The 117,589-nt window shown below is 38.6% G+C and overlaps 8 protein-coding genes and 1 pseudogene across 8 annotated transcripts; 4 read left to right on the top strand and 5 right to left on the bottom strand.

Annotated features, from left to right (window-relative positions):
* Positions 1-7,293: 7,293 nt before the first annotated feature.
* On the bottom strand, positions 7,294-10,524 carry LOC132154308 (CXXC motif containing zinc binding protein-like). Its single transcript, XM_059562857.1, has 8 exons — positions 10,482-10,524; positions 10,312-10,395; positions 10,081-10,137; positions 9,346-9,427; positions 9,149-9,180; positions 8,916-8,993; positions 7,632-7,697; positions 7,294-7,556 (listed from the first exon to the last, which is right to left on the bottom strand). Exons 1-8 carry the CDS (start codon positions 10,485-10,487, stop codon positions 7,479-7,481), a joined length of 483 nt encoding a protein of 160 aa, XP_059418840.1. The 5' UTR covers positions 10,488-10,524; the 3' UTR covers positions 7,294-7,478.
* Positions 10,525-11,288: 764 nt separating this feature from the next.
* LOC132155209 (uridine-cytidine kinase 2-B-like) lies at positions 11,289-18,210 on the bottom strand. Its single transcript, XM_059564072.1, has 7 exons — positions 18,043-18,210; positions 16,198-16,357; positions 15,829-15,925; positions 15,573-15,715; positions 12,008-12,105; positions 11,787-11,835; positions 11,289-11,700 (listed from the first exon to the last, which is right to left on the bottom strand). The coding sequence occupies exons 1-7, from the start codon at positions 18,145-18,147 to the stop codon at positions 11,567-11,569; spliced, it is 786 nt and encodes a 261-aa protein (XP_059420055.1). The 5' UTR covers positions 18,148-18,210; the 3' UTR covers positions 11,289-11,566.
* A 2,530-nt stretch (positions 18,211-20,740) lies between these two features.
* On the top strand, positions 20,741-23,013 carry LOC132154306 (4-trimethylaminobutyraldehyde dehydrogenase B-like; annotated as a pseudogene).
* A 3,252-nt stretch (positions 23,014-26,265) lies between these two features.
* On the bottom strand, positions 26,266-30,496 carry LOC132154305 (peroxiredoxin-1). Its single transcript, XM_059562856.1, has 5 exons — positions 30,386-30,496; positions 29,944-30,097; positions 27,233-27,355; positions 26,775-26,905; positions 26,266-26,598 (listed from the first exon to the last, which is right to left on the bottom strand). Exons 1-5 carry the CDS (start codon positions 30,489-30,491, stop codon positions 26,513-26,515), a joined length of 600 nt encoding a protein of 199 aa, XP_059418839.1. The 5' UTR covers positions 30,492-30,496; the 3' UTR covers positions 26,266-26,512.
* A 6,640-nt stretch (positions 30,497-37,136) lies between these two features.
* On the top strand, positions 37,137-57,603 carry LOC132155208 (fizzy-related protein homolog). The gene is made up of 15 exons (XM_059564071.1): positions 37,137-37,397; positions 37,926-38,070; positions 38,636-38,737; positions 38,863-38,926; positions 48,542-48,669; positions 48,796-48,872; positions 50,413-50,518; positions 50,782-50,859; positions 50,955-51,020; positions 51,119-51,221; positions 51,493-51,674; positions 52,442-52,675; positions 52,751-52,855; positions 56,846-56,938; positions 57,026-57,603. Exons 2-15 carry the CDS (start codon positions 37,996-37,998, stop codon positions 57,065-57,067), a joined length of 1,455 nt encoding a protein of 484 aa, XP_059420054.1. The 5' UTR covers positions 37,137-37,397; positions 37,926-37,995; the 3' UTR covers positions 57,068-57,603.
* A 6,519-nt stretch (positions 57,604-64,122) lies between these two features.
* LOC132154304 (uncharacterized) lies at positions 64,123-70,570 on the top strand. The gene is made up of 5 exons (XM_059562855.1): positions 64,123-64,579; positions 65,669-65,965; positions 67,445-67,723; positions 69,250-69,416; positions 70,043-70,570. Exons 1-5 carry the CDS (start codon positions 64,516-64,518, stop codon positions 70,085-70,087), a joined length of 852 nt encoding a protein of 283 aa, XP_059418838.1. The 5' UTR covers positions 64,123-64,515; the 3' UTR covers positions 70,088-70,570.
* Positions 70,571-80,902: 10,332 nt separating this feature from the next.
* Positions 80,903-82,185, top strand: LOC132154303 (guanine nucleotide-binding protein G(I)/G(S)/G(O) subunit gamma-5-like). Its single transcript, XM_059562854.1, has 3 exons — positions 80,903-81,098; positions 81,505-81,656; positions 81,740-82,185. Exons 1-2 carry the CDS (start codon positions 81,018-81,020, stop codon positions 81,628-81,630), a joined length of 207 nt encoding a protein of 68 aa, XP_059418837.1. The 5' UTR covers positions 80,903-81,017; the 3' UTR covers positions 81,631-81,656; positions 81,740-82,185.
* A 4,702-nt stretch (positions 82,186-86,887) lies between these two features.
* Positions 86,888-88,702, bottom strand: LOC132154302 (ADP-ribosylation factor-like protein 14). Its single transcript, XM_059562853.1, has one exon. The coding sequence runs from the start codon at positions 88,648-88,650 to the stop codon at positions 88,042-88,044; it is 609 nt and encodes a 202-aa protein (XP_059418836.1). The 5' UTR covers positions 88,651-88,702; the 3' UTR covers positions 86,888-88,041.
* Positions 88,703-91,133: 2,431 nt separating this feature from the next.
* LOC132155205 (protein phosphatase 1L-like) lies at positions 91,134-108,552 on the bottom strand. Its single transcript, XM_059564070.1, has 4 exons — positions 107,641-108,552; positions 92,573-92,747; positions 92,314-92,475; positions 91,134-91,710 (listed from the first exon to the last, which is right to left on the bottom strand). Exons 1-4 carry the CDS (start codon positions 108,037-108,039, stop codon positions 91,361-91,363), a joined length of 1,086 nt encoding a protein of 361 aa, XP_059420053.1. The 5' UTR covers positions 108,040-108,552; the 3' UTR covers positions 91,134-91,360.
* Between the last annotated feature and the right edge of the window lie 9,037 nt (positions 108,553-117,589).

Genomic DNA, 117,589 nt, shown 5'->3' with positions numbered 1-117,589 from the left:
CATTGGTCAAGCGTGTTGGCGATTTGCAGGCCCTCTCGGTGAGCCCTGCATGCCTTGAGTTTGGCATTGCTCTATGTTACTCCTCTATGGGCCTTGAGTGCCCCATAGGAGTAAGAGCCCACTCTACTAGAGGGATGGCCTCTTCATGGGCCTGGTCTAGTGGTGTCTCTATCAAGGACATCTGTGAGGCGGCCGGCTGGTCCTCGCCGTCCACTTTTGTCAGATTCTATAACTTGGATATCCCGACCTTGCATGCTCGGGTTCTTTCGGTTTGATACGACGGCCTCTAGCAGACTCCATCATCATACCACCTCCAGGGAGCTAGCTCCCTCTTAGCAGTGTAGCGTCAAGGGTTCGATGGCTCCGGCCCTCTCACTTATCCTCTGGAACCCAGGGTGTTCAAGATAAGTTTTGTCGTTCCCTACCGTGGCACGGCACAGTTGAATTCGTTCTCCATACGCAGTATGAGTGAAGTATCGAAAGGGAACGTACTCGGTTACGAACGTAACCTCGGTTCCCTGAGATACGGAACGGGTACTGCGTTATATGCCGTGCCACGAGGCTGCGGGTTCAGTGTCGTCGCTTCAGTCGTATGACCTGATTTCCTCTGGCGATTGCCTGCTTATATAGCCATTCGCCCCGCCCATTTTGGCGGCCTTTGGCGCGCTGCATCGCCACAGGCTCGCGCAGCTACGCAGCGCTGTCATTGGTTAAAAAAGTTTACAGATTAAACCAATGGCAGTGCAGTTGCACTGCGTTATTGAAAAAAGGCTTCAGTATCAAGGAAAAAAGGAGCTTTTCCCCATACGCAGTACTCGTTCCGTATCTCAGGGAACCGAGGTTACGTTCGTAACCGAGTACGTTTTTTTGCTTAATCTTTTTTGTGATATACTTCCATGCAAAAGTCTAAAGCAAATACGATCTAAAAGAAAAGAAATGAACACTATTTATGATAAAAATTGAAAATTCAGCTTTGCTATCAGTGGATTAAATATATTTTAGAAATATATTAAAATAGGAAATGGTAATAGTATTTTCACAATCGTAATGTTTTTACTGTATTTTTAATGAAAAAAAATCAGCCTTTTTGAGCATAAGAGACTTATTAAAACAAACACAAAAAAACATTTTAAAAACATAAAAAAAACACCAACCCCAAACTTCTAAAAGGTATTGTTTGTTATTGTTTATTTAAGTTATTACTATTCAATAAAACAGTGTGTTCGATGCCACAGTTTTGCAAAACACAAAGTTTAATTTAGAATATGAAAAATTCTTAAGGTGATGATACACAGGAAAATGTTGCTGGGCAATGTTGTATATATGCCAGATAGAAATTTGTTGCCCAATGAGAAAGTGCCCAAGCAACATAGTGTAAATTATTGTCCCATGTATCATCACCTTAAGTACAGTACAGTCTATAGTCTTCGGCACACTACAGTAACCTTCTCACCCCCCTGAATGAGCTGACGGGCCATAAACAGTGCTGTTGAGCCGGTAGAGCAGTTATTGTTGACGTCACATTGATTATTGGGATCCCTGACAGACCCAGACTGTGATAAATACCCCTCTGGCCACATGTCGAGTGACCTGGAGAAATACAGAAAACCCAGATAAATTCAACACTGGTGTCAGAGAACACAGAAGAACATAAAATCCCTTTTGACATCATATACTACATCCAATATCGACACCAAGTATGATGTACCATAGCCTACACATGCTTGCTGGACATCACTGTGTAATAACTGTATGTATATATAACTTTATTAATTATGAAGTATAGTGCATTACCATAAAGAATAACTGCAGTTGACTTCATTAAAGCTCTTAAAAAATAAAAACCCATTGAATTCACTTCCGGGCCACTAGGAGCCACCATAATAATCATATTAAATATTCCAAATGTTTCTGTCACAGTGTCTGGGTTGTGTCCCTGGGTTTCCACTAGATGTCCTCCTTTCCCACGGTGTCTGTCACCTTATTAACTGTCTGTTCCCTTATTTGGTCACCTTCCTCCTTGTTTGAGTTAATTGATTATTCCCCACCTGTCTCTAGTTCCCTCATTCACCTTCTGTGTATTTATACCCGGTCTGTCTGTGTATGTGTCACGGAGTCCTTGTTGAATGTTTAATTCATGTCCGTCAGCTCTTGTCCTTGCCTTGTGTTCGTGTCTTGTTTATGTTTGGATGGAAGTTTTGGTCTCGACCCCTGCCTGGACTGTTTACTCTATTTGGATTACCCTTTAATAAAAGACTTACCTGCAATTGGTTCCCTCTCCTGTGGTTCTTTGTAACACCGATCGTGACAGAAGGACTCCGTCATTCTAGGAACCAGCGGTATGTCGTCTTTCCGTTCCCCAGCCAAGATGGCGGAGCGGCGAGCCAAGTATCTTTGGTTGATCGCCCTCCGCCAAGAGGGAAATGAAGTGGGTGCCCTGGCTCAGGTGTTCTGGTCCCTGGCCGAGGGCATGGGCTACAATGATGCGGCCCTCAAGGACTATTTCAATGGCGGGCTGGATGATCCAGTGTCTCAGGAGGAGATGGCGCAGTTAGAGACACTGGAATTCTGGGAATTCGTGCGCTACCTGCAGCATCGGCTTCGGTGGGATGCCCCAGCCACTTCTGTCTCTTCCGGCGGGGTGGTCGTCAGCCCAGCACCACTGCCCAGGATGGCAACCAGCCAAGCGCCACAACCCAAGATGGCCGCCAGTCCAGCACCACTGCCCAGGATGGCTACCAACCAAGCGCCACAACCCAAGATGGCCGCCAGTCCAGCACCACTGCCCAGGATGGCTACCAGCCAAGCGCCACAGCACAAGATGGCCGCTAACCCAGCGCCAATGCCCAAATTGGCCACCAGTCCAGCGCCACAGTACAAGATGGCCGCCAGCCCAGCGCCAATGCCCACTTTGGCCAACGGTTCAGTGCCACAGCCCAAGATGGCCGTCAGCCTAGCGCCACAGCACAAGATGGCCGCTAACCCAGCGCCAATGCCCAAATTGGCCACCGGTCCAGCGCCACAGTACAAGATGGCCGCCTGTCCAGAGTCATGGCCCAAGATGGCTGCTTGCCCAGCGCCGCTGCACAGGATGAGAGTCTCAGCTGACCCTCCAGAGTCGAGTCAGGTGCCCGTGGACCCTCCAGAGTCGAGTCAGGTGCCCGTGGACCCTCCGGAGTCGAGTCAGGTGCCCGTGGACCCTCCGGAGTCGAGTCAGGTGCCCGTGGACCCTCCGGAGTCGAGTCAGGTGCCCCTGGACCCTCCGGAGTCGAGTCAGGTGCCAGTGGACCCTCCAGAGTCGAGTCAGGTGCCAGTCACCGCTGATCCTCCAGAGTCGAGTCAGGTGCCAGTCACCGCTGATCCTCCAGAGTCGAGTCAGGTGCCAGTCACCGCTGATCCTCCAGAGTCGAGTCAGGTGCCAGTCACCGCTGATCCTCCAGAGTCGAGTCAGGTGCCAGTCACCGCTGATCCTCCAGAGTCGAGTCAGGTGCCAGTCACCGCTGATCCTCCAGAGTCAGGTACCAGTCACCGCTGATCCTCCAGAGTCAGGGCTAGTCACCGCTGATCCTCCAGAGTCAGGGCTAGTCACCGCTGATCCTCCAGAGTCAGGGCTAGTCACCGCTGATCCTCCAGAGTCAGGGCTAGTCACCGCTGATCTTCAGGGACTGAGTCAAGTCACCGCTGATCTTCAGGGACTGAGTCAAGTCACCGCTGATCTTCAGGGACTGAGTCAAGCCACCGCTGATCTTTAGGGACTGAGTCAAGTCACCGCTGATCTTCAGGGACTGAGTCAAGTCACCGCTGATCTTCAGGGACTGAGTCAAGTCACCGGTGATCTTCAGGGACTGAGTCAAGTCACCGGTGATCTTCAGGGACTGAGTCAAGTCACCGGTGATCTTCAGGGACTGAGTCAAGTCACCGGTGATCTTCAGGGACTGAGTCAAGTCACCGGTGATCTTCAGGGACTGAGTCAAGTCACCGGTGATCTTCAGGGACTGAGTCAAGTCACCGGTGATCTTCAGGGACTGAGTCAAGTCACCGGTGATCTTCATGAACAAAGGCAAGTCACCATTGATCTTCATGAGCAAAGGCAAGTCACCATTGATCTTCATGAGCAAAGGCAAGTCACCATTGATCTTCATGAGCAAATACAAGTCACCAATGATCTTCATGAGCAAATACAGGTCACCAATGATCTTCATGAGCAGTGTCAGGCCAGCACCAATCTTCTGGAGTCCAGTAAGGACACCAGGGAATTACCAGAGTTTCGTCGTCCCGTTGGTCCAGCCGCACGGAGGTCTGCTCCGCCTTGGGGGGCTCTAGTCCTGACCACATGGCTGTGGTGGTCTTCTGCTCCGCCCTGGGGGCCTTCCGCCCTGACCCCATGGCTGTGGGGGTCTTCCGCTCCGCCCTGGAGGACTCTGGCTTCGTCCACAAGGACGTGGTGGTCTTCTGCTCCGCCCTGGGGGGCTTCCGTCCTGACCACACGGTTGTGGTGGTCTTCTGCTCCGCCCTGGGGGGCTTCCGCCCTGACCACACGGTTGTGGTGGTCTTCTGCCCCGCCCTGGAGGGGCTTCGTGTTGTTTTTTGTTTTTGTGTTCACTCCTGTCCCTGTTCCTCTCTGTCAGTCTGGCCCTCCGTCCCTCCCCCTGAACCTCCTCCAGTCCTCCTCCCTCCTGGTCTCCCTATTTGGTGTTCACACTTCTGGTGTCTGTTCCCCATGTTTTTCTTTTCTGGCCCTCCGTCCCTCCCCCTGAGCCTCCACCTGTCCGCCTCCCTCCTGGTCTCTGTTTTGTGTCTGTCGTGGAGCGTCTGGGAGCCGCTCCGTAGAGGGGGGATACTGTCACAGTGTCTGGGTTGTGTCCCTGGGTTTCCACTAGATGTCCTCCTTTCCCACGGTGTCTGTCACCTTATTAACTGTCTGTTCCCTTATTTGGTCACCTTCCTCCTTGTTTGAGTTAATTGATTATTCCCCACCTGTCTCTAGTTCCCTCATTCACCTTCTGTGTATTTATACCCAGTCTGTCTGTGTTTGTGTCACGGAGTCCTTGTTGAATGTTTAATTCATGTCCGTCAGCTCTTGTCCTTGCCTTGTGTTCGTGTCTTGTTTATGTTTGGATGGATGTTTTGGTCTCGACCCCTGCCTGGACTGTTTACTCTATTTGGATTACCCTTTAATAAAAGACTTACCTGCAATTGGTTCCCTCTCCCGTGGTTCCTTGTAACACCGATCGTGACAGTTTCATTGAAAAAAACAAATTTGAACTGACAGTGTAAACCACATATTTTGTTACTGTAACCTGTGACATTTAATTCAGGGGCAGATTTATCGATTATGATGATATCTGAAGGACTCTAGCACTGTGCACTCAACACAGATCAGAGTCACATGCACATGGAATCACTTAAAAAGAAATTATACAACATTGCATAAGTTTTTTTAATGGCAATGAAACCCTTTATTCTGAGCACTGAACCTCCACACCTTGCAATCTGCCTTTTGCAATAAGACTAGTTACTGTAGCTAAACAACATGCTACATGCAATATTTTAATAAAACATAGTTTCTTTGTATAAAACTCGAGCTCCTACAGGATTTACCCTTATCTTCACCACTGAAGTTGAAGGCTGATCTGAAACAAGCAAGCTACTTACACTGGATACAGCACTCTGTGAACAGCCAGCTTCTTTGGCAATGAATGTTTGTGACTTACCCTCCTTGTGAAGGGTGTCAGTGATTGTCTTCTGGACAACTGTCAGATTAGCAGTCTTCCTCATGATTGTGTAGCTCAGTGAACCAAACTGAGAGACCTTTTTGAAGGCTCAGGAAACCTTTGCAGGTGTTTTGAGTTGATTAGCTGATTGGCTTGTCACCATATTCTAATGTGTTGAGATCGTGAATTGGTGGGTTTTTGTTAAATGTGAGCCAAAATCATCACAATTAAAAGAACCAAAGACTTAAACTACTTCAGTCTGTGTGCATTGAATTTATTTAATACACACAATTTAAGTTGAATTACTAACTATCTAATTCACTGAGATGCACCTGTAAATGCACCGATCAATATCACACACTCCTCAGCTATGGTCAGTCAAATCGCTATTTAGGTCAAGGTTACCTACATATAGTGAGTAGTAAGTATTTCAATAGTGTCCAATTTTTTTAATAAAGTTACTTAAGAAGTGATAAGTAACTATGACTTTATTAGGTCTTCTATTACTATTATTGCATTGCTGGTAACAAATTGCAGTTTGCTTTTTATGTTTAAGGAGTTGTTTCAAACAGAGACTATTCAACTCATACTAGTGGTTCAGATATAAACAATTCACCTCCAACTAGTACTCCTATATGTTCTCATAGTGACTTGTAGTTATTCATTAGACATTGGTACCTATTTATTACACACTTTTTGGTCACACATTAGTTTGGAGAGCAGTTCTCACTATTAAGTAACTAGTAGCTGTATGACCATTGCCTCTATTAAATCCTTATTTGTTACTTATTAATATTGTGAAAGGGAGTTAAATTTAGGTATGAGGTCAGATTAGGGGTTCCATGCAGAATAAGGCATTAATGTGTGCTTTATACAAACTAATAAACAGCCAAGATGCTAGCAATCAATATGGATGCTAATAAGCAACTAGTTAATAGTGAGAATTTGTCTCTAATGTGATAAAACGTTTATCAGCAACAACTGGAACAGGCATTATCTAATGATTACTTACTAATTCAAACCTTGTTACTATTGGAATTCTTAAAAGTATATAGTAACACTTTAGTGAACACTATTAATTATTAACTAGTCACTTATTAGCATGCATATAACTAGCATATTGGCTGTTTATTAGCACTTATAAAACGCATATTAATCATTTATTCTGCATGAGCATTTTCTAAATCCCTTAACTCTACCTAATACCTAAACATGCTGCAACAACTACCTTACTTACTATCAATAAGCAACAAAATAGAAGTTTATTGAGGTAAAACTCTTGGTTAATATAGAATTTGTGTTCCCTAATCTATATTGTTACCAAATACATTATTAAAAAGTAAAATAGAATAGAAACTAGTAATTTTTAGGGAATACACGTTAAAACAGTCATACATTTGATATTATATAATGATTTGTGATGCATCTTGTTGCTTGTTCTAGAGAGCTCAAGTGAAGACATATGGCACAATGGCATGTAAATATATTCCTCTGCCTCTCTTCTCCTTTTCTGGATCATTTTCCTAAAAGCTAAATAAAATTATTCAGCTGGCTTACAAACCCACATAAAAAAAAAAAATCCAACCATTCCATATTTTATTATTGTAGCATAATATAACCAAATCGTATAACCAAACTTACTGTCCATCTCACACATAATAAGCATTTAACCAATTAGCACTGACTAACAAGAGTGCGGTGCAGTCAATATAAAACTTAATTCAGTAACCAATCAGTTGTTCTTCAATCAGCCCTCTTCATTTTTCAGCACTTGATGAATTGATGTGTGACCTCATAGATCCCCACAGACTCACTGGCCTTCTCATCATAGTCAGTCCAGTCCTGAAGCATGTGAAAGAGACCGTTATGAGCTCCTGAATGAACTGAAGGTGTGATATGACTCTTTCTTTTTCTTACCTTCTCTTGCAGGTTGATTTCAGGGAATTGGGTGGGTGTTTCTGCTCCGCTAGCGGCAAAGCCAGCCTGAAAAATAACATAGTGAATGTTTACGTGATTTATTCAGATTAGGGTAAAGATTCTAAAGATTATTTAACAAAAATAATATATATATATATATATATATATATATATATATATATATATATATATATACAGTAATGTTTCCAAACCTTTGGTCTGTACTGTATATATATATATATATATATATATATATATATATATACAGTACAGACCAAAGGTTTGGAAACATTACTATTTTTAATGTTTTTGAAAGAAGTTTCTTCTGCTCATCAAGCCTGCATTTATTTGATCAAAAATAAAGAAAAAACACTAATATTGTTAAATATTATTACAACTTAAAATAATAGTTTTCTATTTGAATATACTTAAAAAAAAAAATTTATTCCTGTGATGCAAAGCTGAATTTTCAGCATCATTACTCCAGCCTTCAGTGTCACATGTAACATCCAGTCTATCACGTGATCATTTAGAAATCATTCTAATATTCTGATTTATTATGAATGTTGGAAACAGTTCTGCTGTCTAATATATTTGATGAATAAAAGGTTAAAAAGAACTGCATTTATAAAAAAAAAAAAAAATTCTAATAATATATATTCTAATAATATATTTTCTTTACTTTCACTTTTTATCAATTTAACACATCCTTGCTAAATAAAAGTATTGATTTTATTTAAAAAAAAGAAAGAAAAAAAATTAATGACCCCAAGTTACTGACCAGTAGTGTATATTGTTATTACAAAATATTTATATTTTAAAAACATAGCTTCTTTTTTTTATTATTCATCAAAGTATCCTAAAAAAGTATCACATGTTCTGAAAAAATATTAAGCAGCAGAACTGTTTCCAACTTTGATAATGAATCATCATATAAGATTGATTTCTGAAGGATCATGTGATAATGATCCTAAAAATTCAGCTTTGCATCACATAAATAAATGATAATTTAAAGTATAATAAATTTAAAAACAATTATTTTAAATTGTTATAATATATCACAATATTAAAAAAATTTTCTGTATTTTTGATCAAATAAATGCAGGCTTGATGAGTAGAAGAAACTTCTTTCAAAAACATTAAAAATAGTAATGTTTCCAAACTTTTGGTCTGTACTGTATATATATATATATATATATATATATATATATATATATATATATATATATATATATATATACACACACACACACACACACACACTATACTATAGGAAAATCTCACCTGAGGTTGAAAATCGACTGGTTCCAGGCCTCGACACTCAAACTGGACAATTGTCTTGTACCTTTCACTATTTTCTGCCTTCAGAAGAGAAAATACATGTACCCGCAAAACTGAGCTAATAATATATGCACTATGTAACTACAAATGTTTATATGAAACTGCATCTTTTACTTAGTACATTGTGGTTTTAAAATTAACAACAACAAGAATAAAAAAAAAGTATTCTGCCTTACATTGTAAGGTGTAATTGTGTCCCTCAGGATATCTGGAAAGTAAGACATCCAGTTAAGACATCCATATGCACTTACACACGACCCAACCAAATATGTAGACACACCAATAGAGATGATGCTGTTGTGCAACTTAACTGGAGATTCCAGCCTTGTGTAAGCATTTCATCAGCACATTTACTAGCTAGTAGTTTGGTTACCTATGGAGTTTTCCCGAGAACACAGTTTGCACTTCTGCACCATGCTAGCACTCCCTCGTCCTCCTTTCAGTGGCATGCTGTCCTGAAGAAAAGAAAGAACCAGCAATCACTACACAGACATTTATTTCTATGCAACGTAGCATGCATGAAGTAACACAAATGCAAAAAGTGCAGTGTATCAATGAAGGGGAGATTTTGAATGAATAACAACTTAACTATAAATAATAAATAAATCACTGCTTTGGAATAGCACGAGGGTGACAGGAATTTAATTTCTCAGTGAAATATTTCTTAAATGTTTTCTCTGCAGTTCACTGTGGCAGTGCTTATTCTTGTATTTTTTTTAATACATTTTTCAATTATATATTTTGTACACATTTTGAAACAGAAAGCAAACAAAAAAAATTACAAAAATGCATAAAAAAAATAAGAAATAATGAAAACACATTTATTGGGGGGAAAAATCACAATGAAAATGGCATGTTTGTCCCATTTTCAGTGTTTTATTGAAATATTATTTCTTTATTTCCTGTTTACTTCCAAAATGCTTTTTAAAATAGTGAAGATAAACATATCTCCACTGCTAAAATTGTTTGCTCCCTTTTTGTTGCATTTTTTCTTCTTCTCGTTTTTAAGCTGCTTTGGACAAAAGCATGTAAACATCTTGCAACAATACTAGCATTTCATGCAAACCAGTATTTGACTCAAATTTCCCACACTTTTTTTTCAACCTACCAGTAAGGTGATGTACTGCCATTTTTCCGAGACCTCGCCACAGTTCCCACACTTCAGCTGCAAGGACAGGAGTAATTAAACCACAGTTAGCAGTACATTATCAGCAGTATTCATCACATCATGAATGACTCTTAAGGCAACAAAAATTAAGGCTAAAAACACTGAACTGCTTAAAATAATATTTTTTTTTTTTTTAGTCCAGTGACAGTCTGTCACACGAACACACTTTACCTTTAAATACCATCGGAAATCATCTCCCACCGGCCTCACGTTTGTAATATTCTCCAAGGTGGCTTTAAACTGCAATCCAAATTTCTATAGACAAAAATGAATAGTTAGGAGAGCGATTATTCATTGAATTTTCTTTTGCAAGTATCCAATTCTATGCTTTACACACATACCCCCATGTTGAGCCACGCCTCTTCTGCTGCACGTCATCAAAGTGCGTGTAAAGAGCGCGACGGACACCGCGATAGCAGCACCTAGCGGTCATGAGGGGTATTACATCCATGACACGATGTGAAAGAGTGTAACAAAGACACAAAAAACAGTGTATAGTTTTATTTTATTTTATTCCACTACAACGTAATGGATTATTCGTTAACAAAATCAGATGTAAATAAATAAGCCAGTGAAAAATTCGTAGAAAAATACGTCCCAGAGAGGAGAGGGGGTAATCAGTTTGTTTTGGTGTAAAAAATTTTGATTGAGGTATTTAATGTAATTCCTGATTTGATCTGGGGATTGTATTACTTGGGGATCGGGTATAAAGTAATTTTAAAGTAAAATACTCCATATGCACACTAAGACATCATCGAAACCATTTCTAGGAAAACTGTAAATACAGTCGACAAACCATGACAAAATGTGTCATGTCATATGTACAAAACACTACAACTGTAAGAATCAGATAACAACATTGCGATTCAACTAGAAAGCTAAAACAAAAAACAAAACAAAAAAACAATATATTATATATATATATATATATATATATATATATATAAAAAATGCTTGTGTACCATGTTTCCATCGTTACAAAATAACACATCTCTTTAAACACATACACATAAAAGGACCTCAAATGAGGCATTAGGTGTTTTTTTTTTTGTGGATGGAACAATCCACCCAACCTGAGCTCTGACTTCAAGTATGTACGCAAATAGCACTGTAATCAGATTTATCTCTACTTCCAGTCTGACAAAACATTTCATACTATTCATTTATTTTCTGAGTAGCTATGAAAGCAGATAGACACAATGACAGAACAAGTGGAGTTTGCAATCAAACCTTCCACAAAAACATAGCACTTTCAAAACACTGTGACCGCAAACAACTATCCACAACATTTCGAAATGCAAATAATAGTCACAATAACCAAGGCATTTCAGCTCCTGCATCCCTTCATTGTCACTGGATGAATGGGATGTACACTGTTGTTATTCAGGTCTGCCCTCTCCTCAACGGAGGGAAGGTCACAGTGAGGTCAGTGAGGTCGACTCGACTCAGACGGCCGTCTTGGACTGGGGGTCCCGTGGACATCCTGAAAACCGTTCTGCCGTTTGGCGACTCCTCCATTCAGGATATCCTGAATATGCTGCACGATCAGATTAATAGCCACTAGAGACAAAGGGAGATAAAATTACATAAAGTTAAATCTCTCCAGTGTGCATATCATATAAAATAACTAGTGACTACGTGCTCACCGAGATTGTCTGCTCCTCGGGGGATGATGACGTCTGCATACTTTTTGGTCTGCAAAATATAAGTGTCAGAGATTTTTAGGGCACAAAAATGGGAGGAAGCAGATGAAACGTGTCAAGTTGGTATGCATGGCACTTTTTCTGACATGAAAGTACAGTTAAAAGCAGCTATAATAATGGAGAAGTTCCGTTCATTAGGATTAGGCATTAATGAAGAGACTCACAGGAAGACAGAACTCCTCAAAGGCTGGCTTCACAAAGGTGATGTACTGGTTCAGAACCTGCTCCAGCTCTCTGCCTCTCTCGCCGATGTCCCGCAACACTGAGAAACAAGAAAACATGCAGTTAGTATACAGTGTGCGGCAGTTTAGCCAAACCTTCACGATCATTTTACCTCAATACAACTATTATTGCTGGAAGTTCAGCACAAAACTTTTATAAAATACATAATAATGCCTGATTTGTTTAAAAATCATCAAGCATATCGCATACAAATGAAAGGTACTTTATCTCATTTAATTTTAATAATTTTCATACACACACAATACAAAAGTTTGATATATTTAATGTAGAGCTGAAACAACGAATCGATTTAATCGATTAAAATCGATTATTAAAATAGTTGTCAACTAATTTAGTCATCGATTCGTTGCTAAATAACTTTTATTTGCCGTCAGCGGCTCATTTCGTGCATATTTCAAATCTGCGGTGACCAAAGTGTGGCAGTAATGAGCCACCGGAGGTTTTACTCAGCCAGTACAACAGGAGAAGTAGCGAATAGCCAATAGCTGGCCTTGTTTTATGTCACGTGCTTCCCGAACAGCGTCTCTGCAGCCTAGTGATGGGATTTATGGCTCTTTGAGGGGATCCGGATCTTCGCGATCCGTTCCTTTAAAAGAGCCGTTCAAAAGAACTTTGGCTCTTTTAAATATTTAGTCAGTTTTAAGAAGCCAGCTTGGAGCCATCTCAGTTTATCCTGGAAATAATCACTGGGAAGAATGATGAGGTGAGATTTGTAGTCAAATAATTAAAACTCAGATATCACACACCAATATCTGAGTTTGAATTATTCTGAAATATTGATTATTACCTCATTTGTCATGTGTGGACTACATTTCATAGGGTTGCACAAATACCTCTGCTTAGACAGTGACATCACTATTTTGGATTTACCTTTAGTACAAAGTGTGTGTGTGTGTGTGTGTGTGTGTGTGTAAAGCTACGTTGACTTATGTTATTCATACAATACCTACTCGCGAATAAACATCAAAAAGAAAGCCGGCTGCAATGAATTTATATGCAAAACAGCTTTTACTACAAACACTTCCACACAAGAACATTGTTATCACACAAGAACATTTTGATAGAAAACAAAAAATATTTAAAGTTAGAATAAATAAAATGGAAATGTCTACATACTACATACAATTACTACTGTAAACTTTGCAAACATCAACCCCTTCAAGTCAATGAACAATAACAAAGTGGGCCTCAATGAATGTCTGTGCAAAACAGCTTTTTTTTCCAACGCTCCTACCCAATGACAGAGGCACGCAGGATGTGAAGGACGTGAAGGATGCGTGCACAACTCATAACTAATATCATCACGCTATAAAGGGTTGGCCTGCCTGGGTGCGCCCCTCCCCCTATAACTGTTCTGTCTCGCGGAGGAGCTCATTTGTGTGCATCTGTGTGAAACACGCATAGGATAAAAGAACGACAGAAAGAACGGCTCCCCTCCAGCCGCGACTCGGCTCCCATCGTTCATGTTTATGAGCCGTTCAAAAGAATTCAGCGTGATGTGGGAGTACTTACATTGAGCCTTTAAAAAAGAAGAGTAACCTGTAAACTCTGCACTACTGCACTGTTTAAGGGGACGTTCACATATCGCGTCTTTTGCGCGCTCAAGTTCGTTATTTCCAACACCGCACCGCATCGAGTTAAAAACATTTCAACTTTTCAGAATGCAGCAACCGCACCGCGGGTCATGTGACAAGAACTAACCAATCAGCTTCATCCTTTCCCGTAACAACGTTAAAAGCTCAGTCAAGATGAAAGGAACAGCTGATCATAGTTGTATATGGATTTCCATTTTGAAATAAATTTAGTAGCAGAGCTACTGCAAGCGATTTTTTGAGCTGCAAATCCATTTATCCTTTGCTGAAATTTCCGCGTCTTCAAGGAGAGAGCACGTCATGGTTGCTTAGCAAAGGCAGACGCCTCAGGGGCGCTTCTGCGCGAGCGCTTTGGAAAGAAGGAGAAAGCGGTGCGCCTAGCGTTTTCCACGCGTTTTTAGCGCGATTTGTGAACGGCCCCTAAGACTTTCATTTGTGCAGATTCTCCAGTACAATGTTGTTTGCAAATGTTTAGTCGTAAAAGCTGATAACATTGCTTTTTAACAGTTAACATTTAAAGCTTTACAAACATGTTCTGTGATCAGTTTGTCGTTTACCAGTTCAAAATTCAGTCATGCAGCCTAATTATGACTGAATGAGAGAGGTAAATGTAGATATTTGAAATGCACTTTTTTTTCTAAGTATTATTCACTGCTCTTTTTCACACAGCAGGTTTTTTGTGTGTGTCCTATTTTTTTTTTCTGGACAACCTTCTGATGGATTTTACTTTAAATTGTGAGTTCCATTCAGGTTTCATGCCATTGGCACTTTTTTTGAAGGATTGTTTACAATTTCACAGCATAAGCTATAAAGCTGTTTCCCAGTAAATAATAAAATACAATGCACTGCAATTTTTTTCTGTTTTATCCTTATTCTTCGTGAAAATATGTTCTGAAAGATTCCTTAATAAGCTTTGTTCGGGATGTTAAACTACTTTAGGAGCTCTAAGGACTGCCATGGTGAAAACATTATTTGAAATCTCCTTGTGAAATTTGCTAGAGTATGGGTCAGTGTTCTGATTGCAGAAGAGGTCGACAAAGGATTACGAACACAATAAAACAACTCCAGGTATATTTTTGATGAGGATATGACAGTGCAAAATGGTTAAAATCTCTTAAATCTATGCTGAATGATAAAGACCATTTATTAATAATTTACTTGGGGAAAAAATGGAAAAAACTAAAATATAAGTACATAAACCGATTAATTGATTAATCGTAAAAATAATCGACAGATTAATCGATTATCAAAATAATCGTTAGTTGCAGCCCTAATTTAATGTTATCATTTTCTAATTTAACGTTGTCAATGTATAAAGCACCATCTAAATAAAGGTGACTTGACTTATGTATTAATTGTAATCCTACTGTAAAACATTCAGTTTTAGAAATGTTAGTTCTTAAAAACTTAAGTGCATTTAAAATAAGTTTGAGTATAATGTCATGGTCACACGCTACACTTTGAGCGCACAATTTCTTCAGGTACCGCACCGATCATAATAAAATGATGCTCAGTGTTTTCTTATTTAAAAGAAAATATACAACTCATTTCTCTTGCAACACTTCACACATGCCTCTTCAAAAAGTTTACATTCTTTTAATGCTGCTAAGGGGATATATATATTTTTTTTTTTTTTTCTCCTCTATTGGTATTAATAAAAATGAGAAGGTTAGTTCAAACTTGAACATTGGAATGCCGCAAAAAGCTAAATTATTTTTATTTACCAGAAATTTTTTTGCCTAGTTTAATGCAATAAACAGACCCTGAAAACCCAGAGGAAATCACTTTCATTATAATCAAAAAAAGTCCATAGATCTATACTACTTAGGTACAGAAAGACAAAAAGCACTACTTAAACCAAACTGCAAATGAAAATATCACACAATCCATCTACCTCTTCGTGAGAGGCGCGTGTCTGGGTCTGTGTCCACAAACAGCTTCATTTGGAACAGATCTCGAATCTCTTGCGCGTAGAACATGAGAATCCCCTCAAAGAGAACCACATCTGCTGGATACACGGTCACAAACTCAGCCTTCCTGTACGAGGTGTGGAGAACATATGATTAATAAGAGAATACATCCAACGGTGATCCGTCCATCAGATCACCCAAACGAGCAACGTGTGAAGAGACCGAGAGAGCAGCGCTGACCTGGAATGAGTAACAAAGTCATAAACTGGGATGTGCACGGTCTTTCCCTGAATGATGTCACACAGAGTCTTCATGACCAGCTGGTTGTCGAACGCATCTATGAATGATGGAAACATTGATAAACAGATTATTCTCTGTAAGAATAACACAATGTTGATCTTTAAAAGGAATGTACATTAAAGTAGTCCATATGGCACGTGTCTTGAGAAACCATGTGATAGTTTTGTGTAAGGATTGAACCAAAATTGAATACTGATACTGGTTCTCACATGCGTAGTAATGGGTGAATGAATAGAAGTAATATATGAGCATATTCTAACTTCGGAGTGAACTTCTGATTTCCTTAACAACCCTCGGACATTACAGTACCTGGGTGATCGAAGTTGTACTGGCCCTTGAGTGCTTTGGCTTTCTGTTCAGGCGTGAGCTCTCTGTAAAAGCTGTCTTGACTGAGGATGACCACTTGCCGCTGGTGACGGTCAATTTTATTCTGGCCCAACAGCTCCATGATCTTCTCACATACTGAAGACTGAAAGGAGAAGACACAAAACCACTTAGTAAGTGCTAAACTCGAAACTACCCAGTTCAGATATACTCAGCCTGAAGACATCGGGTTTGTGTTATTAACCCTATGAGGTCATCTAAGGCCTTTAAATTATCAACATGATCCAAACTTTGCTGAAAAACCCCTTGTACACAATCTATACTACATGCCTTCTGTCGTCTAAGTAAAAGGTCTTTTAGTATAATTCTAAAATTAAAAGTTCACCTTCAGGTCATGGTACATGTGTCTTTTTGCTGTGAAATCTTTACTGATTTTTTATCAAATTAACATGAAAACTTTATATTGTTAGTAAGTAATATTTAAATATAAACAATTACTGGACTGCATAAATGTTAGTTGGTTATGCATACGTCGTTTAGAATAATCATGTTAAAATGGGAGCATTAAATGTGATAAATAGGACTTCTGAGTAATGCTTATTTGTAGATCTCTCAATCATAACTGCACAGCATTATATGTTTTGTCCCTCAGTTAAAACGACAGAGCTTTGATCACAAAACGAAGCATTTAAATGTCATCTTATTAAGGCATATTAATGGGAGATATAGAGTTTTTATGCATTTTATGCAAGTAGTCTGTTATAAAGATCTCCATATTCTCATATCACTATATGAGCCATAAAATCCTGATGTATTAAATATGATAATAAAAAAAAAATCTTGTTCCAAACCTGTATGACTTTCTTAGTGTTTGTAGTCCATACAGTGGAAGTCAACATGCACCAACAAGGTCTGATTACAAATTTTCTTCAAAATATCCGGCCAACATGAAAAGAGGAGCAAATGATGGCATTTTTGGTGAATATTTTGAACTTTTACAACAGATAAAGCATTCATGTCTCTGCAGACATGTGCTGTGAGCTCTGTTGTGCTAGAACAGCATCCCATGTAAGAACATTCAGCGGGCAAAGCATTTCAAACCTGGGTCATGTATAAAAGAGACGTTTTCCTAAGGGCGGCCTATATATATATATATATATATAGGTGTGAAGTCTCCTGCACATGTCAGCAAAAGATTAAATGAATGCTTTTGCTCCAATGTAAACATCCCACGCTATTATGACGTCATATCCCCGCAACTTTCTTTTGCCTACTTGGAGGAAGTAGCACCCTTTTTAATTTTCAACCGATAACTCAAATCAATTTTTAAAACCAACATGACAACAAGTAAACATACAATACAACAACATCCGACTTCGACTTTCGAGCTCGCTAACAAGCATATAAGCGACAACAGGACACGCGGTAACTCCACGTGGAGCTAAAACATTACGCACTTGACATTTAAAACGAGAATAAACACGAATCTGGACACATATGAACGGGATTATGAAAATTATTTGTTGTCGGTTAACGTCAGTTTAACTTTTTAATTATTTTTGAAATTCACTTAGTGAAGCAAAATACAAAGAAATGACAAAGGGTTTAAAATAAGAGGCAAGTTATAGATTTTCACCTGTGTGATATATAGAAGTGAATATGTTTTAATATGTTTTTCGCCATATGTTTAATGTATAAAAACGCTTTCGTGTATATTTCATTATGAGCAAACTAAAGCCACGCGGTCTCTGGAGGCACTGAAACCCAGTTAACCGACACGATAATACCGGAGTCTGCACAGTCATTGACAAACACTGATAAAGCTCAAACCTTTCCGCTAGCGGTGCCTCCAGACACACCGATGATGAAGGGCTGTCGGTTGTTTTGCTCGTTCTCCGCCCTGTCCTTAAGATGTGTTTCACTGTCGCCAGCCATGCTTGGAGTGAGAGCACAAGAGTGTGTAGCCTTGTCCAAATACCCACACTTGCGGTCATGACCACTTGGCAACTTAAATGACGTATTTCCTGTATTTGGCCCAAGCCTTCAAGTGAGGATAAGACCACTCGTGTGTCGAACTCTTCATTACCTGATGGGACACACTTATAGTGTTGTAACAATGCAAGTGTTTAAATAGTTTCATTTAAATTTTAAATACGTTGCATTTTAAAATCAACTTCTAAATGTCTGTTCAGTAGTCCCTAAAACATGACCTGATTTAATTTGTGGTGCTTCTAGTGATCAAAAGCAGTTGCAAATTTTGTACAAAATAAATATCACCACTTCTTATCTTCAAACTAATAAAACGTAATCGTAAAAAAATGTTTTTCTACCAAATAGAATATATGTAATATCTAATTAATATATTAATATTTAAGTTGCATTGCAAATGTTTTTTTAATGACCTATCACATGATCTCGTCAAAAAGTATGACAAGAGGCTTGTTTGAGATGCACCTCGTCTGAAATGTAGACGAGAGCAGGCAGCTGCAGTGAGGGGAGGAGTGAAATAAACTACCAAATCTGACCTGAGAAGACTACAGAGGATAGTCCGGACTGCTGCTGAGCGAATCACTGGTACAACCCTCCCTTCTCTCCAAGAACTGTAATCATCCAGAGTGAGCAAAAGCGCTAGCTCTGGACCTCTCACATCCAGCACAATCCCTCTTTGAACTGCCAACTAGTCTACGCTACAGAGCTCTGGGAAGCAGAAGAGCCAGACACAGGAACAGTTTCTTCCCTCAGGAAATCCATCTCATGAACACTTAAAACCCAGGAGCCGCCGCAGGTGTTGGTCAATTGTGGAACACACAACATCACTGGTATATATTATTTATTTAACACACATAGCCTACTAAGAGACGATCCTTCCTATTCGCAAAATACGCTTTTAATGCGCTCCAAAAAATGGGAGCATATTACACCGGTTTTACGTTCTCTATACTGGCTACCCATGTGCCAACGAGTTAATATATGAAGGTTCATGTGACAGTGAAGACTGGAGTAATGATGCTGAAAATTCTGATTCGATTAAACTGTTAAACGCATTAAAATAGAAAACTTCTTTTCAAATGTAATATTTTATGATATTTCTGTCTTTCCATGTATTTGCTGATCAAACACGTGCATCCTTGGTAAGCATAAGACTTCTTTCTTAAATCTTAATTATTGCAAACTTTTGACAGGTTGTGTGTATAAAATTCAAATAGGCCTAATAGTTATGTCAGCTTAATTAAGAATATACAGGTGGGGCATGGGCTGTTCTTTCTCAGGTCAGCATGTTCAGCTCCCAGGAGGTTCGTTTGCTTCCACACGTCGGGAGCCACTAGATATGTGTGTGGGGACAGGAGCCTGGATCTACCCCTTCCAGATTGCATCCTGGAAATCTGCCCCTGCCATCGCTTGTGGTATGTGTTATATGAGTTTTATAAGTGTGTCTTAGAACACTAGAATCACAGAACATATTCCTTACATATAGGTATCCACCACCGATAGGCCAATAAATTATATGTTATAAATGAATAATAATAAAACTCTAAAACTCTACAGTTTTTAAATGCTACAAGTGTCATTCCGTGTTAACTCAACCAGAGTTTTTTATTAAAAAAAAAAAATAGTGGAAGAAATACATAATTAAAGAAGGAAAAGTTGTAGTCACAACGTGACCCACATTTAGTTTTTGATTATTAAATATGTGCACAATTGAATTGTTTACTCATGAAGCCACACATTCATGCATAAATGAGGGAAGTCTGTCGTTTTCTCCAGAAAATCTAGCTGAGATGTTTTGCCTCAAACACAAATAAAGATATTTTTAATGAGACCTGAGAGCTTTCTGTCCCTCCAAAATCAAACATTCTAGCTGCTAAGTTCTGGTTACCTACAATTTCAATGGATTTCAATTTCAATTTCAAAATTTCATTTGCAATTTGCTTAAAGTTGCTGTATGTAAGTTTTCGACTAAAGCTTAAAATTCCATAATATGTCTGCAGATATTTAAGAAACATGCTAAGTTATCATACTTGTTTATCTGAAAAATAATGCTACCATCAGTTATTCTCCTTTGAAAATGTGTGTTCCAGACCGGAATGTCTGTAGTTGTTTTGGTTTCTTGTTGGTGTCTCAATCTGGCAACCTGTGTGTGCGTCAAGTCTGAGGAGGAAGGGCCGGGTGAAAAAAACCCTCTCCAGTTTTGTTTTTTTTTATTTGGACTGCAATAACTAGTTCAACGACTCTGTGTCAATCCTACATACAGCTGTTTTAAAAGAAAAGTTCACCCTTTGCTCTCTTGCAATCCAAGATTAGTTTCTTCATAGATAAACAAAATGTAATGTAAAATGTAAGCAAAATGTCCATTGCTCACCAATGGATCCTCTGAAGACAATGGGTGCTGTCAGAATGAGAGTCCAAACAGCTGATAAAAACATCCACACTCCATCCAAAACAAGTTTTTTTTACTTGGCTCACTAAACATGTTTTGGATGGCCTGAAGGTGAGAACATTTTTAGAAGAGTTAAAACTATTCCTTTAATCCAAGCTGTGTTTATTATACCCAATGTTATATATTGAGAAAAAGGCCACTAAGTAATACGGCACTTTGTTCAAATGCACATTTTAGCCCAACAGATAATGGAAATGGCCTCCCGAGGGGTTAAACCAGTGACACTGGAGCTCGGTGGTAAGTCTCCACTGATCATCTTTGAGGACACTGACCTAGAAAACGCTGTTAGAGGAGCACTCATGGCCAGGTATTGTATTTGAAGTTTAAGTCAAGTCAAAGTATGAGCATACAACTTCTTCCCTCTCTGTTTTTTAGCCAATAAAAGCTAATTTTCATCTACCTGGCTGTAATCACAGCCATGCTAATATACAGTACAGACCAAATACACAATAATGATTACAATATTGCTTTCAATTCTAAATAATAATAATAAAAAAAACATCCTGGCTGAATAAAAGTGTTATTTATTGTGGAAAATCAGACTGGACACTAATAAACCCACTCACTTTGGTGCACTTGCTGTTTATGGTCACCTATATATTGTGCATCTATAAATATGCTCTTCAGTAGCTCCATATTCATACAAATAAGTATTATTTTTACACTCTTTAACTAATATTTATTCTTTTGTATCCCTCACTTGCAGGTGTGCAGCAATGGCACCAGAGTTTTCGTGCAAAGCTCAGTTCTTCCTCATTTCTTGAAAGAGGTGGTCAGAGAAGTAAGGGCTTCCAGATCGAAGACCCTCTGTTGGATGAGACTCGTATGGGAGCTCTGGTCAGCAAACCACACATGGACAAGGTGCTGGGATATGTGAAGCAAGCTAAGAAAGAGGTATAGGTGTACATTCAGAAAATATTCATATAGTAGCATGATTGTATGGTTTACTATATGATGTGGTTTAAGGAAGTTAGTTTTGCTTGATAGGGAGTCAGAGAGCCCTTCATCCCAGCAGATCCTAAACTAAAAGATGGAAACTACATGACACCATGTGTGCTCGGTGAGTTGTTGGCAGCTGAGATCATGTTTTTTGGAAAGATTCAGTGGTCTATTTTTGTTCTGTTCATTTCCTTCAGTCTGTGTTGTTTGTTTTGTTTTCAGACGGTTGCACAGATGACATAACGTGTGTAACGAGTGGGGCGGTTATGAAATGGTTGGAAATGAGCGACACCTGCTCGACCCAACGGTCTCGAGTCCCACGGGGGAGATGGAAGGATATAAAACAGGAGCGACGACAGTGAAGGAAGAGAGAGGACCAGGCCTGGACTTTATTTTGTGTTTGGTTTTTGTTTGTGCGCGGCAGTCATCCGTGAAGGGCTGTCGTGCTGTTTTGTGTTTATTTTATTATTAAAGATATTTGATTGTCCGCCGGTTCCCGCCTCCTTCTTCCTATACAAAGAACTGCATTGTTACATGTGTCAGAGAGGAAATCTTTGGGCCTGTGATGTCAGTTCTGTCCTTTGAGACCGAGGATGAGGTTCTTGGGAGAGCCAGTGACAGTGCTCTGGGTCTGACAGCAGGAGTCTTTATTAAGTAAAGTGAACGTTATTTTTTAAACACTACCATTGAAACATTTTGAGTTTTTAATGTTTTTGAAAGAAATATCTTATGCTAACCAAGGTTGCATATATTTGATCAAAAATACAGTAAACGGTAATATTGTAAAAAAAGCAACACAATTAAAAATGTCCGTTTTCTATTTTAATACATTTAAAAATGTTGTTTATTCCTGTGATTAAAGTTGAACTTTCAGCATCATTGCTCCAGTCTTCAGTGTGTCACATGATCCTTCAGAAATCAGTCTAATATGCTGATTTGGTGCTAAAGGAACATTATCAAAATTGAAAATAGTAGTGCTGCTTAATATTTTTGAGGCAACGGTGATAGAGTGTAATTTTTTTTGAACTTTTGAACAGTAGTTTTTGTGAATGGGTGTTATTTCTGGGGCTTTCCCAATTGCTCATGTTCTCTTCCTGTCTGTTTCTGACTCACCAGAGATGTTAAGAGAGCCCATCGTGTTATAGAAAACCTGCAGGCTGGATCTTGCTTCATCAACAACTACAATATCACCCCTGTGGAGGTGCCATTTGGGGGATACAGGGCCTCAGGTGGAGCGACAGTTACCAAACATTTTTTTGTCTGTGTGTGTTTGCTCTGTAACACTAAACACACTGTACTCAAATTAAACATGACTTTTTTACTGACTTTAGGTATTGGAAGAGAAAATAGCCTGGTGACCATTGAATTTGACTCTCAGTTGAAGACTGGTGGTGGAGATGGGTGATGTGGACAGTCTTTTCTGAACCCGAGCAAGACATATTCTGGTTGCAGATTATTGATTGAATCTTCCAGCAAGATCTCAATGTTGAACTACCTACGTACCCTAAAGACTAACTATAGTAATTGAAATGTGTTCAAGTTCAATACTAATGGAACATGTTTAGCTTGCCAACCCAATTTCTGTCAAATAATGACAGCTGTCTGTGAATATTATTTACACAAGTGCCTGTACTGTAGGATGGTGCAATTCTTAATGAGCGTAAGAGTATAAACTGCATTATTATAAAGTAACTGTCATTATATTTGATAATTAAATAGCTATAATTGGTTAATGTACCGGTTTAACAGACATCACTTGTTCTGTGAATGTATGCAGTTTTCAAGCAATTGAATAGGTAAACTATATGCATGTAATATATTTGAACTAATGACAAAAAGCAGTACATTGTTTTAATCAAGCTTGTGCATAATGAAGGAACATCTCATGTAAGGTAGTTTGAAGCATTGTTTATTATATGTATACTCATATGTAACCAGCAACTGATGTGCCATAAATTCAGCATCATTTTGTACAATCAGTGAAAAGATGATTTTCTAACTACAAACAGGAAGTCCGCTCAAAAAGTATATCAGCTCTAGAACTTATTTCCCAGTCAGTAGAAAAAAAGACATTTTATGAATATTAACTTAAATATATACATATATTACCTTTGTTATAGCTTTTTTGGGGCTGTTTGAACTGTGCAATAGATTCTGAAAAGTGAAGTCAAAGATTATAGAAAGTGAAGTCAAAATAACCCAGATATGGCCACTGTCATCTTGTGCTGATGATGTCACTGGGAGCCAGATTCTGAGCAGTAGTGAATCATTTGAAGCCCAGTCATTACAGTAGTGATTGTGAGGTGGACCGCGGTATCAAATCCCGCCCAAACTCCCACAGACCCAATGACACCACACCCTGCTTTTATTACAAAGAATATCTAACTACAAGCAAACTTAATGGAAAATCGAACGCTTCAACATACCAGCGTGAAAAGAACTGCCTAAAATGATGGAATCCATCTGGGGGGGGGGGGGGGAATATTTGAAGTGTGATTTGAATTTTTTTTGGCTCAAGTGATTGGTTTACATGAAGAGAGCAGGGTTTATGCAGCCAGCCACCAGATGGAGATCAAAATGTTTTGGCTTCACTTTTTTTAGGACGTGTGCAGAACACAATATCAGACCCATATTTATGATTATTCTTAGTGCAGAGAGTTGCTCCTAGTGACAAAATTCAAAGAAAAAATCCTAGTAAAGAAGAAAGTAATTCAGAAAGCCTTAAAAGAGCCTAAATTGTTAGGAGTACTGACGAGAACTGTTAAGAGGCTTAAGAGTTTCTTTAGCAGTGGAGCAAATCAACATCAAATCAACAAAACATAAAGAGGGAGAAGAAATGCATTACACAAAATGCATGACAGTGAGTTACTGTAAAAAGACATTACAGTAGACATATTTGGCAACTAAAAAAAAAACTTGATGATTGGGGTCTGTCATAACCTTCTACAAGCAAAGTGATCAAACAATTACAGCACTTTCAGAACCTTATTGTGTCGCTGTTCATTTCCTATCAGATACCTTAAGTACAACATTAACAGCATGGTAAAAAAAGAGTAAGAATATATATAAATTGGTCCTGAATCGCTTTATTCTAAGACTCCTTCGTAGAATTGTTTCAGCTAAATTAGGAGCTTTCTGAGAGGAAGCTTTAATAACCTTCTAAAAATGTCTGTTTCAGCTACTTACCGTCTTCTGACGGCAAAGCCGATTCTGCGTGAGGAGGAACAGCTTCCTGATCAAGAGCGTTGAAGCTTTCTTTGTGTCCTCCAATGTCACGCTCATGTTCCTATTCACATTACTGAAACAAAGAAAAATGGGGAGAGGATTAGTCTATGTGAAGTGAATTGATATTTCAGATGTTTTTGCATGAATGTAAATTTATTTGGCAGCATATTGCAAAACTATAAACAATACCATTCAAAAGGTCGGGATCGATAAGATATATATTTTTCTAATTACTCAATAAGACTGCATTTATTTGATCAAAAATTGCAGTGAGTCTCCAACTGTTGCTTGTTTTGGGGAGTTTCTTTCTTTAGTCTCCTCTTCAGCTGGTGAAATTAATGTTCAATCAGATTTAAATCTGGAGACTGATTTGGGCAATCTCAGACTTCACATTTCTTTGCCCTGATAAAGTCCTTGACTGAACTGGCAGGGTGTTTTGGGTCATTGTCCTGATCCAATATGAAGTGCTTTCTAATGAGTTTGGTGGCATTTTCTTGAATATTTGTAGCCAAGATAATTTTGTACCATTCCAAATTCATTCTGCTACAGCCATCATACATAAAGTCATTATTAAAATGAAGAGGTCCTGTTCTGGAGACAGCCATGCATGCCCATGTCATGACACCAGCTCCACCAAGCTTTACAGATGAGCTTGTATGCTTAGGATCATTTGCAGTTTTTCTCCACACTTTTGCTTTCCAATCATTTAGATAAAGGTTAATATTTGTCTCATGGTCCATCAACTCAGTTCCAAAACTCTACTGGCTCACATTTGTGAAGAATCTTGCCTTTCTATTTTTGGTGCTGACCAGAGGTTTGCATCTTTCGGTGTAGCTTCTGTGTCAATTTCTCCTGCGAACTGTACGTAGATTGACAGAGCATCACCCCATCTTTCTGGAGGTTGTTTTTCAGGGTTCATTTTCACAGCTTTTATGATTTGTCTGTCATCAACTACTGTTGTTTTTCTCAGCTGATCAGGTCGTCGTTGGTTGCTGATATCGCCGGTAGTTTCCAAACTCTTGATTTCTCCATGCCCTTTGTTTTCCTATAGTTCTAATTGACTTCCTCTTTTCTTTTAGCATCCAAATTACTTGACTTTTCTTTCAGAGTCAGCTTCATTCTGGTTTGTGTGTTTCATCATCGCATGCAAGACTTAGAATGCAGAAGCAATTAATATAAAGGATAAGACACATTCCCTGTTTTTAATATCTGAAGAATTAATGCCACAGGACACAGCTGAACACTTAGAAAGACTTGTGAGGCAACTGTTCCAATACTTATGCTCACTTCAGATGAAACTCTAATCATGCTGATCTTTCTTGACTCCACAGTAAAATAGAACAATGTTGTCTTTACTGTTCCAAAACTTATGTAATAAATAAAACAAATAAATAATAAAAAAAAAAATATTGTTAAAATTGTTATTTTAACAATATTTATTGTTAAAAACATTTATTGTTAAAAAATGGTTTGTTTGAAATGCAAGAATTTGTGACAATACAATAAGCTGGTCCCCACTATATAACATCTCTTTTCACAACAAAAAACACCATAAGACACACTATACATACTAAACGTTACAATACATTTCAGGTAGCTTCATTACCACTCCTACATGGATGTGCTAGGCTAACCACTAGCAGTATTTCATGTTTTACAGGCCCATTAGACTATTCTGCACTGTCTAGTGTGTGTTTTTTAGTGTTGCTTGGAGAAGTATTCTTTGCTCTGCTGGATGTCAGGCTTAATAGTGTCTTTTCCGGGCTTCCATCCGGCTGGACAAACTAGGGAAAATTAGCAACAACAAAAGACAAATTTATATTTAATATTGGTGTTGTCAAAATGATTTCTCTCTATTGTTTTGATATTACATTGAACATACTGTTCTGTATAAAAGGAACAACACGTAAAAATCTAGAAGCACCGCCAGTTCAAAGATGAGAAAATCTGCATGGAGTACCTTCTCCATGTTTGTCAGTGAACTGGAAGGCCTGCACCAAGCGCAGGGTTTCATCAATGGAGCGTCCCACTGGAAGATCATTGATGGTTATCTGCCTCAGAATGCCTTTGTCATCAATGATGAAAAGTCCTCTAAGTTAGGAAAGAAAAAAGAAGAAGTCAATAGTAAAAGAGAGACCTGAATTGTTTTATTTTAATCTTTTTAACCATACAACATACTAGAAAAATACAAATATATATACACACACATATATATATATATATATATATATATATACACACATTCTAATATGCTGATTTGCTGCTGAAAAACTTTTATTTGTATTATTGTCACTGCTAAAAACAGCTGTGCTGCTTAACATTTTAGAGAGTTCGAAAGAACAGCATGTATACTGACTCCTTTTTTTTGTCTACTAAATTTTGATAATATTCTTTTGAATTTAAATAGTCCCTTCATACCTGTATGCAATACCCTCATCCTCCTTAAGAACACCATAGTCTTGAGATATGGAGCGGAGCGAATCTGCCACCAGTGGGACATTCATATGCCCTAAACCACCTTGTTTCCGTGGTGTGTTTATCCTGTAATGATCACACAGATAAAACATTGTCATTCATTAGTAACTTCATTAATATTGAGTAACTCCGTCTGTAGCCCATGAATAATCAGTGTTGGGAAGGTTACTTTGGAAATGTAATAGGTTACAGATTACAAGTTACCCTGTTTAAAATGTAATAGTAGTGTAACTTTTTCAATTACTTTATTAAAGTAATGTAACTAATTACTTTTGAGTACTTTTTGATTACTTTTCTAAATTTGTGAAAATTAAAGAATAATAAATAAAAGCATATACATCAACTTAAATACAGTTATCTAATAAGCATGTGACATATTCTGTGTAATAAACTCCTGAAACATTGGTGTTTTTTTAAACTGCTGTCTTTTTGTATATGATGATAGTTTTCTCAAAATAAGTAAAATGCACATGAAGTGACACAGAGCAGTTCTAGAAATTATGTTTATGTGCTCGTGTACTCCTATATTGAGGCGGCAGAGGTTGAAAACACTGCGAGCTTCAGTAGGCCTATGTGTAGTAAATGAAACCATGTCTTTGCCATTAATTTACAGGAGGGGCGGACTGGGAAAAAAATCAGACTGGAAAATTCAAACTCATACAAACAAATTCATGGACAAAACTATTTTTTGCATGGACCTGACATAAAAAAGGTTTAAATCTTTAATTTGGGGACATGCAAAATAATTAAAAGTTCTCTCCTGAACTGCACCTTCACTTCCATTTTTCTCTTCAGTCTCTTTATTTTGCCCTGTTATCCATCTCTCGTGACTTTAATACTCAAGATTGAACAAAACTATACTTTACAATACAATACTCTACAATACTACAATATCTTTATAGGAAAATCCTAATACTGTACACGAGTCATGTTTTTCCCTTACAAAAATTAACCATGCTTTTATTAGCCTATATAAAAGTAAAATAACCTTTTTTTTTTTTTTTTTGCAAATGGATTTGTATTTATTCTTAAATAAATACATTTGTAAAATAATTTTACATTTTTGGTTACCACAGTTAAACAATAGTAACCATTTTCTCTGGATTTATAGTTAAATATTAAAATGTTAATTTTCGTAAGGGTTGTGTTGTTGTCTGTCATAGCTCCCCCTAAACCTATAAAAAAAATCTGAATTTTTTTCAGCTAAATTACTACTGTAACATTACAACAGATAATAATGATGTGCTTTATATAGTATTTTGAGTGATGACTGATGAGCAACGTGCTGCTGCTTGATTAAATAAATAAAAAAACAAAGACAAAAAAGCATCTTTACAGATGAAACTGACCTGAAACCCTGAACACTAGTTCTGCTTCTCTGCTCCAGCAGTCCACTGTATTCTCTCTCTTTCTCTCTCTCTCTCTCTCTCTCTCTCTCGCATTGATTACTCTGAGTCTGATCCAAACCGTTTGGCGGAGGCTCGGAGAGCGCGCGAGTCATGACTAACACTTCATGACTTATTAGAGATTTAATAATCAAATGGCGGATTCGCAAATGATCGCTTTAGTACATTCGGCAGGCAATTATACAATAATGATATTAAATAGTGGGGCAAAATCGGCTGCCAGGCCACCGAGAATTGTCCCGGTTCTCCCGGTGTCCAGTCCGCGCCTGATCTCCACAGACACGCAGCATGTGCAAGTCATATTTTGCATTTTTGGGGCTTAATATTCACAGACACTAGTCGATGTCATGTTTTGATTCAAGTGTACTGACCTACTTTTGATTTAGTCATCCAAAATGTGGCATATTCCGTCCGCGTTAGGCATTCCGTTTTTATGACTGGATTCTACGAATTAGACTGTGTTTCCGCATCCCGGAAATTATTAGGGCGGTATGTCTCAGAATAGTCAGTGCAATTTGGGAAAGAAATCAGTTAAATCTGTATGTGGATGTGTGTAAATATTCAAATGTAATCCCCTTTGTAATCGTAAAAAATTTCATAAGTAACTGTAATTTAATTACTCATTTTTTCGTAGTAACTGTAACTAATTACAGTTACAATAATTTTGTAATTAAATTACGTAACGCCGTTACATGTAACTAGTTACTCCCCAACACTGTGAATAATCAATATCAAGAGTAGAGTATAACAGGTAACAGTATGGGGTTTCTTATAATGAGGAATCACATCATCGGTGTGAGACAGATTTATTATCATTAACTAAATCTAAAAAACTAAAACCATTCGAAAAATTACAGTAACTGACGTGAAATAGTTATAATTATATATTTTATTCCCTCTATGGTTTCTAAGGCAATGTAAGGTAGTAACTAAACAATAGTAACTAAAACATAATATAAAGTATATAGACATTTTAAAAACAAATTACTATGACAAAAATGCTATAAAATAACTAAAACTTTAAATGAAAAGATAAAAACAATCTAATTCAAAATGTTAAAATAGTGATGCTACGGTAACACTGGTGTAAGATCACGGTTGCTCATTTCTGTTTCTTAAACATGCAACAGGCCGTTTATGTCTCCAAAACAGCTTTAGAATCAATCAGGGAAAACTATTAAATATACAAAAAAGTATTAAATGAGTCGTTTAGTTTGAATGTGTTTTTTCTTCATCTTTATCGCTCACCAGGCAAGATGACAGAAGTGGGAATCAACAGAAGCACCAATGACCTCACAGTTGATCTTCCTGAACTCCTCGACTGCATCACTGAAGGCGATGATCTCAGTGGGACACACAAAGGTGAAATCCAATGGATAGAAGAATAACACGACATACTTCCCTAGAAACAATAGAAACATATTTGCCTGAAGTGCACAGTGTGTAGACAATGTTACACAATGTGTACTATCCTGTTTAGACAGTCTATGGTATTATTGTTAATAAAAATGTGTGATCCAAAGTCACACCCTTGAGTTACCTGACAATACTTACTTGCACACTTATTTTTATTTTTTTATTTTTTTACAAATGCATAATATTTACAGATAAATGTGACATTTTCTTCACATATCACATTCTGCTTGTGCATTGACAGCTTTTCTTCACTTCATTAATGTTTAGGTTATACCTTTGTAGTCAGACAAACTGAGATCTTTAAACTGTCCATCTGGCATCACAGCTTTGGCTGTGAAGTCTGGAGCAGGCTTGCCAATATGTGCTTTCCCAGCTGCCATTTTCTGCTAGGGTCAAGAGACAATAATATAAAAACAAAAATAAAAACTATAAAAAAAGAACTAATAGTAAATGTTTGTAGAAAAACAAATAAACAAAACGTTAATACCACATTTCAGAAGTGAAAAAAAAAACCTTAAAGAATATATGCCAAATTTATTGATCCATGATTAACAGCTTGATATAGACATGAAAAGAGTAGAATATGCCAGTTAGTCCTCAGGAAGGACGTTATGTTGTTATTTCGTTATGTCAAGATTTCCTTCACTTGCAACACACAGATACTTAGTGTCATAGTAAAGTTATTATTATAAAGTTTGTTTATATGAATATAAAAAAATGATTATTATAATAATAATTTCATTATGTAATTTAAAAATTAGAACACTCAGATATGTTTGCACATCAGAAGCATTGAGAAAATTTTAATTAGTTTAACTTCAAAGCACTTTCCTTCAAAGTTAAGTGCATTAAAAAGTTTACAAGGCAACAATTCACAATACATCAATAATTAAAAGTTATGTAAATACGCATCATAAATGTAGCTAACGTTATATATCACATTACATAAAACGAAAAACGAAACTCTCCCTCCAAATACAGTCACGAGATTACAGGGAGATTTCAATGATATACAAAAGCATGAAAACGTGTCCGGTTACTTCGCATCATTCGCATTTTCAGAGGAAAGAAAAGACAAGTTTTAACAGAGTACTGCTTACCTTCAAGTGTTTCAACAACCCGAGTGTGTGTCAATGAACGAGTGTGAACTCCCGCTTGTGGTCGGTGTTTAAATAGGTCCTGCACAAATATCGCGATACTCCGCGTGATCCACTGACTCGAGAAGTACATGCTCCGTGGGATGACCAAATTACAGAGATCTGTCTATGGCATGATGACTTTGCAAATTTTTCTGTGCCTTGTAGGAAAATCTGACGGGTAGGATAAAATGTCAGGACACCGGACACATGCGAAGATGTGCTGTTTACAAAAACATTGTTAAACTAATTAGCCAAATACAGGTTTACAGCAAACATACCCCTAGCCTATACAAAGTTAGCTAAAAAAAAAAAAAAAAACTATTCACAACAGACCATGTAGGATAGTGGTTATCATAAACTGAATGCTTTCAGTGCTTTTAGTCTATTTTAGTCATGACACAGGACAAGTTGTGAAGAGATTCATGAGTTTGTTTTAAAAAATGGTGTAACCTACACGTTTGTGTTACAATTAGAAACTAACAGGGAGAACAACAAAAAAAAAACTTTATTTCTGCCTGAAGACAAACATCTTGAATACATCTAATCAACCATTAGTTTCATGTCATGGGGCTTCTGCCATGTGACTTATGTATATCTGTCAAAAAAAGAAAAAGTCAGAGGTTTTGTCACTCTTAATTCGTTTCGATTTTCCTTACTCAGACCCTCACTGACCTCAGAGTTCATAGATTATTATAATCTTTCTGCCTAACAAATTCACTGAATTCCTATGTCAAAAGATAAATGCAATGAGTGTGCTTTTCCTTGTTAAGGAGGAAACACAGTTCGTGGAATTTTCCCTGCTGCCTTCAGACTGGTGCTTTATCATTCCTTTAGGGTTACAAGAGCGTCAACATTTATTCTTATTTCATATTAATTTCCTCTTCTCTGTTATTTGCATTGGATCCTGAAAGTCAAACTTTGCACTCATCCAAACATGCATAAATCTTTGTAAAATAAACAATAGCTTGGCATCCCCAACACTTCCTCTACATTTACATCTTTTGTTCTTTTGTCTTTTAAGCAGCAAGCTGTCATTTACAGACTTCATCTTTTTCGTCTCTTATCTTCACTTCCCCCTCTCTTTCTGTGTCCCGTCTCTCAACCTAGTTGCCATGGGCGCCAAATGAAGGGTCTGATAAGAGGCGCCTGGACACAAAGAGATCATATAAAAAACACAGCTGTGGGCATCAGATCAAATAATGCCTTAAACATGTTTTAAAAGAAAGCGGTTTTAACCATTAAATATGGGCATAATCAGCATATTGCTATGATAGTAATAACCGTCTATCGCTTTGTGTCACATTCTCAGGTTTTAGTGAACATGTAGCCTATAACAAACAACATCCATAACCCAGGTTTTGCAAACTTCAAAGTGGGTTCAGTATGCTAAATCATAAAGGGAATGTTTTAGTAGGCTTAACCATCTAAACATGTCTACTGCATGTATATAATGAAGTTTTTATTGTTTGTAGTAGTGCTGATAAGATAACAAAGATATTGAAATTAAATCATGTTAGTCATGTTACTCGATTCTTGCAGTTGATAAAACACTAAATCTGATTCAGAACACACTTTAATTTATGCAAAACTGTCATTTATATTTTTGTTTCACTTTACTGGCACATCAGATTATAAGTTATTGTTTTTCATACAGCCATAGATGTTCAGCCGTGAGTGTGGCTTGTTTAACAAGGAGAGAAAGAGGGTGGAAATTGCATAATGAAACCAGTTTAATTGGAGTGCACATTATATTATCCCCAATTTATTTATGAATCTGTAAAATTACTGATGGCCATGCACAAATAAACTTGACTGAAAGCCATTATTCATTTATTTAGTCTACTATTGATGTCTTTTGCATATAGCCCAGCATTTGACAAAAGAGAAGAACACAATTATTTATTGTTGTTTGTGGAGGAAGCACTTAATATTTAACACTCTTTAGACCTTTGCATGCACAACTTTTTTAGGAGATACAGTAAACAGCAACTTCACAAATTCAAGAGATTCAAATAACGGCATGAGAAAATTGTGACTACTTGCTGTCAAACATGGAAAGAAGCAGTAGGATGGTTTGGGTAAAAATAAAGTTAAATACTGGATTGATTGTTTTGATGTTATGTGCATTTGTCTGGAAATGAGAGCTGTATAATCTACAGCATTTTACCTTTGGAAAAAAAAATCATGAAACGTGTGTTAAGAAACATTATTGTGAAATAATACTGACTGATACTAGACTAGCAGAAGTACTGGTAACTAGGGATTATTCTATAGCAACTGCACTGTAAAAAGAAAATCTGTAAATTTTATGGTAAAAAAAAGAGAAGGGTATAACTGCAGCCTGAAGATCTCCAAATAGGGGCGGGAACTCCAAAATAGGGCGTGGCTTCCTCTCATTGACAGACAGGCGAATGATACGCATGCAGAATATTCCCCCAATCAACTTCAGTGCAAACTCCGGCACACAGCTCATTCTGAAGTTTTTATTGGTTGTGTCAGTTAAATGATGACAGAATTGACATTTTTGGGTGATTTAATTTTTTTTGTTTGACATTACACCTGCCTAACACCTGCTATAAACCATATTTGCACCATATGAGTAGATATATATTCAAAATAATGAGGATCATAAATTATATCAAATTATGGCATAACTAAAACATTAGGCTAACTAAAAGTTAACCAGTTAAAAAAAAAGTCAAATGATATTCAGTGATTTGCAATAAACTTTCAGAGCTAAACTACATCATCCTTGTGTTGTCTTAAACACATGGTGCGAGATGCTGAAAAAAGCAAGATGATATAAATACTTCAGTATGCATGTTGTATGTCATGTGTTCACATATAACGTAGGTGTTAAATACTCTGCATAGTCTTTCAGGTCATCTTGGACGTGTTCCACTGCAGTTCTATGCTGTCTCCTTTGTCATCAAGTCCTTCTTTGGCCCATGACTTGATATTAAATTCTGTTTGCACTACAGCAGATGATAAGCAACCATAGAACAGATTTCATAACCCAGAGCGAAAACCAATATTAGATTCTTGTGTAATCTCCCAGTATCTCAGTATCATATGATGCTATTTAAATGTTTTCTTTCTCTTTGAGGTGTTCAAGCTCTTGGTGCATAATGTAGATCTGTAAAGTTACAAAGACTTAAGTCTCAAATCCAAAGAGATATTTGTCCACACCCTCTTAAAATGGCTCATTCTAACCCGCCCCCACATGTCTACGTCACTATGTGGAAATATCTGCGTAATGCCGCCCAAATGTTCACGCAAAGAAAGAAGGTGTTCAGTAACACAGTTAGTGTTGAAGTAGTCATGTCAGGGAGATGCTGTGTGTGTCTAGTAGAAAAGCAAAATAACTTTATTTGGCCTTCTGAAAGTATGCATTTAGGAATCTTTAAGATTACTTACAACAGAACAGCAAAGCATTTAATGGACGACCATTTCATGAACTTAGGAGAGGAGGTCATTCTGACTATGCTACGAAAATCTGGTGCTTCTGAATCAGCTACTGGAACTATGTTTTGTTATTAGTTTAAGTATTTGCTATTGAATGTTCAAATGTGGAGTTTAGTGCATTGTGTGTGTGTGTGTGTGTGTGTGTATGAAAGAGTGAGAGACAGGGTCACACAGTGGAGTCAGCTGTCTTAACCGTCCGTGGCTTGTGTACTGCAAACTCATACGAGCTTCATCACTGTGTCTGTCACGATACTCTGTTCCTCTTTGGTCTTGAACTGATGGTAAAACTAAAGGACATTATTAACTGTCTTTACATTTATTTTGAAAGTTGAAGCTTGCAATTATGGAAAGGGGCATTACATTTCCGACGAGTGCTTGAGGTGTTCGGCCAATCACAATGCACTGGGTCAGCTGGCCAATCAGAGCAGACTGCGCTTGTCAGAAGGAAGGACTTTGTAGAAAACGGCGTGTTTGAGAGAGACGGGGCATAGAGGACCTAGGAGATGTACAGGATTTGAAATATAATGTGTTTTTTGAACACTGAAGCATTTCAACATATTCTGTTACACCAAATACACAAAATAATGATCTTTAAAAAAAAGCATCTATGACCCCTTGAAAAGCAGGAAATGTGCTGTATCAGTTATAGCTATTGCTTCTGCATTCTGAGTCATGCATTTGATGACCACACACACAAACCAGGATGAAGACGAGGGGACCTCTGAGAAAAAAAGCAAGCTAATTGGATGCAAAATAAATAAATAAATTAATAAAAAGATGAACTCAATTAGAGCTACATCAAAACCAATGGGCATGGAGAAACAACAACCTGGTCGGCTGAGAAAAACAACAGTCGCTGATGAGAGACAAATCATAAAAGCTGTGAAAAGAAACCTAAAATAAGTGTCTAATCACCAACAACCTCCAGAAAGCTGGAGTGATGGTCTGCCAATCTACTGTCAATCTACAGCAGACTTCCACAGCAGAATCACAGAGGCTACACAGCAAGATGCAAACCTCTGACCAGCACCAAAAATAGAAAGGCAAGATTAGGGTTTGCAAATAAGCACAAAGGTGAGCCAGTAGAATTTTGGAACAGTTTTATGGACACTGTTAAGTGATGGGAAAGCAAAAGTGTGGAGAAAATAAGGAACTTCAAATGATCCTAAGCATACAAACTCGTCTGTGAAACGTGGTGGAGGAATAGAGTTATGGCGTGGGCATGCATGGATGCCTCTGGAACAGTCTTTATCAACTTTATTAACGATTTATTGAATGATGGTGATAGCAGAATGAATGCAGAAGTGAACAAAAACATCTGGGCTAACAATGTTCAAGAAAATGCCACAAGACTCATCAGAAAGTGCTTCATATAGCAACTGGACAGTGACCCAAAACACCCTGCTATAGCTCAGTCAAGGAGTTTATCAGGGGAAGACATGGAAGGTCTTAGATTGCCAGTCAGATTTAAATACTATTGAACATGAATTTCACCAGCTAAAGAGGAAACTAAAGACAGAAACTACCCAAACCAAACAACAGCTGAAATCGGCTGTATTAAAGGCTGAGTAAAGCATTTCACTGGATGAAACCAAGAGTCTGGTGATGTCTGTGGGTGGCAGACTCACTGCTGTGATTGCATAAGGGAGTGTATAAGGCATTTGCAACTTAACATTAGCTTTGAAACTTTTACATTTGCTTTAAATTCAACTGTCCCAATGCTTATGCTCACATCCTTTTCATTTGTTACAACACGAATGAGTTGAAACAGCTAATAATAAAATGTGACATACTGTAGTTCTGTCTGAAATTCATCTTTTTTATTATATTTGCAGATGTCTTTACTTCACAAACACACATACTGATAACCAACCCTCCCTTTCAATGGTGTTTGCTCAGTAATGTTTCTTGCTTCCAATATATATATATATATATATATATATATATATATATATATATATATATATATATATATATATATATATATATATATATATATATATATATATAAAGATCATACTTTAGAATAAACTTCTTTATTGTTCCTTTTTTTCTTATTATTGTTATTATTCTTAATTGCATGCTTAATAATAATCCCAAATGGCCAATAGTGCCAGCATTAAACAAGACTCCTTTATTGAAATCAGCTTTTTTTACACTTTAAACTCAACAAATAATATCCAAATTAATTTTAATTCAGAACTTTAAAACAGTTTAGTCATTGTCTAATTTTTTTGCATGTAATATATTTTAATATATCACATATGAGCTTCCTAATCACACATTAGATGAAAATCAGTAATCTGTCCTGGTGGTTTCTGACTTCCTCTTTCAGGCTCGTCCAAGTACACCCGGCTGCATCTCGGCTCGTCTGCTCTGCTCTGCTCTGACAGCGCCCCGCTGCGCCTCTTCTGGCAGTGCGCGGAATTACACTCTTCTCACTCGAGTCACAGCTGATTTGCTCGCCATCTTGGCATGAACATAAACATTGCTGCCCTGTGCTCAATGATCGCACCATTATCTCCAAAAACCGAAAAATTGCCAGCACATTACCGAGACAGCCTCAATACTGTGTTGCAGCGTCGTGAAAGCACGAACTAACTTAGATGTTTAGGAAATCATTACGCACGTAGATGAACATACAAGTCATTATAATGTGGGTTTCCTGATCACTTGGTTAAGGTAAGATGATTCTCTTTGCTAACACGAGGTCTAAAGGTATTCCAAATGTATTAAACTCATACGAAACGTTGTTATCGTGTCATGTTGGGTTGAAAGCTTCTGTTAGCTCAGTGCAGCTAAGTTAGCGAGCTGTCATGGCAACTGATTACATACGCGTGTTTACAACCCTCTCTTCCCTTTATTAACATTGTAAAAGTGAGCACGAATTACTTCTAAAACGTCTGCTTTTGGATTTCTAATCTTGTTTATGTGGTATCAAGAAGATAATACTCCGGTTAAATTTTCTTCATTATTATTTATTATTTATTTATTGAAAACCAGGTCAAAATACAGTTCATGTGGTCATCGAAAGGTGATGAACTGATATATGACAGTTATGACAGTCGTTTTACTGTAGGGAAGAAATTTTAAGGAGATGTTTAGCATATCACTGTATTGTGTATGTTGGTTTGACATCTACTGACAGCTGTCACTGGAGCAGCTAATTAGTAAATTATTATGAGTATAGTGTTATTCAATTGTTTTTAGGGATGGGAGACCTAGAAGGACCCCCATCTGCAGACTGAAGGAGAAAGTCTTGCTGTAGATTACAGTAGAAATGGACCTGGACTATGAAAGACGCCTGTTAAGGCAAATCAACCACCAGAACGTACCTGAGGGCCACCTGTCCAAGGTAAGCATAAAAAGATCTCTATTATAAAGACATATGTTTATAATTTAGCCATATTTATAACCATAAACAGTAAACACATTCTTGTGTCAAGCAGGTCAGTGCAAGCAGTTCATTAGCATACAGTTTTGATCAGAATAATTAGATTAGCATTTATTAAATGTATTATCTAATAATTGTAAAAATGAAATAAAAATCAACTCACACTGTAAGGGATAATAAAATAATATCCCATTTATCTAGTTTGATCTAGTTCAAGTAGTTCCAAACCTGTATGACTTCACTCATTCTGTGGAGCACAAAAGAAGATGTTTTGAAGAATGTTAGTAACCAAACAGTTTCAGGTCCCACTGACGTCCACAGTATGGTCAGAAAAGTACTGTGGAAGTCGATGGGTTCCAAAACTGTTTGGTTACCAGCATTTTTCTTAATATTTTCTTTTGTGTTCCACAGAAGGAGAAAAGTCAAAAGTTAAATGATGGCCGAAGACTGTACATTTAAAGGGGCAGAAATATAAACATTACACCTGACGATCGCTTATTTCCGCTGTGTGTTACTGTTCATGCAGTCAGGGTTTGCAGCGTGCAGTCCGGTTACTGTTAAATCAGGAGACAGATTCATCCCCACACGTGCCGGCAGCAACTGGAGCATAAACTTCCACTATGCCAATGTGAGTTACCATTCATATGAAGTGTTTACACTCATCAGTAGTAAAGAAGAATAATAGATTAAAGCCAATTCATTAATGTCATTGCACCACTAAAATTCTCTTGATATTTGCATGTTTGTTTGCAGGAGAACTGTTGGTCACCCAATCAGAATCAGCGAGCGAAGGATGCTAGTACAGACACAGGGAAAGGTGAAGTCATTCGGCATCTTCTTGTACATGCCCTCGATTTTCACAGCGAACTGATATACAGTATAGACGTTTCATCGGGCGCACGCGCCTGGACCTAAGTTAACTTCCGGTCTGTGTTGTGTGTATCGGTCTGGCTGCGGTGCCTTCTACAAACGCAGTTAAAGTCAAGGTGATGAGCAGACTGAAGTTGGGCTCAGGTGGTTGTGCTGTGGGATATGTTTCCCATACATTTATTTATTTTTGGAGACTCGCCACAATTTTAAAACTGATCTATTTTCAAAAAGGCTTCGTTGAATAAACATGAGTAACGTTACGTACTGCACGTTTAATGATAATAATTCCTTACATGTATACATTTAAATATCAAAACGAGGCACAGGTGTTTTTATATCGCTGTATTTCCGAAGGAAAACTTGCATGTTATATGCCTGATAAAGCAGCGTGTGGTGTGAGCGTACCAGCTCTGCTTTGTTTACAGCTGTTACTGGGGAAACCTCTATTTCTCGCGCTTTATGTCTGTGCTTTAAAACATCTCCTGCTGGCAAAGAATGAATTTGCATTTTCATAAAGTCCTCCTGATCCACGCAGCAAACATATTCTGTTTGTTATCAAAAAATATCTACTCTAGAGGGACTTGGCTGTTGTTATTGATTCTATTTAGAAGTCTACCGGAAGTTAAGTTAGGTCCACAAAAGCGCGCATGCGCAGTAATGTTTGTTTATGTTGTTGCCGTTGAAACCGTCTATATACAAACTAGAGCTGTCAAACGATTAATCATAGTTAATCGCATCTAAAATAAAAGTTTTTTTTTTTACAAAACATGTTTGTGTACTGTGTATATTTATTGTGTATATATAAATATACACATATGCATGAATATATTTAAGAATCGTGATTAATTGCATCCAAAATAGTTTTTTTGTTTACATAATGTGTCTGTGTACTGTGTATATTTATTATGAATATATAAAAAACAAACATATATATATATATATATATATATATATATATATATATATATATATATATATATATATATTCAGTGCTTAATTTGTAAATTGCGAGGTCCCGGAACAAAGCGGGGTAACGGATCCGGCATGTGATTACAGGAGGGAGAGGTAACGGAACATTCGCGCAATCACATTGCTGGACCAGTTTAAGTGATTTTAAGAGCGTGCATCAGTTGCATCAGTTACAGACTCACTCGCATTTCGATCGGGACACCTGACAGAACTGTCACTTGACTTGACTAATCAGGTAATTGTTGCATTGTCACAAAAATGTATAATTTGCACACCTTTTAAGTATTTTAAGCCATTTGGTACTCGCGCGCTCCACATGCTATATTAGGCTATGTGCCCTCGCAGTCACATCCAAAGCTCGCGCGTTTAAAGCCGCCTCGTGAGTATTAGCCTATATAAGAGTTATTTTTCATAGTTTGTTGAGTTTAAGGACCAAATACACACAATATGATGTCTTTTGGTTGTTGACAAATAAAACAGTTTCATGGCTCTACTAAAATACAGGGGGGGGGGGGGGGGGGGGTCAGTGTTTGTGGTCAGTGTTGCGACGTCAGTGTTTGTGTTGTACCAGACACGTGCAATTAACATCAGGCTATATGATAAACAAGCTAAAATAGAGTTAACAAGGTCTTTGGCCGGCGAATGAGGAGATATGTGTTTTGTCCGCATCAGAGGCAAGTGCAGCGCATTATATGCTATCATCACCTTTTACAGGCTATATAACGTTTATTGTTGCTATATGGGCGCTTGGTTTTTCTTGTTTAGTAAACTTGGCCAGTGTCTCAGGATATAAAAGATAAAGCGCTTATAACAGGATATTCAAAACGTACAAAAGTATATTGGATAGATGGCAAAAAACGTACTTCTCCAGTCTTCAAACACACAAATACATTAGCCTTTACAGACATAGTGTTTGAGTAAAAAAAATGCTGTACTATTCAAACAGTTATTTGTTAACCCTTGCTTTGCGAATAAGCAGAGATCGGTCTCCTCCAGGCTGTGCGCGCGTCAATCTGAGTGGAGGCGGGGGAAGTGACGAGGTTTCGCTTAGAGCTTGAGTATCCAATGGCGTAATGAAGTTTTACTGACAAGCTCTTTTAAATACTTATCATTGCTTAAATATTTGTAAAACCCTGAGATTTAAAATAATAATAACGAATTATAATAAGAATTTTGGTAAATTTTTCACGGCACATATCTGTCTGCCATACGGAAACGCCACCCCTGGAGGAGGTGGATCCGCCAAAATGAGGTGCAGGATCCGATTTCAGAGGTGCAGGATGCAGCTTGTTCCGGCACAAATTAAGTCCTAATTATATATATATAGTGTACAGACCAAAAGTTTGGACACACCTTCTCATTCAAAGAGTTTTCTTTATTTTCATGACTATGAAAATTGTAGATTCACACTGAAGGCATCAAAACTATGAATTAACACATGTGGAATTATATACATAACAAAAAAAGTGAGAAACAACTGAAAATGTCATTCTAGGTTCTTCAAAGTAGCCACCTTTTGCTTTGATTACTGCTTTGCACACTCTTGGCATTCTCTTGATGAGCTTCAAGAGGTAGTCACCTGAAATCGTCTTCCAACAGTCTTGAAGGAGTTCCCCAAGAGATACTTAGCACTTGTTGGCCCTTTTGCCTTATGTCTGCGGTCCAGCTCACCCCTAAACCATCTCGATTGGGTTCAGGTCCGGTGACTGTGGAGGCCAGGTCATCTGACGCAGCACCCCATCACTCTACTTCTTGGTCAAATAGCCCTTACACAGCCTGGAGGTGTGTTTGGGGTCATTGTCCTGTTGAAAAATAAATGATGGTCCAACTAAACGCAAACTGGATGGAATAGAATGCCCCTGCAAGATGCTGTGGTAGCCATGCTGGTTCAGTATGCCTTCAATTTTGAATAAATCCCCAACAGTGTCACCAGCAAAGCACCCCCACATCATCACACCTCCTCCTCCATGCTTCACGATGGGAACCAGGCATGTAGAGTCCATCCGTTCACCTTTTCTGTGTCGCACAAAGACACGGTGGTTGGAACCAAAGATCTCAAATTTGGACTCATCAGACCAAAACACAGATTTCCACTGTGTGGAATGTCCATTCATTGTGTTCTTTAGCCCAAACAAGTCTCTTCTTGTTGCCTTTCTTTAGCAGTGGTTTCCTAGCAGATATTCTACCATGAAGGCCTGATTCACACGGTCTCCTCTAAACAGTTGTTCTAGAGATGTGTCTGCTGCTAGAACTCCGTGTGCCATTGACCTGGTTTCTAATCTGAGCTGCTGTTAACCTGTGATTTCTGAGACTGGTGACTCGGATGAACTTATCCTCTGCAGCAGAGGTGACTCTTGGTCATCCTTTCCTGGGGCGGTCCGCATGTGAGCCAGTTTCTTTGTAGCACTTGATGGTTTTTGTGACTGCACTTGGGGACACTTTCAAAGTTTTCCCAATTTTTCGGACTGACTGACCTTCATTTCTTAAAGTAATGATGGCCACTCGTTTTCCTGTACTTAGCTGCTTTTTTCTTGCCATAATACAAATTCTAACAGTCTATTCAGTAGGACTATCAGCTGTGTATCCATCTGACTTCTGCACAAAACAACTGATGGTCCCAACCCCATTTATAAGGCAAGAAATCACACTTATTAAACCTGACAGGGCACACCTGTGAAGTGAAAACCATTTCTGGTGACTACCTCTTGAAGCTCATCAAGAGAATGCCAAGAGTGTGCAAAGCAGTAATCAAAGCAAAAGGTGGCTACTTTGAAGAACCTAGAATATGACATATTTTCAGTTGTTTCACACTTTTTTGTTATGTATATAATTCCACATGTGTTAATTCATAGTTTTGATGCCTTCAGTGTGAATCTACAATTTTCATAGTTATGAAAATAAAGAAAACTCTTTGAATGAGAAGGTGTGTCCAAACTTTTGGTCTGTACACTATATATATACAACCCGAATTCCGGAAAAGTTGGGACGTTTTTTAAATTTTAATAAAATGAAAACTAAAAGACTTTCAAATCACATGAGCCAATATTTTATTCACAATAGAACATAGATAACATAGCAAATGTTTAAACTGAGAAAGTTTACAATTTTATGCACAAAATGAGCTCATTTCAATTTTGATTTCTGCTACAGGTCTCAAAATAGTTGGGACGGGGCATGTTTACCATGGTGTAGCATCTCCTTTTCTTTTCAAAACAGTTTGAAGACGTCTGGGCATTGAGGCTATGAGTTGCTGGAGCTTTGCTGTTGGAATTTGGTCCCATTCTTGCCTTATATAGATTTCCAGCTGCTGAAGAGTTCGTGGTCGTCTTTGACGTATTTTTCGTTTAATGATGCGCCAAATGTTCTCTATAGGTGAAAGATCTGGACTGCAGGCAGGCCAGGTTAGCACCCGGACTCTTCTACGACGAAGACATGCTGTTGTTATAGCTGCAGTATGTGGTTTTGCATTGTCCTGCTGAAATAAACAAGGCCTTCCCTGAAATAGACGTTGTTTGGAGGGAAGCATATGTTGCTCTAAAACCTTTATATACAGCATTCACAGAGCCTTCCAAAACATGCAAGCTGCCCATACCGTATGCACTTATGCACCCCCATACCATCAGAGATGCTGGCTTTTGAACTGAACGCTGATAACATGCTGGAAGGTCTCCCTCCTCTTTAGCCTGGAGGACACGGCGTCAGTGATTTCCAACAAGAATGTCAAATTTGGACTCGTCTGACCATAAAACACTATTCCACTTTGAAATAGTCCATTTTGGCCCACAGGACACAACGGCGCTTCTGGACCATGTTCACATATGGCTTCCTTTTTGCATGATAGAGCTTTAGTTGGCATCTGCTGATGGCACGGCGGATTGTGTTTACCGACAGTGGTTTCTGAAAGTATTCCTGGGCCCATTTAGTAATGTCATTGACACAATCATGCCGATGAGTGATGCAGTGTCGTCTGAGAGCCCGAAGACCACGGGCATCCAATAAAGGTCTCCGGCCTTGTCCCTTACGCACAGAGATTTCTCCAGTTTCTCTGAATCTTTTGATGATGTTATGCACTGTAGATGATGAGATTTGCAAAGCCTTTGCAATTTGACGTTGAGGAACATTGTTTTTAAAGTTTTCCACAATTTTTTTACGCAGTCTTTCACAGATTAGAGAGCCTCTGCCCATCTTTACTTCTGAGAGACTCTGCTTCTCTAAGACAAAGCTTTTATAGCTAATCATGTTACAGACCTGATATCAATTAACTTAATTAATCACTAGATGTTCTCCCAGCTGAATCTTTTCAAAACTGCTTGCTTTTTTAGCCATTTGTTGCCCCCGTGCCAACTTTTTTGATACCTGTAGCAGGCATTAAATTTTAAATGAGCTAATTAAGTGGATAAAAGTGTAAAATTTCTCAGTTTAAACATTTGTTACGTTATCTATGTTCTATTGTGAATAAAATATTGGCTCATGTGATTTGAAATTCCTTTAGTTTTCATTTTATTAAAATTTAAAAAACGTCCCAACTTTTCCGGAATTCGGGTTGTATATATATATATATATATATATATATATATATAAATATATATATATATATATTTATATATATATATATATATATATATATATATTTATAAACAAAACAAAACATATTTTTCGTAAATGTATACACCCATATCCAAAAACTTTTATTTTAGATGTGATTAATTGTGATTAATCGTTTGACAGCACTAGTACAAACATTACTATTCAAAGGTTTTGGGTTGGTAAGATTATTCTGCGTGAAACTGTGATACTTTATTTAGGAATCTTTAATGAATAGAAATGAAAAATTCATTTAGAATAGATATATGCTACCATTCATAGCATGACACTCTGCCGTCAACTCAGGCTCCCAACCTCGGCCACGCCGGCCGCTTACCAAATCCACACCATCACCGGCAAGCCGTTAAGCAAGAAGTATGTACGCCACTGCGTGGGTCCAATCTCCCTCCAAACTGGACTCCTTCACCATGAGGACATTCATCTGCTGGTTCTGGAGGATTCCACCGCTGACGTCATCCTAGGGCGCCCGTGGTTGGAGCAGCATAACCCGGTGATCTCCTGGAAGACCGGAGAAATCCTGAAGTGGGGCGAAGCCTGCTTTCAATCATGTATCTCCGGCTGTCCAGTTCCCATGGAACGTCCCTCCGAATCACTACCAGTCTACACCACCTCTATTGAAAGCCCTGTCGTCAACCAGTCCATCTCCATACCCCAGTGCTACGCCACCTTCAGTGATGTCTTCTGCCCGAAGCGGGCCTCCAAGCTGCCTCCACACCGGCCATGGGACTGTGCTATAGATCATGCCGGGTGAACCAGTGCCTAGGGGATGGATCTATCCCCTATCCGTTCCCGAGGAGAAGGCCATGGAGGAGTACATCAGGGAGGCGCTGGCTCAAGGGTACATCCGCCCATCTACCTCCCCTGCTGCTTCGAGTTTCTTCTTCGTGGCCAAGAAGGATGGAGGTTTGCGGCCATGTATCGACTACAGAGCCCTGAACAAGATAACTCAGAAGTTTAGCCATCCTCTTCCCCTCGTCCCAGTGGCCCTAGAACATCTCCGTGGTGCCACTGTATTCTCCAAGTTGGACCTCCGCAGCGCGTATAACCTCATCCGGATACGCGAGGGGGACGAGTGGAAGACCACCTTCATCACCCCTACTGGCCACTACGAGTACTGCGTGATGCCGTATGGGCTAGTAAACGCCCCCTCCGTATTCCAGGATTTCATGCATGAGGTGCTCCGGGATTTCCTCCATCAATTCGTCCTAGTGTATATCGATGACATCTTGATATATTCCCGGAGCCAGGCCGAACATCGACGCCACGTTGCGGAGGTCTTGCAACGCCTGAGGGACTTCCAGCTTTACGGCTTTACCTAAAGGCAGAGAAGTGCTCATTCCATCAGCCCTCAGTGCAGTTCCTTGGCTATACCATCGACCGCAGTGGCATCCGGATGGACGAGGGGAAGGTAAGCGTCGTCCGGGATTGGCCCATTCCTACCACCATCAAGGAACAACAGCGATTCCTTGGCTTCGCAAACTTCTACAGACGATTCATTCAGAACTTTAGTACCATCACCAGTCCTCTAACCAACCTCCTTCGTCAGAAGCCCAAGTCCCTGTCATGGACTCCAGCCGCCACCGAAGCCTTCCAGGCCCTGAAGCTGGCCTTTACGACCGCCCCACTCCTCGTGCATCCTAACCCTGATTTACCATTCGTCGTGGAGGTGGACGCCTCTACCACCGGCGTGGGTGCGGTCCTGTCTCAGCAGCAGGGGACGCCCAGCCGCCTCCATCCATGTGCCTTCTTCTCCAGGAAGCTCAACCCGGCGGAGGTAAACCACGACATTGGCAACAGGGAGCTACTTGCCATCAAGCTTGTCAATGAAACCCTCTCGTTGCTACGGGAACGCTTCTGGTGGCCCAACATGGCCTCGGATGTCAGAAGGTACGTGAGTGGATGTAACAGCTGCGCCATGTCCAAGAGTCCTCGCCATCTACCATCTGGCAAACTCCATCCTCTGCCCGTCCCCAACCACCCGTGGTCACACCTGGGAGTACATTTCATGACCAACCTTCCTCCCTCTGATAATAACACATGTATTCTGATTGTTGTGGATAGATTTTCTAAAGCATGTCGTCTTCTTCCTCTGAAGGGTCTCCCCACTGCCATGGAAACGGCAGAACTGATGTTTAACCATGTCTTCAGGTACTTCAGCATTCCAGAGGACATAGTGTCGGATCGGGGCCCCCAATTCATCTCCCGGGTATGGAAAGCATTTCACTCCCTCCTAGGTGTGGCCATCAGCCTGTCCTCCGGCTACCACCCGCAGTCCAACGGGCAGACGGAAAGGAAGGTCCAGGAGATCGGACGCTTCCTCCGTACCTTCTGTCACGGCCACCAGAACTCCTGGAACCAATTCCTGGGGTGGACAGAGTACGCACAGAACTCCCTCCGTCAACCCACCACCGGACTCACACCCTTCCAGTGCGTACTCGGCTACCAGCCACCCCTGTTTCCCTGGTCTGGAGAGCCCTCTGACGTTCCCGCGGTCGACTATTGGTTCCGGGAGAGCGAGAGGGTCTGGGACGTGGCCCATCACCAACTTCAACGGGCGCTCCGTAGACGCAGGACGGCAGCCGACCTTCGCCGTTCCGAGGCTCCCCAATACCAACCCGGTCAGAAGGTCTGGCTGTCTACCCGGGACATCCGCCTGTGTCTACCCTGCCGCAAGCTTAGTCCCAGATTCATTGGCCCGTTCACTATCACTCAGCAGATCAATCCGGTCACCTACAAACTGCAACTTCCTCCCGAGTACCGGATTCACCCCACATTCCATGTCTCACTCCTGAAACCTCACCATCCTTCTGTTCTTCCCTCCACAGAACCTGGCGAGACGGAAGCTCCTCCTAGATGACGGCGCAGCCTACTCTGTCAAGGACATCCTGGACTCCCGGCGGCGTGGTGGGCAGCTGGAGTACCTAGTGGACTGGGAAGGATACGGTCCAGAGGAACGCTCCTGGGTCCCACGCAACGACATCTTGGACCCCTCCTTGCTGGATACCTTCCACTCAAGACACCCCAACCGACCAGCTCCCAGGGGTAGAGGACGCCCACCACGACGTCGGGGTCCCCGGCCCTCAGGAGCGGGCCCTGGGGAGGGGGGTACTGTCACAAACACGCCAGGTTCCTCCTCCACACAATCACGGCGCACACCCTCACCTGAATACTAATCATCACCACCTGATCCGCATCACCTATCATCCACCACAGCACCACAAAAGCCACACACACGCACGCAGTCATTGTCCGGTCACGTTCGCGACAAGATCATTCCTGCGCTAACTATTAGGACTAACTCCTCTTTACCTTCTCTCCAAGGATTACCTCCAAGATCCTCCTAAAGACCCCACGGTGCGTGTGTGTGGTACCCTCCTTCCCGGCACGGATCCCAACACCCATCCACTCCTCACGTCCCGCTCCTCTGCTTGTGTCCATTCAATAAATAACATCTTTCATCTGTTACTCCTCTGTCTCCGAGTGATCCGTAACAGTCACATGACCCTTCAGAAGTCATTCTAATATGCTGATTTGCTGCTAAATAAATATTTATTATTAATAGTAGTATTATCAATAATGGAAACAATTTTGTACAATTTATTTTTAGGATTGTTTGATGAACAGAACTTCAAAAGAACCACATTTATCTGAAATAGAAAATTTTTGTAACATTATACACTACCATGACACTTTTTTTATGGAAAGAAAAAAAAATACTGTATTTTTATAAAGTATTTTATACAAAATACTGTTTTTTAAACTTCTGTATCTATCTATCTATCTAGATATAGGTAGATAATAGATTCAAAGGTTTTCTGAATAAAAGTAGTTTTCTTGAAGTTGTTTTCATTAAAAGAAATGAAAGAAAATATTACATGTTTGCCATTTGGGTGTTTGCAAAAGGAATGAAATTAGTATTTCCTATTGGTACATTAAAGCAAAAGATATAAATATTAAAATAAAAAATATAACAAAATCTGTTTTGCAGACGCTGTGGCGTATGCTGCACTGCTAAGGAATGAGCTGTTGGGAGCAGGAATCGAAACCGTGCCTGATCCTCACATGGATGACCGTCGACACACCATCCTCATGCAGGACACACACAGCCTCTTCAGGGTGAGCCCACTCAACAGACTGTAACGTTTACATGACAGATCATAAAAGCTCACTGGAGAAAGTCTCGCTCTTTTTCTCACATTTTGTTATATTGTATTAGACTTCTGTTTCTCTTTTGTCTCTCAGTACACCATCCACACAAAGAGAGTGCCTTTTGACAGTGAAATCTCCCCCTTCTCCCTCTCTCCTCTCAGTAACAAAAGGTATAGTTTCTCTGTATTACTTCAAAATATAATTAATCATTTATACATTTTTTGTGTGCACTGAAAAACATCTTTATTGTAAAACATGATGAATTTACTTCAGAAAAATTTCTAAATATGACAAATTTACTTGTTTTTATAAATAAATTAAGCTTGTTTTTCTCACCGTTTTGGCAAATTGTTATTGGGGATAGATATATTTATAATAAAGAAGGCAAAAATACATAGCTCCGCACATACCAAGCGAAGAAAAATATATTGTGGCAACAAATTAAGAATTTGTTCCCAGACTTTGTGAAGACAAGGGAACAAAGGAATCCGACATGGACATGTTTTAACTAAAAAAGGGAACCAATTAATACAACGGGGCCTAAAATTAGTCATGAGAACAAATTCTTTATTTATGGCCTGTATATATTTTTCTTAGATTAAAAAATACTAGGGATGTAACCGTGAGCCGTTTGAAAATCGATTCATGTGATGATTCAAATCGGTTGAGATGCTGAACAAATCGTGATTCAATTAGGGGTCGGAGTTTATATGAATGTATTTCTGAAGGGAACTTACTGTCTTTAGAAAAGTTTAGATGTTATTTTTTCTTTTCATCTGGCCTCTGTATAATGCACATTAAAGTTCATAAGTGCAGCGCTGCTTTGTTTACAGCGGTAACCAAGGAAACGCTTTAAGCTCCACCTGCTGGCAGAGAGTGAATCTGCGTCTCATTCAGTTCATCTGCTGTTTCTGTTTCATGCAGATATTTTTATATATCGTTTCACAAAACTGAAGTCAAACCAATCTGTTTTTACTTCAATTTTTAAATTTAGATTAAAAACCACTCATGTTAAATGTATGTAACATCTTTGTTTGAATCTTGATTAAAATGCAGTGGTTGCATCTAATTTTAAATGGAAAAAGCCTTTTTTTGTTTATATGAAGAGATTTATTTTATTTGTGTTACTTATTTATTTGATTTGGGGCTTGTTTTAAAATTTCAATTTAGTTTTGCTATTTACATTTATATTATATTTAATTTGTCATTCAGTAGACGCTTTTATCCAAAGCAACTTACAAATGAGGACAATAGAAGCAATCAAAACCAACAAAAGAGCAATGATATGCAAGTGCTGTATTAGTATATTATTATAGTGTTACATTTCAATTTTACAAAGAAATGGCAGCATTTTGTCCAAGCAATAATAAAATAAATAAATAATACATTTAATTCATAATTTGTCTTAAATATAATTTTGTAAAAAAAAGAAATCGTGAATCGAATCGTGAAACCAAAATCGTGGATCAAATCGAATCGTGAGTTGAGTGAATGGCTACATCCCTAAAACATACTGAATCAGATTTTTTTTTTTTTTGTGATTTTTCTGTTCATAGCTCATGAAGGCAACATGACTTTTTTGTATACTATTAATTTTATCAAAATATTAGACACGCCTGTGAATATCTATATTTATTTTTATTTTAAATATTACATTTTAAATATTTAATTTTAAAATTTTTAAATATATATTTTTTTAATTGTCTGTAGTCACAAACTTTTACGTTCACCCCGAAAGCCAGCACGCAAGATTTCCAAGATTCCATTCAAGGTTCTTGATGCCCCAGAGTTGCAGGATGACTTCTACCTCAACCTGGTACACTTCATTCACAAATATCTTTACAAATTTAAAATTTTACAAATATTAAATAATGGATAGGGGTTTTTTATCACTCTGACGGTATGTTATTACTTTATTATTTGCTATATAATGATCAGCTGACTGTAAGGAATTTGCGGCAATAAAGCTTATAATTATACAGTCATTGCTCATTATATAAAAATATAGAACTTCATTGACCAATCAGAATCAAGTATTTCAGAGAACCACGTAATGTATTGTAATTTGATTGTGAAAAGGTGGACTGGTCCGCTGGGAATCTCTTGAGTGTTGGTTTGGGGGCCTGTGTTTACCTGTGGAGTGCCTGTACCAGTCAGGTATGAGACAAACTAGAAGGACAAACAGCTACAAATGTGATATAATGTGATTTTCAGTAATCAGCATTTCATTTTACACTTCCAAACTTGCACAGGTGACGCAATTGTGTGACTTATCAGTGGATGGTGACTCTGTTACATCAGTGTGTTGGAATGAGAGGGTCAGCACAAACCTTTTATATGTTATATAACGATTTCTGACTTGTGATTGTATTTGTGATTGGTCAGGGTAATATTTTCTCCTTTGCTGTTCACTCAGGGAAGTTTGGTGGCTGTAGGGACCCATAAAGGATTTGTCCAGATTTGGGACGCAGTCGGAGGGAGGAAGCTAAACAGTTTGGAGGGACATTCAGCACGCGTAGGTTTGTCACACTTAAATCACTTACACTAACTGGATGATGACATCACTGAATCATCAATGAAATGAATTTAGCTGAAAAATGACCTCTTGCATCATTGACTATTTTCCTGTTTGACACTGTAAAGCTGCTTTGACACAAACAGTATTGTATAAAGAGCTATTCAAATACAGGTGACTTGACTTGAAATCTTTGCTTTAAATAGATTAAATTTTGTTTTGACTAAGTAAACTAAGATTTTCATCAAGAAGAAATAATCTTCATATAACCTCAGGAGCCCTTGCGTGGAATGGAGAGCAGCTGTCGTCGGGGAGCCGGGACAGAGTGATTCTGCAGTGGGACGTGAGGACGCCTCCTCCTGTGGAGAGACGCCTCCAGGGGCACAGGCAGGAAGTGTGTGGCCTCAAGTGGTCACCTGACCACCAGCACCTCGCCTCTGGAGGGAACGATAACAAGGTTAGAGCATCATATAAGCAAGATGGTCTGATTAGAAGAAGAATTGAACAAGCCCTTTCATGCAAGACTTGAAACTAAGTTGGCTGAGAATATGGTCTGTGTGTAGCTTTTCATTTTCATAATAATGAATAAACAGGAATTGGAAAACAAGGAATGGTTGACCCAAAAATGAAAATTTACTTGCCCTCAGGCCATCCAAGATGTAAATGAGTTTGTTTCTTCATCGGAACAGATTTGGAGAAATGTAGCATTACATCACTTGCTCACCAATGGATCCTCTGCAGTGAATGGGTGCCATCAGAATGAGTCCAAACAGCTGATAAAAACATCACAATAATCCACAAGTAATCCACACAACACCAATCCATTTTTTTTGTTATTGTAAACACTATGTTTTACCAAATCCAATACCCGTTAACATTTCCCAAGTATACCAATAGGAAAGCTCACTGTGTAACTCACAATAGTTCAGAGAGACACTGTGGATGGTGTAAACTGGCAAAATTTGGCTTGGATTTTTTATTTTTAAGTTTAGGTGTAGAAAATGCAGCTTGAATATTTGATTTCCACATGTGGGCAAGCACAAAACTCAACTTCCCACTGATTGGTCAACCAGATATCAATCCATGCTGTCATCAGTTGTTCAGTTCCTTGCAACAGAATAATATAGTCATCTGCTGTTATAGTTGTACAGTTGATTTTTAAAGTGTTTATTGCTACTCTATATTAAGTCATTTTTTGTGTGTGTGTTTCTCTACTGTTTTTAGTTGCTGGTGTGGAACAGCTCCAGTCTGCTCCCCGTTCAGCAGTACAGCGATCACCTGGCCGCCGTGAAGGCCATTGCCTGGTCTACTCACCAGCACGGCCTGCTGGCTTCTGGAGGAGGAACAGCTGACCGCTGCCTTCGCTTCTGGAACACTCTGACCGGACAGGCGTTACAGAGTACTGACACCGGCTCACAGGTCTGCAACCTGGCCTGGTCCAAACACGCCAACGAGCTGGTAAGACAAGCATCTATAATCACATCAAATCAAATGCTTTTTCCCATATTGGTTTTCACCATTGATGTCCACTAGGTCAGCACACATGGCTACTCCCAGAACCAGATCCTGGTGTGGAAATACCCATCGCTCACCCAGGTGGCCAAGCTCACAGGACATTCATACCGAGTGCTCTACTTGGTAAGTGTGCTTTTGGGTCTAAAAATAATGTAGAGATGCAGTTCATACATAAAATGACTTGACCACATTGTTATGATGAGCATATTAATAGTTTCTGAATTAAAATTCATTTTGATATTTGCGTAAGGCAACTGTCCTCATATCATAATGAAGAAAAAAAAGACATTTAATGAATGAAATTCTTGAAAAGAAAACTTTATTAAGTAGTTTGGCATAAACTTACTGTTTTTTTTTTTTAATAAAAAAATATTTTAACGGGCTGTCATTGTATTACAATTTTTTTATTGTATTAATCAAACCCTTTTTGTGTGATTAATCTTGATTAATCGCACACTAAGCATGGAATATAGCATATACCATTTATCTTATTTAACACGTTTATTTTGTCATTATTTCCTATATCTAGCAAAGTAAACCAAAATATTGGAAGGGTGATTCTTACAAAACTGTTTTTTTTTTCTGCTAGCTTATTTCTTAATAAAATTTAGATGTATTCATAAAAGGACACTTGGAGATGCCAAAAGGGCACCAAAGAACCAAATAGTATGAGAAGTTCATATAATTGATTCATTTGTGCACACCAAAGCACACATTAAATAAATAAATTAAAAAAAGACTTGAAAAAACTCTTCAGAATTCATAGTGTATAGTACAGTAGACGAGTCACGATAATGAACAGAACCACATGATGCCAAAAAAAAACCTAAACCAACTGCCTTGAACTGACCTTAGGGCTGGGCAATATAGCTAAAAAAAATTAATCAAGATATAATGTTAAATATAATTTGATAAAATGAAAATATTTAAAAAATATTTAAAGTTAACCACTATATTTTTAAATTACCCAATTTATTTAGTCACACAACTAATTTTGGTTTTTAACAGTCAAACACAAAATAAAATTGAAACAAAAAGCTCCTTATATTTTATTTACCAATTAAATAAGTGTTAAGGAAACATTTGGCCTGAGGCCACAGGAGGGCACAATAAGCAAAATAATGCACTTCATAATATTGTTTTCATTGCAATGAAATAAGGGCTGTCTATAAAAAAAAATGCATAATGTCTAAGCTAATATTTATAAATCAAACGATTTTGTAAATTGCATGAACAATTTAATAATAAAACAGCATCATGTATTTATGCATAGCTTAATACAAATATCCAAAGCGCTGATCACATGATTTGCATTTAAAAACATGAGACGCAGAGGAATGGAATAAAACCCCCACAAATTATTGAGACAAGTTTTCTAAAAGTTGAATCTCTTTTAACTTTATATGGCTTTCTATTCATCTCTTGTGCAAGATGTGAGTGAAACAGTCATAGTTGTGCATCTCAAAAATGCGCCGAATATGCATTCTGTGTAAATGTTTCAGTTTCAGTTTTAACCTAACCAATATCTTCTCTGCGTTGAGCTTCTGTATTCCTCTAATATTTTGAATGGAAAAATTCAGTGGCACATCTTGTGGGTTCAACTGGATAGACTTACAAAAACGTTAAAATGCAATGACACTAACATCATTGTCAATGCATCTCATGCACCACTGATAAAGCTCCGGACGCACATCCAAATTACAAATACACAGTGTTTGCATTCAAATACACAGTGTTTGCATTTGCACTCATTTCCCTCATATGGGATTTTTTGACATTGCGTTCAGTCTGTATTCCACCAGGGCTTTAGCATTCACTATCCAGCAAGATAGTCTCTGCTATGTAACCAGCAGCCCCTTAGAGCAGCCTCTGAAACACACAAAGAGCTGCTCTGAGTGCCGAAACGGGCCAGAGTGCTCAACATACACTTGTAAGAGCCCGAAACAGGCATTGTGGACATAGACCCTGCTCATCCTCTAAACTGGGAAAAGCTAAAAGGGTAATGATTTGTGCTTTGAATGGAGTGGAGAGTGCTTTAGGCACACAGCAGTGTCCTGGTTTGAGGACAACTCTACAGTTATTAGGCCCAAATTCAAGACGCAAAGCTCTGACCAACAGTGCTTGCTGATCACCCACCTACTTGACCGATGCTAAGCTAAAAGGAGGGTGGTCTTAAGTGAATGGGGCTGCAAGTCGGCCGAATGGAGCAGCTCGAAGGGAGGGCCTCGTAGGGCTCTGAGGACTATAGATAAGTCCCAGGTCACCACAGTATGAGGACGAGGCGGATTCAGTCTCCGAGCTCCCCTCAGAAACTTAACAAAAAGGTTGTTTCTGCCAACTAACTGGCCAGCCACGAGAGCATGATTCGCCATGATGGCTGACACATCAACTTTGAGCATAGAAGGGGTGCGCCTCTTTTCCAGCAGGGGGGAGGCATTCAAGCGAGTGCTGGGCCAATCATGGGCCAGGGCATCTCGCTGCTTCGAGGAGTAAATTGAGCAGTGAAAGTTGTTTTCTAGGGCGAAGAGGTCCACCTCTGCCACCTGAAGACAAACCAGATCATCTGAACATTTGGGGATGTAGTCTCCATTCTCCTGGAGCTACATTGCTCATGGACAGCATGTTCACTCCTTGGTTCAGTTTGCCCAGCAAGTGAACTGCTCTCAGCGAGAGAACAGTTGTACTGTGCCCATAAAATGAGGCGTCAAGACAACCTGTGAGGCTGAGGATACAAAGGGCAACTTTGGCTAATGTTGCCATCAATGTGCAACCAGGTGAGACACAGGGCCCAAGACCTATCTAAAGTATCCAGATAGAAATTTGTTACCCATTCTCAGTGGGAAAGTGTCCACTATCTAAAGTATCCAGATAGAAATTTGTTACCCATTCTCAGTGGGAAAGTGCCTCATACTGTGGTGACCTGGGACTTATCTATAGTCCTCAGAGCCCTACGAGGCCCTCCCTTCGAGCTGCTCAAGTCGGCCGACTTGCAGCCCCATTCACTTAAGACCACCCTCCTTTTAGCTTAGCATCGGTCAAGTAGGTGGGTGATAAGCAAGCACTGTTGGTCAGAGCTTTGCGTCTTGCTCAGAAAAAGTTGCCTGGCAAAATTGCTCAAAATGTTGCCCCATGTATCATCAGCCTGAAGGCGTGACGTGAGAGGCTACCACCATCATGTTGTCCAAACGTACCAGGACGTAGTGCCATTTAAGGCTGGCAGGAAGGAATTTAGGGCTAGAAAAACCCTGAACTCTTGAGGTAGTTGATGCCTTTTACAGAGTTCCCCAACCTGAGTTGGAAGCATCTGTCATGAGCACCTTCCATGTGGAGGTCAGTCCCAACGGGATGCCTGATTGAATAACACACCGGCACATCAAAGTGCAAGTGAAGAGGAGGTCTTTCCGCTGCCAGGGGTTCTTCCACGGCAAGTAGCAAGCTTCGAGCTTCTTGCTTCAGCCTCCAGTGAAGTTGAAAATTTCTGACAGAATGGCACTCTTGACTTATACAGGTATAGCAGTCGGCTCCACCTATTTTTGGCATGTTGAAGTGCCATTGGTTCATGCAGCTACATGAACGTGATCAAATCAGGCATCAGTATTCAGAGTCGTTTACTCATAACGAGAGAGACTGTTTGAAAAGGAATAGTATGACAGTATGAATCCTTGTTTTCTCAAAATCACATGGCATGCAAAGTTTGATACAAGCTCCAAACCTCAAAGATTCAAAACAAAGGATTCATAAATGTTTCATAAAAGCTTCATGAATACATTGCCCTCAGTAGATTCCATATGACCAATAAAAATACAAATATTTAATATTTTTTGTCATTATGTACTTAGTTTATGTTTTATCAAAGTGAATAACACTGAACCAATTTCAATTGTATAATAATATATACAATAGGAAAGCTCACTGTATAGCTCATCGGTGTAAACTGCCATATTATCCACAAGGCACGGTAGGCTCTGGATCTGATTTTCAATTAGGTACAAATGACCGGTGAAGACAAATAGTAATCAGATCTTCAATGTGTAATTTAATAATGTGATCTTATGCTAGCTCGAACACACATGAGAAGTGAGTGCTGAAGAAAATGCTTCTGATTGTGTACAGGCAGTGTCTCCAGATGGCGAGGCCATTGTAACAGGAGCAGGAGACGAGACGCTGAGGTTCTGGAATGTCTTCAGCAAAACACGCTGCACCAAGGTTTGGCTGAAGTCTTAGATTTAGACTTGCAGCTTGTCCTGCATCTTAACTTGACCTGTTTCAAAAGGATTTGTCTTCTGCCTCCAGGAATCCAAATCCGTGTTGAACCTCTTCACCAGGATACGGTAGTTCACATCCGGAGAGTAATCTATCCAATCACATGAACGAATGAAAGCCTTGAACTCACTCTGTTCTGAGTCCTTGCATCAACTCTAGACCCTCCGACATTGGGAGACCACAGCACTTCCTTCACTCTCTTTTTAACTCAGCAGATTTCTGTTTTACCCCGTAAAATGCCTTGTTGTTTATGTTAAGATTCAGTCTGTTCTTTTTATTATTCTACATTGTGGGAAGTTTAAACAGATGTGCTATTGTATAAGTAAAAGTATTAATAGAGAAATTAACCTGTATGACTTATATTGTAATTATCATGACTTTTAGTCATGAGGTCAAAATAAAATGGCTTGTTATGAACATTTCAGTATTTTATATGTGTATCTAAACAGATCATGATATCTGTGAGAAATAAATGCTCTTAACACTAATCCGGTCACTTTTTATGACAATCAGACAAAATTATGTATTTACTGTGTGTCTTGTACTTGTAGACTTCCCTTCAAAAGTTTGGGGTAAATTGTTTTTAAATAAATTAGTGGTTTAATTCATCAAGGATGCATTAAATTGATCAAATGTGACAGTAAAGATTTTATGATGTTACAAAAGATTTCTATTTTTAAATGCTGTTCTTTAAAATTTCTTTTCACTATTACACAAAAATATGAAGCAGCACAACTGTTTTTAACAGTTGATAATAAGAAATTGATTATAATACTTGGACCTCAAATCTGCATATTGATTATCTGCATTCTGTGACACTGAAGACTGTTAATGCTGCTGAAAATTCAGCATAGCATCACAGGAGTAAATTAGATTTTCAAACATATATAAAAAAGAAAACAGCTATTTACATTTTAATATTTAATGTTTTACTGTATTTTGATCAAATAAATGCAGACTTGGTGAACATAAGACTTTTTTCAAAAACAAAAAAAGTGTTAAAAATCTGACCAAACTCAAACTTTTAAACTGTTTGTGTTGTAAACATGAAATGCATTGAAGATTTAAAAGTTTAAAGTTTCACTGAAAACTGAAAAACAAACAAACAAAAAACAACCCTGCACACGTAACAGCAGCTTGCAAAGCTCCACAGGTTTCCACAGAACTAAAAAAAACACCATTCATAAAAATATATGATAAATATTAAATGTATAAAATTTGCATAACTTTGTATAACCTAACTAACATTTAGCAGTTTATCCTAAGACAAAAATAGAGATATATTCTCTGAAAAAAAGTTACAAGTAAATTTTTCTCGTTTTAAAGATGTTTTGATCGTTTTAATAGGAAAAATATTATTATTTTTTTTTTATAAAAAAAAATCAATGCTGTTGTGGTGTTTACAGAAGATGTGATAGGATTTCAAAAATCAAAATCATATCTAATTATTTCAGTCATTCAGATTGCTTTTTCAATCATAACACGTTAACAATATGGCTTGATTGTATTCAAAACAGGGCACTATCTTTTGACCCCACAATATTAAATTGTAACTTAGAATCCATTCTGGATCTTGCATAGAGAGTGTGTTTAGTAGCTTGCTGCATACTCAGTACCGTGTAGTCCTCGACTCAACAAAGCAAAGTGATTTTATAAGAAAATGGATCTGAATTTCTATATTTTCAGGTTGGAGAGTTTGATATTACATTTTTTTGCACCACCAATTAAATTGCTTTTAGAAACAATATACTGTTTCCTGTTCTCCAAGAAACAGGAAATAGTCGTGTTTCATTCCTTAATTTATCAGTATTTTGAACAAATAAGTGAATGATTCAATGGCTCACTAATAAAAACAGTCACTTAATTCATTGCTGCATGGATCAGTGTTTTTAACAAATTAGCTGAGTGAATGATTCAGTGACTAACTCCTAAATATAATAGAAAGGTTTACAGATTTGGAACCACTTGAGGGTGAGTAAATGACAGAAGTTTAATTTTTGCTTAAACTATCCTTTTATAAAATTAGGGTGAAAATAGAGAAATGTAATATATCTACATCACCTAAAATACCAAAAGAAGTACATAATTTTTCTGTTACTACATCAAGGAAATTTATTGTACATCATTTCATTTAACAAAGTTACACTCTTACTGTCTCCCCAGTCAAAAATGTCCAATGACTAGCCAAGGTGTGACTCTTTTTTAAAAGCTTAGTGGGGGTTAAGCATTATACAATGTAATCATGTTTTTTATTTTTATTAGTGTAGGTTACAGTTACAGTGTTACCACCAACACTAGTCAAACACAAATGGATTGGACTTACTTCATGGATGTCTTTGACAAGCACTGCCTGAGACCAAAAACACCACAGTGAGCTTTGTACATTACTCATTGACATTAGTTTGGCACAACTGTAGTGGCACTTCTAGGCAAAATGTTTTTCTTAAACCTGTGAGACGGCCATGATGTCACTGGTGTGAAGGTGGATGTCATGTCGACATCTCTCTGAGTAACTGACATCTACTGTCTCAGCAATGGACTGAAACCCAAAAAGCAGAGGCTCTATATCCTCCACGGGAGATGACACAGAGATATTGTTCAGAATAATACATGACATATACACTGTATTTGTAAGACAGAGCAACATTAGGACTGACTTGCCATGAGGAGAGGTGTGTTGTGTCCATCAGCAGGGTGCCTAGTTTATCATACAGGTTTCTGAGGAGCTCTGGGCCCAGCAGAGTATCGGAGATGTCAACCCTGAAAACCAATTAAACTGGCTTATTATTGCATTATGATACAAATGAAAAATAAGGATCTCAGTGAAATAAACACTTTTTAGAAGTGTGCATATGCTGGTCTTTTTAAGCAGCCTACCTTGTGATATTAATGCTGTTTTTAAGGGCACCAATAAACACACCCCTAATTTTAAAAATTTAACTTATATAATTCATCTCACACCATTGTCCATATATTGTACCTACAAACATACCACACATTGTACAAATAGTTGCACTGATGACTTACATATACTAAATACATTTGCCCAAACACATTTCAGTTATATGCTATAAACGTACTTTAAACAGCATGGCTGAAGAAAATATATTTTTTTAGTTTAAACCCTCAAATGCCAAAATATATTACAAAATATACTTTATGGGGCAAAATAGTTTGTAATTCTAAAAAAAAAAAAAGATATTAGATATTATATATTAGGGGCCCTATCATACACCCGGCCCAATGCGATGCAAGGCGCAGCGCAAGTGTGTTTGCTAGTTTCAGTCCGGCTCCGTTCGCATTTTCCTGTCCAGCGCCACGCCGTTTAATTAGCAAATGCATTTGCACTCATTTGTGCGCCAATGGGCATGCTCTAAAAAAGAGGTGTGTTCAGGCGCACTGCTGGCGCAATACTATTTTAAGGAGCTGAAAATAGACTGCGCCATAGACCAACTCAAACCTGGTCTAAAGTCTGGCGCAATTTTTTTTTTTTTGTTATTTAAAGAGCGTGTTAGTATAGGCGGGTCCACAATGCGATTACAATATTAGGGTATAGAATTAACTAAACCTACAGAATATATTTTATATATATTTTAAAGTCAATATATTGTGTGCACTTAAAATGGAAGGTAATGGGTCCAATTTAAGGAGAATTTGTGAAGCACGTACTTTAATAAGTGACTTACATTTATTATTCTGTTAAAACTTGCATTATTTGAGCTGTAGAGCTGTTTAAATTAAAGGTTAGTAAAATATTTTGACACTAAAATTATAAAAACAAGTATCCTGTTATGAATTGGGTGCATTCATTTCCATTATAAGCACCACACTGTTTTTGTTTTTATATATCTTTCTAAAGAAAATCTTTTTAAAGAAATTAATTTGACGGTAACCATCCAAGAGTATTTGATGTCATTATTTCAACTTGTTGATTATTGACCCTATTTATATCCTTCCTCCATTTGATTAGAGAATCCCTTAAAAATTAAAAAAGGAAATAAACAATTTAGCATTTTGAACTGTGCAGTAATATTTCTTCTTACTTAAAAATCTAGTTTAACCTGTAGGTCCTAAACTGCTCTTGGTCATCTGTGGACCACGTGGTGGAGTCCTCATCTCTGGGGAAACTGGCCTTCTGCAGCAGAACATCCACCAGCTGGAAGTACTCAGGTCTGTAGATTTGTAGATAGAGCGCCTGCTGCATCATATCTGCTCCAGTTGAGTCAACACAACACCATTTGGCATATAACTTGAGTGATTTTTCGGGGTGGACCTGTACCTGTAGGGTGTACCAGAATGTAAGCGTAAGTGAGCTGGACGTCTCATCCACAGGATAGTGTCCAGGTGTACCTGTGCAGTACATAATCATGCTCACTAGAGCCTGAAAGCCCTGCCAGTGATTCACCTGCTTCAGAAGAGTCCTGGGGAGTTGAGAGGGACAGTGAGAAGGAAAAAGGTTTCACCAAATGGACAAGGGCATTCGGATGATTAACTGGCCTTCATATAGACTCAGGCCATACGAGGTCACATAGACTGTTATTAAATGGAGATTAATGATGCATATAAGTCATTATGTCCAACCTTGTTATCAGGTGAACTTGTGATTGGTGCAATGGATCATGGGAAATGTAGTCCAGGGTGTACTGTGTAGTGTGAAAGTCTGTGTGGTGAATTAACGGCAGTTCAGTGACCGGATCATGACATTATGTATGTTTGTATTACATATTCAATTTTAATCCATTTAAATCATTTTAACATAAACTAATAAACATGACAAACTGTGAGGCATATTTGTCAGTAATACATAAATAAGACAGGTAAGATTTTTTGCACTTAAAAATCATGGCATAGTTTATTATTAACTATTTATGTTTTTTTATTTATTTATTTAAATAATCAAATTCAAAATGTATTTATTCGAATTGCTTAAATCTGTAAATCAGCATAAATCTTTCGTGAATCCATTGTGAAAACCACTAAATTTATTCAGTTAAAAAGTATGAACTTGGTTAAAATATGACAAGCTGTTAAACAAGCAATAATCAGTTAGTTAAAATGTATGAGAATGAAACAAATTTGAGGTTTTGTAGACATAAACCTATATTTAAACCTGGTTACTTTGTAATTAAAACATTCAGTTTGTTAGAAATATTGCCTTTTTCTTACATGTTTCATTTATGTATTACTGACAAATATACCTCATATTTATTAGTTTATGTTAAAACTGTTTCGTCCAAATGGATGGAAATTTCCTATGCAATTCAAATATATAAATCCTAAAATTTTGAGAAAACATTGCTTTGACAAGAGAAAGGAAATAATGCGATGCTCAGGGAAACAGACTGAACTATTTCTTATTTTAACTACATACTGCTGTGTCGTATCTCACCTCTGACAGTCAGGCTGTGAGATGATGCTGACGATAGTCTCTACAGCTGTGTCAAACAGCTCAGACTCCTTCAGCAGAGCAAAGCAAGCTTTTTTACTTTGTCTGGCTGGAGCAAAGCCCAGCAGAAATGCCAGGGTTGTGGTGATGCTTGGGCTTGTGTGAGCCACTTTTGGAGCACATTCCTCTTGTCCATATCAGGGTTATAGTAAAGCTGCAGAAGAGCCTACAGAACATTAAGAGACCAAAGATGGTTACTATTATAATTACACTACTTGTCAAAAGGTTGAAATCATTAAGAAAGAAGTAACTTGTACTCTCCAGTTTTTATAGTTTAAAAGAACAGTTTTAATTATAGTAAATAGTATAAATTAATGTTAAATATTAATATATTAAATTATTTTAATATATGGTATTTGAAATACGTAAGTATTATGATGTATTATAATTGTTGTTATGATTATTCATGAGTTGATATAACATATAAGTTTTTTTATAATGCATTATGCATTCATTATAATGCCTTAAGATTACCCTTATAATGTATTATAAATACGGGCTCCATAGAAAGTCTTACCAACTTTTCTTTAAATTATCATATTCAATAGCCAAATTCTTGATAAAACACTAGGATACATTATCTATAATGAACCAATCAAAGAATCACCACCAATCAGAGAATAAAAAAATAAAAAAAGGTCTTTCCCTATGCTATATATGCATATTTCTCAATAAATGTCAGATATATTGTTTCTCTCTCTCTCTTCCTTTAAAGGGATAGTTCACCCAAAACTGCAAATTCCCCCATGATTTTTTCACCCTCCGTAGATCCCTCCCTCTCATGAATGCCCGTATGACAGTTAATGGAAGCTAGAGATTACAGTTTATAAAGTTTTAGATATGGATATTTTTCTTACACAATTGCATCGATTCACTTCAGAAGGCCTGTATTTACCTACTTTTTTCTATTTTTCTTAATTGTTTCTTTGTTTTGTTTTTTCAGATATATTTTTTTACTGACTGATAAATATAATATATTTATTTCAACACGACTCAGATAATACAGTTTCATCTGCTTTTTTATTTTTCAATTTTACTCACACCTTACTGATATGTTTATTTTTATTTTTATTCTTATTATTCTTTAAATTATTTTAATAAGTTTATCTGGCCCAGTCAAAACCCAGTAAGCTAAAAATGATTAATTATTGTATAGAACAATAATAATAATAATAATTATATATATATATATATAAACTGATACAAGTGTGTCTGCAGTAAAAACAGTATTAGCATTGCTTTTTTATTATTATTTTTTTCTGGGGACTTTGTGTGTTATTACGATGTACAGTATGTTATTCTCATAAAATAAAATTAAAAAACATCAAATTTTTTACCTGATGTTTTGATGTTAAGTAGCCTATGTTCAGCGAACTACTATTTTGGACACTCAGACCCCAAATACACAAGGAACTGCAACAGTGAGAAACTAAATGATGACCAGTTGCTAGCAGCACCTAAAATATAGGCTACAAGTTCCTTTTAACGTTATATTTTATCAATTAGGTGAAATTATAGGGTTTTGTTATTAGTCACCGTTTGTCAAGTACTCTCAAATACAAATGGTCGAGTGACATGTTATTGTGCTGCTGTGAGTCAGTTTCATCCAGCATGTCACATCCTACTCTCCACTGTGAACTCCATGCTCTATCCTCACGAAGCTCCTTATGTCCTTTTCTCGTGTTCTGTGACAGGCAGTACTCAGTGGTAATGTGTGAGGGGGTGTTTTTGGAGTCTTGTCAGGTCCTGTGTGCTGCTGGGGGCAGATCTAACGGGATGGTCCACCGGCGCACACGCGGGTAGCAGCACTAAATATCATACGCCACACTTCATTCACTTCACTCTCAAATCACTCGGCTCCTTCACTTTCGATTCAAACGGTCTAATAGCCCGAGGCCTTTTGCTCTCTTTAGCTGTGGTTTAGACTGTAGACTGCGCTTAACCACACCCCACTGTCGAAGCCCAGAGCCCTCGGGATATTTTTAGCTCTGATGATGTCCGCTGTCATCTAACGGAAAGATCACAGAGCGAATCTGCACGGTGTGCGCGCGCTCGCTTGAGCGCTTTAACTATCATGAGGGCTCAAAGCGCTTTTATTATATGGACTGCGATGATTCTGCATTCGACTGTCATCAAAGGTAATCACGTGGCTTATGATTTTCTTGATTTTAGCATGAATACAGCAACAGGATTCTGTAATGTTACAGTAGGCTTTGTCTTGCTCTCGTGTGTTTTCTTTCTTTCTGATTATCTATAGTAACTTCTACGTCTTATTTGTTTGAAATTACATTGTTTAGTCTGTGGAACAAATGATGGGACAAAATCCAATCATCCATCCTTCTAGCCATCCTCTATCTATCTATCTATCTATCTATCTATCTATCTATCTATCTATCTATCTATCTATCTATCTATCTATCTATCTATCTATCTATCTATCTATCTATCTATCTATCTATCTATCTATCTATCTATCTACTCTTCTTTTGAAAAGTATGTCATCTTTGACAATTTACGTTACAATAGGGCAAAGATTGAAAGATTAAAATAGTAGCAATATATTTGGGAATAGAAACAAAAACCAGAAGTTGATCTGCAAAATATTTTAGTAACTGAAATATGTTTGGTCTCTAATTTGTATTTATTATATTCTTGAAGTGAGATCTCAGTTCTCAGTATTAATTTAATTAATAGTTGGATGCATAGGTTTATCCGGCACATTGATCTGGGTTCGAATCTGGCCTGTGTCTTCTGTCTGCTTAAACAAAAAATAGCCCCAAATTATTATTATTATTTTTTAAGTAATGCTTTGTTGTTCATATATCTAACCTAGTTTAACTTGCCACTAACTGATAGCTGAAAATAATGATATTTTCTTTTCCTGTCTTCTGAATTTCCCAAAACTTGTGTATTTGAGGACAATTCTCCATGTATCTGGTTTGTTTGTTCCTCTGCTCCTTCTTCACACATAAAGGTCACAACTGCTTTGTTCTGTGGATTCACAGTGTGACCATTAAACTAAACTGAACAGACCCGGTCTGGAACGCCCACGTAACCGATTCAGCCTGAGAACACAGCATTCTACCTGTAGCTTCACCCAAATCAAATAAACATATTTCATGACATATTAACTCCCCCCCCCATGCTAATTTAGTAATACATATGTAAATAAGAATGAACAGTCTGGAACTGTATGCTCATGCAGACACTTTCTACTTTTCCCCAAGGTCAGACCACGGACTCATCCCCAGAAGTGAGATCCCCTCTGAATGAAGATACTCCGAAAGATCACACGACTTCAGAAAGTGACATTTTGGAATCACGAGCCAGTACAGCTTATCAAAGCATCTCCTCTCCTTCAACGAATTTCTCAACTGACGAGGTCCCACCTACTGTTCCTTCTCCATCACAGTCATCCAGAGACGCTGTAGTGCACAGTGACACCTCTCCTTCATCAGCTATCTCACAGACCACCGAGCTACAAAATGTCACCACCCTCAACACGGACAAAGCCTCAGTACCAGGCAAGACTAATACAATTAAACCTAATCTAATTGCAAATGCTGTCTGCCATTAATCGGTCTAACTAAGGTCTGAAAACAAATTTGCCATCCATTGTGTTAAGGACAACAACATGCAAAAATGAATGGCTTATGGAGAGCTGAAAGAAGCAGTACTTTTTATACTGACAGTCTTAAAGATAAAACGAAAAACTCTACGCTGAGAAGAAATGGGTGTACAGTGTAAAAAAAAAATGTGCACTACGTTTTACAAGAAAAATTTGTTTAATTCAGTGTGTTACAGGCTGTTTCTTTTTAATAAATTGTGACATTTACTAGCAGTTTCTGAGTGAAAACTGGCTGCACCAATGGTTTTCAATTAGGATTTACTTTAAAACTATTTTTTACAAACATTTTCCCTAGTAAAATGTATGAATAAGTGCCTGAGTTTGAAATTTGGTTTGATTCTGACCTGTTTCTAAATGCTTCCATCAATTTCAGAATATTTAGCATTTGCCAATGTTAAATTGTTACAGATTGGCTTTATCATATCTGCCATACTGCTCTCTAGATGTTCCCATTGACATCAGCCATTGAAAAACAATATTTGTCAATGACATAAGGATGGTGGCATTGCTCTCATATTTGTGTAGACGTTGAACACGATACTTCAGATATCATGCCCTGACATTTGCATTTGCCTTCTAATGTTAGTGCTTTCATGTGGGTGTACATCATTTTGTTCCACTTTAAAGATAAAACACTGGGCTTAATGTGACTGAATCCAGACTGAACTCGTGAGACTCTCTGGCAGTGTTGCCAAGTCTGCAGTTTCCCTGTGGAATTGGATTACTTTAACACTGTTGCGGCGGGTTGTTTTCATGTCCGCCGTGCTATTTAGCCCCCAAAATACAAATTTTCCAGGGGTACCCCACCAAAAAATGTGTATTTTACCTCACTGGAATGTGATTTCTACCGGGGGATCCACCTCGAAACGTGATTGGACTAGTTTTGAGTATCGATTTGGTGGGTCTTGTTGTGCAAACCTGGCAACCCTGCTCTCTGGGAAAGTGCCACATTCCACCCACTTGATCAAATGTCTGTCCGTAAATAATGGCTGGTCGTGGGTGTAACATTTTGGAACACGACTGTGTTTGTAAATAATCCCTCGCTCATACTGTCATTTCACTGGAAACTCAGCTATATTTAGGGCAGTTGAATATCTACTTGCTGGATTACTGCACGTATGCCACATCTATCTATCTGCCTGTCTGTCTGTCCTCCTATAAAGTGCTAATTAGATTCAACTTTGATGTCAGTGTTAATATCGTGAACAAGTCAGCACTGCACACGCTCTTGTTTGCACCCTGGCATTGTGGCAGAGAGTTTTGCATAGACAAACACACTCACACTTTTGTTCTAATATGGTTCTTAAATCTTACTTTCCTCTCTTCTTTTGTTGTTCAAAGCTCGTCTCTCTATGCCTGTTTTTTTCTCCTGCAGGTTCTTCTGCTAGCAGCCTGTCAATTTCTTTTTTGAAGAGCACCGTTTTATATTCAGTAGCTTCCACAGCTCCTGCAACATCCATCAGTCCAAGTGAAGGACCTCAGACTGTCACTTTTTCAGCCAGCGGTGCGATCCAGACAACACAAACAGCTCCACCATTCACCACCACTTACCCTCAGACATCTCAGGTCGCCCAGACCAGCAGTTCAAAGGTCACTGGACCTGCTCCTTTGGAAGACCAGGATGAGTCTTCTGAACTGGATGTTGGGGATCAAGGTGTGTGGATGCAAATTATTTCCTGCCATTTATGTTAAAGGGGTAGTTCACCCAAAAATGAAAATTAGCCCATAAATTACTCACCCTCAAGTCATCCTAGGTGTATATGACTTTCTTATTTTAGACGAATCCAGTCGGAGTCCTATTAAAAATTGTCTTTGAGCTTTCAAGCTGTTTCATGGCACTCTGCAGGTGTTGCATCAGTCCAAAAGAAGTGAAATAAAAATCACCAATCCATTAAAAAAAGGTGTCTCACACAGCTCTGGAGGGGTGAACCAAGGCCTTCTGTAGTGAATCAATGCATTTTTGTAAGAAAAATATCCATGTTCAAAACCTAATAATCGCTTTAATGTAGCTTGCACTCACTGTTGTACATGGAAGCGGTTCCGGGCAGATGACGTTTGAGTTCGGCTTTCCACATAAAGGGATAATTCACCCCAAAATGAACATTCTTTCATCATTTGCTCATCATCCAAAAGACTTTCTCGTTCAGCCACAGAACACAAAATAATATATTTTTTATATTTTTCATCATTATCATGTCCCTTCATTTAAGGTCCATGCAAATGAAAATGTAAAGCTTCAAAAGGTCATTTTACAAGTAATCCATATCAATCAAGTGGTTTAATCCAAAGCTTCTGAAGAGGCAGTCAGTTTATGTGATGAAAAGGTTAGGGATGTCCTGATCAGTTTTTCTGTGCCACCAATCGAATCCGAGTCATTGAATATTGAGTATCTGCCGATATCAAGTCCCAATCCGATACTTGTATACACACACTGTATAGACATTGGTAGATGTTAACATGTTACATTGGTAGACGTTGTAAACAAACTGTATGGTAACATTTGTATGAATATAGGACTACTGAATATAGGACTACTGATATAAACCTCTTGCATTTTATATGAACAATAAGCAGAATAACTGCAACATAAAAGAAAAAGTGGAAAAGGTTAGAAAGCATGACGCTTGTGGTGTCTGAATCAAGACGCAACCCATAGCAATGCGTTCATTGGTTTTTGCTGTCATGTACACACATTTGAGCATCTTATTTTCCTTTTAATGGCAGCTGGCAAACCTACTGGAAGGTTCATATCGCCACCTACAGCACGACACAGGCATGACATCTGACCTAAAAATAAGGTTTAGGGGAGCCTATACCGATCAGTAAAAAAAAAAAAAAAAGCTTCATGGCCCGATCCTGATCCTTGAGATCAGCTCTGGACATCCCTAGAAAAAGATTTCATTTAGACTTTTGTATAAATGTTGATCAACGCACATAAATTACATCAAATAAGCTCAACTGTAGATGCCTAACAAGCACTTTTTTATTTTTGAGTGAACCTTTAAGTATGAAAGAGAGTAAATTTGATTGCGTTGTGTTTTTGTTCTTGGTGTCAAGGTCTAGTAAGCACAATGACATGATCATTACATTATTTTTCTGTACTGTACATCATGTTCCTTCAGTTTTATTGGTTCCTGTGGTAGTGATGATCAGTTTCCGCTCAATTAATCAATCTTCTAGAGTCAGGGAAGGTTCCCCACCGCCCTACATCGCCCCTGGACCCCCTGCTCGCAGCTCTGGTCACCATTTTCATTATCTGCACTGCCATGGTCTCAGCCGTCCTCTTCCTCAGGTTCCGTCGGCAAAGTGAGCATCCAGAATTCCACCGGCTTCAAGACCTTCCTATGGTGAGTCTTGCATTTGAGCAGCAAGTTGTGATACTTCAAATTGGGACAGTTTGTTTGTTATGCATCTGTTGTCCAGCAAAGTTGCATATTAAAAGCTTGTGATGTCTGACCAAAAAAAATAATATATATATATATTGTCACTATAATACATATTTTGTTATTTTTATTAGATAATAGTCAAGTAGAGAAACAAACAAAGTGGGAGAGTATACATACAATATGCATATGTATCTAATCTTATTGCTATGGACTTGTTAGATATTTGTAGATATTTATTTTTATATGAAATGGTAACACATTTCTCCAGTTTTGTAACATTACCTAAGGATAATAAATGCTGTAGAAGTATTGTTTGATTGCCAATTTAAGGTACTAATAAACGTAAATATTTTTGGTTCAGTCATTTTTTACAATTTTTTATTTTTTTGTAATAAAGTTCAGTGCTATTTTAATTGTAATATTATGTTTGTTCTCATTCATTATCCATTTTAAAAACTATTGTTATCGGCCAGTGTGGTCCTGCCTAGTTATCATTATTGGTAAAATCCACTATCGGTTGACCTCTAATTTCATGATAATGCTAAGTGCTGACCTCAAAAATAAAAACGTGATGTGCTTTTCTGCAGGATGATCTTCTAGAAGACACACCTTTGTCAAGATGCACCTATTAGCAACCAGGGCTGCACAATTAATCAAAATAAAAAAATAAAAAAATCACCATCTCGATTCATACATAAATGCGCTCTGATTTCTAAATTACAGCGATTCACTTGCATGTTTGTTCCTCCAATCAGATCACACTGCATTCACTTTTTTACTTTACAACAATCCAAGATGCTATCAATCAGACACATTGGTCACAATCACGCAGTGTAAAACAAAACACTTACAGATGAAAAATATCAGTTGTCAGAAGATAAAAGCGATATATTTGTCGTAGTATACTTTCAATGTTTAAGGGGATTTCCCGTGTCACTGCTGTTCAATGGGTTGCTTCAGTGCCATAGATCTCTATGAAGTGAAATATCAGCTTCAGCATTACTAAGGTGATGTGTTGCTTGTTGATTGAGCTTGTGAAGTGGTGATGTTCAATGATGACTCATTCATAAAGACAGTCCCTTGCTGCCACCTATTGCCGTAACAATGTAACAGCTTTCACCTTATGGGTTGCAATTATTTTCAGTTTAACATAGTTTCGTATGCTCTTTAAAAAGTTAAATTATCCTAATATGGAGAGTGTTTTGTGTGAGCTCAGTTTTTAAAATGTTCATTGTAAAATGAATATTTGCTGAGCTTATTTCTCAATTAAAACAACAATATACAACCTTACCGTAAATAATATTAATATCTTTGGTATTATTTTATATGTAAAAAAATGTTAACAGTGACAGTCAACAGAGAGCTTGCATATAACTTGTATAAAGTTTAAATTATTGTAATCAAGATGGGTTTTGGCTGATCATAATGACAAGAAATCGGTAGTCGATATCAGTTGCAAAAATCCGGATCAAAGCATCCCTACCTCAAACGTCACCACAAAATACAGTACGAGTTAGCCATGAAGGACAAGGGATCCACACCTCAAAATACCAGCCGCCAGACCACACAAAGCCAGGTGCTATTTATTAGCTGTTGTTGTTTTTTTCTTATCACATAAATATTATTGTTAACATTCTATTCAACTGCTTACAGATTTAAATATATTCACTTTTAAGGGTTCTAAAATGATTGTTTTCTTTCTTTCTTTCTTTCTTTTCTTTTGTTACTTTTAAGTCCAGCACTTTATTATAACTGGAAGTCCTGTGTAGACAACACTTTTATTTTTTTTTTTTTTTTTTTTTACACATTAAATGTTTTGGTTGATAAAATGAAAATCGTGTGAGGATTGTGATCTCAATTCCCATGGAGAAAAATCGTGCAGCCCTGTTAGCAAGAGTGAATTGCGCCATTTCATTATTTGATTCCTGAGGAAACCAGTTTTGTTATTGGTGCAAATCCCCTGAAAGATGTCTTTCTCAACTGATCTCTGATTATGGGTTATGGTGATTCTCAGGAGGCTGTGATGCTACATTGTGGTTATGTAATTTTAAAATTAAAAAATGTTTTCTTTTACTGTATTATTCTGTACATTCATATAAAATATGGGTTTCATAAAATCAATCTTATTCTCTGTTTAAAAAATGCAGTTTCTTATTAAAACAGGTGTTTAGTTTTCACAGCAGGTTCAAGTTGTTCACTAAAATGCACATCGTTCAACATCACTACACTACAGACAGTATAAACAACAAACTTTATTGTCCACCAAATTTTGCTAATTTATCCACACGTTAACTTTTATATAACGTTTTATTGTAAAGGTCTACAATTTCTTGAATCTACACAATGAAATAGTATTGCATTTTTTTTTCTCCTTTTAAGGGACTTTGGCTTATTTTTCCAAAATATTTTTTATTTAATTTTTTATCAGTTGCCTTGGCTTAGCAAAATGTCTCTAGGCTTTTGCACTGTTAGATCCATGACACTGTAGTACGGAAAATGTTCATTTTTATGTGAGTGTTGTAGAATGAGAACAAATTTAGGTTAAACTGAATTGTGATTTTGATATTTATGAGTCCAGATCGGTAACGAAGGTATGTGAAATAACTTGAATTTTATTTAAGCATATTCATTTCTGTCTACGCTGGTATTTGTGGTCAACCTAGTGCCTAATGTACTTTGTGCCAAAACTGACTAGGGTAGACAAACTGATAAATATATATTGCACTGTTGTGTTGTTGAGATAAACCTGTAAAAGATAAGATTTTGTAATAAAAGAAAAAAACTTTTTTCCTGTATGAAGCTTCATGTTATATTACATTAACATGAGTTCAAAATGGTGAAATAAGATATAGTTGATACAATTATGAATTCTATTAAATTTTTATTAGTTCCTTATAAGCACTTTAACAATGTTTTTTTGAGAAATAAACAACACAATTTAAACTTTATTGATTAACGCTTTCGTATATTCTAAGAAATAGATAAATATTAAAGGTGGAATAGTAAAGCCTAATGTACGTAAAATAGATTCATCATATTTACACAGTAAACAATATTTAATATTATAGTAAAAACAGAAATACTGTCATAAAACTTGTCATTAGAATAATATAGAAAACACTGCATGAAATAATCTTAAGTTATTTTAATTATTAGAAAAAAAACATAGAATACAATAAATCATAGGGCCCGATTATTGTAAAAAAAAAGAAAAATTTAAATAATAATAACACAATTTATGAATTATGTAATTTTAATATGTTTATATTTGTTAAACTAAATAAATTGCTGTTGAATTGTTAAATTTCATGATTTCAGTGAATAAAATGTGCTTTTTGATTTAATTAAAAATTTAATTAAGTCCGTGGGGGACGAAATCCAGAAATATTTAAATGGAAAAATGAATTTGGAAAAAAATTAAATGGAATTTAGGAAACATAAAACTGATTTAATTTTAAGATGTTTTTACATTACACCTAATATTCAGTAGCAGTACTGAACTGACTGCACTCACACCACTGGATGAGAACAAAACTTGAACAAAAACGAGCTCGAAAATTAAAATGGTCTGATGACGAGCTGCTTTATCTGTACCTGAATCAAAATTGTTTTACAATAACTGAAGACCTTTTCAAACACTGACACTTTTACTGAACTGAACTGAATCAGCACTGAACTGACTTGAGTTGAATAACGACACAATTGCCTTCTGTAGAGCTGCTTCATTGTTGAATTGAGTTCGCTTTATAACTAACGAACTGTAGAAAATTGACAAAATTACTGAACTAATCTGAGCTGAATAATGACACTATTGTCTTTTTGTTTTACAACTAAAATATGTTTCATAAGTGGAGAACATTAATATAGTAAATAAAAATAAGGAGTATTCAGTGTTCCCAAATTTGCTTTGGTATATCTTTCATCTCTGGGAGCCTCTCCTCTGGGATGTCCTCCAGAGCGAACTAAATTTCTGCAGCAGGGGATCTGAACCCATGACAGCACACACAAAATGTGTGCACACCTAAAATGCATCATCAGCTGGTGATAGCCATTGACTTCCATGGAAAAAATACTATGTAAAATATGAACTTGACATGGCATGTTTTGAAATCTAACGAGGGCATGTTTCATGAGACTCATACAATTAGTTTGTGCATCTGTGAGTGAAAACAGCCAACAGTCGCCAACACTCACGCTCAAGAAAGTGATCTGGCTGCTCCAGCAGTAAGTGAATTTTATTTGTGAATGTGAATTCACAACAGTTTTGAATGTGTGCTGCTACGACAGTGTATCACATTTCAGTGTGAACTATTAAGAGCTCACTTTCTGAAGTCGGTGTAGTGGGTGGGACTTGCTCAGGTAAGACCTTTTTCATTAAAAGACTTTGAAACATTCTGTACAGGAACTATTTACAGTAATGTTTAATTAATGTGCACTGTCCCTCTTAAATAAACTAATAAAAGTAAAATCTTAAGTGGTGTATGTAGATCATATTCATGAGATATTATTGTCACGAAGACAAGACATCGACAGGGTTCCATTCATCTGCATTATAATATAATGTATGCTCATAATAAAATGTCTAAGAAATAAAATAGTGTCTGACCTGGTTTCTTCATCCATCATATCAATATTGGACTTCAAGTTAAGTATTGCCTCAGTGTCCTCTGAGAAAACATCTTTGATAAACAATTACAGAAAATCAATGGACACATCAAAATATCTAAACGCTACAAATTTCATGATCCTTACCAACTAAGACTGTGTAGTAAAAGAGCAAAGATGCAGTCAAACCAGCAAAATTTTTATTTTGTTACATGCCGTCTCCCTGCTAAATCTATCTTTAACAAATCAAAGAATATATTATGGGCATTTCAAAATTAATTAATAATTAATATAATTAGCTCGTTAATCCTTATAAATCTTATGAATGTATATTTTTTGATTAAAAAATTAAAAAATATATGTAATTGTACCAACCCAGAAATGATTGTTCACTTTTTGCATACCAGACTAACAAAAATTCACACAGTCTGTGGTAAACAAGCACCACCCTATACTGCAGCTGAGAGAACGGATACAGGGCGAAACGTGGGAGGGGCAATCCTGAAACTGGGGTGGGACATAATCCATGATATCACTGCTCTGAAGCACATTGAGAACTACTCTTTTATTGTGTTACCTCACAAATATTGTGTTCCCAATAAGACAAAAGAAGTTTATTTTAAGACCTTACAAAAATATATCTTATGAATTATATTGTGGCAAAATAAATGGATGTGGACAGTTCTTGTTTATTTTGTGGAATTATGGATGAGACACTGATCCATTTGTTTTTTTAATGTGACAAAACTCAGATTTTTTGGAATAGTTTATATCTTCATATAGGCAAACACCTTGATTCTTTTATATCCTTTCAGTTAAGATATATTACCTGTTACTATTAAAGTAAAACTAATACTTCAGTGTATTACATTGGAATTTTTTTGATTCATAAGCAAAATTTCCTAATTTGCAGCCTACCTTTTCACATTTCTTAATTGAAGTTGATGCATTTCTTAAATCTCTTAGGTTGATTAGAAATAAGAAAAGAGACAGATTCTTGAAATAATATGTATATATATATATATATATATATATATATATATATGGATGATCCTATCAATGTATTTAAATGTGATTATGTAGAAAATAATGTCAAGTGACCTTTACTTATATGGCACTTTTAACAATATAGATTGTAACAAAGCAACTGAACAGCATTATATAGGAAAATAGTGTGTCAATAAAGCAAAAAGGCAGTTCATCATTGAATTCAGTGATGCCATCATCCAGCTCAGAGCCCAGAGACGAGGAACCAAAACTCCATCGGTGACAGAATTAAAAAAAAACCTTGGGAGAAACCAGGTTCAGTTGGGGGGCCAGTTCTCCTCTGGCCAGACGAAACCAGCAGTTAAATTCCAGGCTGCAGCAAAGTCAGATTGTGCAGAAGGATCATCTGTTTCCTGTGGGCTTGTCCCGATGGCCATCTAGGAGACAAGGTCTTGACTGTGGATCTGTCTCTGGGGCTCATCTAGTTGTCCTGGTCTCCACTGACATTCAGGGCTATAGAGGTCATCTCTAGGTGCAGATCCACCATCTGGGCTGGATGCGTACTGGATCTGAGTGACTGCAGTGACCATCTGATCCAGGTACAGACTGGATCTGGTGGCTACGGTGACCTTGGAATAAGAGAGAAAGAGACTAATATTAGCGTAGATGCCATTCTTCTAATTTATAGCAATCTGGTGGCTACGGTGACCTAGGAATAAGAGAGAAAGAGACTAATATTAGCGTAGATGCCATTCTTCTAATTTATAGCAATCTGGTGGCTACGGTGACCTCGGAATAAGAGAGAAAGAGACTAATATTAGCATAGATTGCATTCTTCTAATGATGTAGCAAGTACATTGTGTGTTAGTGTTCCCGGTTCCGGTTTACCTAATTAATGCAGCCTAGAAATCCTTTAACGGATTTGGATATTAGAATTAGTGTGTTATGTGTAAGCCAGGTTAAAGAGCTGGGTCTTTAAACTAGATTTAAACTGCCTCCCGAACAATTTTGATTTTGATATAGAGTTTTGAGAATGCAGTGGACGTGGAGGACTATAGTGCAATAAGACCTCGTTCAAATACTGAGGTGCTAAACCATTCAGGCTTTATAAGTAATAAGCCAGATTTTAAAATCTGTATGATGTTTGATAGAGAGCCAGTGATGTGCTGACATAACCGGGCTAATATGGTCTTACTTCCTGGTTCTAGTAAGAACTCTTGTTGCTGCATTTTGGTCTAGCTGGAGTCTGTTTATAGTCTTAGACAGGATTAGACTGTGTTCTACTGTATGTTATTTCATACAGAGTTTTTAGGTCCTATAATTAACACCTCTGGGTTTTTTTTTCAGAATTTAGCAGTAAGAAATTGTTCCTCATCCAGGTTTTTATATCGACTATGCATTCCATAAATTTTTCAAATTGGTATGTTTCTCCGGGCCTTGAAGATATATAGAGCTTAGTATCATCAGCATAACAGTGAAAACTGCTTTCTGATGCTATCTCCCAAGGGTAACATGTAAAGCATGAAAAGTAATGGCCCTAGTTCTGAGCCTTGAGGTACTCCATACTGCACGATATGATACCTCTTCATTCACTGCAATGAATTGATGGCCGTCAGATAAGTATGATTTGAGCCATGCTATTGCACTTCCGTTAATGCCAACAGAGTTTTCTAGTCTATTCAAGAGAATGTTGTGGTCAATAGTGTCGAACGCAGCACTAATATCCAGTAGCACTAATAGAGAGATTTATGTGTTTTATGTGTAGTGTAGGCTACAGCGCCGTGCACAGACCTTTTGAGGGGCATGTGCTGAAACTGAAAAAGGGCACCCCCCTCCCTTTTTTTAAATCAAGATTATTTAGTAATCTGGAGGGAATTCCCCCACACCGGTCTCCATCACATTCTCTTGATCTACACTAGCAGTTCCATACTGGCTTTCTTCTCTTGCATCTCCTTCTGGTAACTCTCCTGAAGAGTCTCCTGTATATTGTTCACCAGCAAATTCTTGTACATTCTTGTACATCATCTATCGCTTCTCTCTCTACATCTGAATTACTACTTCCTTCCTTTTCTTCTTCCCTGCTACAAACTGGCCTAATCCATGAAGTAAGTGAGCTGCTACCCTTGGCTGCCTGCTGTCGCTCCCTCTCCTTCTTTTTCTTATTTCTCTCTTTACGGGACATTGCACTGCAACCACCAAGTAATCAAAATGTATGTAAGTGCAAAAAAAGTTTTTTTGTCAGTATTATTTGTAGGGTCCTGTGTTTGTGAATCGCTCTTGTGTACTCCCTCTTTTTTTAAATTGCATTTATAGAGAAAAAAATTACTTGACTCATACATAAACATGTTAACCAAAATAATACAAATTAACTTATAAAACCAATCAGAAACCAAAATCTTATTTAGTGAACTATATGCACTTTTTAATGAACTTTGCAAAGAAAAAAATATATATATTCTCTTTTTTAGCTATTCTGTTTGGTTTTATAAGCTAATTTGTATTATTTGGTTAACATGATTATGAATGACATTGAGAAGAGGGGAAGGTGAGCAATGAGTCAAGTATTTTTGACAAACTTTTTTGAAATATAATTTAAGTAATTATGTCCAACTCAATTCCAGATTATAAGAAACTATAGCCATACTGTTACTATAACATATCCAACATGTGAAAAGTACAGTTGCAGTGAAAAGCATTTCTGAAGGATCACGTGACACTGAAGAGTACTGAACTGGAGTAATGATGCTGAAAATTCAGCTTTGATCACAAAAATAAATTACGTTTTAAAATATATTCAAATAGAAAACAGTTATTTAAAATTGTAAAAATATTACACAATATTACTGTTTTTGCTGTATTTTGGATCAAATAAATGAAGCCTTGGAATGAATCATGAATTACATTCTGCATGATAAAATATAAAGATTTCACAGTGATCTTCTGTATTTTTTTTTTTAGTTACTACTACATTACTGTAGTAAAACCATGTTTACTACATTTTATACATGTGAGGACGAGCGGAGAGTATACCATAACATGATTAGCCTAAATGTTAATAAATTAAGTGTATCAGCAATCATAAATCAAAGAAGAAATTTCTTAGAAATATATGTTATCTAGGTGACGAGGATCACTCGTCGCTTTGTGTAAGTTCCAGTACGAAACGGGGGCGCAACTGTTATGATTTTCCGATGGTAAAAACAAATTATATGTTGTTGTATTATCAATATATAGTTTTTGACCAGCGAATGTGTGCAAATGTGAAATATTATTTTTTTCGTCATTAAAACCGGCATCACATTACATTTTCATCTACAGGTTACAAACTAGTTTTTGTAGCTATATAGACGGAGCGCTCAGGTTTTCCTGTGGTAAAGTGCATTTGGCCAAAATCGCATTTTATAAAAGATGAAATGCTACTATATGCACAAGCTATTTAAGTGTTGGCTATGTATTGGCTATGACTAGATGGCAAATGCTAGCCCTCTCTCTCAGGCGACGTCCCACGTCTCAGTCAGTGAGTCAGTCAGACATCAAATAAATAAAATATGAGCCTTTATAGACATAGTGTTTAGTAGTACTTATTCAAAAAACAAGATATTTATTTACCCTTCGCAAAACTTTGTTCAGCTCAGCTGTTGTCTACTGTGTGGCTGCTGTGGAACTTCAGTTGATTCAATGAATATAGAGGGGGCGGAGTTATCAGCTTACTGACAGCTTGATGATCGAATAAGATTTACACAAGCTCGTTTTAAGAACTTTCATTTGCTAAATATTTGTAAAACAGACGTAAAGGGTGACCAATAGCATCGATAAAAAAAAAAAAAAAAAAAACACCACCAAAAAAAGGGCACTTCGGAGTATAAGGGCAAAAAGGGCATGTGCTCTGCACAGGTTGAGCCCTACCTGTGCACGTGCCTGGTAGGCTATATAAATATACTATATACTAATAGTAATTTGTTTTTATTAACATGTTTAGATTTTATAAAGTTACTGTGCAGATTTTTTCAAGAATTCTTTTTTGCTGCTGATTTATACACTCACTCACTAAGTTTTATAAAAATACATAATACATTTATGTAATATTTAAAGGTGTTAACTGTAATCTTTACAATGCAAAATGATAACTTACAAAGGATTAAATTCATCACAATTATGTAAGTATCTGGATATTTGCCACGGGGCGAGGGCTTCAATAACCTCTCTCTTTTTTGACCATACATGTGTTTGCATCCCTGATAGTAGATGTGACTGTAGAGATGTACTGAAGTACTGAAGTAACTTTGTGTAGACATACAATTTATTAGCACTTAACATAACATGTCTAGACGTCTTTAAGCAATTTTCCTTGTGTTGTCAAATAGGCTAGACCTCAATATACTCAGATTTTGTCGTAATGTATTACTTTAGTATTTGTATTATTAGTAACGGTGTACTCATGGTAAATAATAACAAGCAAATTGTTCTATTTTTGCTGTATACTTAATACATATATAATTGTGTACATTTTGGAAAATAAACAACTTTAATTTAATCTGTATACATTTTGTGGAAAATAATTTATTTTTAGTGTAATTGAACACTTTGTATATTGACCCCCCAAAATAATACCTTGCCACCCCTGTTTTAAAAGTCTAGCTCCGCCACTGATTGTCAGTGGGTGGAGTAAGGCTCTGACCAGGGGATTAGTTACCCTTTAAGCATAAAGGAGCAACCGTATCTAAAATGCTAGAAAAGAGAGAGTCCATAGTTTCTGTTACATCATAAAGTTTTGGGATGTGCTAAGGAATTGAGATAAATCAGGAAGATTAGTTACAAAGCAGTCTTTTGTGGTAGAAGTGATGGTTCTACCACACTTGTAAAAAGGAGTAGAATTTAGTTTTAACTATATTAAGTTTGCACAAGACTAGATAATGATCTGTGATCATTGCTTGGCTGCATAATTTCAACTTCATCAACATCACTTCCATGTGACAGTATTAAATTTAGAGTATGATTTTGACAATGAGTAGGACCTGACACGTGTTCATGTCATGAATGATTGCTTTTTCATTCCAGAGAAAGAATACTAACAATGGACGTTGACTTTCAGCAGATCTTTTTGACTGATCTTTCACTCTATAGTGGCCGCCAACCTGAAAAATATAATTTAGTTATATGTCATGCATCAGTTTTAACATTATACCATATAAAATGTTCAGATCCTGATTATGGATTTTTTTTTAATACATTGAATATAAGCACGCCTTAACAATCCTATATTCCCTATAGAAAGAAAACAACAACCTACCAAATCGGCAAAGCACCCAGTCCGATAATTGCACCACAGGATAAAAAAAATGTTGTCAGACAAGATCAAATTAGAGTAAAAATTCAGCAAAACCTACAAAATCGTTATCATGAATGAAATGAAATCTCTCAGGTGAAATCCAGTGTTTTGATAGGAAATGGGATTATTTAGTTCTTCAAAGGTTGCTGTGGGAAATAGTTTTGAAAGCTCTACCAATCGGCTGTGAATATGGAATGAGGTATCACGTGAGCAGTGTAGTAGCCAACCATAGACAGGTAGCCAACAGGTTTTGGTTGTACGTTCTGAATTCGACACAAAAACACTTTCGCGATTCCCATTAGTTTTTTCACTAGGTTCTGAATATTAATTACGTTTGCCCATTACCCTCAACTGATTTGCTAAATGGCTGACGCTGACAAGTAGGTATTGTACTATGCCCCAATCTTACTACGCTGAAAGCTTATCTTATGAATATTAATTAGTTTACGCTGCATAACTCAAATGAAAGGTCATGTCTCTATTAATATTCACGAGCAAAGCCTTCGTCATAGTAGTTTCGGAAATACGCGAAGGGAATCGTTTCACTCGTTTAACGTTTCTTCCGGACTGAACCAACCGGAAACCGCCTGCTTATAACTTTTGTTTTCGCTGTTGCAAATCGATTAGAAATATCAAACATCATGTCGGGCTCATCAAATATTGTTGCGATGAAGAAAATCGTTCAGCAGTTGCGCTTCGAAGCAAACATCAACAGAGTAAAGGTCGGTTTGTTTCTATGAATGTTTTAATATCTGAGGAAACTGAAGCTAGTGTGTTAGCCACCGGCTTGTGCTCGGGCGTGGACCTGTAGCCCGTTAGCTTTGTTTCAGTGGCTTCTCCGTTGTTTCAGTAAAATAATTGTATTTTGTTGTGAAGTAACGTTAGTACTAATGGCTATTGGACAAACTGAGTATTAAGCAGACACTGAAAAAGAAATTTGTTCTATGCTTAAGAAATTTAGGCAAGAAATACACATTACTCTGATATGGCACTCATTTATATGTATATGTGTGTGTATCTTCATCATCATGTATTCAGCATTAAAGCTGATTGTGTATAAGACCCACTTAATATTTCCATTTCCAAGAAATTTGTAAGATGTGCTTTTTTATTTTTTGGTATGTTTAGGTTTCTCAGGCAGCTGCAGAGCTTCAGCAGTTCTGCATTCAGAACGCCCTACAAGATCCTCTGCTGAACGGTGTGTCTTCGAGCACCAACCCCTTCAGGACACAGAAGGTTTGCTCCTTCTTGTGAGGGTCCGTGATGGGCAGCTGCCGTTGGTAAGGAGTAGTTTAACATCACATTTGGTTAAAAACTAAACGATACGTAAACTGAATCTAACAATCCAAATTTGTCTTCTCAGGCTTTTTCCTGTTCCCGTGACATTTCTGCTGGGGAAAAAAAGAGAAGAAAACCACTGCCATGATGTGTAATTGAGAAAACAATTGCACAAAGCAGTCAGTTAATACATCATGCCATAAACACAAAAACTCAAAGGATTTGCCTCTCTGGCTGCTTTATGTCTGTTATGGTGCATTTTTATTTTAGAAGAAGAGTTGTTTAAGTTTTCAGATTGACTCTCCTTCTCACAGCTCTCAGATTTCTGTTTGAAAACCTCAAACTAAAAAGTCTGCCTTAATGAGTGATAAACAACGCTCCAGTTTTGTGGAGGGAAGGCTTTTGTATTTTTGTGTGGCACAGCCGAGGAAACTTAGTAATTTATTGTGCCTTTTTAACATTGTAGTCTATTTCTCTGTCTTGTCTGCCTTAGACTTTTTATAACCCAAAAATAAACCCATTGATTTCTAATTGTCCCTGTTGTTTTTATACTGTGATAACTGTAAAGAATTGCTGAGGATATATTAAGAACTTTATAACCAGAACAGAAGCTAGTTTTATCGCAGTGACATGAAATATGATTGTTTACAATTTTCAATAATAGATCACTATAGCAAACAAAATGTATATGTTATTTCTTTAGGCTTTATAAAGTATTTATTCATAATTTTCCTGTATATATATATGCCATAAGATGGTTATCGTCAGTTTGCTACAAGGAGTTATATTATGTGACACTCTTTACTCGACCTAAATCTATTACATTTTAAATATATTTTTGTTGAACATTTACAAATGCAGTTTCACACGGTTTGTGTGAAATTTTTCTTTTTAAAAACGACATGGCATGTGAGGCTAAAAAATGTTAAAAATTTAAAACCATAAAAATCTGAATAGACTTAAAAATCTAAAGTTGAAAGTCATAAACCTGAAATATTGACTTTGAATTAAAAGTAAATTCTTTGTCATCAAAACTTATTAAATAATGAATTTATATTTTTTGTTTTGGTTGATTAATTAGGCAGTTCATGCTAAAAATGTGATAAAACATCAAGCATCAGTTACCTTGGCCAAACACCAATTAATAGTGTTACTAGTGACATCAAATATTCCTTTGTAGATTATCATGGGTGAGTTTTGTCAGTTCATCAGACTTGAATTGCTTATTATTGCATCAAATGGATTAAAACTCATCATGTGAAAACTGGTCCTGAAACGACCAATTTGGTGATGAATGTGACTGCTCCTGTAGTAAAAATTAATGTGTGCATCTTAAGGGATGTATAAAATATTATGCAAGACTTGTTTACTTGCCTTAAACTGAGAAACACTGTACCAGTCTGTTCATACATTTGAATTCAGCATTTTGAGCTGCTGGAAAGGAAGCTATAACCATGTAGACCCCTTTCAGATGCCTTGCAGACAGTAGGAGTTTGTACTCATGCTCCATGATCTTGCAGAGGAGCCAAGGCAACAAATTAAATGTGCTAATGGATGCCTTCAGCTTCCACAAACTGACCAGCAACTTGGTGAGCAGAAGTTAAGATTAATTAATGGATAGTTCACCCAAGAATTAAGATTTTCATTCAAAGACTAAAATGAGCTTGCATTGCATGTGACTTGCACAGAATTTGCACTGATTTGCAGTCTAGATGAGTTGCCACTAGTTGATGAAAGTCAGCCAGTCTATAGATATTCACCACAGAGTAGACAAATTTAAAAGAAAATCATATAGTGTATGATGGACACTGATGTTCATTTGATGTATTTTTACATACAGTCGTGGCCAAAAGTTTTCAGAATTACATAAATATTGGAAATTGGAAAAGTTGCTGCTTAAGTTTTTATAATAGCAATTTGCATTTACTCCAGAATGTTATGAAGAGTGATCAGATGAATTGCATAGTCCTTCTTTGCCATGAAAATTAACTTAATCCCAAAAAAACCTTTCCACTGCATTTCATTGCTGTCATTAAAGGACCTGCTGAGATCATTTCAGTAATCGTCTTGTTAACTCAGGTGAGAATGTTGACGAGCACAAGGCTGGAGATCATTATGTCAGGCTGATTGGGTTAGAATGGCAGACCATGGTGACCTGCAAAGAAACGCGTGCAGCCATCATTGCGTTGCATAAAAATGGCTTCACAGGCAAGGATATTGTGGCTACTAAGATTGCACCTAAATCAACAATTTATAGGATCATCAAGAACTTCAAGGAAAGAGGTTCAATTCTTGTAAAGAAGGCTTCAGGGCGTCCAAGAAAGTCCAGCAAGTTCCAGGATCGTCTCCTAAAGAGGATTCAGCTGCGGGATCGGAGTGCCACCAGTGCAGAGCTTGCTCAGGAATGGCAGCAGGCAGGTGTGAGCGCATCTGCACGCACAGTGAGGCCAACACTTTTGGAAGATGGCCTGGTGTCAAGAAGGGCAGCAAAGAAGCCACTTCTTTCCAAAAAAAAACATCAGGGACAGATTGATCTTCTGCAGAAAGTATAGTGAATGGACTGCTGAGGACTGGGGCAAAGTCATATTCTCCGATGAAGCCCCTTTCCGATTGTTTGGGGCATCTGGAAAAAGCCTTGTCTGGAGAGGAAAAGGTGAGCGCTACCATCAGTCCTGTGTCATGCCAACAGTAAAGCATCCTGACACCATTCATGTGTCGGGTTGCTTCTCATCCAAGGGAGTGGGCTCACTCACAATTCTGCCCAAAAACACAGCCATGAATAAAGAATGGTACCAAAACACCCTCCAACAGCAACTTCTTCCAACAATCCAACAACAGTTTGGTGAAGAACAATGCATTTTCCAGCACGATGGAGCACCGTGCCCTAAGGCAAGGGGCGTCATGCATACATGATTTTTGAGGGGGCACATTTTTTGGGGGGTGCAGGGGCGTCATGCATTCACGATTTTTGAGGGGGAACATTTGGGGGGGGGGGGGGGGGGTATAAGTCATTCTACGAAAGCACTGTATAACTGATATAGGCTTATTTTTTTTATTATTTTTTTCCCTTTTTATTCAAAACAATTCCAAATATGCTTAATATATCAGGAAATATCTCGTTTCTCAAATATGTGTAGGTAAACGCGTTTTGCACCTTTATAGATTGCTATTTGATCAATATATGGAAATGTAGTGTAATCTATTAACTACACATAAAAACCTGACTTTTTACTTAAGTGCCATATCATGCCATAAAATATTTTTAATACGACTGAATTTGCATTTAATGTAAATTTTAATAACAATATTGTAAGAAACTTATTTTAACACTTTCATTTTACAGAGAGTAAAGAACATTTACATTATTAAAAAACATTTTCATTCAGTCTAGCCAGAGTTCAGGCACTCTCAAAAACTCCCATTAAAATCACTGAAGCACTTTACATTATGAAACGAATATCTTACTTACATTCGTACGCACATCTGCACTTTTTGTTGTTTCTGATGAGAGAATTCGCTAAATAATTCAGTCAGCGAGCAAGTGAACAAAACACTGCGTTTCAGTGATGACTCTTCTGGACGTCTCTCATTGGCCATTGCATCCATAAGCGCAACAGAATAGTTTCTGATTGGTTATCATGAAGCGTTGTACGAACGCGTCTGTCTCTGGCTCAGCGCCAGCCAGCGAACGCAGATTTGAATTTAGCAGCTGATGCTGTGCACTGAACGATCTAATCACACCGCTGTGATTGTATCAAATATATAAAAAATATTATTCTGCAATTTTTTTTTTCGTTTGGAAGCTGCATTTAAAATCCACTTGGCTCAGAAATCTGAGGGGGCACGTGCCCCCTCACTTCGAATGGGCACGACACCTCTGCCTAAGGCAAAAGTGATAACTAAGTGGCTCGGGGACCAGAATGTTGAAATTTTGGGTCCATGGCCTGGAAACTCATCAGATCTTAATCCCATTGAGAACTTGTGGTCAATCCTCAAGAGGCGGGTGGACAAACAAAAACCCACTAATTCTGACAAACTCCAAGAAGTGATTATGAAAGAATAGGTTGCTATCAGTCAGGATTTGGCCCAGAAGTTGATTGAGAGCATGCCCAGTCGAATTGCAGAGGTCCTGAAAAAGAAGGACCAACACTGCAAATACTGACTCTTTGCATACTGTAAATGTCATGTAATTGTCGATAAAAGCCTTTGAAACGTATGAAGTGCTTGTAATTATATTTCAGTACATCACAGAAACAACTGAAACAAAGATCTAAAAGCAGTTTAGCAGCAAACTTTTTGAAAACTAATATTTATGTAATTCTCAAAACTTTTAGCCACGACTGTATATCCCATCCAGTTTGAGGGCATCAAACATGTTTGCTATTTTAAGCTGATTTTAACACCATTTGTCCTGCATCTCTTAGTGATAAGGTGTCCGTTTCTGCCTGAGATTGTGATTGGAATCACTTGACAGTCTGGTAGTGTGTGTGATCCTTATTTGTTTAGTGCATGATGCCCAGATTTTCTCTGCAAGCATTTACAAACTTGGTAAGTACATGATGCCATAGTGTTTTAAATCGGTTCAGATTTAAAGTTGAGTAGTGTATTTCAGCCTTAACTCTCTCAATTCGTTCCAAACCTGTATGACCTGTCGGTCAATTGTTGTTTTGGACCCCACTGACATTCCTCGTTTGGATCAAAACCTTTAAAATACCATTACTGTGTTTCATAGAAAGACATACAGATTTGGAAAAACATGAATATAAGTGACACTTCCTGGGTTATTTGAAACCGGTGTTAATCACATGTTACCCTGAAGGCCATCCCTACTGTGTATTCTGTGATTTTTTTTTTTAATCAAGCATGTTCTTTTAGTCATTGAAGCTAATGACTGACTTCATTGAAACTTTTAGTGTAAGTCAATGGCTCTTTATGTAAGAACCACTGTGGACTTTGCAGATGACAGTCTGTGGATGGAAATGATGAGGTGTGTAACACCTGTGAGCCGTCCAAACAAGCTGTGGCAGAGCCTGAACCAATCCAGCCTTTCCACATCACACTAGCCCCTCCCATCAAGCTGCCTTATTTGGCCCAAAAACCAGGACCTGCTGATTTCGATTTTCGAGACCCGTTTAGTCATTAGAACCTTTTAAATCTTTCATGCAATCAAGGCAGTATGCTTCTGGCAGTCTGTCAAAGAGAGGAACCAACTCCAAAGGTTTGCACATTTAATTTTTCATTCTTTTGCCTGTATTTATTTATTCAAGTCATGTGGCACTCAAACAACTTTCCCCCTTTATAACAGACTGGAGTAAGATTGCCACTTTGGGTCCTCTGTTTCTGACCCCAAAGCAGGAAACCACCACCCATCAACTGGATTCCCACAATCTGGCCCAGCTGAGGTCTTCTCGGCATCTGCTGCTGAGGAGCCAGAGCTCTTATTCAACTCCACCATAATGAGTCCTGTGACTGATGAGCTGGAGTTTAAAATCGATCAAGAAGCTTCAGTCCATTAGAGAAGGGCCTGATCCTTAATGCTTCTCCTCTTTTCAGTTCAGATGAGGGGAGTGGGTTTGAACAGTGACCCTCCGCTTAAGAAAAAATGAGCACAAGGAAAAATGGAAACTGACAATGTGACTTTCTAAAAATTAAAGTTTTAGAACATCTTGTTTTGTTCCTTGCTATTAATTTAAATTCTGTGGTCAGAAATATTATGTTCATGCATTGATTCATACATCTCAATTGTTGAAGTTTGTGTTGGATTCAAATAAATAAATTGCATTCAAGTTCTTTCAAATACATCCTGGCATACACTGTATTCATAAATATACTCATGAATTATAACTCAATGTAATATTTGGCATATTCTATGGTTCCTTTTTCTGTATTTCTCATTTAGTTTACATGATTGTTTACATAACCTTCTAAAAGTCTGTGTTTTGCAACAAATGCAAGTAAAAATTGTACATTCAATAAAAAACGTGTAAGTTCTTTAGTACTTCAATAGCATATGCTAATAAATACGTTCGATATTTCAAAGTAATGCCCTTTTATGGTTCCTTAAAACTCAAGTTCCAGTAATAGTTCACATGATTCTATGAACTTATTGGTTTACGGAATTTTCTTTTAAGTTTAGTTAACAGGTTTTGTTGTTAATATGGGCATTTATTTCTTTACAGATATTAAAGATTGTTATCATTTTAAACAGTCTTGGTTACTATATTAATGAATTTATGAATGATTCATTCATAACTCCAGTAACTTTTAGTATCTTGCATGGTTTCAGTTAATTTTTCATTCAGTTCACGTTATAAACTATCTAACTATATTTAGTAGCACTGTGTGCTTAACCTTCCATTAAAAGTGGTTAATAAGTTACCATGTGGATTATTTCTTTAGTGACATAAACGATTTTGATCTTATATACTTCACAGAGTCTTTGATGTTTTTGTCCTCAGGTGTCATTTTCACCAGGTGTGCCACTCGTCTGAAGCCGTCCACCAGACCCGCTCCAGTCAGCGCCGAACACGGCTGAATGAACCAGTCTCGGTCACTGCAGCTCTTTCGCAGGTTAAACTGCTCTGTGATCTCTGTTACCGTTGCAGCTCCTACAATATCTTGCTTGTTGGCAAGAACCACCACCGGGAGTCCCCTGAGGTGGTCACTCTTTAAGGTCTGTTCCAGCACGCTCTTGGCCTCGTCTAGACGCTTGATATCAGAAGAGTCCACGATGAACACAATTCCAGCCGTGTCTTGGTAAAAATTCATCCAGTGCGCTCGCATCTTAATCTGCCCTCCAACGTCCCACACGGTCAGCGTGATTTTGTCGCTGTTCCTCTTCGCTTCAATCATTTCAACATTGAATCCAACTGTAGGAACCGTGTGGAAGTCCTCATTGTACTTGAGTTTGTAAAGAAGTGTTGATTTTCCAGCTCCATCAAGCCCTAGGAGGAGGATTCTTGCTTCAGGTTTGTGCCTGGATCCTGAATGGCCCATTGTATGTGTCAGATGTTCATAAACACCAAAGCTTCCCACTGTGTTCTCTCAACAAATGTGAGTTTACTTATGATGGTGTTTGCATTACTCAGTGATTTATTATATCTTGCTTATCTACATAGTGTTGTATGATTAATGGGTCAAAGTATCACAGGACACCTCCCAAATGATATGCTTAGAATGCCTGGAACAGAGTCCTGCTCTCTCTCATGTCTTAAATATTGTACACATTCAAATAAAATACCCCATAAAATTCAGATCTCTTTCATGGATTATCACGTTAAACATGGCCGAAGATGAAGTTCCACAAGAAATGTAAGAATATGGTAATTTGACATGAAGTATAGGAACTTAATTGTTGCAAAATAAAGAAGTGTAAATAAATTTGAAATAGACTATTTAGAAGTTCTCAGTTAAGACGTGCTATGAGTCATGATACCACAAGAAATAATGACTGCATACTGATTCCCATTACATTTATCAGCTGACAATACAGTATGTATGACCATGACCAGGCAGTAATTGTCATAATACACTGCTTAATAAATGAATATGTCTTAAATATGAAATAATGGAAACCAAACAAAAAAGTTTAAGCCTGTAAATCCTTCAGACATCCAAATATTCCCATCTCAAGCCTTCCAGATACTTCCAGCACTAGACTGCTTATACCTTTAGAAACCTCAGGATGGATTTCAGGGAAAAACAAGAACAACGACCACAACTTCACATCCACAGGTTCATCTCTGTCTTCTGAGGGTTTTGTCTATCCACATCTCACCAGTTGGATCTGCCACAAAACCCGGTTCAGAGCAGTAGTCATGACAAATGCCGGGAGTGCGTTTTTCACACAACTTTATAGTTGTAAGTGACGTGAACTCGTTAAACTGCTTAGGCGTCCTTGAACTACACTGACCCATTTTCTAGCACGCAAAAATCCGTGAAATATAGGCTGTTGGGTGTCGTGTAAACTCTGTGCCAAAACTGTGCGCAAATCTACATTTCTACGTTACGACCACTGAACTACTGGGTATCAGTTCCAGTAAGAGTTGTGTAAGGTTAGATTAATAGAAAACTTACTCAGTGGCAACAGACACAAATCTTTGGGGCTTTAATAGCCAACTGGACTCAACAATGCTGGTGCAATTCTGGAACTTTTCACTTGGTCCCAGCTGTCACAATGGACTGAAGCTCGGTATTTCACACAGATCCTGTGCTGCAGTGTGAGGTTACTGCGACTGGAACCTGTGGAAATACGTCAAGAAGAATGCAAACAGCTTTTTGTATTTGTTTATTATTTGCCTCCCAATCTGTGAGCTCAAATAATTCCCCACATGAGAACAATAAAGATAATGCCGGTTTTTACTGGTCTTAAGTCCCAAACTGCTCAGGCTGGTTTAAGAGGAGATCTAAAGAGGCTCAGAGGCTGTTTCAGGTGGTCACACACCAGTTTAAACTATAAGACCACCAGCAAAACCAGCGCAGGTTTCCCCCAGCCTGCAATTGTTTGATCAAAGATACTGAATATTGTGAAATATTATTACAAATTAAAATAACACTTTTCTTTTAAATATATTTTAAAGTGTAATTTATTCATGTGATACAAAGCTGAATTTTCAGCATCATTACTCCAGTCTTCAGTGTCACCTTCAGAAATCATTCTAATATGCTGATTATATGTTGAAATTATATTTGTGTAAACCATTTTTTGATGAACAGAAATTTCAAATGTCTTTGCTGTCACTTTTGATCAATTTAACATGTCCCTGTTGAATTTTAATTAATCAATCAGGGTTTACTGAGCCCAAATTTGAGTGGAATGATATGTTCAAAATCTAAAAAATAAATAAAAGAAAAAACCCAGAGAGAACAAAGACAAGCAATATCAGTTTTGACTTGTTAGGTTTATTTATCAATTTAATCTCCTACATACATTTCACACAGTGCAAGAATTTAAACCTTTGTGTAGATTGGGGCTGGTTCCAATGGTTTTCTGTAAACTAGGAGGAAAGTTGGAGGACTGTTTGCCAGTATTAATTCTACAAAATAATTACATACAGAAACATTCTACCTTCAGTCTGGCCACTTTTGCTTTCATATAACCATTAAAACCTTGGTTTAAATGAGCAGGAATGACTAGAATGAATAGGACATTACCTATCACGGAGTTTAATCCAAGTGTATGTAACATTCTTAATCTAGCACAACCTTATTCCACCCTCATTTAAACTAACTAATGAGCAGCACCAGTGTAAATTGGCATTAATGCCTTGAATTGATATGAATGAATCATGCACATCCAAATTCAAGAGCTGGATACAGTTTTATCATCTTAATTCAGAAAAAACAATATGCATGTCTACTGAACAAAACACTATGAATCTTCCAGGCAATTAATCTTGCTATAATTAAGGAAGGTCGGGATACATCTTTGCAATTTAAGGAATTGAAAAAGGAGTAATTACAAAATAATTTTTTTTATTGTGTCCATTGCACACACCAAAAAAATAAAACATAAAAATAAAAGTAAAATAAATCTGGGAATGCATGTGTTTGCACATGCTTTTGTGTGCCTGTACAGTTTATTGTACTTGGATGAACTTTTTTTTTGTCTCATATTACACCATCTAGTCTCTGACAATATGCATTAATGGAAAGACAATGGAGGCTGTTTATTGATCGGTTGAGGCTGTTTTTCAGTCGAGTCCAACTACTCTCCAGTTTTGCTCCCAGAGCTGCTCTTGAACTTCACCACCATGACAGTGATGTTGTCGGGACAGCCGCGGTAGAAAGACTGCAGCACAATGCTCTTGGCGCCAAAGTGCGGCTCATCCAAGCGTTCCCGCACAAAGCGCACAGCCTCCTCGTTGCTGAACGCGTCCCACAGGCCGTCCGAGGCTAGGATCATGAACTCCGGCTGGAGCTTGTCCAGGTCAAAGGTCAAGATATCTGGGTCTGGGGTGACCACATTCAAGTTCTTGAGAGGGTAGTCACCGAGTGAGCGCGACATGGCGAGGATGCCTTGCACACGCCAAGAACCATTGAAACTGATGAAGCCACCTGACCGATGAGATGACAAAGACATGTTATATTCACAAAGTGCAGTCACAGTGAGGTCATCTGGGACTGTCAGAAAGCCAACACATCTTCGAGAATGATCACAGTCCTACAGCAGTCTTTATTTATAACTGTATTAAGCTAAAAAGTTTAATTATGCTCATTAACTAACCAATAGTTGACAGGGAGGCACTTTATAGGTGAACAGGCTACACATTTTTGGTAACACTTTAGTATAGGGTCCAATTCTCACTAATAACTAGTTGCTTATTAGCATGCCTATTATTAACATATTGGCTGTTTATTAGTGCTTATAAAGTACATATAATGCATGACATCTATAATCCTACCCAATACCCTAAACTTAACAACTACCTTATAAACTAATAATAAGCAGCAAATTAGGAGTTAATTGAGGCAAAAGTCATAGTTAATGGTTAGGTAATAGTGAGAATTGGACCTTAAAATAAAGTGTGACCAATTTTTTTCCCCCATTTAATTCAAATGAAAACATACAAAAGATAGCTATATTGAAACTTCCCCATTTAAATATGCAGTTAAAAAAAAATGTAAATGATATATTTTATGAAATAAACTCAAACACACCCGCTCTCTTGATCCTCTTGCGCTCTTTCAGCTGGTAAGGCTTGTGATCATGTGACAAGGCCACAGCGTTGCCGTCCTTGTCGCAGAGAACGCCGCGAGAGTCTCCGACATTTGCTACAGTCAGTTCACGGTCTGACAACAAGGCTATCAAACATGTCGTGCCTGAAAGCAAAAGAGGGATTCAGCATTGTTTACTGTTTCCAGTTAGCAAAAGCCCATAAATGAGATCAACCTAAAACACACGCTCATCCCTGCTCACCCGCTTCATCATGGCTGGCAGAGAACTTCTCCACCATGTCCCGGTCCACAGCCAGAATGCGCTGCTCTAGGATGGCGGGAAAGGACAGAGAGCTGTCTTTCTTTTCCCGCACATAGGCCTGCAGCTGTTGTTTCAGAGCCTCAGGTAGGTGGGCCTTCACATAATCAGCGGCTGCCTGTGAGAAACAGCAAAAACAAGGAACTCACAAAAAAGCTCACTTCAGCATTTATAATTGATATTCATGAGTTAATTCGTAATACTGATAACTGAAAAACTTTAAGGTGTTCATAATGTGGAAAACTTTTATGATCTTTAAATAGAATCTTTTAATGTCATCTAATGATTGTGGTTCTAAATATTTCTGACAAGAGTTAAACTATTGTTTCACTGTGACAATTTTTCTGTAAGTCATGGTAAAAACATACAAGTCATAATTGTTTTGTTCAGAAAAATTAAATTAAATCACACAAATTCTAATGTACAAAAAATAAAATAAATTAAAGCTATTAAACATTTGTTTTAAAAAAAATGAAAATTTGATGTTTATCTGCTAACCCCCAGAGCATCCAAGATGTAGGTGACTTTGTTTTTTCAGTAGAAAACAAAGATTTTTAACACAAACCGTTGCAGTCTGTCAGTTTTATAATGGAGGAGAATGGGAATCACGGCTAAAACATACAATAAACCAAAAAAAAAAAAAACATAAAACAAACCCTGCAGCTTGTGACAATACATTGATGTGTAAAGACACAAAACTATCAGTCTGTGCAAGAAACTGAACAGTATTTATATAGCTTTTTACCTCTGATTCACACAGTGTCCAAACTGTTAGAACTCTCCTGAGCACGTTCTCAGCAGCATGAGGCGTCTTCTTCTTGCTTTATGGTGGATCGCAGACTTATATTATATTATATTATACTTGAGAGATAGGTGGCATTACCGCCACCTATCTCTCAAGTGGACCATTGAAACTATATCTAAAATCCCAATGAGGAGTGTCAACGGTCCACTTGAGTGAGTAAAGTTTTATTGTATCTTTTAGCCGTGATTCCCATCCACTTCTATTATAAGACTGACAGACTGCAACGGTTTGTGTTAAAAATCTTTGTTTGCATTCTACTGAAGAAACAAAGTCACCTACATCTTGGATGCAGTGGGGGTAAAGCAGATAAAAATAGAATTTTCATTTTTGGGTGAACTATCCCTTTAAGTCAGCCTAAATTACAGGCAATACAACAAATACTAAAATACACTATTCGAACTATATATGTCTTTCTTATTACATTACTGATAATAGGATTTTATTTGAAATCTTCCAAAATCATCATGAAACTAATGTCACTTCATTTTCATGATAAAAAATATACAATTCCTTTTTTTTTTGATTTTGAGGAAATATAACAGGAATGTTACTGAAGATATTCCCCCACATAGCAAAAATACTATAATTTCATAAATTAATAAATAGACTGATCGGCTGATAAAGGGTTTAGTTAATTCAGTCAGTCTATCCAAAAATAAAAATGTCCATAATTGATTCGCCCTAATGTTGTTCCAAACATGGTTTTCTTTCTTCTGCAGAACTTTTTTTTTTCCGTTCATGCAGTAGAAGTCAATAATAACCAGAAAGATACTTTTTTTGTGTGTCCAACAGAAGAAAGTCAGTCATACAGGTATGGAGTGACATGAGGGTGAGTGAATAATGGCAGAATGTTCATTTTTGGGTGAACTGTCCCTTTAAAAGAGGCCTAAGAGCTCTAGCCAGATACACAGATGAAGGGACAAAAAGTCTCTAGATAGTGAGTGCCCTTTCCAAACACTGCCAGATCACCAAAACATATCGAGTCAAAGAGCGTAATTTCATTCCCTAACTCTGGTTCCCCATTATCAGTCAGGATGGTTTGGATTCCTTTCAACAGCTCACACTACAGCCTTGTGCAGTTTCAACAAGTGACTCAGCAATGCTACGCTATAAACACAATGAGGAAACCAGAGAAGCAAACAAGAGAACGCTGCAGTCTCTTTCGAAGCCACTTCCCGGACAACAGTGAGATGCTGCTTTTCAGAAAAGACACAGTGGAGCCTCCTGATGAAGACGATGCATTACTTACACAGAAGCAGCAGAACACTTACAGAATAAGCAGATATAGCTCTGGGTCATTCACACACTGCAGTGAACCCATAGATCAGAGATTGGGGAGGTGCTGAATTCTGCATCCCCTATATGTCCAGAGTCCAGACTATAAGTACAAACTCATTATCTAAAAAATTGTCTGCTAAAAGGGATAGTTCACCCAAAAATGAAAATCTGATGTTTATCTGCTTACCCCCAGGGCATCCAAGATGTATGTGACTTTGTTTCTTCATTAGAACACAAACTGAGATTTTTAACTCGGACGTTGCAGTTTGTCGGTCTTATAATGGAAGTGGATGGGAATCACGGCTAAAACACAATAAAAAAAAAAAAAAAAAAAAAAAACATACAAAAACAAAACCAAATTAAAGCTGCAAGCAGCGATGAACAGGTCATCGCACCCCGAGTGACTTTAGTAAATAGGTGAACGGTAAGAAATATGCACTTAAAGTCATAAATATAAGTGGAATATATAAAAGTATATTCCATATATGTGCCAATCTTCCTGTTGCTAGCAGGTGGCACTATCATTATAATGAATATTGGCCTTCAGATGTGTTCAGGCCAGGACTCTTATCGAACATGTGAAGTTTGGGGAAGATCGAACATTTTATGCCCGAGTTACAACAACTTCTCTTGCTATGGCGTGACATCAAATTTTGTCATGGCGCCATAGACACGCCCTTTAACAAAAACTCAAGTTCTAGGAGTAGTTTGTCGCAGCGTAAAACATGTCACTTCCTGTTGCCAGCAGGTGGCGCTATGACTATAACTGAATATGGGCATGTAGATCTGTTAAGGGCAGAAGTCTTATCTAACATGTAAAATTTGGGGCAGATTGGACATTGTATGTCTGAGTTACAGCAACTTCCTTTTTCATGGCGAAACATCAAAATTTGTCAGACCGCCATGGACACGCCCTTTTACGTAACCTCAAGATCTTCGCAATTTAACATCGCAAAGGCCTTTAGATTACACTGACCTAGTTTGGTGTTGATCTGAATAAATCTCTAGGAGGAGTTCGTTAAAGTACAACCCCTGAAAATGGCAAAAACAACACCAATTTTGCAGAGAAAATTCTAAATAACCGACTTCCTGTTGGGATTCAGATTTCGTACCAAGAGACTTTTTAGTAGGTATTGGAGTGTAACATGTGTGTACCGATTTTCGTACATGTACGTGAAACATAGCTCAAAGGCGCACTCCGTTGAAAGTGTACAGGTGGCGCTATCGAGCCATTTTGCCACACCCGATGAAATATTGGCCTTCAGATCTGTTCAGGCCAGGACTCTTATCACACATCCAGAGCATTCACTTTTTAAACATCCCTGAATAGCCGACTTCCTGTTGGGCGGAGCCTATTGCATCAATAGCAAAAGTTGTTCGGCTTAATGAGATCTATAAGTGTACAGAGTTTCATATAAATACATGCAAGTATGTGTGAGCTATACTTAAAGATTTCTGACTGTGTTCCAGGGGGCGCCATAGAGAGCCCCTGTGCCACGCCCAGTTATAAGCCTCTGCGGCGTCCAAACTATCATTAATACTGATATGTGTTTCGAGATTCATGAAATTCTATGATTGTTATCTGCCTCAAAATCACCAGAGAAGAATATTCAGGTTTAACACGTTGCCATGGCAACAATATTATAGATATTAATATCCGCTCAACAGTTTTATATTGGCTGTGTTTTGTCATTATTCTGATAAGGTTTGAAGCAAATCGAGTAAAAATAAGATGCTGAATTCAAAGCATTTTGAAAATGACTCACTTCCTGCTGCCAGTTGGTGGCGCTATAACGTTGACTCCTAATAGTCCCATATATCCGATCGGTATCATACAACGAACAAACTGATTAAGTTTGATCAAACTCAGGTAATGTATGTGGATGTTATTAGGCATTTCCTGTTTCAAATTTTTTGCCGTAATTTCAACGCCTCGCCACGGGCAAACCGTTCGAGATATCAAAAATCCCCTCGCAATTTTTCATCCTCAATGTCTTGAAATCATGTTCACCAAGTTTCGTGGTGAATGGGTGGAAAACCTCAGAGGAGTATTTAAAATTCCAGAGCATGCTTTTTTTAAACAGCCCTTGACTTCCTGTTGGGCGGAGCCTATGACATAGAGCGCGAAAGTTGTTCAGATCAATGAGATCTATAAGTGTCCTGAGTTTCATATAAATACATGCAATTGTGTGTGAGCAAGTGTGTGTGACCGCAGATTCCAATGTGTTTGCCAATTTTCAAGAGTTTTTGAGCATGTTAAGGACCCCAAAAACCCCCGTTTAGTCGAAAAAATAAAAAAATAAAAAAATTAAAATTTAAAGTTGCAAGCAGCGATGAAAGGGCCCTCGCACCCGGGCTCACCCTCACCCAATGGCTGTTGGGAAACAGCGAACAGTAGGTGATATGCTTTCAAAGTGGATACTGTTAAATAAATGCATCAAATTCCCTTATATGTGCCATACTTCCTGCCACCAGTTGGTGGTGCTATGACTATAACTGGATATTGACATGTAGAAGTCCTCAGACCAGGACTCTTAACAAACATGTGAAGTCTGGGGCAGATTGGACATTGCATGGTTAAATTAGTGTAAAACAAGTAATTTCCTGTTGCCAGCAGGTGATGCTATATTTATAATTGAATATTGACCTTTAGTTATGCTCAGGCCAGGACTATTATAACACTTACTAAGTGTTGCTAGCATATTTGAGAAATATTTAGTATGTTTAGCACACAAAGGCATATTTTACTGTGTTGCTAATAGAGCATAGCAAGTGTAAAACACGTTACTTCCTGTTGCCAGTAGGTGGCGCTATATGTATAACAAAATATGAATACGTAGATGTCTTCAGGTCAGGACTCTAAACAAACTTGTGAAGTTTGTGGCAGATCGGACATTGCTTGCCTTATTAGCATGCTTTAGCACTTAGCTAAGTGCTGCTAGCATGTATTAACATGCTTTAAAAATTTTGCCAACCTATTTAACCCTTGTTGATGCCTTTTATTATTTTGCAAGGAGTCCATAACAGTGTTAAACATGCCACTTCCTGTTGCCAGCAGGTGGCACTATGAATATAATCAAATACGGGCATGTTGATGTGTTCAGGACAGTTTGAAGTTTGAGGTAGATCGGACATTGCTTGCCTTAGTTACAGCAAATTCCTTTTACACCGCATCAGTAGCATGCTTTAACACTTAGCTAAGTGTTGCTAACATGTATTGGTATGTTTCTAGCATGTTACCAGTGTATTTAGCACTTGCTGACACTTTTTAATGTTGCCAGGAGTCCATAAAAGTGCTACACGTGACATTTCCTGTTGCCAGCAGGTGGCGCTATGACTATAATCGAATACGGGCATGTTGATGTGTTCAGGACAGGACTCTTGTCAAACGTTTGAAATTTGGGGCAGATCGGACATTGCTTGCCTGAGTTACAGCAAATTCCTTTTTCACTGCATTGGTAGCATGCTTTAGCACTTAGCTAAGTGCTGCTAGCATGTATTAGCATACTTATAAAATCTTGCCAGCATATTTAACACTTGTTAATGCCTTTTATTATTTTGCAAGGAGTCCTTAACAGTGTTAAACATGCCACTTCCTGTTGCCAGCAGGTGGCGCTATGAATATAATCAAATACGGGCATGTTGATGTGTTCAGGACAGGACTCTTGTCAAACATTTGAAGTTTGAGGCAGATCGGACTTTGCTTGCCTTAGTTATAGCAAATTCCTTTTTCACTGCATCATTAGCATGCTTTAGCACTTAGCTAAGTGTTGCTAGCATGTATTGGTATGTTTCTAGCATGTTGCCAGCCTATTTAACACCTGTTGACACTTTTTAATATGTTTCTAGGATTCCATAACAATGTTAACCATGTAACTTCCTGTTACCAGCAGGTGGCGCTATGACTATAAATGAATTTGGTAATGGGTGTTTGTTCAGGACAGAACACTTATCACACGTGTGCAGTTTGGGGACAGATTAGACATTGCTTGCCTGAGTTACAGCAACTTCCTGTTTCACTGCATTAATATGATGCTTTAGCACTTAGCTAAGTGTTGCTAGCATGTATTAGTATGTTTCTAGCATGTTACCAGTGTATTTAGCACTTGCTGACACTTTTTAATGTTGCCAGGAGTCCATAAAAGTGCTACACGTGACACTTCCTGTTGCCAGTAGGTGGCGCTATGACTATAATCGAATACGGGCACGTTGATGTGTTCAGGACAGGACTCTTGTCAAACGATTGAAATTTGGGGCAGATCGGACATTGCTTACCTGAGTTACAGCAAATTCCTTTTTCACTGCATTGATACTATGCTTTAGCACTTAGCTAAGTGCTGCTAGCATGGATTAGCATGCTTATAAAGTCTTGCCAGCATATTTAACCCTTGTTGATGCCTTTTATTATTTTGCAAGGAGTCCATAACAGTGTTAAACATTCCACTTCCTGTTGCCAGCAGGTGGCACTATGAATATAATCAAATACGGGCATGTTGATTTGTTCAGGACAGGACTCTTGTCAAACATTTGAAGTTTGAGGCAGATCGGACTTTGCTTGCCTTAGTTATAGCAAGTTCCCTTTTCACTGCATCATTAGCATGCTTTAGCACTTAGCTAAGTGTTTCTAGCATGTATTGGTATGTTTCTAGCATGTTGCCAGCCTATTTAACACCTGTTTACACTTTTTAATATGTGCCTAGGAGTCCATAACAACGTTAACCATGTAACTTCCTGTTACCAGCAGGTGGCGCTATGACTATAACTGAATTTGGTCATGGGTCTTTGTTCAAAACGGAACACCCATCACACGTGTGAAGTTTGGGGCAGATCGGACATTGCTTGCCTGAGTTACAGCAACTTCCTGTTTCACGGCGAAACATCAAATTTTGACAGGCCGCCAGGGACACACCCCTTGACGAAAACTCAAAAGCTTCGCAATTTAAGGTCACAAAGGTCTTATGATGCCCCTTACCAAATTGGAAGATAATCCGGATAAAACTGTAGGAGGAGTTCGTCATAGCACAAGGCATGGAAATGGCAAAAACTGCACAAAAATCGTACAAGAAATTCTAAATAACTTACTTCCTGTTGGGTTTTGGATTTTATACCAATCTATACTTTTTTGTAGGTAATGGTTTGTTACACAAGTGTACCGATTTTCATGCATGTACGTGAAACGTAGCTCGAGGCACATTCCGTTGAAATTTACCAGGTGGCGCTATCAAGCCATTTTGCCATACCCACTTCTGAAACCTATATCAGATGTAAATTTTCGCCAGTTCTGATGCGTGTGCAAAGTTTTGTGAGTTTTGGAGCACGTTTAAGAGAAGAAGAAGAACCGGAAAAATAATAATAAACAGAGCAGGTACAATAGGGTCCTCACACCATCGGTGCTCGGGCCCTAATAATAATAATAAACGGAACAGAAACAAGAGGGTCCTCGCACCATCGGTGCTCGGGCCCTAATAATCCTAAGGAAAACAATAGGCCTCTCACCCTTTGGGCTTGAGCCCTAATAAGAATAATCCTTAGGGGAACAATAGGGCTCTTCGCCCCTTGGGTCTTGAGCCCTAATAATCCTTAGGGGAACAATAGGGCTCTTCGCCCCTTCGGGCTTGAGCCCTAATAATAAGAATAATCCTTAGGGGAACAATAGGGCTCTTCGCCCCTTCGGGCTTGAGCCCTAATAATAAACAGAGCAGATACAATAGGGTCCTAACACCATCGGTGCTCGGGCCCTAATAATAAACAAAGCAGATACAAGCGGGTCCTCGCACCTCGGTGCTCGGGCCCTAATAAACAGAGCAGATACAATAGGGTCCTCACACCATCGGTGCTCGGGCCCTAATAATAAACAAAGCAGATACAAGAGGGTCCTTGCACCTCGGTGCTCTGGCCCTAATTAAACCCTGCAGCTCGTGACTATACATTGATGTGTAAAGACACAAGAAGAAGAAGAAGAAAATGTGCTCAGGAGGATCCACTTAGGAGAGTCATTACAGTTCGGAAATTGCATGAATCAGAGAAAAAAAAAAAAAAAAAACGATATACTGTTCAGTTTCTTGCACAGACTGATCGTTTTGTGTCTTTACACATCTATGTATCGTCACGATCCGCAGGGTTTAATTTGGTTTTGTTTGTGTGTGTTTTTTTTATTATTATATGTTTTCCCATCCATTATAAGACTGACAGACTGCAACGGTTTGTGTTAAAAAATCTCAGTTTGTGTTCTACTGAAGAAACAAAGTCACCTACATCTTTGATGCCCTGGGGGTAAGCAGATAAACATCAAATTTTCATTTTTGGGTGAACTATCCCTTTAACTTGAATGTAGTTATCTACCATTTTAAAAGGTACTACACTACTAACATTAGCCGACAACAATTACGGTCATCGTTATATTGTGCGTCTGACAATAAAACAGTTTGCAAAGCTGTACTTCTCTGAAGGCATCACAATCTGAATTATTCAAAATTGTTGATCACTGGGTCTCAGGAATAAAGACAGTAGGGTTGTGGTGACCCGCAGTGACCTCTATCCACTCAAGACCCTCCCACTGCAAACACACTACAGTCATGCATCCATGTGACTTCATTCACACACTGACACAATGAGGGCATTATTACTGCTTACAAGCACCTGTGTTCACACATATCGCTGTATTCCTGTGAATTATATTTAGTAAAATACTACAATGTTAAAAATATACATATATAATTTAAACAAATAAAAAAAAGTACTGCAGTTGTTTATTATTGCATTGCATTTGCATATTGTTATCAAAATGTCACAATGCAAAATAAATAAAGAATTAAACGTACAAAAGATGCGTTATGAAATTATTACCGTACTTAAATGTAGGGGGTCAGTATTCTTAGGGGGTCTTTAGGGGGTCAAAATTCTTTTAAACAAGTTATATTTTTATTTAGCCAGGATGTGAATAAAATTGATCAAAGGTGTCAGTAAAGATTATATATAGTAAATGTATAATGTTATAAAAATAAAAGCAATGGTTTTCAACTGATAATAATAGTACAAGTCTCTCGAGCAGCAAATCTGCATATTAGAATGATTTCTGAAGGATCATGTGACACTGAAGTCTGGAGTAATAATGCTGAAAATTCAGCTTTTGTACCACAGGAATAAATTACACCTTAAAATATATTCAAATAGAAAACGTCTCAAGGTTACGAATGTAACCCTGGTTCCTTGAAGGAACGAGACGCTGCGTCAAGCGCTTTGGGGAACGTCCCTGATGAGACCGGCTCTGAATATTGTGTGCAAACTTTCCGATGGAAGGGCGTGACGTCACGGGCGGGGTGACGTAGCGACCAGGAAGCTATAAAGGCACCTGCCACGCAGCTGGCTTCAGCTTCGTGTAGGGAAGCAAGCGCCGGCAGGGATGCCGGGAGTATGGCTCTGCGACGCAGCGTCTCGTTCCTTCAAGGAACCAGGTTTACATTCGTAACCTTGAGACGTTCCTTTTCAGGAACTCGAGCTGCATCAAGCGCTTTGGGGAACGATGTGCCCACGCTTCCAGACTTCCAAATCCCTGCCTAGTGTGTATCCGAAGAGCACAGCTAAGACGAGAGAACAGAAGAGCCCGGAGTGGCTCGCATATCAAGGTCATAAAATCTGGCAAATGTAGAGGGCGTGGATCATCCCGCAGTGTTGCAGATGTCCAAGAGGGACACACCTGCTAGAGAGGCCTTAGAGGCAGCCATACCCCGAGTGGAGTGAGCCTTGGCTCCCAAAGGAAGGGGAAGACCAGAGGACTCATAGGATACGTTGATAGCCTCGACTATCCAACGACTAAGGTTCTGCTTAGAGGCAGGAAAACCCTTTTTAGGAAGACCGTAGCAAACAAGCAATTGGTCAGATTTTCTCCACAGGGCAGCTCTGTGGACGTATGCGTCCAGCGCTCGAACTGGACACATACAGCTTCTCCTGGTCTGACTCCCGAAAGGGAGGAGGGCAGAAGGCCTGCAGTACTATGGGTTGTGGAGTAACAGAAGGAACTTTAGGAACATAACCCGCTCGAGGGTATAAGAATGCTTTGGCCATACCAGGGGCAAAGTCTCTGTAGGTAGGGGCCACCAAGGGGGCCTGAAGATCTCCAACTCTCTTAAGAAAAGTAATAGCCAGTAACAGGGCAGTCTTAAGGGTCAAATGTTTATCTGATATATCTTGAATTGGCTCGAATGGAGCTTTACAGAGAGCCTCTAACACCACAACCAAGTCCCACGGGGGAATACGGGACTGTACTGGAGGTCTCAGCCTCAGTGCACCGCGGAGGAAACGTGTAACTAGGGGGTGTCTTCCCACTTACTGACCGTTGAAAGGGATGTGGTAAGCAGCTATGGCCGCCACGTACACCTTTAAGGTGGAGTGAGTTAACCCCGCAGAGAGCCTAGCTTGGAGAAACTCAAGAACTGTACCAACTGGGCAGTTAACAGGGTCAAGCTGGCGGTCTCTGCACCATGAGGTGAAGAGCTTCCACCTCAGGGCGTACAGTTTCCTCGTAGAGGGAGCTCTGGATTGGAGGAGGGTCTCAACAACCTTCAGCAATCAGACAAGTAAACACGGTCTAGATTGTGATACAATACACATTGAAGTGATATATTAACTTCTCAATGTCCTTAAATTTCTCAGAATTTAATGTAATCAAACAATCAGACAAGTAAACACGCTCTAGATTGTGATAAAGTACACATTGAAGTGATAGAACTAACTCCTCCTTATTAAATGGAGTTTAAAAAATCAGACACGCGGACGGGTATGGAAAAATTCACATCAAAACTGAAAATGATGTAATACACGCGTTGCCTTGACAGTGCGAATAGCTTAGTCACACAAACAATATTAATCCCCTCGGAGATTAAATAGCTGCTCATTAACGCTGCCAGTATAATGTTAGGCATAACACTGTTTGTTGTATACTGGTGCTTATGCAACTTTATGTTTGTGCAACTACAAGCTCGCCGACGCCCTCCGTGTCAATCTCCTAGGAGAAAGAAAGGCAGAGCGTCAAGTCCGATGCTCGCGGAGGAAGAACCGAAGCTCGGGCTTCTGAACCCCGGAATCAGGCAGATCTGGTGGGTAAGGTAGGAGATAAGGACGTGCCCATCTCCATTCCTTCCAGCAGATCGATCTGTGAACCCAACAAATGCCGTCGCCGCTCCACCTCGGCGAAAGCGGGACCGGCATCGCGAGGAATGCTGGCGAAGACTCACTTCTCGAAGAGAGCCCTCCGGGATCGAAGCGCACATGAAATCATACACAGCACGCTTTGATCCCGTGCAGACCACACACAGACCGTGTGTATCCCCGCCTCTAATGTTTAGCTCTGTTCAGTAGGGAGGAACACACAATCTGAACGCGGTCTGGATTCACCCTTCAGATGCCAGTCTTAGCTTTGCTCTCTGACATACTATAGCTACTTAAAGGAGCTAATAGTGACAAACGACAATAAATAAGACTGACAAGACAGAAAGACATGCACACACAGAGCGCTTGCTGAAGGACAAGAAGCTGAAGCCAGCTGTGTGGCAGGTGCCTTTATAGCTTCCTGGTCGCTAAGTCACCCCGCCCGTGACGTCACGCCCTTCCATTGGAAAGATTGCACACGATATTCAGAGTCGGTCTCGTCAGGGACGTTCCCCAAAGCGCTTGACGCAGCTCGAGTTCCTGAAAAGGAACCGTTATTTTAAATAGTAACAATATTTCACAGTTTAACTCTTTTTACTGTATTTCTGTTCAAATAAATGCAGTCTTTGTGAGCATATGAGACTTCATTTTCTGTAGGTTTCATTTTCTATGTTCAAAATATGATTTTGGTGTGCAATGCGATGTGGTTATGTGATGTGGTTATGTATTTCATACATAAGCTCACAACACTCACACTTTCATACCAGCATTGCTAATTAAAAGCTCAATTTACCAGGCCTAATTCAAGATTACAATAACGAGAAAACCAGACCACCGGGGAATAGAGGAAGAGCACCCAACGGATGTGTAAGACAGGCGTTGATTAGGCCAACTTGTTAGCGGGAGCTCTCATCATTAGCAGACACCACAGGGCAACGACGATGAAACACAAGCCTGTCTATTTAGCAGGATATTTTTAACAGACCCCCCCCTGGATCCCCCCTTGTACAGAGGAACTCCAGACCTAGTTTTTACTTGTGAAATATTAAATCAAAACTTACATTTGCATTGCAAACTTTACATGTTGATAAAACTTGCAAAACCTAACCAGAGTATGATTGATTGCTGGCCAATGGCTGGTGACCATTAGCTACTGTCTTCATCATCTGTGAGTTCATCAATCAATGCATCCACTGCTGAGGCGTTTCAACCAGTCGGCTGATGCACAAGAAAACAAGTACAGCCCTTCACATCTGTAATAAATCAACATAAAAAATGACTAATTGCAAGCAGCTCAATTGGCTCAGACTTGTGCCTGGGTGGGTGTTCATCCTGCTGTCTGGTATCAGATTTATGTGCTGAACATTGTGAGAGGCTGGAAAAGACTGCCTCTATAAATTCTGGAAAAAAGAAATGTATAATTAAACCTGACACTGTTGCCAGTCTGTGCTTCTGGTGCCGGTGTGTTAACAAAAATTCATTTATTTCATCAAACATACAGTAAAAACAGTAAAAGTAAAGATTATTAAAATTGCAAATCTGAACTTTCAGCATCATTACTCCAGTCTTCAGTGTCACATGATCCTTCAGAAATCATTCTAATATGCTGATATGATGCTCAAAAAACATTTCTTATCATCATCAATGTTGAAAACTTGAGTGCTGATTAATATTTCTTTTATTCTTTTTTTCAGGATTCTTTTTAATTATTCCAGAGCAAATACAAAAACATTAAGATATATATTGATTAGTGTCAAAATTTAGAAAAAATATCAAGATATCAAGTGTTAGGTAAATTGTCCAGCCCTATTCAGTAGTAATAAAAACTCAAGCGCTCTTCTTTCTATTGAGTGAGTGTTTCGGTAATCCCACATTAACAGTTTAGTTTCAGCCGGTACGCGTATCAATTGAATTTGACAAGTCTACATACACAGATAAGACTCATAATGTCAGGACGTTTGGGTCAGCAAACATTTATGGGAGGAGATAGTGTAGATTAAAAGACCTTTACTGGGGTCGAAGAGCACGAGGTTGGCACATTTTAATCTATTAACCGCTTGGATAGCAGGAGGGCCTCTGGACATTTGTATATACAAATCCCACTATAAATAGACTTAAGGCATTCCATATATGATCATGAGAGCCAGAAACAGTCAACTAGACTGCTGAGAAAAATAGCTGATCTGTAAAATCCAAATTCAAAGAGCTTTCTGAGCTGTTTTAATAGGTTTCCACATCTATCAGATCTCCTTAAACCTTGTGAGCCGTTAATTTCACTGCTCAAGTGAATCTCAGAAGGCATTCCAACTTTAAGTCAACCAGCATCCGTCTGCTTTACTGCACAATGAAGAAGATAAAATGAACATCTGTCTGTGCTCCATCCAGGCTGGGAAATCAGACTGGTCAGAGCAGATGTCTGGGGGGAAGGGGAACTGACTGAATGCACCAGACAAGTATCAATTGGCTGCATTAGTGTAGGCTACTCATATAACCATTACAAAGGCAGTTCATGAAAATCTTGCAGATTCTACATTGTAATGCACTAAAAACAACTTTCAGGCCATTTATTATTTGAAAGTAATGCAATAATGTTAATAATAATAATAATATATGAAGCATTTAAGTATTTTGGGTGTAAATCTTAAAAACATTTTTGGTCAACCAATGGTGTGATTTTAAGGAAGCGGTGTGGCTAAAAGATATACAGAAAAAGGTGTGTATATATATATATATATAAAACTACCCACAATATTTACTCAAATTACTTAAAACAAAAAAATGTCTACAAGGTAATTTCTGGTACTAACATACACCAGAGGGACAACATTAGTTCAATGGTCTGATAATATCAAATATCGGCTGAAAAGTTTGAATCAGTTTGTATTTTTACATTTTCATTTACGTTTTCATTTTGTTGTGCTTTTTTATGTGTGTGTGTGTCATTTTTTGTTTGTTGTGTATGTGTTATTTCTGTTTAAGTTTTAGTTTTCTTTATTATAGTAGACTACATCAAGTTAAATTAAATAAAAATTAGAACTGTTGCCTTGGCAACTAATAGAAACAAAAAGTTTTTTTTATTCAAGGAATGATTTATTTTATTTTATTAGCTAACTATAATAACCATGAATGTAATTACTTGTACTGTATATAAACTCTCAAAAACAGTCAGTCTTAAAGGGACAGTTCACCCATTATTTATTCACACTCGTGGTGTTCCAAATGTGTCTGACCTTTTTTTCCCAACCAACACAAAAGACGATTCACTCATTGCGTGGAGTAAAATTACACCAGAAGCAAAATAAAATGTTACATAGGCTTGACAGATAGAATATTTTTGTTAACTCTTTCTTTAACGTGAGAACATTCACACTTTCACTCTGCTACTTTGGCACCTGTTCAGTGGCGCCACTTTTATTATACTTTTGGGGTGATTTGTTTACGTTTTGGAGCTACAACCCTAGTCCCCATCTGCCCGCAGAACATTAAAAAATGTCCACGATTTGCTTCATATTCCTTTTCTTTTATTTTAAGAAATGAGTCAGGAATACGGGGTTGAAACAACATGAGGGTGAGTAAACATATTTTTGCATTAACGGCTCCTTCGGAAGGTCGTCTCAGCTAACGCACAACGTTTCTTTAATGTTTGGTTATTTTGAGAATCAATTTCCAACGTTCTCCGAGCGTTCTTTTTAGAACTTCACCTTCTTTACCAGTAAACTAGTGGTCTAATTTGGTCTGTCCAGCTTTCGCCCGGACTCTCATCAGCACCCACACTTCTTACCTCCCCGCCGTGGCCGTCAAAAATGGCAAATATTGAAGGGTGGCTTCTGTTTACCAGGTCGGTAAGCACCTCGAAGCGGTCCTCCATGTGGTCTCTCCGGCCCTGGATCGAGTACACCGCGACATTGCTGTTCTTGAACTCCCAGGTCTTTGAGAACTCCGCGTCCAGCACGTCCAGATCGCCGAGTCTGTCGTTCATCATCATCTCCGCCACTTTCCCCTTTACCATCTTCACGGCATCCCGGCTGGACTTGACGATGGTTTTCACCTCGTCCGTGTGGAAGAAGTAACTCCAAAGGGCCAAGCTTATACATAACAGAAACAAGGTCTCTGGCCTGAGCAAGAAATAACGCATGATGCGACCCAAAAGAGACAAAAGCGTCATTGTGTCTCCTATCATCACACGCTCAAGACTGCACCCTGGGACTGAAGTATGGGCTTCAAATTACTTCATTAGACCGATATTAAAGCCCATCTGCAGCCCGATGTGTTTGATCACCCGCCTGAAAGCCCGAACACAACGACGCAAACGCTCGAATGGCCGGTGGTTATATGATAAGATACAGATGGAGCGAGATCCCGGGGCTTTCAGTTGCAGTCTGGCCCTCGTGCCCTACCGACGGCTGCATATAACCACACAGATCCCATTACCCCCAACGACAGCGAATGCATTCCCTCCCATAAAGACATCTGTGTTGCTAGTTAGCGTCTTCGACAAAACGGGCTGTTATTTTGTCGATACACGCGTCGCGGAGTTTTAACGCACTTTATCGCCAATCCGTCGATACACATGCTGCTGCCGCTGCGCTTCGTGACTGACTGCAGCGCCGGGTGGGACGGGGAAAACACAAACAAAAGCACTACAGATGTCACCTCGTATCGGTCCGTTAGCTTGAGGAGCCTACGTCAGACTACATTTCAGCAAACAGATAGCCTATTTTTTTTGTAGGCTACCGATGCTGCAACGTGAAAGGCTGTGACGTCCATCGTACAAACAGTTAACCCCCATATATTTCTCACTTTCAATAAGATATTAAGATCTATATGAAATCCTTGTCTACCTACTGTCCAAAAAACAACTCTTTGGTGGGTTTTTTTTTTGTAGGAAAAATTGTTATGTTTATTGCTATGATCTGCTTAATCTTTTTTCCCCATCCGTCCATCCACCCATTTATTTATTTATTTTTAATGTAATTGTTATTATTATTATTATTATTATTACTATTATTATTTATTCTCTCCCTCTCTCTCTCCTGAATTTTAATGGCTATGTGTTGTTTGGCCATCCTTGAACCCCTGGCTCTTTTCCTTGGAATATGTTTTTTTCTTCTTTCACCTTTGTATTCCATAGTGTTAAAAAATAAAAAAATAAAAAAATAAATAAAATAAAATTTATATATATATATATATATATATATATATATATATATATATATATATATATATATATATATATATATATATATATTGCGTCACACTGTTGACATTGGCTTCAAAATTGTGGGTTATAATTTGAAACCTTGTACCTTGGTTTTATTGGGTAAATGTCATATATATAATATCCGTCCTGTCGAATAAAATCAATTAGTCTGTAAATTAATTTAATTGTTTTTAGAATATTTAGTAGATTTTATTTTCACTGTGTTTGTCTGACTATTAGCACAAAAAGTTTAATATTCCTTTCATTTAGTCAATCTCTCTCTCTCTCTCTTTTTCAATTAATTAATTTATTATTATTGTTTATTTTATTTTTGCTGTAGTCTGTAGAATATTTAATTTTGTTGTTCATTGTCTGTTGCTACATAAAATATCTGGTGAAAAAAAAGCAACCAATCCAAAACCAGGGTAAGAATACTTAGGTAGTTTATATAAAATATCAGGCATACAGCTACCAATAGCATTCTATAGTTCACCTATAGAATAGGACTTTCCCTTTTTGGCCTAGTGGTTAGAGAGTGTGACTCCTAACCTTAAGGTTGTGGGTTCAACTCTCAGCACTGAACCCCCAACTGCTCCACGGGTGCCGCAGCATAAATGGCTGCCCACTGCTTCGGGTGTGTGTTCAAGGTGTGTGTGCTGTGTGTGTGCACTTTGGATGGGCTGAATGCAGAACACGAATTCTGAGTATGGGTCACCATACTTGGCTGTATGTCATGTCACTCACTCACCTAAAAGCAGTTTTAATCTATTTTTTCCTAATTTCTGTAGTAATACCACACTGTAATACCATTTAAAATGAGCAAGAAAAGGCAAAAATTAATTAATATAAAACCTGCTGTATCATATCAGAGTTTCCACGGGTCCTTGAAATCCTTAAAAGTTTTTTTCAAAAAGTGCTTGAATTTATTTTGTTCAAGAAGTTCTCTGGAAAAAAAATTCCATGTTATTCCCTTTGGTCCGCTAATGTGTTATTTCGCCAACAATTGGTGGCCTATGCAAAGAAACTTTCTTGATTTACATTAGTTACGTGCATTTACGCGTAACGTTAATCGTTTCACGCGTGAGGTACTTTGTGTTGTAAGTTGCCATGACATTAGAGTGACCATATTTCCTCTTTTTGGACCTAAAAAAAAAGCATCCGGCTGGGATTTCTGAATCGCCCAAAATGTCGGAAATCGGCTTTTGATTTCTACAGTCGCCAGTTCGTATTTGTGTTAGAGGGCTGTTTTCTTAATGCCGCTCCCACTGAATTTCTAACCATTATTGCCCACTCCCATGATTTTTGTGTCCAATTCCGCCGGAAGAACACGTCATTCACTTCTTCGTCTGAAGCTTGCCAGGGAGCTAGGATGCAGTGTCTCAAGTCAAGTCAAGTCACCTTTATTTATATAGCGCTTTAAACAAAATACATTGCGTCAAAGCAAATGAACAACATTCATTAGGAAAACGATGAATCTCATTCCCTACTCAGGGAACCATGGTTACATTCGTAACCTGAGATGTTCCCTTTCAAGGGAACTTCAAACTGCTTCCTCTAGGGCAATGGTTCCCAAACTTTTAACAGGCATGTACCCCCTGAGACATTATAGATCTTCCGGAGTACCCCCAACACCACAAATTGTTAACAAGTTTTTTTTTATTTTTTATTAATATTTATTTTTATCAGTTTTGTCGAGAATAGTGAATAGAATCATAAACAAATGATACAAATCTCATCAAAAGTCAACATATGATACAAATGTGCTGAATATAATGATTTTAAACAGATATGCACCCAATCTCACACACCTACAACACATATCCAACATCTCATTACAGTTATTGTTAACTTTTCACATACTGATAAGTATTGCTTTTCACATATGATAACATTGTATATTTTCTTAACTTCTCTGCTGTAAAATAATAATAAAAAAGAGAACACATTAACAATAATAAACTAAATAGTAAACAGTAAACTAAATTTTAGTAAACCACACAGAATAGGCCTACCACCTCTCCATCCACATCACCAGTTTAATCAATGTGAGGGATGTGCCTGGATGTTCTTACATATTGCAGCGATTTTAGGCCGAACTGGGGACAGTCTTAGATCATTTTCCACAAATAGTCTGTACCTATACTTGGTCTTAAGGCAGACCAAAGCTTAAAAATTGGAATATCAAGCAAAATAATATTCGATGATTGTGTCAGCATTTGGTCCGGATATTCCAGTTTTTTGGCCACTAGAGGCCCCCATTGTGTTTTTTTTGTCAGACCCTTTTGTTTTTTTCTGTTTCTCGTTATCATTTGCACCTGTGCCTTGTTTCCTTTGCATATATATAAACCCTTAGTTTGCCTTAGTTCTTTGCTCTGTGTTTGAATGTTAACACCCAGCCTAAGCGAAGCTGTGAACCTTTGATGCTCCAGTTGGATTCTCTGTTTTGGTACGCTATTTTTTGTACTTGTTTTTTGGATTATCTTTTGAGACTTTTTGCTGTACCTACTACTTTGTGAATATACCTTTTTTCTGAGTGGATTACCTTTTTTTGGAATTACTTTTGACCATTGTGGATTTATATTTTTGCCTGAAGGACTTCACTTTTTATTGTTATTAAAACACCAGCTCAGGTACTGCTGTGTCTGCCTCATCTTCTGGGTTCTGCCAACAATTAGTGGCTCAGTTTGCTAAGAGACAGTTTCTCACATCGGAGACCTGAGTTCGAGACCGGGTCCTGACAGAAACACAGAGCCAAACATGAACCAAGAGGCGCCCAGTACTCAGGAGCTTTTGGCCACACTGTCACAACACGAGGGGACTGTTCAACGTCATGAAGCCGCTTTGGTTCAACAAGAGGCCTTGATGGTAAGACACTCTCAACTTCTTTCGGAGATGCTGACTTCCATAAAGCAGATATCTGACTTCCACTGGCAACTGCTTCTGCTCCAGTACCTAATATTCAAGTACCCGTGGCAGTTAACCCCCTGACTGAACCTCGTCTTCCGCCTCCCCAACGGATCTCAGGTGATCCGAGTGCCTGTAAGGGTTTCTTTACCCAATGTTCTCTCTCCTTTGAGCTGCAACCCTCGTCATTCCCCACCGATCGGTCCAAGATCGCATACATCATCACCCTGCTGTCAGATAAGGCCCTGGCCTGGGCTACTGCTGTGTGGGATGCCCAAAGTCCCTGCTGTACCAGCTACTCTGCCTTTACTGAGGAATTCAAGCGAGTGTTCCAAGGTCCTACCAGTGGTCCTGACTCAGCCAAACAGCTCCTGACTCTTCGCCAAGGTCGGCGCAGCGTGACGGACTATGCCATCCAGTTCCGCACGGTGGCAGCAACAAGTGGCTGGAACGATGAGGCCCTCACGGTGTGCTTTCTGAAGGGTCTCTCCGACGCCATCCAAGACGAACTGGCCACTCGGGAACCACCAGACAATCTTGAGTCCTTGATCAAGTTGGCCTCACGTATAGATCAACGTCTGAGAGAAAGGGAACTTAACCGTAGACCTCTCGCCTTAGCTCCTATCAGTCCCCGTTCCGAGTCCCTATCTTTATCCCCGCTAGCCCCTCCAGAACCCATGCAGATCGGACGCATCTCCCAGGCTGAAAGAGAGCGCCGGATGAAGGAGCGATGCTGTCTTTATTGCGGCAAACCGGGCCATTTCCGCTCTGCGTGTCCCGGGCTACAGGGAAACGCACTGTCCCGTGCAGGCCAGGGGGGACTGTAACGGGAAACATAACCTCCTCCCATCCGTCCAACTCCCGCTTGCTCATTCCAGTCACCCTTTCCTGGAACAACCATGACCTACCCCTTCAAGCCTTGGTAGACTCAGGAGCTGCAGGAAACTTCATGGATGGTATCTGGGCAAAGCAAAATGGCGTTCCTTCTGAACCTCTCATGGATCCCATGAGGGTTACTACGTTGGATGGAAGCCCTCTGGGATCTGGAATTGTCACTCGAGTCACTGCTCCCTTGAGACTTTCAGTTTCCCAACACCAGGAAGTGATAAACTTTCATCTTATCCCCTGTTCCGAGTTCCCTCTTGTCCTTGGCTACCCCTGGCTGCACAGCCATAACCCTCACATCGACTGGTCTGTGGGCACTGTCACCCGGTGGGGTCCTACGTGCCAAGCCACTTGCATCTTCCTGAGTTCCCCAAGTTCCCCTCCCGAGTCCCTAGAATCCATTGACTTATCCCGAGTTCCAGAGTGTTACCATGACCTCAAGTCAGTATTTAGCAAACAGAAGGCCACCATGCTACCACCTCATAGACCTTACGATTGCCCTATCGACCTGCTTCCGGGCACCTGCCCCCCCAGAGGTCGGATTTTTTCCCTATCTCCTCCCGAACGAGCGGCAATGGATACCTACATCAAGGATGCACTGGCAGCAGGCCTCATTCGTCCATCCACCTCGCCTGCGGGAGCAGGTTTTTTCTTTGTGGCCAAGAAAGATGGTGGATTACGTCCATGCATTGACTACCGGGGGCTCAATGCCATAACTGTCCGCAACCGCTACCCCCTACCCCTTATGGCCACAGCGTTTGAGCTAATCCAGGAAGCAAGCGTCTTCACTAAGCTTGATCTGCGGAACGCATACCATCTTGTGCGGATCAGACACGGTGATGAGTGGAAGACTGCTTTCAACACGCCCACTAGTCACTATGAGTACTTGGTGATGCCCTTCGGCCTGACCAACTCCCCGGCTGTGTTCCAAGCACTCATTAATGATGTACTCAGGGATATGCTTAACATCTTTGTGTTCGTCTACTTGGATGATATCCTCATCTTTTCGAGCTCCCTTCAAGAACACACTAAACATGTCAGACAAGTTCTCAAACGCCTCCTTGACAGCCATTTGTATGTAAAGCCGGAAAAATGTGAATTCCATTCCTCCAGAGTACAATTCCTGGGATTTGTAGTGGAACCGGTCGTATCCAAATGGACTCCAGGAAGGTAGAAGCAGTAGCGGAATGGCCCACCCCTCAGTCCATTAAGGAAGTTCAGCGTTTCCTAGGATTCACAAACTTTTATCGCAAGTTCATCAAGAACTTCAGCTCAGTGGCAGCTCCTCTCTCAGCTTTAACCAAGGGTGGCAACACAAGGTTTCTGTGGGGTAAAGAAGCTGAGACTGCCTTTCAAGGACTCAAGCAGCGCATCCTCTCTGCTCCCATCCTGACGCTACCTACAGCTGATGAACCTTTTGTAGTAGAGGTAGATGCCTCGGAGGTTGGTGTTGGAACTGTCCTGTCCCAGAGGGGAAAAGACAAAAAGCTCCACCCTTGCGCATTCTTCTCACACCGGCTTACCCCGGCCGAGAGGAACTATAATGTAGGGGATCGCGAACTGCTAGCGGTTAAGATGGCATTGGAGGAGTGGAGGCACTGGCTCGAGGGGGCTTCTCAACCGTTTCAAGTACTTACAGATCACAAAAATTTGGAGTATATCCAACAGGCTAAGCGGTTGAACTCCAGTCAAGCTCGATGGTCTCTTTTCTTTAATCGATTTCAGTTCATCCTCACCTATCGGCCCGGGTCGAAGAATCTCAAACCTGATGCCTTGTCCCGAGTCCATGCACCTGCCGTTCGAGAAGATACTGACATGCCTGTCCTTCCTACCTCTAAAATTGTGGCTCCGATCTCATGGCAAGTTGAGGACACCGTGAGGCGAGCTCAAGCTACTGAACCAGATCCGAAAGGAGGTCCTGCCAATCGGTTGTTTGTCCCCAAAGCAGTGAGGTCCCAGGTCCTTCTATGGGGACACTCCTCTCGTCTCACCTGTCATCCGGGTGTAGGTCGGACCCTGGAGTTTATCCAGCGAAAGTTCTGGTGGCCCACCATAAAAGAAGACGTTGCCACATTTGTCAAGGCCTGTCCCGTGTGCTGTCAGAGCAAGTCTTCTCACCACCGTCCTCAGGGACTCCTTCATCCTTTATCGATTCCTCATCGACCCTGGTCACATATCTCGTTGGACTTTATTACAGGCCTTCCTCCATCACATGGCAATACTACTATCCTAGTCATCATCGACAGGTTTTCTAAGGTGGCCAGGTTTGTCCCCTTGACCAAGCTGCCTTCTGCTAAGGAAACAGCTGAGCTGGTTATTAACCACGTGTTCCGAGTCTTCGGCATTCCTCAAGATATGGTTTCCGATAGAGGCCCTCAGTTTGCTTCAAGGTTTTGGAGGGCCTTCTGCCAGCTCATAGGGGCCACTGCCAGTCTATCTTCAGGGTACCACCCGGAGTCCAACGGCCAAACCGAGAGGATGAATCAAGAGCTTGAAACTGCCCTCAGGTGTATGGCTTCCAAGAATCCATCCACATGGTCGTCCTTCATTGTTTGGGCTGAGTATGCGCACAACACCTTGCGCTCCTCCTCCACGGGTATGTCTCCGCACGAGAGTCAGTTTGGCTATGCCCCTCCATTGTTTCCTGACCAAGAAACAGAAGTCGGAGTGCCTTCAGCCCGGAAGTTCATCAGACGCTGTCGGCTTGCGTGGAGGAAGACCCGTCTCAATCTGCTGCGTGCCTCACAGCGGTATCAACAACAAGCCAACAGACGTCGCCGTCCTGGCCCCAACTTGCGCCCCGGCCAGAGAGTCTGGCTCTCCACAAGAAACTTACCTCTATGGGTGGAGTCACGCAAGCTGTCCCAGAAATACATCGGTCCCTTTAAGGTTGCCAGGAGAGTAAACCCAGTTACATATCGTCTGCACTTACCTAGATCCCTTAAGATTAATCCCACGTTTCACATCTCCTTATTAAAACCTGTTGTTTTTTCTCCCCTTGTCCCGGCAGGCAGACCTCCCCCTCCGCCCTGTGTTATCGGAGGCCAGCCGGCTTATACCGTCCACCGGATACTGGACTCCCGCCGGGTGCAGCGGTCCTGGCAGTATCTGGTGGACTGGGAAGGCTACGGTCCTGAGGAGCGCTCCTGGGTTCCTTTATTAGTGGCTCAGTTTGCTAAGAGACAGTTTCTCACACCGGAGACCCGAGTTCGAGACCGGGTCCTGACAGATTGAACGAAAATCATATCTCTCCCCCCACATGCTCAACGGTAAGACGCTCCGACATTAAATTTCTTTGTAGCCTATAGGCTACTTTAGCCTACTATGCTTTGTAGCCCAGTCATTAAAAAACTATTTAGTTTTATATTAATGTTTAAATAAAAAAAATATATATATATTTTATTTTATGTTGATTATATGAAAAGTGAAAAGCATGAATAAGATGATCCCAAAAATATCGAGAGACAAATGGAGTGGGCAGACATAATATTGACCACTTCATTGAGTTTGTTTTTGTAGAAAACCTTTCTTTAAATTGAATTTCGTTTTGTATTAATTTTATCTTAATTTTAATCAATGTTTCATCAATCAATTTCCTGGATTTAATAAATAAGAAGAAAATATAGCAGGCAATAAATCAGGACACAGAGTCGTCGGCGCGTGAACTGGAGATCGTCTCTTAAATGAACCGAAACTCAGCGTATAAGCTACTTGCCTCACAGACCTGAGAGATATACATATAGAAAGCATGAAATGTGTACTTAAACATGTGTAACAAAACAATTCAAAACGAAAGAAAACAGATTGCTCTCTGATGTAGGCTAATCCATATAAATGCGTTTCTCTCTGGCGCTTTCAGTGCTGCGAAGATCGCAAGTCAGCATAGTCAACTTCATCTTTGACATAGAAAACACTTGTTTATAATAAACAATTGAAATTTCTCCTTGATATATTTGACATATTTATAATCTATCATTACTTTTCCCAGTTCTTTGTGGCAGCTTTTAGGTGCATTATTGGCAGCGCCACCCTTACACATGAACGCGTCCCCACTGCTCAATAGTTAATATTATTCTTTGGTGTTCAGTTTATACAGGTTTTCTAATTGTTATTTAATATAAATATAAATGTTTTTTTTTTATCAAAATCTCTTTTTTTTTCTCGACACCTCTTTAACTTGGCACGAAATTCTGTCAGTGAAGACCCGCAAATTAGTTTAAATTAATACCTACGTAATCACCATGACCAAAATTGTACTTTTTTTTACATTGAATCTTGAAATAAAATATATAGTCTGACCTACCAATCTTTTTTGTTATGGCAAACCAAAATATTTTTTTGGATGACCTAAGAGGTTACCACCGTGGGACAGAGAAAACGTTTGAAAAGGCATATGACTTAGATATTTTTCGCGTATCCCCTGAAATCAGTTCACGTACCCCTGGGGGTACGCGTACCCCAGTTTGACAACCGTGGCTGTAGGGGTCACTATGGGGAACAGTATACCCACGCCGCCATGCTGAGGGGAGTGCAGGCCAGAATCATGGTGAACACTAAGTACCAACTCTACCATTTCCACGTTAGATGGCTGTCCGTGACATTACCCCTTACGGCCAAAGGTCTAGGCTACATACCCAGCTTACTTGTTAGAGCCTCGGCCCGGGGTAGAGCTGAAGGCTTGCAATCAAGAAAGATTCCTTTAAAGGGATATGGCAAAGAACCTAGCATTTTATACTAAGTC

Source organism: Carassius carassius, chromosome 12, assembly GCF_963082965.1.
Source record: "Carassius carassius chromosome 12, fCarCar2.1, whole genome shotgun sequence".
Classification (NCBI taxonomy): Eukaryota; Metazoa; Chordata; class Actinopteri; order Cypriniformes; family Cyprinidae; genus Carassius; species Carassius carassius.
Note: the sequence above shows the minus strand (reverse complement) of the source record. Positions and strands in the feature narration are given on the sequence as shown.

What these genes read in the sequence shown, in the direction of transcription:
- LOC132154302 (XM_059562853.1), bottom strand. Translation starts at nt 88,650, where the DNA reads ATGGGCCATTCAGGATCCAGGCACAAACCTGAAGCAAGAATCCTCCTC.
- LOC132154303 (XM_059562854.1), top strand. Translation starts at nt 81,018, where the DNA reads ATGTCGGGCTCATCAAATATTGTTGCGATGAAGAAAATCGTTCAGCAG. An exon ending in CAAACATCAACAGAGTAAAG is followed by an intron (nt 81,099 to 81,504) that starts GTCGGTTTGTTT and finishes TGGTATGTTTAG; the next exon opens with GTTTCTCAGGCAGCTGCAGA.
- LOC132154304 (XM_059562855.1), top strand. Translation starts at nt 64,516, where the DNA reads ATGAGGGCTCAAAGCGCTTTTATTATATGGACTGCGATGATTCTGCAT. An exon ending in GCATTCGACTGTCATCAAAG is followed by an intron (nt 64,580 to 65,668) that starts GTAATCACGTGG and finishes CTTTTCCCCAAG; the next exon opens with GTCAGACCACGGACTCATCC. An exon ending in GGACAAAGCCTCAGTACCAG is followed by an intron (nt 65,966 to 67,444) that starts GCAAGACTAATA and finishes TTTCTCCTGCAG; the next exon opens with GTTCTTCTGCTAGCAGCCTG.
- LOC132154308 (XM_059562857.1), bottom strand. An exon ending in ATTTCCGATGGTATTTAAAG is followed by an intron (nt 10,138 to 10,311) that starts GTAAAGTGTGTT and finishes CTGTCCTTGCAG; the next exon opens with CTGAAGTGTGGGAACTGTGG. An exon ending in AAATCAACCTGCAAGAGAAG is followed by an intron (nt 7,557 to 7,631) that starts GTAAGAAAAAGA and finishes CACATGCTTCAG; the next exon opens with GACTGGACTGACTATGATGA.
- LOC132155209 (XM_059564072.1), bottom strand. Translation starts at nt 18,147, where the DNA reads ATGGCTGGCGACAGTGAAACACATCTTAAGGACAGGGCGGAGAACGAG. An exon ending in GAGGCACCGCTAGCGGAAAG is followed by an intron (nt 16,358 to 18,042) that starts GTTTGAGCTTTA and finishes TTCTCCTTTCAG; the next exon opens with TCTTCAGTATGTGAGAAGAT. An exon ending in GACTTTGTTACTCATTCCAG is followed by an intron (nt 15,716 to 15,828) that starts GTCAGCGCTGCT and finishes CACCTCGTACAG; the next exon opens with GAAGGCTGAGTTTGTGACCG.
- LOC132154305 (XM_059562856.1), bottom strand. Translation starts at nt 30,491, where the DNA reads ATGGCAGCTGGGAAAGCACATATTGGCAAGCCTGCTCCAGACTTCACA. An exon ending in CACTTCTGTCATCTTGCCTG is followed by an intron (nt 27,356 to 29,943) that starts GTGAGCGATAAA and finishes TGATCATTACAG; the next exon opens with GATAAACACACCACGGAAAC. An exon ending in CACTGACAAACATGGAGAAG is followed by an intron (nt 26,599 to 26,774) that starts GTACTCCATGCA and finishes AATTTTCCCTAG; the next exon opens with TTTGTCCAGCCGGATGGAAG.
- LOC132155205 (XM_059564070.1), bottom strand. Translation starts at nt 108,039, where the DNA reads ATGATAGGAGACACAATGACGCTTTTGTCTCTTTTGGGTCGCATCATG. An exon ending in TTGACGGCCACGGCGGGGAG is followed by an intron (nt 92,748 to 107,640) that starts GTAAGAAGTGTG and finishes TGTTTCTCACAG; the next exon opens with GCAGCCGCTGATTATGTGAA. An exon ending in TGCCAGCCATGATGAAGCGG is followed by an intron (nt 92,476 to 92,572) that starts GTGAGCAGGGAT and finishes TTTTGCTTTCAG; the next exon opens with GCACGACATGTTTGATAGCC.
- LOC132155208 (XM_059564071.1), top strand. Translation starts at nt 37,996, where the DNA reads ATGGACCTGGACTATGAAAGACGCCTGTTAAGGCAAATCAACCACCAG. An exon ending in CTGAGGGCCACCTGTCCAAG is followed by an intron (nt 38,071 to 38,635) that starts GTAAGCATAAAA and finishes CTGTTCATGCAG; the next exon opens with TCAGGGTTTGCAGCGTGCAG. An exon ending in TAAACTTCCACTATGCCAAT is followed by an intron (nt 38,738 to 38,862) that starts GTGAGTTACCAT and finishes GTTTGTTTGCAG; the next exon opens with GAGAACTGTTGGTCACCCAA.